The sequence below is a fragment of the Heloderma suspectum genome, chromosome 4 (assembly GCF_057233095.1).
Source record: "Heloderma suspectum isolate Gila_16-S chromosome 4, 16-S_ref, whole genome shotgun sequence".
NCBI lineage: Eukaryota > Metazoa > Chordata > Lepidosauria > Squamata > Helodermatidae > Heloderma > Heloderma suspectum.
The window spans coordinates 108,949,175-109,071,070 of NC_139461.1; the positions used below are offsets into that span (position 1 = coordinate 108,949,175).

At 44.4% G+C, this 121,896-nt stretch overlaps 1 protein-coding gene across 2 annotated transcripts; it reads left to right on the forward strand.

Moving 5' to 3' along the window:
* Nucleotides 1–36,643: 36,643 nt before the first annotated feature.
* Nucleotides 36,644–120,078, forward strand: NEDD9 (neural precursor cell expressed, developmentally down-regulated 9). Of its 2 annotated transcripts, XM_084850333.1 has the most exons (8): nucleotides 36,644–36,855; nucleotides 73,676–73,877; nucleotides 75,408–75,854; nucleotides 104,540–104,641; nucleotides 111,011–111,112; nucleotides 113,215–114,447; nucleotides 117,669–117,758; nucleotides 119,028–120,078. In XM_084850333.1, exons 2-8 carry the CDS (start codon nucleotides 73,857–73,859, stop codon nucleotides 119,535–119,537), a joined length of 2,505 nt encoding a protein of 834 aa, XP_084706459.1. In that variant the 5' UTR covers nucleotides 36,644–36,855; nucleotides 73,676–73,856; the 3' UTR covers nucleotides 119,538–120,078. The 2 variants fall into 2 exon arrangements, with proteins under 2 accessions (XP_084706459.1, XP_084706460.1); XM_084850334.1 differs by lacking the exon at nucleotides 73,676–73,877.
* Nucleotides 120,079–121,896: the final 1,818 nt, after the last annotated feature.

Sequence of the window (121,896 nt, forward strand, 5' to 3'; positions counted from 1 at the left end):
GTATGCAGAAGATCCCAGGTTCAACCCCTGACATCTCCAGGAAGAGCTGGGTAAGACTCCCACCCGAAAACCTGGAGAGCCACTGCCAGTTAATGTATACCAGGGGTGGGCAACTTGTGGCCCTCCAGATGTTTTGACCTACAACTCCCATGATCCCTGACCATTCGCTATGCTGGCTACAGCTGATGGGAGTTGTAGGCCAAAACAACTGGAGTATGTTGTTGTATAACTGATCGAGTACTGTGCAAGATAGACCAATGGTCTCAGCCAGTATAAGGCAGCTTCCTGTGTGGCTATCCTTGGTGTATAGCCATTCTCTCTGCTTCCTCAGTGGGGGAAGTGGATTCTGAACCTGTTCAGGGCTACTTTCATCTCTTCTTTCTTCTTATATTCCAGGGTTATGTCCTGGCACTGAGAACAAATGAAGCAGAGCCTTGGTGAGCCCCAGCACATGTTAAGCTCTGCCTTCATCATGGATTACTTAACCAAGGGCAGGTCACACCAGCCCAGTGATTTTGACATTTACAGCAATGGGCCTGGCAATTATGATTAATTGTGCCATTAAATACGGGATCCTTTCAATCAGACATGGGAAACCTCTGGCCTGTGGGCAGAATATGACCTACAGGGGTTCCCCATCAGGCCTGTTGAGCTTTTTCCACAGTCCCCAACCCTTTCCCCTACCCCAGTGCCAAGAGACCAGAAAGGGCTTTTATAAATATTAAGTATTTGCTGTATTGATTGCAGGACCGTTGCCCTCTGGGTCCACTGGATGTCTTTTATTATATTTACATTTTTTGTTTGGTCTGATTTGAATGTGGCCATGAAGAAATACTTATCCAAAATGCTCCTCTCTGTGCATAGCTCCTTTAGAGTTCTGGCTGGTTCTGACTGAAACCCAGAATGGATCCACAGCCCAACTGAAATGGGAGCCACCAGCCTCTGCTGGGACTAGGGGCTGTTTCTCTATGATAGTGTTAACAAGAGTGGCACCGTTTCATAGTTTACATTTGGTTTATGGTGCACTTGGCAAAAGAATTGTCCACCAGTGATGTAAATGGACTTGAAGATTACTCTTAACTTGGATACTTCGTTAATATTAGCTTTCAGATGCCATAAGAGTTAAAAACAACAAATCAATAACTTTTCTCTGCCCCCAGTGTGGGACTTACATGCTAATGGTGTTTACATGAGGTACATATATTTACAGCATCATGCCATTGCGTGCTGTAATGAAATTTCACATGGTAACTCTTACGCTATTTGGGTGTAAGCCAGATTCCTGGTACGTTTGTTGCTTGATGGTTGTTTGGTATTCTTGAATATCCTTTCCATATAATTTAACTCCCAAATGTTGATTTAATTTTATACAAGCTGCAATTGTCAGTAGCACTTCTCTCCTTTCTCCACTTTCACTATTTTCCTCCATTAGCTTCATTTGTACAAGCCCCCATTCATTTTATCAACTGGGTGGTGCAACAAAATGACCAGCGAGTCAACAAGCCATGCTCCTTTCAGGACACTCCATTACATTCCCTTCCCCCTGGTTTTCACCTCATCTTCCCTAGTAGCCAGCATTCCATGGCCACCGGGCATGCTCAGTCCTCTTTGTCCTATTCTAGTTCTCTCCCCTAGTCCATCCAGCTTAAGTCCCCCCACCCCCAAGACTTTTTGTATTTCTGCAAACCATTCCAAAATGGCTACATGAGGGCTGGCACTCAAAGAATTAAGTTTGCTGATAGTATATATGATGATAGGACTTCTACTGGCCCAGGATAAAGAGGGCAGATGTTCAGCATTTCATATTATGAAGAAACAAAGTGTCTGTGTTTTGAAAGTGTTAAAATAAATGGAAATGGGCCTCCTTTAATTTTATTTTACTATTATTTTTTAAAAAATGTCTCCTTGTCAACAGTACTTCAAAGGGATATAAGCTTTGGCACTCTGAAACATTCTGCTGTAAGTGTGTTTTATGGATTTTCCACTCTGTGATACTTCACAAGTGAGATCAGGCCACCTAATAGGCTCTGGGAATTGGCAGCATTCTGATGCAAGAAGCAGACCAAAATGAAGTTCAAAGGGAAAAGAGGGTGGGGGTGGGGGTTCTTGCTGTGTTTGTAAAATAGGACGTTGCCTGTACTGAATAGCATTAGCATTAATATGACCCGTGCTTGATAAATCAGAAATGATGCAAGAGCTTGATATTGGGGGAAACAGGGTTGGGTTTTTTTGTATTTTTTTTTAAATTCATTACTTATAATAAAAGAAGATGCGTGTCTGTCTGTCAGCGCCAGACCTCCAAGACCATGGAACTCAAACAACTGAAACTTGGCATGCCTACTAAGGGGACCCTAGGGGTGTGCACCTCAGCGTCCCTTGGGTTTAAAATGCATTAATTAATTTTAATTAATTTGAATGTGTCTGTGTGTTTGAAACCTGAAGTACCACCTTCAGTCAATATGTGGCAGGCATCTCTAACCAGCAAATAGTTTTGCAGTTGATAGCTTGAAGCCAGGGGGTAATCATCCGAGAAACAGAAGTATATGGTTGCCCCCTCTCCCTGCTGTGGGGTATCCCCCCTCAGGGGAATGGACAGACCCCTACGTCAAGGGCTTTAGGGGTTCACCATGGCAGGTTCAGGGTTAGAGTGCCAACAGCTGTGGCTTCACTCAGAAAGGGTGGGTGCAAAGTGTCCAACTCTGACAGCTGCATAACTTCCCTTGAATACTTTGTAGTATCAAACTAAGGGCTATTCCAATGTGTGAGGTACCAAGTCTGTTCACTAATCCATAATGACATGAGGGCTAAGACGTTTTATCTGTTTCTATATACATGTAAACAAAGATTATCAGTAAATCACAGTATATCAATTTCAAATCAATCAATAATCAGAACATGGAAAGCCCCTGCTTATACAAAATCTCCATCCCAACTCTTAGGACTAAGACAGACCTCCTTCTTTATAAAGAAGGGATACATGAAATCACCATTTGACTTTAGGTTTCCAGGTCCTCGAGGTTAACTTGTTGTGAATCATATTATCTGTTTGATTTGTTTTGACCAAATTATTCATTGTATGGGTGTCTGTTGTTATGTACATTTGTTTATATGTAAGTAGAGATCTCTGGGTATAGATCAGAAATTTAGTCATGATGACAACAGCTGTGGCATCAGTGCCTGATACTGTAAAATGGGCTTCCATGATTAAGCTAACATTGTTAAGAAGTTGAGTCAAGGAAGGAGACTGAAAGGGACACTAGTTCATCCCGCCGCAGTCCATAAATCTGTCTGGATTGCTCCACCTGTGACTACATCATAAGTTGTGGGAGGCGGACCAAAGACTGCATGTGAATAGCTACCTTCTCTGCAGTCTCCCCCAATGTGATGCCCTCCAGACATGATAGGCCACAGCTCCTATTGGCTCTGCTCACTGGGGATACTGGGAGTTCCAGTCCAACACATCTGGGAGGCACCAGATTCAGGGATGCTGCTGCTTTGGTTCTTATTCTCTTTGATCCCTGTATGTGAATTGTCCCACAGTTCTGCAGTACTGGGCTTATGTTATGTTGATAGTTGACCAACATATGTATACACAAACCTTGAGTGTGTGCATACTGAATTCACTTGCTTGTTCAAAGCAAGGTCCATCTGAATTGGCATTCAGTTTCCTGCAGTAGTCGGTCAGATAGCTAAAGACAAATGAGCCTTCCTACAGTGTGTTAAGAACTCATTACCAATACAAAGCTCTAGCTTACAACATCACGCTGTATAAGCGTGTGTTTTGTGCACCACTGGGCCTACTATACACGCTGGAGCTCTTACTGGATTCAACTGTGCTGAGGTTGGGCATTGTTTAGAAGCAATGGCATGAAGTTTCTTCCCAAGATATTGGCTTTCCAAGATATAAAGGATGCCATTGTATGCTAAGCCTCTATATGGGAACATAGCAGTTCTGTCCAGCCCTCCTAGTTTGTTTTGAGTGGTTAAGTTAAGCATCCATTCATGGGTGGGTAGGAAAAGCCTGAGGCTACAGATTATCATGATGTTTTCTAATTAGGGCCAAGTTAAAATAGGTCTAAATCCCTAGAGCAGACAAAATATGTTCTCATACTTAGTGTTGGATAATAATTATGGCTTCTCATAAAAGCGGCTAATGACAGGTTGCTATTCTGTGACCTAAGGCAGCATCTACTTTCATTTGTTTCATGCAAGTTGCCTAAAGTGTTCAAAAGAGACCACCAGAACACTGTGCTATCTCATGGCACAGGAAGTTCTCTCTTGATCTGCCCCCCAATCTCTCTCTCTCTCTACACACACACACACACACACACACACACACACAAGAAAGCATCTATTACGTGGGACAGTCCTCCTCATTCTTTCTGCTGATCACCCTCATCTCTTGTTCCAGTAGTGTTCCTGTCCGCCATCAAATCCTTCCTCAAAATGAGCTTATTTGGGCCCATTCATATGCTACTGGAGTAGCACAGGAGCCATTTCTGCTCCTGCATGCCTGGATCTCAGGTCACTTAAGTGACAAATGTAGGAAAGAGTGACGTGGATTGGCTGATTGACTTGGTTCCTTCTTATGCCAACTATGTCAGTCCAATGTGGGTTGTGAGAAAGAATCAAAACACACCATTCAACCAGCTTGGGTAGTCCCTTCATACAGACATTTACTGGAGTGGTATGGGATTCAGCTCCTACAACCTTGGCTGTCCAGATTGTTGGACTACAACTACCATCCCTGACCATTGGCCATGACTGGATTTGTCCAACAACGTCTGGGGACCCAAGTTTGGGAGCCGATGCAAATGTAACTCCCAGATGGTTCCAGCATTATATTGTGAAGCTCACCCCATTTCCCTGAGCAGTGAGATGTCTGAGGGCAGTGCTACAATGTTTTGTTTCCTTTGGATGAGAAAGCAATGGAGACTTGTGGATTCTTTTTAACATTTTTATTTCTTTATTTGCCTATATTTATGAATCACTTACAGTAAAAGACATTTCTAAGCAACAGACAAACAGTACAGTATAAAACCATAATAAAATAAAACTTACGAGAGACAATAGCATGATGGCAAGGAAGTCAAGATGGAGGGTGGGATTTCGCTCACTATTTATATGTTTAAAAATGCCCTGGATCTAAAGAAAAAAGGAGATCCTCTAGAAGAAAGTGGAAGCTAACAGATATCTACAGCAGACAGCAAAGCTGCTGGTCATGCAGCATGTTCCTAAATCTTCAGTGCAAGGCCCCAAATCTTGTTCCGGACCCTGGGGGGGTTGGTAGGGGGGCTTTAACCCTTTCCCCCTTGCTGAAATATTGGTCTTGATCAGTCCCCCATGTCTGCACCGCTAGGCTGTTTCCAGTCAACCTAAAATCACACATACATACACACACCCCTCTGTGTGTCTTTGCCCATATTCTAACTGCAGTGCTTTCTTTTTGGAAAAAGAAAGAAATGCTTCCCTTCCTTCAGGTAAATTGACCTGTGTAAATTGACCAATTTAGGTAAATTGACCTGATTTACTCTTCAGGTAAATTGCCCATTTAAGGAAACAACTCCAGTCATTAAGAACATAAATTGATCATATTAACAAGCAATCAGCTTAACAAAGGTTGGTCACCCAGCAGCCATAGTAATATTACACTTTCAGAGCTTTGATTAATATTTTACAGTTGTCATTTGTTGATGATGTTTTAATTGAGTCTTTCATATTATTGTTTTGCTAGCTGCAAGCACCTTTGGGGCAACTTTTGATAAAAGTAGGGCAGAAATATTTGAAATGATGATAAAAAGAATACAACTCATTTTGCCTATTTTACTAAACATATCTTTTTTCCTACCATACCAGTACCTCCATTGGATGGTGCTTTTTGGTAACCCAGTGTTACTGCACACAGCACACCTGGACTCTGCTGCAGGAGTCGGCAACCTATAGCCCTAGGGTTGCATAAGGTCCTTGACCCAATTTCAAAAGCCCACTCTGTGCAATCAGTTCAGAGCATGGCAAGAACAATCTGTTACTTCCCTGGGAGCCTGCTGGGCAGGAAGGAAGAGCAGGGAGAGAGAAAAGGAGGTGGCAGAAAGAGAAAAGGAGTGGCAGAAACAGAGAATGTGGCAACCTATCAATTTTTAGCTCTAGTCCCACCCACCACTGGCTTTGGCCCTGCCCACCACCCATCTCTGTAGTAACTTATGAATGAATGTGAGTGTGTTTTGGATTTTAAAAATAGGTGGGCCCAATAATCTGTGGATAACTTATTTAAAAAGTGGTGTCTTGTTCAAGACTTTATGAAACATATGACCTCTGACCCGGAATCCATTTCCCCATGTTGTAGATGTGTATGGGCTGTTTGTAGTTACTCGATTATGGTAGAAAGGTAGTCTGCACATGCTCAGATCACTCTGTTATTACTCTTTTATCCAAGATCTGAAACTGGCTTTCAAAAGAAATTCTAAGAACAGCTTCTCTTCTTGAAAAAAATCCCATTGGAGATGAGCCGGTGGCTCTGGGGTTATAGATTTAAAACGTTTCAGCTTGGCTTGAGAAACGAACGCTTAAATGTTGAGAAGAAGTATAAATGTTAAATGTTTAAAAGGTTTATATGGCTAAAACTTAAAATAATTTCCAGAGGGGTAGCCATGTAGTCTGCTGTAGCAAAAACAACAGAATCTTGTGGCACCTTACAGACTATAAAAAAATTTATTCAGGGATAAACTTTCATGGACTATAGCCCACTTCATCAGATGCATGTAGTATTAACCTCAAATTGGCAGGTTCATATGTGCATGCAGGGTGGGAGGAATATAAACTGTGTTATCAAAAGGACAACACAATTTAACTTCCTTTGTCGTCGAGTCAAAAGGGTGACTAATACTCTTGCCTTAAAGGACAAAGGGGGTTCTAATTTGGGGTGATGCCTCCACCTGACATCCCCAAAGCTTGAGGCACAGTTTCTAAATGGGGTCCCAGAACTTTTGTTTTTCACTCTTCCCACTGTATGCCCACACAGGATTGTTGTTGTTCAGTCGTTCAGTCGTGTCCGACTCTTCGTGACCCCATGGACCATAGCACGCCAGGCCTTCCTGTCCTGCGTTCTCTCCCGGAGTGTGCTCAAGTTCATATTCATTGCATCCGTGATGCTATCTAGCCATCTCATCCTCTGCCGTCCCCTTCTCCTTTTGCCTTCAGTCTTTCCCAGCATCAGGGTCTTTTCCAGAGGGTTTTCTCTTCGCATTAGGTGGCCAAAATATTTGAGCTTCAGCTTCAGTATCTGTCCTTCCAATGAGCACTCAGGGTTGATTTCCTTTAGGATGGACTGATTTGACCTCCTTGCAGTCCAGGGGACTCGTAAGAGTCTTCTCCAGCACCACAGTTCGAAAGCATCAATTCTTCGGCGCTCAGCCTTCCTTATAGTCCAGCTCTCACAGCCATACATTATTACTGGGAAAACCATAGCTTTGATTAGACGAACCTTTGTCGGCAAGGTGATGTCTCTGCTTCTTACTATGCTGTCTAGGTTTGCCATAGCTTTCCTCCCAAGGAGCAAGCGTCTTTTAATTTCATGGCTACAGTCACCATCTGCGGTGATCTTGGAGCCCAAGAAAGTAAAATCTGTCACTGCTTCCATTTCTTCCCCTTCTATATGCCAGGGAGTGATGGGGCCAGATGCCATGATCTTCGTTTTTTTAATGTTGAGTTTCAAACCAGCTTTTGCACTCTCCTGTTTCACCCTCAACAAGAGGCTCTTCAGATCCTCTTCGCTTTCTGCCATTAGGGTGGTATCGTCTGCATATCAGAGGTTGTTGATAATTCTCCCAGCAATCTTAATTCCAACCTGTGATTCATCCAACCCGGCATTTCTCATGATGTACTCTGCATATAAGTTAAATAAGCAGGGCGACAATATGCAGCCTTGTCGTACTCCTTTCCCAATTTTGAACCACTCAGTTGTTCCATGTCTGGTTCTTACTGTTGCTTCTTGACCCTCGTACAGGTTTCTCAGGAGACAGGTAAGGTGGTCTGGTACTTCCATCACTTTAAGAATTTGCCACAGTTTGTTGTGATCCACACAATCAAAGGCTTTAGCATAGTCAATGAAGCAGAAATAGACGTTTTTCTGGAATTCTCTTGCTTTCTCCATGGTCCAGCGAATGTTGTCGATTTGATCTCTAGTTCCTCTGCCTCTTCGAAACCCCGCTTGTACTTCCGGTAGTTCTCGGTTCGCATACTGCTGAAGCCTAGCTTGTAGGATTTTGAGCATCACCTTGCTGGCGTTGCTCTTCTTTGGAATTGGAATGGAAACTGACCTTTTCCAGTCTTGTGGCCATTGTTGAGTGTTCCAAATTTGTTGGCATATTGAATGCAGCACTTTAACAGCATCATCTTTTAGGATTTTAAATAGCTCAGCTGGAATACTGTCATCTCCACTAGCTTTGTTGTTACTAATGCTTCCTAAGGCCTACTTGACTTCACTCTCTAGGATGTCCGGCTCAAGTTCAGTGACCACACTATCATGGCTATCAGGGACATTCAGATCTTTCCTGTATAGTTCTTCTGTGTATTCTTTCCACCTCTTCTTAATCTCATCTGCATCTGTTAGGTCCCTGCCTTCTTTGTCCTTTATCATGCCTGTCTTTGCACAAAACGTTCCCTTGAGATCTCCAATTTTCTTGAAGAGATCTCTAGTCTTTCCCATTCTGTTGTTTTCCTCGATTTCTTTGAATTGTTCATTTAAGAAGGCCTTCTTGTCTCTCCTTGCTATTTTCTGGAACTCTGCATTCAGTTGCATATATCTTCCCCTTTCTCCCTTGCTTTTCACTTCCCTTCTTTCCTCAGCTACTTGTAAAGCCTCATCAGACAGCCACTTGGCTTTCTTGCATTTCTTTTTCTTTGGGATGGATTTCGTTGCTGCCTCCTGAACAACGTTACGGACCTCCATCCATAGTTCCTCAGGCACTCTGTCTATCAGGTCTAATCCCTGAAATCTATTCCTCACCTCTACTGTATATTCATAAGGGATATGATTTAGGTCATACCTGAATGGTTTAGTGGTTTTCCCTACGTTCTTCAATTTAAGCCGAAATTTTGCCACAAGAAGCTCATGATCTGAGCCACAGTCAGCTCCAGGTCTTGTTTTGACTAGAGCTTCTCCATCTTTGGCTGCAAAGGACATAATCAATCTGATTTCGATATTGACCATCTGGTGATGTCCATGTGTAGAGTCGTCTCTTGTGCTGTTGGAAAAGAGTGTTTGCTATGATCAGCGTGTTCTCTTGGCAAAATTCTATTAGCTTTTGTCCTGCTTCATTTTGTACACCAAGGCCATGCCTGCCTGTTATCCCAGTGATTTCTTGACTTCCTACTTTAGCATTCCAATCCCCTATGATGAAGAGGACATCTTTTTTTGGTGTTAGTTCTAGAAGGTGTTGGAGGTCTTCATAGAACCGATCAACCTCAGCTTCTTCGGCATCAGTAGTTGGGGCATAGACTTGAATTACTGTGATGTTGAATGGTTTGCCTTGGATTCGTACTGAGATCATTCTATCATTTTTAAGATTGTACCCTAGTACTGCTTTTCCCACCCTTTTGCTGACTATGAGTGCTACTCCATTTCTTCTAAGGGATTCTTGCCCACAATAGTAGATATGATGGTCACCTGAATTAAATTCGCCCATGCCTGTCCATTTTAGTTCACTGATTCCCAAGATGTCGATGTTCAATCTTGCCATCTCATGTTTGACCACCTGCAGCTTACCTTGATTCATTGATCTGACATTCCAGGTTCCTAAACAATATTGTTCTTTACAGCATCGGATTTTCTTTTCACCACCAGACACATCCACAGCTGAGTGTCCTTTCAGCTTTGGCCCAGCCACTTCACTCTTTCTGGCGCTACTTGGAAATACCCTCTGCTCTTCCCCAGTAGTATATTGGACACCTTCCGACCTGAGGGGCTCATCTTCTGGCGTCATATCTTTTAGCCTTGTGATACGTTCCATGGGGTTTTCTTGGCAAGAATACTGGAGTGGGTTGCCATTTCCTTCTCCAGTGGACCGCATTTTGTCAGAACTCTCTGCTATGACCTGTCCGTCTTGGGTGGCCCTGCACGGCATAGCTTATGGCTTCACTGAGTTATGCAAGCCCCTTCGCCACAACAAGGCAGTGATCCATGAAGGGGATGCAGCTTTATTAATAAATAAATGAACGGTTTTATGTATCCATGTATTACAAGGCAGGACGACAAACTGAAACATGGGCTAGGTATATATAAAATAGACTGTTGGCGATGGAATTCTAATAGAACAACATAAAATGCCACCTCATAGCAAATCTGATAGAGTGTGGTCATGTGTGCGTGTCTGAATGTATGGGTTTGGGTTTTTTTTACTCTTCCTACATAGATGCATTATAAAATTCTCTTTCAGAGCCAAACTAGATGAGGCAGGAGAGAATCATGAGCAGTCTTCCAGCTTGTTTTAAGTGAAACAGCCAGTTTAAGTTAACTGGCGGAGAATTCATGATGACTGGGATGTGGGACTGGTTTCCCCCCACTAATTTATGTTTTTAAATGCTCCAGTTCTAAAGGTCAAAGGAGAATCTCTAGGCTGCAGTTTAGCAACCTTAACTGTTAAAGGTTAGCCCTGTACAATTTCTGTATGCATAGCAGTTTTCAAATTTAATGTAGGGATCATAGAATCATAGAATCATAGAATAGTAGGGTTGGAAGGGGCCTACAAGGCCATCGAGTCCAACCCCCTGCTCAGTGCAGGAATCCAAGTCAGAGCATCCCTGACAAATGGCTGTCCAGCCTCATCTTGAAGGCCTCCAGTGTGGGAGAGCCCACCACCTCCCCAGGTAATTGGTTCCATTGTCATATTGCTCTTACAGTCAGGAAGTTTTTCCTGATGTTCAGCCGGAAACTGGCTTCCTGTAACTTGAGCCCATTATTCCGTGTCCTGCACTCTGGGATGATCAAGAAGAGATCCTGGCCTTCTTCTCTGTGACAACCTTTCAAGTACTTGAAGAGTGCTATCATATCTCCCCTCAGTCTTCTCTTCTCAAGGCTAAACATGCCCAGTTCTTTCAGTCTCTCTTCATAGGGCTTTGTTTCCAGTCCCCTGATCATCTTTGTTGCCCTCCTCTGAACCCTCTCCAGTTTGTCTGCATCCTTCTTAAAGTGTGGTGCCCAGAACTGGACACAGTACTCCAGATGAGGCCTAACCAGTGCTGAGTAGAGGGGAACTAGTACTTCCCGGGATTTGGAAGCGATGCTTCTATGAATGCAGCCCAAAATAGCATTTGCCTTTTTTGCAGCCACATCACATTGTTGGCTCATATTCAGCTTGTGATCGACGACAATTCCAAGATCCTTCTCGCTCGTAGTGTGGTTGAGCCACGTATCCCCCATCTTGTAACTGTGCATTTGGTTTCTTTTTCCTAGGTGCAGAACTTGGCATTTGTCCCTATTAAATGTCATTCTGTTGTTTTCTGCCCAGTGCTCCAGTCTATCCAGATCACTTTGAATTTTGTTTCTGTCTTCCAAAGTATTAGCTATCCCTCCCAATTTTGTGTCATCTGCAAATTTGATCAGCATTCCCTGCACCTCCTCCTCCAAGTCATTAATAAAAATGTTGAAGAGCACTGGGCCCAGGACTGAGCCCTGCGGTACCCCACTCGTTACCTCTCCCCAGTTTGAGAAGGTCCCATTGATAAGCACTCTTTGAGTCCGATTCTGTAGCCAACTGTGGATCCACCGGATTGTTGTTTCATCTAGCCCACTTTGAGCTAGTTTGCTCATCAGGATATAATGGGGCACTTTGTCGAAAGCTTTGCTGAAGTCGAGGTATATGATGTCTACAGCATTCGCACGGTCTACAAGGGAGGTTACTTGATCAAAAAATGAGATCAGATTTGTCTGGCAGGACTTGTTTTTGACAAATCCATGTTGGCTTCGAGTAATCATGGCATTGTTGTCAAGGTGCTTCCAGATTGATTGCTTTATGATCTGCTCCAGAATTTTCCCAGGGATTGATGTCAGACTGACTGGTCTGTAGTTCCCAGGTTCCTCCTTTTTACCCTTTTTGAAGATAGGGACAATGTTAGCCCTCCTCCAGTCATCTGGCACTTCCCCTGTCCTCCATGATTTCTCAAAGAGAATAGACAGCGGTTCTGAGAGTTCTTCTGCCAGTTCCTTTATGACTCTAGGATGCAGTTCATCTGGCCCTGGAGATTTGAACTCCTTCAAAGTAATGAGGTGTTCCTTGACCATATGCCTGTCAATCTCAAGCTGCAACCCTGCCCCTTCAGCCTGTACTTCGCCTTTGCCAGAGGGGGCATAGACCCTCTTTTGGGAGAAGACTGAGCCAAAGTAGGAATTGAGCACCTCTGCCTTTTCTTTGTCATCTGTTATCGTTTTGCCATCCTTATTTAATAGCTGAATCACCATTTCTTTCCTCTGCCTTTTACTATGCACGTAGCTGAAGAAAGCCTTTTTGTTGTTTTTAACATCCCTTGCTAACCTCAGCTCATTCTCAGCTTTAGCCTTCCTGACGCCATCCCTGCAATTCTGTGCTATCTGCCTGTACTCTTCCTTTGTTACTTGGCCTTCTTTCCACTTCCTATATGTGTCCTTTTTTGTTTTCAGGTCATCCCTAAGCTTTTTGTGAAGCCACATTGGCTTCTTCTGTTGTCTTCCACCTTTTCTTCTTGTTGGAATTGCTTGTGATTGTGCCTTGAGAATTTCCTTTTTTAAAAGCTCCCACCCATCTTGGACTCCTTTTCTCGCTAGCATCGCTTGCCATGGGACCTTACTGATCATTATTCTGAGTTTATGAAAATCAGCTTTCCTAAAATCCAGGGTACGCGTTTGACTACACTCGGCTTTTGCTTCCCTTAGAACCAAGAACTCAAGTACAACATGGTCGCTTTCCCCCAGAGTTCCTGTAACTGCTACTTTATCCACTAAGTCATCTCTGTTGGTTAGGATCAAGTCAAGGATAGCCGATCCTCTAGTTCCTTCCTCTACTTTCTGTAGGAGGAAGTTATCCGCCACACAAGTCAGGAATTGCCTGGAGGGGCCATGTTTTGCAGAATTTGTCTCCCAACAAATATCGGGGAAATTGAAGTCCCCCATTACTACTACATCATGCTTCCTTAAAACATTGGCTATTTGCTTTTCAAAAGTTTCATCCTTGTCTTCTCCTTGATTGGGTGGCCGGTAGTAGACTCCGACCACCAGGTTCCTTTTATTCTTTTCTCCATTTATTTCAACCCAGATGGGGTAGTAATATCCATATGACATCATCCCAGCACATGAAAAAGCTTGAAAGAACTAAACTTGTGACTACAGTATCACGTGACTTCACTGCCTGTTTGTTGATTTAATTTAAACTCTCTTATCATTCCAGGAAGCTATGTGGTGCAATAACCACTTTGGGGTGGGTGGAAATACAGTTCTGCAGTGCAGTATCATGTTGTGTGGGCGGATTGCGTTGCTATAAATAGAACAAATGTAACCTCTCTTATTTTCTCATATCAGTATGCTTTATTGTCAAGTCATAAGGAAAAAAACTTTGACGTATGGAGGACTTTACTGTGGATAAAAATAGAAGCAGAAAATGACAAATTTAGCAATGAGTGAAACTCTTGAATTAAAACCATGTAATTTCAGTCTTACTCAAATCCCCCTTTCCCAGTAGGGATTCTGGGAGAATAAGTGAAGCTCACTGCAATTTGGTCTTAGATGTAATCAAAAGCGGCCCTTCGAATCTTGCCACTGTAACCTTTGCCCCCCTTCTAATCCAAAATGGCACCCATGGCCTTCTTCCAAACAAATGACCCAATGGGCACCATTTATTGGGAACGTCCCCTGTGCAATAGTTCTGAACTACTATGGTTGCTCATATAAGCAGTGCAGAAAAGCCAAAGCAAAGGGGTTGACAGAAAAAGGTATTTTATTCAATGAAAGAATAAGACTTCATAGCCTAGGAGACTGGCATCTGAAGATCAAACATTTGCTGCATTATACTAAGTAAGTCACTTTATCTCTAACAGAGACAAATGTTTATACATACTTTGAGCCTCTCTTTAGATCTTGAAGATTTTTATAGCTTTGTATTGTGATGAACAATCTGATGTGGTATATACCACTGAGCATAGGGAATATTTAAAATGTATAAATGTTGTATATTGTTCTTTTGATTTCCCTGAAAAATGACCAGCATATAGTCTGAAATGCATTGGAACCTTTTTCCTTCATTGAATAAAACATCCTTTTTCATCTACCCATTTTGGCTTTTTGGCATTCCTTGTGGGGTTCCCTTTTTTGTTGACTTTTGCTCACACAAGCACACACTTTACAGTGGGCAGTGCCTATGGTTCAAAGTTCACCACAAGACTCATAAACATTACAAAAAGAGAGAATAAATGCTCTGTTCTATTTAATATAATGAAGGGTTTCCTGAAATACCTGACATTTTTTCCTTTTCCTTTGTTTATTTATTTTGCAGCCCCAAAGAAACCTAGATTGATATTCTTTTTATAATATTCGAAAGAAGAACATTAGAACCAGACCACAAAGTCTGAGCAAACAACCTGGAGGGTGTGGCCTTGATTGAGCTCTACAAAGGCTATGCTTTCATAGCATCGCTCACTTCCTTTCACAGTACAATACGAATGTAGCTGTAGATAATTGTTTTATTATCCTGTTCTACTTCTGCCTCTCCCCCCCACCCTTGTGTATGTATGTTTATGAATAGAGCATAAAATAGTAAGGTACAAAAGCCATCAACAAAAAGTTAGAAATCTGCTTCCTCCATTGCTATCTTTGAACTATGGAGTCTATTTCATAAAATGAATGTGTATTTCAGAAGCCCTTGGAAAAAGTCAGCAGATACTTCTGAGATTGAACTGCTTCTTTGTACTGAATCACTTTTTGCCTGATTTTGTTGCCTCTCGTGGGAGAGAAAGATAGGAAAATGTCTATGCTGAAGATAGGGAAGTAGTAAAGGACATGTTATTTGGAAGAAACTGGCTATACTATTTCTAGGATGCAAAGATTTCTTAAGCTTCAATATGCCAGAAAGGCAGCCTGTGCTGTTATCACGGCCATTTCACCTCCTCCAGTTATATGTGGCATCTCGCTTGTTAAGCATATATAACTTTGCATTTATTTATTCATACATACATAGCTTTCAGTGTACGTGGTGCTTTGCAGCATTTCATAAGCAAAAACAAATAAAGACAGATCCCTGTTCCCACAAAGCTTACAAGCCAGAGAGCTTCGGCTATTGGGCGGTATAGAAATGACATAAATAAACAAACAAACAAACAAACCTAGAATAACAACCCAGTTATCCAGGTTTGCTAATACAGGTCTTTTGAAAGCCAAGTTTGGAAACAGTTTAGTGAATACAAATATTCCTGAATACTCAGAGGCTCTCCCTCAGATCCCAGTTTCACCTCAGGTAAACTCTCTGTAAGTAAAACATCAGGGTTAGCATTGCGTTGTTAGAGATTAGCGGAGTCCGCAATGCATAGCAGGCACCCATGACATGCAGTTAAATCAAGGTAGCGTGGCCCAAAAACAGCCCAGGATTTTCTGCTCATGTGACTAATTGTAGGATAATAATTATTTTACACTATCAGTCTTGATAATGCCAAGGGAATAAGTAAAGGACCAGTTCAGGAAGGTGGTACAATCTCAAGGTGGGCACCATACCACTTCAAGTCTCATGTGTACTGCGACAGCTCCAGGTTTTGGAGCGCCCTTGGGCAAGACACTCTAAATGCCCCCTCCCTCCACGAGTCTCCCTTCTCATCGCCATTGCCACCAGCTTTTCTTGCTTGTCCTCCTCTTTCACATCATTGCTGCCACTTACTTGCCTGGCAGGCAGGGAGCCAGTGAGCAAGCAGGCAGCAGCATCTGCTCGTCCTTCTCACTACCACCATTATCTGGGCCAGAGCGAGAGACAGGTGGACAAACAGGTTGTAATGGTGAGGAGGAGGAGCAACTCCAGGGGGTCTTTTAAGTGAACCCCTGCTGGGTTGGGGGCCCTTGGCAGGTGCCTAACCATGCCTATCCTTGATACCAGCCCTGCATGTGGATAGGCATTTGTTTGAAAGTGCCTCTTGTGTAAATCTCCCCCTTGTGAAAAATTCACCATTCTTGATAAAAGGTTTGATTTGGCCTTCCCAAACTGATATATATTATAGGGCTATTCGTGTTGACTGACTAAAGAATGTTTAAGTTATCTGCCTTTAACCTATTAATTAACTAATTAAATAATCAACTTCCTGAGGGGTAGCCATGGTAGTCTGTTGCTAAAGCAACAAAGAGACTTGTAGCAGCTTACAGACGAAAACATTTATTGCAGCATAAGCCTTCATTATGCCATAATAAATGTTAACACAACAAAGAGTCTTGTGGCACCTTAAAGACTACAAAAAATATTCTGTCATATGCTACAAGAATAAATTTGTTGGAATAAATTTCTTAAAATAAATTTGCCAGAATAAAGTTATTAGTCTTTAAGGTGCCACAAGACTATGGCTGTTTTGGCCTACAACTCCCATCAGTCCCAGCCAGCATGGCCAATGGCCAGGGATGGTAAGCCAATACATTTGGAGGGACCCAGGTCAGGGAAGGCTGGTCTATCTATGTATATTGGTTTCATGCCATTTTAATTGTCATGGCTTCCCTCGAAGAATCCTGAAAACTGCAGACTTATCAGGCACTGCATTTCCTACTAGAAATCCCGAGTCCTTCTCCTCACAGAACTACACTTCTCTGGGAAGAAGGAACAACTGTGAAGCCAGTTTAAGGATGGAGAATGTCTCTGTTCTTTGTGATTCTCATTTTTTAGGACCAACAGAGCAGCAGTATACAAGTCACACATTGAACCTGAGCTATGTTTACATGGAAATACATTCTTCTTATCGGGTAAGTGTGTATAAAGTTACAGCCATCAAGTCCTTTGCATTTACATTGCTCATGATCATTAAGGACTGGTGTCAGTGTGGCGTAGGGTGGGTTAGAGGACTGGAGAGAGAAGGGTTCAAATCCCCACTCAGGTATAATGCCCACTGGGTGGCCTTGGGCTAGCCACCATCTTTCAGCCTAATTTACCTCACAGGGTTGTTGTGAGGATAAAATGCAGGGGGAGATATGGAATATAAATGTAATACATACAGTGGAAGCTGGTGGCTCTGATTTCAGTGGGGTTGTGATTCCATTCTAGGTTACAGTCAGAACCAGCCAGAACTCTAAAGGAGATGTCCAAGGTGGTGAACCCATTATGGGGATAGGGTTCAGCATTTTGGATAGCTTCTTTAGGGTTCTGGCTGGTTCTGGCCAAAACCCAGAACAGATTCAGAGCTCCACCAAAATCAGAGCCACCAGCCTCCACTGAACACATAGTAATAAAATTAAGCAACGCGTGGCTTCTACTCATTGCTTTTTATACTAGCCAGAACGAGTTTACTCCAAAAGGTCTTATACAAGAGATATTCACTGGAAGAATTACATACTTAAAAAAAAAAGACCTAAGGAAATACAGTGAATGCAAAAACATGCAGGAAAAGCATTTTAAAAAATGCAGGTGGGAAAAGAATCTGAGCTGCTTCAAATGTCTTTCATTGGGTTGCTGTACCATGAAAAGAGCTACAAGGTTAAGCCATTTGGATACCCTTATTATTTACTGAAACACTGTGGTGAAGCAACCATGATAAATAGCGTAACTGGATTCCCAGATCTCATTCTACTGGCAGTTCCCAAGGGGCTCTCCTCCTATACAGTGACACTACTGGAATGGGGACATTGTCAAACAATGGGCTGAGGTCAACCAATGAAGCCGCAGCAGGGATCTTTCGGTGGATGAGTGATCGCCACTATAACCTTATGAATGGGAAGCAAAGAAAAAGACAAGCCTGACCTTTCAGTGAGACCTGGAAGCAGCTACAAAACATCATGGTCACTGGAGCAAAAAAAGAAGAAAAAAATCAAATCACAGACACCATTGTAACTCCCAGACCATCAAAAAGAAAAAAGAACCACAACCAAAGAAGCACTTAAAATGCCTCTTCCCTACCAAGTGGTAGTGGTTCAAAGGATTAACCCTGTAAAAACAAGGATGCAGTCAGGGATGGCCTCAAAGGTAAGCACGGTTGGGCATGTGTCGAGGGCCCACACTGTAGCAGGGGCCCACTGACAAGAGCCCCCTGGACTTGCTGCTCCTCTTCATCTTTGCAACCCTCTTATTCACTTATTTCTTACTGAAACCTAGAATGGATTCACAGCCATACCAAAATCAGAGCCACCAGCCTCCATTGAGTGGTAGCAATAATGAATAAGGAGCTAGTGACAGTGTGGTGAGAAGGCAGACTCATTGAAGGAGGGGGCCTATGGAAAGTGTCTTGCTCAAGGGCCCTCAAAAACTTGGAGATGGCACTGAATGCATTCCTCCGTCAGGTTGTTTTGGACACTCCATGATGTCCTCCCAGGACACAACTCCCTGCCACCTGAAAATAATGGGAGGCATTATTGCTTGGCCCTTGCCTGCTAGCACACAGCAGTGTTATTTCCATGCCATGCCAAAGTAAATCTTGATCTCTAGGATTGGATCCAGATTTAGTCATACTTAGAACAGAATCTAACCCTAGTAAAAACAAAGATGCACTCTGGGATGGTGTCAAAGGTAAGCATGGTGGGGCACCTGCCAAGGGCCCACACTGATGTAGTCTACATCAAATATGTATGACAAAATCTAAACCCTGAATGTTTGCATTTCTCACACCATTTCTGCCTTCCAGGACTGTCTTGAAGAGAGAGGGAAAAAAATGTTTACATGTACAACATTACTGTTTTGACCTATAAGCACAAGTAGCAATCCACAACCATCCAGTGTACAACTACCTTGATGTTCTGGTAGGTTTTTGTTTGTTTTTGCTTCTTAGTTTTCCCTTTAGAACAGGGTGGGCAACTTGTGTCACACCAGATGTTTTGGCCTGCAACTCCCATGATCTCTCACTGTTGGCTATGCTAGATAGGGCTGACGGAAGTTGTAGGCCAAAATACTGAAGGGCTGCAAGTTGCCCACCTCTGCTTTATAGAGTGAAACTTCCTTTCTTTTCTCTCTGTCCATTCACTTATTCATCAGCAGTTTGCATGCATTCTGACACAGGTGGCCGAAAGGATTTGGCAGACAGTTTGCAATCGACATTTTCAATTGCAAGATCTTTTCTCAGTCAGGCCCCTTATGCCTTGCATGATAACCCTGTCCCAGCCACCAAAACCTCATTGTTTGCATCATAGAGAGACATCATAGATGTTTATAATATTTTGAACAGCATGCAGAGGATGGATAAAGAGGAAAATTCTCTCTCTCTCTCTCTCTCTCTCTCTCTCTCTCTCTCTCTCTCTCTCTCAATACTAGAACAAAAGATGCTAATTTATAACACAGGGCATAATTAGTTTATGAAATATACCACTACAAAATGTGGTGATAGCCAGTAGTTCAGACAGCTTTTAAAAAGGATTAGACAAAATTATTGGTCTCCTGATGACCAATAAATGGGCAAGATCCTCCTTGCCCTGAAGAAGGATATCTAGGGAAAGATGACTAAGGAAGGTCATCACTTTTATTCATGTTCTGTTTATGAGCTCCCAAAGGCCTCTTGTTGATGGGTGTTGGAAGTAGGGATGTCAGAAAATTCCGCCACGGATCTTGGTGAGGCCGAGTGCCAGTGCAACTAGGGAAATGGGCCCGGAACGGAGCACCTACCTGCTGCCGTCCGGGCTGACTTGCGAATGGCGGCCGCATCTGCGGCCACCATTCCCTTCTTCCATGTAGCCGTGATACATTTGTGTCCCTGCAGAAGCCGTGATAGGCTACGTAAGTATTTACGTAGCCTATCATGACAAAACTAAGGGAACACAAATGGTGGCTACGGCGGCCGACATTTGCGTCCCTGCAGGCTGCCCAGAGGCCGGATGTCTGGCTGAGGGCGGCCCTGGCCTGCAGCTCTGAGGAATTTCCATGGAGCAGAGCTGGCCGGAGAGAATTTCGGGGGGAGGGATGGAGCGCCTCCCCCCCACCGCGAATGTCACCCTTCGAAAAGGTAAGTGACTTTTGTACATCCCTAGGTGGAAGCAGAATATTGGAGTAGATGGATTTTGGTCTAATCCAGTGGGCAGTTTCTATTTTTGCTCTCAACGCCCCCCCCCCGTCCTTAAAATAACCACTTTTCAAAGGTGTGTGTTTGTTTTTAGATAAGGAATGTTGACATAGAACCACAAGAAATGTTGAAGTGGGTTTGTTGTTTTTTTTGCATTTTCTCTTGTAGACCAAGAAGAAATGAATGAAGGCCTTTCCTGCCTACAGATTCAATTAGCCTAATTTCATAGCTTGCCTGAGAGGGTTAATCTCCTGGTTTGAAGGAACCTTGGGGACTGTAACCATTTCCAGAGGGGGAACCATGTTAGTCTGTTGCAGCAAAAACAAGAGAGTCTTGTGACTCTCTTGAAAGACTAAGGGCAAAGCCAACCTCATACAAGCAGACTTCTACTTGCACAATGGGATTTTCCCAGTCTCATGGCGGCCTCCCTCTCCCCACCCCTAGTGCCACCCCAAATCTGCTCCAGAGGGTCAGCCAGCCTGGTGGTGCAGTTTTGAAGGTATATGGGGAAAGGATGCAGGGAAGAGAGAGAATCACCCTCTCCCCTTTCCGCTGATGGAAGCCATTCCATCGGTGGGAGGGGCTAATTGGATACAACCCTTATTGGATCCAAACCTGGACAGGGCCTTAGTCATACTTCAAGTAGACCCATTGAAATCAATAGAATTTAAGTTAAGTTGCAATTTAACTTAAATCAATGGAATTTAAATTAATGGGAATTTAAGTCCCATTGCTTCCAGTAGGTCTACTCTAAGTTTGACCAAGGCTGTGTTTCCACGACAACGGAAGGAGAAGCGAATGGTGGAGTACCAGATTTTTTAAAAGCAATCAGCTTTGCTGCACTTTGGTCCATGCAGGGCTCCACGAGCAGGTTCTCCGCACCAGTAAAGATTGCTTCACAGAACATACTTCTTGGTGGGGATGGGGGTTGGAGTGAACATCATCTGACTGGCAGGGGCCGCTCAACCAATAAGAGAGGCTCTCCCCTCCCCCCCACTTTCTCCTTTCCCCTGAAAGTCCAGATGCAGCTGCATTTCAGGAGCAAGCCTCATTGAGCACAATGGGAGTTACTTCTGAGTAGACACATGATGCTTGTGCTGGGAAAGGGGGGGGGGACACAAAGATGGAAAACCAGGATCTCTACAACAAGGGTCAAAGTAGTTACTTCCTAAGGCAATAAACCAAACAGAGGAGAATCGGAGCCTCGAAATCAGGGATGGGGGAGAATTTCTCCCCGAAACTTCGGGGGGCCGAGTGCCAACGTATTCAGCCCCCCGAAGTAGTTTCGGGGAGAAATTCTCCGCCTCCCCGCCCCCCCCCCGGGATGGGACTTACCTTTCCCAAATGTCCCTCCCGGTGGTGGGTCCTGGCGGCGGTTCGGCAGGTCTTCGACAGGGGCAGAGGCGGCAGCCGGTCTTTTGACCGGCTGCCACCGCCGCCGCCATTCCAATAAAAGTAAAAAAAAAACAAACGCCCCCGTGATAGGCTACGTGACGATTAATGTAGCCTATCACGGCTAGATTTGCAAAGTCAGCCGTGATAGGCTACGTTAATCGTCACGTAGCCTATCACGGGTGACTTAAAAAAAAAAAAAAGCTCATACGGGTAATGGCGGCCCCCATAGGGAGCCGCCATTCGCGTTCCTTATTTGGTCGCTGTAGTCTACGTAAAGATTATGTAGACTACGGCGAAAATAAGGGCAATGCTATTTGCGTTGCCCTTATTTTCGCCGTAGTCTACGTAATCTTTACGTAGACTACAGCAACCAAATAAGGAACGCGAATGGCGGCTCCCTATGGGGGCCGCCATTTGCGTACGCGCTTTTTTTCCCCAAAGTCACCCGTGATAGTCTACGTGACGATTAACGTAGCCTATCACGGCTGACTTTGCAGATCTAGCCGTGATAGGCTACGTATCGTCACGTAGCCTATCACGGGGGCGGTTTTTTTTTTAACTTTTTATTTCGCGGCCGGGCAAGGCGAGGCGCCTCCTCCCCGGCCTGAATTTCGGCTGGGTGAGGCAGGAAGCCTCCCCCCCGGCCTGAATTTCGGCCGGGCGAGGAGGGAAGCCTCCCACCCCGGCCTGAACTTCGGGGGGAGCAGCGAAGCGCCTCCCCCCCACCGCGAAGCAAGCTGCGAGACCAGGTAAGTGGCTTTCGTGCATCCCTACTCGAGATCACGCTTTACAGCACGTAGGGAATTTGGGCTTTAAACTGTGCCATGTCAATTGAGGGGGATCTCTGTAACTTCTGATGTGGGTATTCATAGGGCAAGCCTCATTCAACACAATGGGAGTTACTAATGAGACACTAATGGGTTTGTGGAGGGACAAGAAACACACCAGAAACACACCTTGACTGGGGTCATGGTGAAGGGTACACTCCTGGGCAGGACTAGCATACCTGAGGTAAATGCGGAGGCTGGGGCACACAGCAACTATACCGAGGGGAACCCGACTTAAGGAAAAGAACTGGACTTTAAGCAGTCTCAGGAAATCCAATTTTTCCCTGATAATCTCCAGGGTGGCTGCTGGATGGCCACGACATCATATATCCCTAACAACCTCAACACGCAGCCTGCTCGGAGTAAATCGCTGGTGGAAAGACCCCCTAAGTGTGGATCTAGCCCATACACATTCATTGCAGCATAAGCATTCATGAACTGATGTAACAAAATGGACTCGAGAATTGTCATTTGATACAACTGGAGGCCAAATGACATGTTACGTTTATCACACTTTTTGATCACACTTCATTTTGAAGGGTAAGTAGCTGTGGGTAGCACTGTGCTCCTGATCCAACCCAGTGCACCTCTCCAGTTTCCTGCTGAATGCTCCCCCCCGCGCGCTAGTATAAAGGGGCAGATAGTAGCTGAGGTGTGGGGAGGGTTAGGTCCCTACTCACGATCGCAAGTGTGGTGCTGGATCAGGAACCCATAGCTGCTTTTCCTTCAGAATAAAAGTGACAGCATGAAACACCCTTTTAAAAAACACAATTAAGGTAACATGTAGTTTGGGCCCTGTGAATTATCTGTTCAAGATCCATAACTCCTCTCAGAACTACATTTCCCAGGTCTCCTTGAGAGGATGGAATGACTACTAAACTGCCTGTGATACAGGTACGCCTTGGGCTTCTGTGATTATATCCTAAGTATAAATATGTAGAAGTTAGGCAAACTCCAAGAACCATGTTTAATGCTCTCTGTTACTGATCTTTAAAAGTAGGTTTCATGAACAAGGGAAGTGGTGTACAGGATCAAAAAGTTTTAGATTTAGGTTTAATGAGTTTCTAATGAGCAAGATGTGAGTAAGAGACAGATGGTGAGACCTTTAGGAGGAAGCTGTATCCTTGCTTTCTTCAGTTTAGGAAGAGGAACCTCTTTTTGGCCCCACTTTTGTTACACTCCATCTCCAGTCCCTTAAGAATGCTGGAAAAGATTCAGCAGTACTGAAACTGTTCCTCTGACTGGAGATCTTCTTAAAAACCAGATGGCAACAGCTCACAATCTTATCAGAAGGGCATATTCTGATTAATTCACAGTTGTCACAGTTAGTGAATTGTTTCAGGGTTGTTGTTTTTAAGTTTCTGATCCTCTTTGGGGGTTTAGAAATTCGTTCCCTTACCAAAGCTTGAACTCCTCCAAGCACTTTTCACGCTGTCATTTTACAAATGCTCAAATGCTTTCTGGGATGGAAAGCTAGAATCTAGGCTTCTCTTCCATTTTAAGAAAAACACAGTAGTTTAGCATTCTGGTTTTAAGCTATGTTTTAATTGAATATTTTCTGAGTTTCTTTCTCTGTGTGATGTCTGGGGTTTGAGTATTTTTGTGTGTGCTCATATCTTTTAATTTCAGTTAGTAGTACTTTATAGCAAAGCTGTCGCTTAAATATTTGCCTACAAAAATGTGGCCTGTGCTTGAAAAAGTGGTTTGGCACATTTTTCAATATCCATTTACCAGATGGATCAACTTGCTCAGTACAACAGAAAAAGTAAACTGTGTGGAATGCTCTTAAAATACATGGCATTGTTTACTAGATTCCTTCTTAACTGTATGTCTTCTGGTATTTCATAATGAAGTATTCTTTAAAAAAAATGTTTATAATATTTTCTAACAATAACAAAAAAAGAGAGCTGTAAATGCATTTCTACAATATCATGATGGAAAAATGTGCTAAAGTATTTCCATAAATCAAATGTAGCACTTTGGCATTAGCTCTGAGGCAGTAAATTTAGAAAATTAGGACCAGATGAGTTTAAAATAGAAACTTACATAACTTTTTGCTGAGATACTTTAAAAAAATCTTGTGTGTGTGTGTGTGTGCGCGTGCACACGCGCGCATCTGGGTGAATTTGTGTGTGCTTAGAATTAATCAAATTTTACTTTCACAAAAATACTTGGGCAACTGCCTGGATGTAATCTGATATTTAAGGAGATTATTCTAGGATTTCATAGGTGCATCGACTAGCAAGAATATGTAAATAAAGACGTGCTTAAATAATCCACATAAAATACCTTAAAGTGTCGGGAAAGAACCCAAACCAACTATCAAGTTGTGCAGGCCTGCAACATTAAATTATTTCCTAAACAAATAAGGAGTACATTCACCACCCTTTCCCTTAAGAAGAAACAAAATTTCTGTTCTAACATTGACTGCTATTCTGTTGTTTTCAATGCTGGGAGATTGACCACAGCTATTGAGCCATAGCCCATCCTGACATTTGAATGGCTGCTTTTGAACTCTGCTCTGCAGATTGATGCTGCTCTCTCCTGCCAGTTTCCTGGAAACAGCAGGTCAAAGTGCATATCTGATTGGCTCTGACAAGAAGCAAAACAATCCTCCATTTCCGCTCCAACACGCCCAACGGCTACCAAGCAAATTAAAGGAGATTTGAGGATTTTCAGTCTGTTGCCTGATGTTGAGGAAATCATGGTCTCGGTAAGGCAGGGGTGGGGAACCTCAGACCTGGGGTCAAATCTTGCCCTCTGGGCCCCTTTCACTTGGCCCCACTCCCTTCCCCCAACCGCTGACAATTTGGTGGTTTCTTGGCTTTTGTGCAGTTTTCCCCCATTCCAGTAGATTGAAATGCCTCACCTAAGGCTAAACTACTGGCAATATGAGCTTTAAGCTAAAATATACTGGTATTTTGGCCCTGCTCACAACTGGAATGCAGCCCCAGAGAGCTTCTCCAAAATGGAATTTGAACCTCAGGCTGAAAGAGGTCCCTCACCTCTGCAGTAAGGTGACACACTGTTGACGTCTGCACCATGATTTCCATTCAGTTCTTTTGGTCTCTCAGTTCCATGCTCAAGCAGGCAATGGTGACTTTTAGGGGGAAAATAGGCAGTTGGACCCACACCTCTCTGGAAGCCATAATACGGTTGTGAGCCTGGGGGGTTGGGCAAGAGAGGGCATGAAGGCCTGCTAAATTTGGTCAAACTTGCTGGCCGTATCTGGCTGGGCATATCCTTTTGTTAGGTAACTTACAGGCAATATATTGCCATGCCAATTTGATAATCTAATCAAAGCTAATTGCTTTGTTTATTTTATTTATTTACTTATTAAATTTAAATGCCACCCAATTGGAAGATGCTCTCAGGGTAGTTTACAATCATTTTTTTAACCCCCCCCAATAAAATAACAACCAAAACAATAAATACAACAATGAAAATATCGAACCATTAAAACATTAAAAATATAAAGCATATTAAAGAGCCAGCAGTAAAGTTAGTAATCAGAGCAACAGATTAGAAATTAAATGCCTACTGGAATACGAAGGTCTTAACCAGGCATCAAAGGGCATCTCTACACCAGCCTAAAATCCTACATTTAAAACGGGGCTTTCTGCTTCTGTTTTAAATGCAGGATCACAACTGTCTCCCTTTACGCACACTCCTTTCCCCACCTCCCCTTCCCCCCTCTTTCTCCCCGTATCTGAGTTTTCTATTATCTTTCACTGATCTTGCTCCTCTTTTTGCCACTTTAACTCTTTTTCACGGAGGAAACTGCAGTGGAACAGAATAGGGTAATTTGATAGCTCATTATCTGCTATTATTTAAAAACAGAACAAAGGGCATTTAGTCCAGGAGATGCCTGAGATGATCACTGCATCGTGTAAAGAGCCCGCAAACTTCCATGAAGGAGCAATCTCAATCACAGGATAAAAGCCCAGTGTGAAGGAGCCCTAAATGTAAACAGTGAAGATGCCGGGCGATCTCTCTGGGAAGGGCATTCCACAGATGGGGACCTCTACAGAAAAGGCTTTTCTCCTGGTAGCCACCTGTTACACCATTGTGGTTGGCAGCACCCAAGGAAGAGCCTCAATTGCTTCTTGATACAGGATAATTTGGGGACTTCTCTGAATAGGAAAACCAATCACAGGAGGAGGAAGACTTCCTCCTCTCCCAGTGAAGAATGAGGTCATCCAAGTCTCAGTGAGAGGAAAGATGAAGCTTTGACTCAGAGGAAGAGACAGAGCTGAGTATGGGATCTGTAGGCATCTTTGGGTGGTAGTTGTCTCCCTAGTGGTGTGATGTGAGAGCTATGGACTATCTGAGTGTTTAAAGCTGTATATTTGCAAGTACGCACATATATTCTCAGATGGCGTTAAAATTCCAATGACCTATAAAATTCCAAAAGGCCCCAAATCCCTGGAACTCCTCACTGCTTGGAGAAGTGGGTGCCCATAAGAATACCCTTTAGCCTGGAAGTTTTTGCACATACATGCTCAGGGGCATCTCTTTTTTTAATGACTTGTACATCTTCTAGAGCTCAAAAACAGCACTGAAAACATGTTCCACGTCTGACATTTGGTGGGCACTGATGGATAATTCTATCCATGGCTATTAGCCATGATAGCTAAATAGAGCATCCATATTCATAAATAGAACTCCTCTGAGCATCAAATTTGAGGGCAACAATAGTGATGACTATAATCTTCACACTCTGCTTGTGAGCTTCCAGAGCCATCTGGCCTGCAGATGATGGATATGAGTTGTTTTTCACCTTTAGTGATTTGGTTATAGCTCTTCTATGTAGTTAAGGACACATGGCTGGCTGGGGAATGCTGGGAGTTGAAGGACTTGTTTCTGTCTAAACATGCATAGGATTGTGCCCTAATTAACTTGTACTAGCACTGGCATTTGTTTTATCCTTTCGTGTTGGATTTGGATTTTATCATTAATTGTTGTATTTTTTTAATCTTAATTTTGTTCTATATTTTGTACATTGCTAAGAGAATTGTACTTCATAAGGAGACACGTATTCTGAATCTAATTCATTCTTGTGTGGGGGTGTTCACAATGTCTGCTTTAAAAAAAACTGTGGGTGTTTTTTCAGAAAATGCAAAATAAAGGGGGAAGGGGGGATCTTGAATAAAGCCTGAATACACTATTGAGTCTTTTCCTGTATTGTTCACGAAGAGGACCGTGTCATAGTAATGTCATTGTTCTATGTTTTTGAAATTCAGACTCCCCAGTTATTTGGGTGGATCATGTAGGAAATCAGGAAGCTATGGGGGGGGGGTAGACTGCAGAAGGGGCAATAATATGGCCTTGTAGGCCCCTTCCAACCCTACTATTCTATGAATATACTTTTGGCTGCATCAAAGATAAAGTTAAAGAATCACTAAAGAAATGCCACACATTCGCAAGGGTGCAAGTACTGTGCTTTCATTGGTAAGACTGTTCCACTTTTATTGTGGGCAAAAATATTGCTCTTTCTTTGCTCTTGGCGCAAGTGGGAGGACTGGGATTCTCAGTTATATTGCTGGAGTGTGTCTATGTATTCAAGTGGTCACTGCCAAAAGAAGGGTGGGGTAGCGGGAGTTTGAAAAGAAATGAGCATTCAGGGCGGAAGAAGATTGCTAGTCGGCTTTGTTTCAGAAATGAAAGGATCTTTTAAAGTGTCATTAGAAGCAATAAACTAGAGCGCACCACATCCTTGCATTCCGTTCCTTCTGCCATCTTCTCCACATAGCTCAGATTTTTCCTTTTGCTCCCAACAACTCTGGCTTGGGGCTGGGTGGGCCAAGCTGAGACTAGAACTGCAGCCATCGTTGGTCTCACAATTTTGGACGTGTATATATAATTGGTTCTAACAGAGGTTCAGGAACCTGTTTCAGCGCAAGGGTCAAATTCAATTTCAGAGACACTCTCAGGGGCTGCATTCCAGTGGTGGGCAGGGCAGACAGTGAAGGGGGTGCCCCTCCCATACCAGCATAATGTATGTAGCCTAAAGCTCGTGCTGCCAGTAACTAAGCCTTAGGAGAGGCATCTCAACCTTTTAGAATGGGGAAAATACTGCACCAGCTCTGGGAAAACACCATTGGTGGTTGGGGAAAGGGGATGTGGCCATCTGGGAACCCCAGAGGGCCAGATTTGGCTCCCAGGCCTGAGGTTCCCCACCCGTGCTCTAATAGTTCAAATATGTAACAAACCAGAAGGAAGGGTTGCAAGAGAGAGCTTACTACTTTAACGAGAAGTCATATGGAGAAGCACAGGAACTCATCCTGTTCCTGTGCTTCTCAGTCTTCCCAAAGATGAGCTCCTTCTCCCTCAGTTTACTTTTGGAAGAGTCAGCCTATGGGGTTTGTTTCCATGCATTGTATAACTGATTCCTGACTAGCGCTGTGCAGAAAATTTCTCCCACATTTTTTCCAACCATTCTCATTCAATCTGATCAAAGAGAAATTGCTTTCAAAAAGAAATTCAAAGGAAGAGAAAGTTCGGAAAAATTCTCATGGGTTGGGTTTGGGGTTCTTGTGCTTACCTCACTTATGAGGTGGCTGTGGAGTGTGCATGAGTGTCCTGTCTTTCATTGTACAGTAATCTCTGTGGCAGCCTGTAGCCTCCTCAGTTTCCCACACTTCAATTAAAGCTATCACGAGGAAGCCATCATGAGGTAAATCCCCCCTCCGGGGGCGGGGGTGTCAGTTCAGGAACAGCAGATGGCCTGTGAGACTGCAGAGCAATGGAAAGATGTGTAATAGAGTGAGAAAACACACACAGCATCCTCAGCCACCTTGCAGTAATTAGGTAAGCTCAAAAACCAAAGGAAATTCAAAATTCTGCCTCAGAAAAGTGGAAGCCCCAACATAGTTGATGCTGTTGCCACCTACAGAAGCAGTGCAATAAACCAAAAGCCCTTAAGGAAAAAGAAGAAAGGACCTGTGCTACAACCCCTGCCAATAGTGAGCCCTATCTGTGAGAAAATGTTGGAGAATTTCTCCTTCTCTAGAAGATATCCAGTGAAACTGACCCCCCAGTTTCTCTGCCCACAAGTAGGCTGGAGAATTTTGAGAGGCCATTTGAGCACAGCTCTCTTCCTCATCTTGACAAAGAGTCCCAGGGCACAATAGAGGAAAGGAGGCCTGGAGTTGCAGGGCTGCAGAGAACTCCAAACTTGCTCCAACAAAGGTTAGGGCTGAACTGCCGCCTTTTCATCCTTTGGAGCTAGATTTCCCCTTGCAGGCTCCACCTCTTCCTTGAGGCGTGGAGGGCTTGTAAAGGGGCAGGCATCTGGTTTGGAGCCTACAACTCCACCTCCTCTCGGACCATTTCTTCCTTCTCATCGCCTGTGGCGCCAGGCTGGCATGGGGATGTGTAGGGCCCTTGGTGGGGGACATTTCATGCTCCTAAGGTACAGACTCCTAAGGGCTACATTCAGGTATCCCTGGCCCCAAAGCCCCCAGTCTAACAGACTCAGGCCTCCAAAGACTGTAGTCAGTATGCTTAAGCAAAAAAGCCCCCCAAAGCAGGCCTGGCTGTACAGTGCACACCCCGCTTCATGTAGCTTTTTCTTTGTAGTTTCACTGAACACTTCAGTTAGAGAGAGACTCAATTTTCCAAAAGTGACCTGTAACTTAATATCAGGCTGTAAAACCATTAACATCTACAGGGTCATTAAGAAAACTTTAGTAGTTGTATTAACCACAAATATGCTCTTTATGGAGTTTGTTTTACTTTGTCATTAATGTGTAAGGATCATAGTTTCACATTCTCCAATGTCCCTTTCAAACTGTTTCCAGTTTCTGATATTTTTAACGTCTTGGGAAACACAGTCACATTGTGGATCCCGTAAAAGTGATTGTATTAAGCTGGCGTCTTTTATCCCAAAGGAAAGCAAAAATAATTTCAAAGACAACTCTGAGAGTAGTGTGATATTTTAAATATGGTTGGGTTTGACATTTTGACCTCTAAATATGGTGGGCTTCCAAGTTTAAATCATTATATTTAACCTTCAAGTGACATATGTTTGTCGCTAAATGTATATTCGAAGGTCTGTTGTTATCACTTTCAGGACCTTGGGGCCTCCGTGCTTCTCCCACTCTGCATAGGATGCCCATCAGCTTCCAAATTTGGAGGCTAACAGGTATCCTGATAGAATTGTACCCTAAAGCTCCCCCCCCCCCCGTAAGATCATGAAATACAGAGTCTAAAATTACTACCGTCATTTACTGACCACCTTAGAAACTCTAGGAATTAGACAGGATAGAAATCTAATTACGTAAATAATGCTTTTAAAAACATGTTTATGTCAACAAGATATTTATATGAACACACTGCTACTTTTATTTATTTTAAATAATTTTATCCCATTTTTCCTTAATAAACTCACGTGGCTTACAGAGTCTAGTAGTACAAAAATACAACAGAATCACTAGCAAAGAATAACGTCAGAGTGATGGAACATGAAGAGGTGCCCCCTACGATGTAACAATGCTAGGGTGGCCACTTATGAATTGCTAAAAAAGAGGACACACATCACCCTCCCCCCAAAAAAAGAGAAAAGAGGAAACTGATTTACATATAATTTGCATGCGCTAATGTATATGTATAGATGCAAATTTAGAAATAATTGCTATAATTTAATTCGGAATACAATGATCAGAGGGGTAGCCTTACTCTGCTGCAGAAAAAACAATGAGTCGACAGTGTCCATGGAAGCTTATGCCAGAATAGTACATCTCACCATGGTGTGGAAGACTAGAACCAGGTGACCTGTGCTCCTGCCTGTTCAGTCTGCTGTCCAGATGCTAACTGTGGATGGACAACTTTCAAGGCCCGTGCTGCTCTCCCTTATTTATTTTTTTAATAGGATTGGACTGGACAGCCCTTCAAATAGAGGACCATCCTCTGTAAAAGAGGACACATGGCCACTCGAGGCCTAAATGGCATGGAAGATGTCAAGGAGGAAAGGATTGTCAACACATCCTCCTCCTCCTTCTTTATTACTGATATCATCAGTGACTCTTCTTTACACAGTAATGCAAGCAAGATACAATTCATTGCCCCACAGACCTGTGTGTAACCGATAAGAGAAACAGTTGAGCATAGCAAGCAAATGCAGTAACGCATTTTGTTTCAATTGGGGATAAAAACTTACAGACCAATCTTAACCACCTGATCCACTAGCTGGAGGGGGTTAGGATGGGGCAGAAGTGCCCCTTCCTCAGTGGAGAGGAGCTCCACTGGCAAACCAAATATCAACTGCCGTGGCCCCTGCTATGCCTGCAGAAAACTCCATGGTACCAGCTATGGTACTTCCATCAGTGACAGGCCCTGAAACGGGGTGTTCAAAGGGCAGGTCAGAGGCAGGTTGGGTTCTGGTGGATCCAAAATCTGTTCTCCTGAGAAGTCCCAGAATCAGGCCCATTTCCTAAGGCACCCGGAGCTGGCGTAAGTAATTTCCTTCCCATTAGAAATGCTGAGGGCAAATTGTCTCTCTTTCTCTGTGTGTGTGTGCATGTGTGGCAGGGGGAGAGAAAGAACTGCCAGCGAGCTCTCCAGTTAAAACCACCCCACCGCCCTAGCAAGTGTGAGACTCCAATCTTTAGAAGTGGCGGTTTGTCCACTATTTCACCCTCCCCACCACAGCCAGGATTGCTTTGCCCAGGTGGAAGTCCCATTGAACTCAATGGGGCTTACTTCTGAGTTGTTGTTGTTCAGTCGTTAAGTCGTGTCCGACTCTTCATGACCCCATGGACCATAGCATGCCAGGCCTTCCTGTCCTTCGCTCTCTCCCCAAGTGTGCTCAAGTCCATATTACTTCTGAGTAGGCATGTACAAGACTGCACAGTGGGACGGTTTTCATGTGGCTGTTAAAAAAGCATAGAAGATGGGATGGAACCCTGTGGCTCCCCACAAGCCAAGGGACATGGGGTAGAACAGCAGTCACTCAGCACCACCTTCTTCAATTGACCTCCCAGGAATGAGTGGAGCCACTGCCGAACAGGGCTCTCTTCCATCATCATAGATGTTGTTTTTGTCAACTTCCGGGGGGACAGGGCTGGCTAAGGTGGAAGGCAGTGTAGAAATGTCTTTGATAAATAAATTAGAAAATAAAAATTCAGGTGCCTCTCCAGTGTCATCAAAAGCCCAGCCGTATCTGCAATGAAATGGAATTCTTGCAGAGCAACCTGGTAACAGAATATAGCTTACTGTTCATTTTTAGACCACTGGAAGCAATCCGAGTCCATCTGTGACTTAGAAACACTGGTACAGGTCCAAGTTGGTCAGAATAAAAGAAACAAATGCGGAGCTCTCACCAGTGGAATGCTTTGAGACACAGACTGGAGATTTTTTTTAGTCCAGCTCATCTTGTCTGGCTGGAGTTCCTCCCAGTCAAGATAGTGAATGTCTGGCCAGGAATCATCTAAACCTAGTAAAGAGGCCCATTTCTAAAGCACAGCAATAGCATAGCATACTTGATTCATCTCTGCCTTGGCCAGTTGGCCCCAAGTGAACTTAAATGGCTCTTCCGCTCTGGTCATCATTTTAAAGATGCTAACCACCAGGTAGGGCTTTTGTTAAATCTGTTCCATCTGTGTTTTGCTGATTGTCAGGCAGATTTTGTTCTGTCATTGTTGAGGGAATCAGGTTTTGTTTTTTTAACAGAATTTAATTCTACTTGCACCAATTTGCATTAGTGCTAATTTGCATTAGAGTTAATGCGCACTTGCGGAAATCCACATTACTCAATGTGCATTAGCGCTAATGAGCACTTACGCTACTGTGAATTAGCACAAATCCTCACCAAAAGTGAAAAAGCCAGTCCACTGCGGAATCCACTGGTCAGATTCATAGAAACCGAAACTCATTTGAATCCACTGAGGCTTTCGCCACCATCCCTAACGGCAGACATCTGGGTCATTTTAAATCACCTACAGCACCTAATCAACATGTAAATGTTCCTTTTTCCCCATGCAAAATGAACCTTTGATTATTTTTTAAATTGTGAAATAATGGTTGGAATATTATGGGACCATCTCATCAGGGGGAAATGGGAAAGAATTAATTAGGGAGCAATCCTATGGCCCCTAGACAGAGTCTGGGGGGCCATAGCATAATTTGAATTCCTGGATTGGAGGTCAGAGATAGTGTTCCGACCTCCAATCCAGGAATCCACGCTCCCCACCCCCTCCGCCTTACACCTGGCGCAGAGAGAACCACCCCGGCTGCTTCTCCAAGGTGACCTCAGAGAGGGGGTAAAGGGGGCATGCTGGTGGGCAGGAAGAGTAGGGGACTGGGGAAGCTGGGATATGATGTATCCCCAGGCCTCTTCAGCCTCCTTCCCTCTCATTCTGATGCGCTTCAGCTAGATGGACGAAAAAGCCCATATAGCTAAAATGCAGAGTGGGAGGAGCAGGGAGGCAAAGACTGCAAAATTCCTAGAAAAAAATTGTACATGTAGAGAATGAAATGCAGCCATTCTACACGTGTCCATCACTGCATGCACACATGGTGAGAAGCTGCTGTGTTTGCAGCCAAAAATACCACAGGTGCAGTCATAAGATGTTATTATTAGTGAATTTATAAACCACAATGAGAGTTATTGGAGTAGTGTACAATGAATTAAATGAATTAAAATACAAAATACTTATAATACTCATAGTAAAAGTAGAAATGCCAATAAAACTATGGCTGGAATTTAGTCATTAGTCAGGAAGTGCTTACCTGAAAAGAGTATCTTTAGTAAATGCCGAAAACAAAGTAGTGTAGGTGCATACCTGATCTCAGCTAAAAGGGCATTTGATTGAAGTGGGAACTGCTATACTAAAGGCCCTGCTCCGGGTGGTTTCTGAATGGATCTCTGACCCATGTGGGACCACCAGGAGTGCCTTTGCAGAAGATCTTAGTGACTGGGTGGGATGACAAGGAGCTGTTCAGTCTAGTATCAGGAGGACTCCCGTACACAACTTTTTGTGTTGTGAGCCACCAGTGTTATAGGTTGCAGTACCTTCGCAGTAAAGGATTCCCAGATGCTGGAGTGACACCACCCACCCAGGCTGACTAGGTTCTCCCCAACAGGAAGCAATGTAAAAACTTGCTCTTCAGGCTGGGATGTTATCTGGGCAACAATAGACTTTCCTGTCTGGAGGCCTACTTCAATGCTTGGCATATTCTCCAGATTGACCCTAGGGCTAGGCTCTCGCACCCTTGGAGGAGGCTGTCCTTTGGTTCTCTGTGTAAGTCACTGTACCTTGCTTCAATCTTCTAATCAGGACGCATGGTCAGAATTGTGGTTCATGCGGAAAACATGGGAGTGGGCTCCTTTAGGTACCAACCTTGTTTGACAGGGATGCCCTCCAGATGTTTTGGACTTCAACTCCCATCAGCCCTAGCAAATATGGCTGATTGCCAGGAATGCTGGGCGTTGTAGTGCAAAACATCAGGAGGGCACCTGGTCACTAAACAATCTCCCATTTTTGTTCAGAAACAAGCATACCTCTGCTATCAGAAGGTTAGGAAACACTGTCTTTACAACAGAGATAGGCAGCATTGAAAGTGGTTGCGCTGTTGCCAGAAATGTCCATGCATGCCTTGTTTCTAAGCAGATACAGGCTCCCACAGCCCTGGCTCACCAAGTTGTTTTGCAGTGGACTTTGGACAGCCCCATTCTGCTGAAAAAGGTGTGCATTCCGTACATCTCTTGAGGCCCAGCAGAATTGCTGTGGCACAGCAGCTCCAATTTTCGGTGGAATCTGGGAGCAGGCACACAAATGGCCTTAGCAGGCCACTCCCCCCCCCCATCCCTGCTTTACAAGAACCCTGTTAAATATAAGGCCACCCTAACTCTACTCAAAGCTGATGGCTTTGCATCTGACAGAATGTGACTTGTCTAACTCCAGCTAGTGAGTTTATTGCAGAGACAAGAGATTCAAGTCAGGTTGTTGAACTCCTTTCTTCTTCTGTTGGTATTTAATGGCAGAGCAAGGCCAAAAAAGGCCCCATGATCAGAATCTACTTGAAACTGGAAAAACCTACAGCTAATTCCTATAAGAGAGCATAAATGCCAGTAACTTTAAAGCTCTGTAACTTTTTGAGGGCCCTGCTTGTAAGATCCCTGTAAGTTGGAGGAACAGACACCAAAGAAAAGGCCTGCAACACCCAAGCTCCGGAACTCAGTAAAAAAGAATGGCCCATTCTGCACTATATATCAGACAATGCTGTAGAAGATGATCTGTCATTTCATCCACTCCACAAACCTCACAAAAAGCAGCACTCCACTCTGTAGGGAGCTGTCAATTTGTATTTATTTATTTATTACATTTATATCCCACTTTTTTTCCTCTTTTGAGGAACCCAAGGGGGAGTACATAACCCTCCTACTCTCCATTTTAGCCTCACAACAAGAACCCTGTGAGGTAGGTTGGGCTGAGAGTCTGTGACTGGCCCAAAGTCACCCAGTGAGCTTCCATGGCCGAGTGGGGACTAGAACCCAGATCTCCTGGCTCCCAGTCCAACACTCTAGCCACTATGCCACACTGGCACTCTATCTGACATTAGTTCACCTGCGATTCTGTAACTTTGACTGTGTAGCAATTACAAGAACAAGAATTTTACATTCAGCGTGAAAGAAAACTGGAAGGATTTCTAGGAGTGGTTTCTCTCAAAGAGGATGACAGAACCTTTAAAAAGCGGTGGGGTTCATCTGATGCTCAGACGGCCACTTTAAGGGTACAAGCCTAGGTATGTTTAGACGGGGGGGGGGGGAGAGAAATCCTACAATTCCCAGCATGCCCCAGCCAGCTATGCTGGGAATTGTAGGACTTTTTTCCTGAATAAACATGCATAGGATTGCGCTTTAAAAATCAGCAAGGAAGATCCTGACAAGAACCGATGACAGCTGAAGCACCAAACAGACAGGCAACGGCTTTGTTCCAAGAGTCCACTTCGCGCAACGACCGAGAGGTGAAAGGCTAAGTAACAAATCCGGTTCCAGGTCACCAGAAGGCAGGACGGCTTGTCGGGCCTTGCTCCTTTTTCGAGAAGCCGATCGGAGAACAGCCTCTTCTCGTGCGCTTTTCCCCTGCGCGGTAGTAAAGCGTGCGAGGTTGCGGGCTCATTCCTAAGGGGAGGGGCATTACCCCCCACTCCCAGGACGTCTGGGCTCTGTAGCCAATCGCTGAGGCATATGCAAATGAGCTCCGCGCTGTGCCCGCCGCAAGCCCAACAATGAGCTCAGAGCGGCTGGGAGCGGCGTAGCGCCGGGGCGGCTGCGGGAGTTGCGCGTGGCGAGGGTGGCGGCGCCGTCCCGTGCAAGCCGGGGGGGCTGTTTTCATTTTCGGTTGAGGCGGTGATCGAATGGAGCGTAAAAGCCGCGAGGCGTCAGTGTCATCGCGCTGATTTCGCAAGAGGGGGATCTCTCACCTGGCCTGCGAGGATGAAGTACAAGGTAAGAAAAATGGTTTGATTTGAAAGAGGGGAGAAAGAAGTTTTTTGCCTCCTTCTCGGGCGGTTTGTGGTAGGAAACGCGCGCGGGGCGGCAAAGGGTTTGCACCTTTAGGCTGCAGCCCTAGGCGCGCGCTGACCTGGGAGTAAGTCCCACTGAACTCAGGGCTAGGATTGAGTAGACAGGGCTGGGATCGCGCTAAGTTTGCAAAACTGCGGGGGTGCTCTGACTTGGATTCCCGCACTGAGCAGGGGGTTGGACTCGATGGTCTTGTAGGCCCCTTCCGACCCTACTAGTCTGTGATTCTGTGAAAAGTACTGAGGTACTTGGAAAGATGTAGGAAGGAGAGCGCGCGCGGAAGGACGCCTTTGCAAGAGCTCGTGTTCAGTTTCAAGCCAAAGTGAAGCGTCAGAGGGGACCCTTCCAGACGTGTGGGATCTCCCGGTTGGTACAGAACTATGAGACGTGTCAGGAAAAAATCCAGACAAGTCCCGTTAAAACCGAGGTTTAGTTCTTGCTTGATAGCTGCAGTATTTGATAGATGGGTTTTATTCCACGCTGTACAACTGTTGTGGGGGTGGGAAGCCGGTGTCTTGTTGCTACTATTTGGAGACTCTTGACGTTCCCCAAAGCTGACACGAGAGATACTGCCGCCAAGCGCGATATCTACATCCGCTTGCAACTTTCGAGACCGTTTCAGCTGTTCCACCTCCAGCCACTTGTAGAGTCGCCCCATTCGGTTCCGTTCGATTACTCCGGCTTTTAAGACTGGAACCTCAGGTGACCTGAGCCAAAGCTCATGGCTATAGGTTCTATGCACTAGTGTAATCGCTTACCTGGGAGGAAGCCCTATTGAACTCGAGTGGACGTAGTAGTCGTGGACAGGAGGGCACCGTCAAAGTTTGTGACTTCCAAGTAAACAAGTGACCTGCATTTTACTCCACACTTAATAAAACTCTTATTTCTCTCTCCCAGTGTTGCTGATTAAGAAGCAAGATGAAATTATGGTAAATTGTTTTTTTTTTGGGGGGGGGAGCCCTTGTTGTGGACTATTCTGTCACTCCATGGATACATATGAATGTATGGCTTAGAAAAGGAGGTTGTATTCAGGAATCCATAAAAATCTTACCACAGCCTTCCCCAATCTGGCACCATCCAGATGTAGTTAGCTATAACTCCCATCATCCCCAACCAGGATAACCAATGCTGGCTGGGGATTATGGGAGTTGCAGTCCAACACGCCTGGATGGTGCTGGGTTGGGAATCCTGGCTTGCACTGAATTCTGAAAGGGAATATCACTAATGGAATGAGACCAAAATGTTACTTTCAGTGTAACCCTGGAGTACTTGTACCCACCAGCAAGACCGACCTTCCTTCCTTCCTTCTTCCTTCCTTCAGTAATCTTAAATAATGCAATCAGGAACATGTCTGCAGGATAGAAAATTGTTGGGATGTCAAGAGGATGTGTAGCTGTTGACTTGAATGGAGCTAAGATTTCCCCGCCTTTTACATGCAAATCTGTGCAGATGATCTGAAAAGATTCCCTCCCATGATCCTTTAGCATTGCTTTAATACGATATAGAATATTTTGGTTCTTTTAAATAGGACAGTTTTAAAGATCCAGAATGTTGTAGTGGATAGAGGACTGCCTGGGGAGACTTGGGTTCATTAAGCACACTGGATGACTTGTTGAATGTTCACTAACTAGTTGCTTCCACAGTTATTGTCAGGATAAGAAGGGCTAATCTTCATGTATTCTACCCTGAAGTCATTGGAGGAAGAGTCCGTTACAAACATGATATAGATTACATATAAAACCATAGAACTATACTTTTAGTGAAGGGCCCATACTTTCATTTAATGTGTGATTCCCACTGCAAAGCTGTTGCCGATGGATACAAACAGTGTAGCCAGAAGCCTGCATATTACAGTGAGAGCAATCTCTTGTCTTGCATATGGTTATATTCCCTCTTCCCAAATCGCCTACATTCTACATTTTGTTTTTGGCTATGTAAAAACATCCGTACAATGCAATCCTAAACATGTCTACTCAGAGGTAAATTCCATTGAGTTCTGTAGGGCCTACTGCATACACTTACCTGGGAGTAGGTCCAATTGAGCTCAGTACGATTTACTTTGAGTAGACATGCTGAGGATCGTACTGTTAAACTGTAATCCTATGTACATTTAGAAGGGAGTAAGTATTACTGAACTCAACAGGCTTTATGAGTAAACGTATTTAGGATTGCAGTGTTGATATTGGACACAGTACTTTTAAACAAGTTTGAGCAAAAAGGCTGAATTTATATTTGGTAACAACAGCCGCTGTTCTCCTTCTCCTCCTCTGGGTCTAGACAGTTTCTGAGGGTTAACTAGGAAAGAGGTTGATCTCAAGGAATTTTGCTTCAGCACATTCATGATTTGTCTCCTTCCAGTCAGTCATGCTGATTAAAAATATGTGTGCAGGGTACAGGAATACCCCTGGGGCACCAGATTAGCAAGTACATCTATTACAATCTTGTTTTGTTGGGCTCCAAAGTGGGGAGGGAAGGAAAGTTTATTCTCCTGCCAAGGGAAAGGAAACCTGTCAAGGTCAATATGAAACCAAAGGTGTCTTTGGAAAACTCTTTTCCTTACAAGTTGAAGTTTGTAATGCTTTATAATACTGTGAGTTGATTTTTGCCACAAATGATCTTTTTATTATACGTTTGTACTATGTGTCATTCAGTGCTAGCCCCAACCTATGATTACAGCATCTGGTAATGCAGTAACAAATAGTCAGAAATCATAATAATGATAATTCATGCCTAAAGGTACACACGTTCTTAACTGTAATAGTATACATGTGCCTTGTCAGAACGTTCAGAAGCCTGCAAGCTGTAGGGGAATTTAGAGCCAGAAATCAGTAATAATGACCCCAAGTTAAGATTACATACAAGCTGTAATAAAATATCCCGAAAGAGTACTAAAAATATCCATGAGCTTGGGGTAATAGTCATACTAGCTCTTTCTCTGAAAACTTTCTGAGAGTGCTGGCTCTGGCATCCTTGGGCAGCTGGCAGGGTCCACTGATGATACCTGCCCATTACACCCCCCCCCCCTGTTTTGGCACTCCAAGTGGCTGGATCTAGCCACCATTTTAATTTCCCATCATGCCTCTGACCTAGCATGGGAAGTTTTAAAGGGTGGCTGGATCCAGTTGCCTGGCTGCGCTTGGACTGCTACTGAGAGATTCTCCGTCCCACTCTTATCACCATGAACTTGGAGAGGACAGATGACCCATACTAGCTCTTTCATACTTCTCTTTCACTCAGCAGTGGGGACTTCCCTGAGATGCGGTAGGTCCTCGATCAGCTTTCCCCAACCTGGTACCCTCCAGATGTTTTGGAGTTCACCTCCCATCAGCCCCAGCCAGCATGGCCAATGGTCAGGAATGCTGGGTGTTGCAGGTGACTCTGGTCCTAGAAAAAGCAGGACTTCATAAATGTTGGGTTCCAACAGATCTTGGAAGAAAACTGTTGGCCTTTCTTTGTGGTTGCCAACGATCGTCCCCTTCCTCTGGCAAGGCAAAGAAGACACATGGCAGTGTGTGTGCGTGCTTTGTATAACAATCTCTGACATTGTGCTGTTCTTTGAAAGCACTCACCAACTCAAGCAAGAGGGGTGGGTTGATCTCTGATTTCTCCCTGAACTTTGGAGGCACCCTGAGTGCCTGTAAATTGCAGCACAAAGTTAGAGGCTCGAGCAAGATGCAGAGTCTGGACTCTTGACATGGTGCTGTGTTTTGGAGGCATTTGTAATGTCTACAAAGCAGACTGCAAGGTCAGAGATCTACCCCCTCACAGCCAAGTGCCAGGCTAAGAGGAGAGGGTGGGCTAATCTCTTATTTGCATTGTACTTTGGAGGTTCTTTGTGCTTCTGAAGTGCAGTGTACAATCAGATGAGCAAAAGCGGATGCTTACCAGAGTGGGGAAGAATCAGTTGCTGTGGCAAAACTGGCAGTTGCATTTCTGGACCTTTGAGGAAAAGCTTGTGCAGTTTGATGTGGAGTCACTGATGACCTCTGGGTTTTGTCAGGGCAAAGACAGCCCCTTGTTAAGGAGGATTCCTTAAATTCATGGAGGAGAAGGCTATGAATGACTACTAGTCATGATGGCTCTATATTACCTCCAGGATCATAGGCAGTATAATTCTGTATACCCGTTGCTGGGGAACCTGAGTGGGAGAGTGCTTTTACGGGCTTCCCATGGCAGCTGGTTGGCCACTGTGCAGACAGAATGCGGGACTAGGTAGGCCTTGGGTCTGGTCCAGCACAGCTCTTCTTATGATGTTCCACACCTTATCTGAACAGACGTTGCAAAGATATAGCATGGCTCACTTCTTGGGAAAGTCAGTCGGCTGCTGGGGGAAAGGGGTTCCTGCTGTTTCAGGTGGTAGACTGGAGCTCTCCCTGACAACAGGTCCACACATGGGTGAGCACCTCAGGCTGCTTGCACAGGCTGGGGTTCTTACTCACAAATAATTATTGTGCTGCTTTTTGCTGCAAGCCCACAAAGAACAGAATGCAAGAATTTTCGGGGAGGAAGAGGGACAGAGAGGATGGTTTGTTCCTCCTCCTCCTCCTCCCAAAAGGAACTGGGTGTTCAATACACACCCTTGAGAAAGGATAATGCAGCTTGGTCTGGCTCCCTCTTCCCAACCAACCCCAGAAGCCAAACTCTCCTTAAATCTTGACTACAGGGCAATGTTTTGATCTGATGCGGTGGACATGCTTTGTATAATCTGAGTGTCATTACTGGGCTGTTAATAGTAAGAACACTTTCAGACTTCTTACGGCTGCATCTTACGCACTGTGATGATGAGCATACTTACTTGGAAGAAGCAAATACTGTTGAAGTCATTTCCAAGTGAGCATGCTTTGAGTAAGGATGCTGACTTGAAGAAGTCAGCCTGATCCTAAATGGGTTTGTTTAGATGCATGTCCCATCATCAATTTCAGTAACATTTCAATAGAACGTATTTCAGACTATGGAAATGTCAACATGCTCGTTTGGCCTAAGTGTGCTTGGATAACATCCCAAACTAGCTTAAACTGAATTGCAGCATTCCTTCTTGACCATTTGTGGGTTGGCAGACTGGTCTGTTGAGTAAATTCCCATTGCCCAGGCATGTGATTAAGCCTTTAGTCCTGTATCCCCTTACCTGGGAGTAAGCCCCATTGAATTAAATTGGAGTTATTTCTGAGTAGACATATACAGGATTGGGCTGTAAGGCTGCAGTTGTTCTTGGAGTAAGTCCTATGGAACATAGCAGAGCATAGTTTCTAAAAATGAGCATAGGGTTGGGTTGTAAGGCTGCAATCCTATGTCCAATTACTGGAGTAAGCCTATCAAACAGAGTGGCACTTGCCTCTTAGTAAATGTACAAAGGACCGGGCTGTTAGTGACAAACTGGAATAAGTGACAAAATGCCCATTGATCTTAATAGTTCAAGAATTTCATGGGCCCAGCACTTCCATTCAGAACACATGTACTTGGAAATCAATGTGTTCTGACCTGAGGTATGAGACTCTTGAATCTCTCGAATTATTCAAACCAATGGGCATTTTGCCATTGACTTCTGTTGGGTATGGGGTGGACTGCTTTTATTGCAAAATCATCCTTTTGTGGTTAGAAAGCACCTTGACATTTCTGGTTATCCTCCTTCTTCCCACAGTGCCAAAAGCAATGATCCTATTTCATATCTAGTCTCCTGTAAAACACTGAAGGTATATGACATGAGTTATTTCAGTCAGCAGAAACCTTCCATGCTCTGTAATGCTCTTTCTCCCTATTTAGTTAGAATTAAACCTTCTGGTTCAGAAGGTCATTATGTAATTCAAGAATAGAACAGCCTAACAAAGGAGAAAGAAAGAACGAACCATAAAAGACAGAAGGTTTTTGGCTTCCATAAAACCAGTGTGTTTACATTTCCTAGTAAGTCTGAAGTATTTATTTAAATTGTTTACCCATGGCTAACATTCTTAAGCTGAAGTCCACAAATCACTTGCTCTGGAGTAATTCTATTGACTTCAGCGACACTGGTCTAAAGTTAATTGCTTGCCACTATAACCATTTCTCAAAGTTCAGGGAACTTGAAGAACTGTTTCTACAGCATTTCTTAAAAGCAAGCCAGCCAATCAACCTGAAATATATTTTATGTTCTATCATTTTGTTTTGTTTACACAACAAAATCGCCACGCCTTGTGTTGTAATGAATATGGTATTTGTTTGGATGTAGGAGTTCAAAGGCTTGCTCAGGTATGAAGCTCAATAAGTCAGCCTGGATCAAGTCACTGTCCCTCAAGATCCCATCTCTAGCCATAAATTCACTCTTAATGGGATAAGTCAAGCACATATCTCAGGCATACATTCCACAAGCTATTCAGCAGCCATGTATTTTTGCAAGTTGTAAGTAGATGCATCTTCTAACAGTTCTCCTGCATTAATAATTCACATTTCACTGAATGCGTGACTTGGGGTCACACGTGCTGGGAATGCTGGGAGTTGTAGGGCTTTTTTTCTGTCTAAACATGCATAGGATTGAACCCTTAAATACTTATTATTTTAACAAACTTCTACATGTGTCTTCCCCATAGCAAAGTTTCTAACTGGCTGCTATTAAAATACACTGGGGTAGATAGACTGTTGCCCTGACCATGTAAGGCTTAATGTTAAACCATGCACATTACATGTTAGCTGGTAAGCTACAATATCACATTCCTTCACCTGATTCACATAAATTGCTCTTCTCACAGAAGTTGGCAGAAGTTTGGGTACCCGTAAGCTTTACGGCAGCTGCAGTAACAGACAACCCTCTGTGCACCTCCAGCTGCCTAGCAGGCACATAGAAAGCTCCTTCGGAAGTGTACATTGTTGTCTGCTGACTCCTGAAGGCACCTCATGCTGATCGAATGCGCATCAGAGAGCCCAGGCACAACACATATCGCAAGGCAGAAAGGGTGGAGCCAACCGATTGGCTGCCAGCCCCATGGGCTGCAAGATGTGGGTTCTCCAATTCAGTCATAACGCATCACAAGGATTTGATACCACAAGAATGGTTCTCCTGAGGGCAATTTTCTAGTCATACTGGAGCAGCAGTACTATAGACCCCTGCTCTGATATAAAAGTCTGCAGTGATGGCCCTGTTAAGGGCCACTTACCATATTTGAGCCTCATCAACAAGAAGGTTCCTCCAAGTCCCTCCCATGGAAATAATGAGCATAGGAAAGATTTCCACAGGTGTTAGTCGGTTGCAACAAAAACGTCTCATTGCATCTTAAAGACTTAACCCATTTATTATGACATAAGCCAGCCTTCTCCAACATGATGCCCTTCGGATGTTTTGGACTTCTACACCCATCATCCCCAGCCAACATGGGCAATGGTCAGGAATGCTGGGGATTGTCGTCCAAAACATCCAGAGGGCGCACCAGGTTGAAGAAGGCTGTCACAAGCTTTCATGGTCTAGAGCCCACTTCATCAGAAGCGTAGGGCAAGATTTACCGGTGAGCTCTTGCGAGACCTTTCCTTACAGTCTCTGCATGCCAAAGTCCGACATGCATAGCCACTGGCCTATAAATCTTTCCTCCTCTATAATTTTTCTTATGGGAGTGACTTGTGGGAGCAGCCCCAAGATGGAAAATTGTAACTTGGGAAATGGCTCTGAGCTCTGCATTCCGAGAGCCAGCAGCAGCCACCAGAAAGGGGAGTAACCAGAAGTGTCTGGCCAGAGGGGAAGAAATTGAGGCAAAAGGCCTTGCGCTTGGACAGTCTGCACATGAATTCATAGCGATGGCAAGCTGGATGAGGAGAGATGTTTTTGAGGTCCAGTTTTGGGTGTGCCCCCCACATCCCTGACCAGAGCTGCTTCTCAATTTAAACAAAATGACCACAAGGCTGCTTTCCCAGAGAGATCATATTTCTTTTAGAAGGATGGCACAGTAGAACAACATCACTTTTGCCTTGGAAGAGTGGCATGGCTCTACAGGGCATGGAGCATATAGCGACTAACCATTTACTGCAAGCAACCTTGCATTCAGAAATGCCATTGGGCGCAGAAACCTAAGGGGTGTGGTTCATCTTATGGCAACAAATGTAAGTTAACCCAAGTAGCAGACATGAAGTCCAATTATTGAAATGAAGTTGTTAATAACAACTACTATTTGCAGGTTTCTTGTAGGGTTGGATCCAGATTTAGCTATAATTATAGTAGACCCAATTGAAACCAGTGGGACTTAAGGTAGTCATGCTTAGAGTATAGTGAGTCTACTCTAGCCATGGCTAAATCTGGATCCAATCCCTGTTGTGTGTGTTTTTTTTAAAGGAATAATATATTACCTCATATCTTTCATTTAGAAAATAGGTCAATGAGTCCTTTCTTTTTATGCCCCTGCCAGAGAGAGCGAGTGAGAGCACACAGATTAGCTTATATTTGAAAGGTGTTAGTAGATAATGAAAGCTGGTTTTTGAAATGACTCTCAAGCTTTTGAGGTGTGCTTTTTTTTTTAAAGGGCCTTGAAGTGGTAACCCTGTAATGGTAATTAACACCCCCACACTAGAAGCCTCCACCCCATTCTTTGCCAGTGTATTATAAACGGTCCTTAAGGGCGAAGCAGACGTCTTTAGGACTAATGGCTTTACAGCCAACTGCATGACTGCTGTGTTGTTTATGAAGTGCTGGATATTCATTTACAGCAGAAGTTCTGAAACTTTGTCCCGCTGAGCCTCTCTTAAGTCAGAGATGGGGGTGGGGAGGGAAACTGTTTTCAAGCTTCCTTGAGTTTGACATATAAAAACTGGTGCCATTTGCTCTCCTGAGTCATGGCGGGTCAAGCGGAGGGAGAGGCAGAAGCAGCAGAGCGTGATGGGCTTGCAGCACGTTCTGAGTCCAGGACAGAAAGATAAAAGGGTGTTCTGCTGTCAAAAAGAAGTGCTCCGTTAACAGTTAGTATGTATTCTAGATGTTAGGACAGGGGTGAATAATTTGTGGCCCTCCAGCTGTTGTTGGACTACAGCTTCCATTCTTCTTGAACATTGGCCATGCTGACAGGGGTTTGGAGTCCAGCAAGATCTGGAGAGCTGCAAGCCTCTCACTTTAGGATGACCAGGTACAAAAGTAGACATGGCTCCAGTATCTTTTAATAGGTGTGCTGAACAGAGGTGGGCAGAAGATAGATCTCCAAGTGTTTGGGACTTCAATGCCCAGAAGCCCCTGCCAGCATGGCCAGTGGTTGGGAATGCTGGGAGTTGAAGTCCAAAAATCTTGAGATTTACTTTCTGCCCATCCCTGTGTAGAACAGGGATTTTTGACAGGTGCAGCTTGTCACATGGGGGTTGAAAAGTGTGCTGTATGGGATCTTCTGCTTCTCTGCAGCCATTAAAGATAGAGAAGCCTTGTCCTGGCCTCATATCCTGGCCCAGCCAAGACACCACCACAAGAAGTGATGGATGGTGGGGACTTGAGAGGAATACAAGGAGACTTCTTTCCTTCCATAACAAATGGCAAAGTGTTCCAAGATATAAAAATGTGGGCCATACAGATGCCCATACATCAGTCCTCCCTACCCTGATGCCCTCCAGATGTGTTGGACTGCAACTCCCAGAATCCCCCAGCCTTGTAGTCCAGCACATCTGGAGGATATCGGGTTGGGAAACGCTGCCATAGATCAGCATGCATTCAGTGCTGACTTGTGTGAGCTGGCTTGTAGTTGAGCTGGCTCATCAGAACCATATGGAGGGGCTGGGATTTAGAATTTTTGTACGTTGAAGTCTGTGAAATCAAGTTGTTCTCCTTGGCTGTGCTTTGGAATGTGGCAAGATGCTATGGAAGGTTTCTGAAGTTTTGCATTGTGCAAGTTAATATTTAACCTGCCCAAAGATAAGAAAGGGAGGTAGTGACCAGCTGCGTAGCTGTGCCATGATAAGTCTTTTTGTTGTTGTCCATCTAGGCCAATACTCTTTGCAGGGAGCGGCAGCAGCTCTTGGATCTCTCATTGGGAGGCCTTCCCTTGCCCTGCCACCTGGGAGTCTTTTAACTGGAAATGCCCGGGAGGCACCTGGGACCCTCAGTAGGCAAAATAATATGTACCTCTGTGGAAGGCTGGCTTCGAGTGTCAATCTGGTGCCCTCCAGATGTTTTGGACTTCAGCTCCTGTCAGCCCCATCCAGCATGACCAACAGTCAGGAATGTTGGGAGTTATAATCTAAAACACCTGGAGGGCACCAGGTTGGGGAATGCTGCATTAATCAATGAGCCTGCAGCTAACAGGTCCTCTGCTTTCAGCCGCCCGCTTAAAAAAAAAAAACTCCCTTGAGATCTAGTTTCTTGAAACACAGTTTGTACTTGCAGGCCACAAACTCCTAAGTGTTGCTTTACCTTGGGTTTTTGCATAGATAGGAATATGGATGGTTAAAGGTGTACAGAGAGCCACTGACAGTTGCCCATTCCTTACCAGTCATGTGCAAATGGATTTTGCATGCAGAGTAGCCTTCAAGTATCTGGAGTAATCTCTGGCAATCATGGTTTGCTGGCTGATTAAGAGTCAGAAGCAAACCTTACTAGGGAGGCAGTGGGTAGTTCACAATATATGAGGCATGTTTTACTACCACAGAAAGTATGAGGTATTGATTACCTATTTTTAGATAATTCGTAGGGAAGGCAGGAACCTCAGCAAATCGGTTTGTAATGCCTGCCATTTGGACTTGCAGCATGGCCTTAAATATGAAGTCCTGTGCCAAGCCAAACAAAACAGTGTCGCTGGGAAGAATTACTGTATTTCTGACCATAAGTGCTTGCAAAAAGCTGTCTGTAACCAAGGCAATGAAAGAGCTGAAGCATTTAGCTATGTAGAAAGGAAAAAGAATGGCATGTACTTTGCTGACCAAAACCCCGGAGTTGTGCTTTTTCCTGACATTCCGGACATCACTCTCTGAATGTCAAGGTACGGAGTGTGGGAAATGAGATCAGTAAAATCTTAGTCATTGTCAACAACAACATAATAATAATAATCCACAAAAGTAGCCGTGCTGGCCAGAAGAAAAAAAAATCCCAAATCCATATTAGTATAAAACCTTTTTTAGGCCAACTCAGCATTCTCAAAAAAGCGTTTTGAGATCTCCAGATCTATTTATCAGGGACGATGTTACAAAAAGCAAGTTGGGATATGTGTAGATGGGAAATAGGAGAAGAAGAAAAGGCTGATTTGATGTTCAAGTCAGGAAGTCTGCATGGTCAGAGTCTTAAGATGAAACATGGGAGGAGGGAGTTGCAGATGTTCAATTATGCTCCACCAGGCGATGTGATGGTTCCAGGTTGCACCTGGGACTGCCTCTAGGACAAAAGTGGGGAACCCTTTTCAGTCCACGGGACGAATTCCAATCTGAGAAAGGTTGGAGGGCTGCATTCCATGTGTGGGTGGGGAAAAAGGCAAAGTAGGCAGGACCAAAAGCAGGGTAGGTGGGGCTAAATGTGATTCTTCATGACTTCACTATGAAGTCAGCCTTTTTTTTTCTTTTCTGTCTTTTGTAACATCGTTCCTGATGAAGAGATGTGGGGATCTTGAAAGCTTGCACATTTGGCCTAACAAATATATTACTCTAATATGGAAATAATAATAATAATAATGATGATGATAATGATAATAATAATAATATACCCTTATCTCACAAAGCATGATAACTAGCAGCCTTTACCCTACTCTAGTCATTGGATATTTTAAAGGCTTAATATTGTGCATCAGCATTGACTGAAGAAATGAAAACGGATTAATGAAGCTCTTGGTCACTTTCTGTACTCTGTAGTAAGTTCCGCGTGCTATACTTCTCCTGTTACAGCTTTGCATCTTGATGAAGTGGATGCAAGATGAATGTCCTGTACATCATGTGGAGTCAGTTTTAGCATGAGTGAACAGAACAAATGCAAACTAAAGAGGTTCAGAGGGGCATTTTAAATTAGAATTACAGGACATTCTCCTTGTTCTGGGCGCCCTGGAGAACATGAAAGCAGTTTGGCAAAAGCAGGAGCACTGGCTTTATGAAGTTATGGTTACATGAGGGACGGTGTGCATTTGGGTTCTCCTGTACTGTTAATGAATTGCTTTTGTTTGTGACGTTCAGTTTTTGTTTTTAAAAGTTCAGTACGGTTGCAGTCATACACACATACTGGAGAATAAGCCCCACTGAGCTCAAGGGGACCTATTTCTGAGTAGACATGTGTAGGTTTGTGCTGTCTGAATGGAAAATTACCAGCCTGAAGTAAATGGTAGGTAATATTGTGGATCTTGGGTACACATTGTAAAAACGTTCATTGGTTTCCTGTTTTGGGATACAATGGAAATAGCCTTTTCTAGAGGCAATTTCGCTATTTTATTTTTACTTTTTTAATTAATTTCTCTTATCCCAAAGCTGTCCTTTAGCTTCCTAACAAAGCAATCATGTGAGGCAAGAGAGACCTGATCAACCCCACTGAGCCCAAGTGAGCTTCATAGCAGAGCAAGGATGTGAACATCCATACCTGGCACTTAAAAGAAATATCTGCATTAATTGGCTTCTGAGATAAAATTCAACCACTGTTAGCATAATCTAGTGCAGTCTTCCCCAACTTGGTGCTCTCCAGAAGTGTTGGACTGTATTTATTTATTTGATTGATTGATTGATTGATTGAATTTCTTAATTGCCCACCTGGCCGGTCACCTGGCCACTCTGAGCAATGTACAACAACAACAGTTTTAAAACAATAGAATTCTACTTTAAAACATCATATTTCTAAAAATACCCTAACCCACCCCAAATGCCTGCCTGAACAACCATGTTTTTTATGTGTGGTGGAAGCTCATTAAAGAGGGGGCATGGTGGAGTTCCCTAGGGAGGGAGTTCCACAGAATGGGCGCTACCACAGAGAAGGCCCTCTCCCTCATCCTCACCAGCCTAGTTGTCCTGGCTGATGGGACAGACAGAAGTAGGGATGTTGGAGAAATCTGCCACTGAAATCTGTCCGTTCCACCACGGACTCCGGGGGGGGGGGGGCGGATTCCAAAGAATTCAATTCTTTGGAATCCGCCCCCCCAGAGTCCATGGCGGAACGGCCTCCCCCCCCCCGAAATCCCCCCCCGGGACAGACCTGCCTGGCTGCAGATGCGGCGGTGGCGGATGCTGCTCATCTTCCGGCCACTGCTGGGCTGCTTTGGCTGCAAATGGCGGCCGTCATAGCGGCCGCCATTTGCGTGTCTGCATTAGGCTGTGATAGGCTATGTAAATACTTACATACCCTATCACGGCAAAGAGCAGGGGCGCAAATGGCAGCCGCTATGCCATTTGCATCCCTGTCTTTTGCCATGATAGGCTACGTAAACACTTACGTAGCCTATCACGGCCTAATGCAAGGATGCTGGCCTGAAGTATGGCTGCAGCTGGCCCCAGCCTGTGGCTCTGCGACCTTGCCATGGAGCGGAACCAGCTGGGGAGGATTCCAGTGGGAGGGACGGATCACTTTCCCCCCACCGGCGAAGCCCCAGAACGGAACAAGGTAAGGGATTCTTACATCCCTAGACAGAAGGCCATCCGAGGCTGATCTTGTTAAGCAGCCTGTCTGGTGTTGCTGGAAGCGCTCCTTAAGATAGGCTGGGCCAGAACCATATAGGGTTTTAAAGGTCAAAACCAACACCTTGAATTTTGCCCGGAAAACAACTGGTAACCACTGCAACTCCTTCAGCACCAGAGTGATGTGATCACACCGGCAGCTGCCTTTAATCAGGCGAGCCACCGCGTTCTGTACCAGCTGCAGCTTCCAAACTGTCTTCAAGGGTAACCCCATGTAGAGCGCATTACAGTAGTCTAAACGAGAGGAGACCAGGGCATGTACTACTGATGGGAGCAGATGGTCGGGAAGGTAGGGGTGCTATCACCGTATCAGATGGAGTTGGTACAGCGCTGTCTGGCTCACAGCTGACACCTGAGCCTCCATGGACAGCTGGGAGTCTAAAATGACCCCCAGGCTGCGGACCTGGTATTTCAAGGGATGCCGTACCCCATTCAACACCAGGTCGTCATCCCCCAACTTCCTCTTGTCTCCCACCAAAAGTACCTCAGTCTTGTCGGGGTTCAGCTTCAGCTTATTCCTCCCCATCCAACCACTCACCGTCTCCAGACATTTGGACAGGGATTCTACAGCCAACCTTGGTGAAGATTTAAATGAGAGGTAGAGCTGCGTGACTACAATGCCCATCATCCCTAGACAACATGGCCCACGGGTGGGATGGACAGGGATGGTGGGAGTTGTAGACCGACACCCTCCTGGAGGTAGCCAAGTTGGGGAAAGCCGATCTACGATGATTTTCTGCATAATCCAAGCTGTCAAAATCCTGTTGGCCTTGTGACAAGGGCTGGTTGTTAATATTCCCAGAACTTTGCTAAGAATGGGTCTACAAGGTGGCCAGAACTATATGGAAGAATAGCTTTCAGTTCAGTACACAAAAGGGCAATGCCACTTCCCAGTGACATTGTTGATGTGTCCAAAAGACTGGCCTGTGTGCGGTGGTGCAGTCTAAAACAGGGTAGGACCTTTCTAGACCTTAGGGACAGACATTACTTTAAATCTGTATGTAGCAACTACTTCTTTTTGCATTTTTACTCTTGAGTAGGTGCAGGGACACCAATCTGGAGGGCGGGGGGCGGGGTCTTCACGACATTGGAATGAGAAGCGTGTTGGAGTATTTTCTGAATTTTCAAGGAATCAGCTTTGGTCCGTCAGGGACACATGAAGGAAGTTAAGCCAAGTGTGCTGTACCTTTAAAATCCGGTGTTCAGGGGTCACACCATGCTTGAAAGGAACATACTTCCGGGTGCGGGGAGTAGAATTGAATGTCATCAAACTAGCAGGGGCTGCTCAACCGATGAGGGGCTTGTTTTCCAGGCCATGTCCAGGCTCCCCCCACCCCCACTATATTATTATAAATGAAGAGCCACTATTTTTTTTCCTATGTGTGCAGATGTCTGTGAAGAAGCCCAAATCCCCAATTATCCAGTGCAGCACCTGAAAGCTCCCCCTGAGAGCAGCCCCCCCATTTTGCCCCATTCCAGGAAACTGTTGCAGAGTTATTGCTTATACCACCACCCCCCTTCTCCTTCTCTGGGCACTGCTGGCAGTGACAGGCTCCCGAGACCTCACCAGATAGAGAAGAGACTTTACATAACATCAAAGAAACAACTTTACACAATATTGGAGACACGATTTAACAAAACGGGAGAAGTGAAGTAATGCAAACATCAGAGAAGTGCATCATCACAGAGGCTAATTTCTGGCGAAATGGGAGTGTGGGGCAATTCTGAAGGCTGGAAAGACTCAGTGAGGTCACGGCCAGGTGAAAGACACACCCCTAGGCAGGGCTGTGATGCCGAAGTAAATGCAGAGGATAGGGGCACACAGCACCAGAAGCATGGAGAACCTGAATTAAAGAAATAAAACAGAGTAAAAGTAGTCTCAGAAAATCTGGCTTTTCCATTGGAAATCTCCAGGGTGGCTGCAGATTGGCCATGATGCCATCAGCTGCCAGCGACCTCAATATGCTCCCAGTTCTCAGCAAATCCCCCGTGAGGACTGCCCCTGGATTAGGAGCCCTTGGGCCTACTCTAGAGTAAAAATGAAAATGATGTAGCAGCTAGATACGGACTTAAAGTAATGTCTGTTTTGGCCCTTAGTGGAACCTCTGTCAGATTCCCATATGTCCTCCTTGCTATTCACCTGGAAATCCAACAAGGTGGGACTGGAAATCTGCTGAATTCCAGTTTAAGCAGAATTCAGCAATATGGATTACTCCCTCTCTTATCAAAATGGCTGTTGCATGTGCAGACATGCTCAGAACGAAAATAAGCTGAGGGAGAGAGTTGGAGTTGGCTTCTGAAAAGTAGGGGATCCCTGAGATATGCAGGAAAATCCTGGTTCTTGGGGGGGGGGTGGAACCCAAGTTCTCCAAAAAAAAGAAAAAGAAATGGGTGGGGGCCAGGGATGTCCATCACTGGGAAATCTGCCTCTTTTGGGGCTCACCGGATTTCTGCAGCACAGGCTGTAATTTGTGCAAATTGCAGCAGTAATTTGCAAATTACGCAATTTGGGGCCATAATTTGCATAATTCACACAAATTAGTTTTTACACAAAAACTAAAACTGGAAATCCATGAACTGGGTCTGGCCAGCTCATGGGAAAGTGAGCTGAAGTCCAGGGGACCGAGCTGATTAAAGTTTGGTGAGCTTCATCACTCGGACAGGTTCCTCCGACATCCCTAGTGGGGACAAAAACTGTGCATGTGTCCTGCGTCCATGCTGCCTCTGAATGTTAGTGACAGAGAGAAGTGCACAGCTACTGGGGTTTCCTCCAGCTTGGGGTCTAAGGAGAGAGGGGTTTAGGTTTTTGCTGTTGCAGTTTAAAGGACCATGGGTGTGGGGTAAGAGATAGATTTTGGGTAGTATGCATCTTTGAGCCCAATTTCCCCACATCGGGGACCGAGCGCAGTCCCTCTTTTAAAACAGGGTATTTTCTGACTCTAGCAGATGGGCTGTGAAGGCTGTCCACAGTGCTGGCTCCATACAGCTGGGTTCCCTGATCCAAGGACATGCCTTCTCCCTCGTCACCCTGCTTGATAACTGAGGTCTTCTGCAGAGGCACTCCTGGTGGTCCTGCATGGGTGGGAGATCCACTTGGAAACCACCAGGAGTAGGGCCTTTAGTATGGTGGCTCCCACCCTGTGGAATGCCCTTCCAACTGAGATAGGCATGCGCCTCTGCTATTTTGTTATTGACATTTAATAACATAAACCCTAAGAAGAGCCCTGCTGGATCAGACCAAGGGTCCATCTAGTCCAGCATTCTCTTCACACAGTGGCCAACCAGCTGTCGACCAGGAACCCACACGCCGGATGTGAGCGCAACAGCACCCTCCCGCCCATGTTTCTCAGCAACTGGCGTGCATGGGTATACTGCCTCTGATACTGGAGGTAGCATATAACCATCAGGACTAGAATCATAGAATCATAGGGTTGGAAGGGGCCTACAAGACCATTGAGTCCAACCCCCTGCTCAATGCAGGAAGCCTGATTCCCAGGTGGTCTCCCATCCAAGTACTAACCAGAGCTGACCCTGCTTAGCTTCCGAGATCAGACGAGATCAGGCGCATCCAGTCCTTTGCTCGCATATAGCAGCCATTGATAGCCTTATCCTCCATGAATTAGTTCAGTCCCCTTTTAATGGCATCCAAATTGGTGTCCATCACTACATCTTGTGGTTTGCTGAAGAGTTTTCTTTTCAGGTAAGCATTTCCTGACTGATGAGTAAATACCAGTCGTTTTTATTCAACTTTTACTGTAACTCTGTGTGTGTGTGTGTGTGTGTGTGAATTTATTGTGCATCGCTTCAGTATTTCTCGATGTGGAGTGGTTTATAAATTCCATAATAAATAATAATAAAATAAGTATGGTGCTCAGTGTTCAGAAGCAGGCTCCTGTGTGTGTGTATATCACTTGTTGGATCGGTGCTGGGGGTAAGTGGAGATGTTCACCCATATGAACATCCAAGTGCTGTATATCGGCGCTGCAGTACTTCTAGTGAGTAGTGACATGTACTTGGGTTGCGTGGCTCTCCATAGTTGGATCAGGGCAAGAAAGCAGGGATGGCAGAGGAAGAAAGTGTAAATTGTTGTCGGTCCCGCATAAAAATGTTAACAAAAAAAGATAGGTCCAGTATCCACAGAGTGTGATTCCCCCTCTGCCACCACCACAGGTCTACACTTGTTCATGCATATTTACAAAACAATATATAAACAGATTATATCCTCTTATTACCTTGATTTATTCTGCGTAATTGGGAGAGGCGTATTTTACAGCACAGGTTGTGATCTGTCAACCAGGAAATTTACAGCACAGGTTGTGATCTGTCAACTACACTTCTCATGCTGCACAGTTGCTGCTGACCATAAAAGCTAAATTTACGCACACTAGGCCAAGATCTGAAGTCCATTATTTTGTGACAATATCTGACAGGAATCTCCCGAGCTCAGGCTGTTCTTTTTAATATGGATGGTTTTCTTTCTGTTCCTTGGTTTTGAGCACCCATGGAAATTTGGGTTCGTTCTCTATCCCCAGCTTTATAACTGAATGTAACTTAGAAACGAGAGGAACAGGGTTGCTAAAATTTCAGTTGAGAAACACAGTTTGTGTAGGATGATTAAAATGGTCTAACTGTTCAGTCTCTAAGGGAAGAGGCCAAGTCCTGCTGTTTGAAGTTTGTGTTTTACACTCATTCATTCATTCATTCATTCAACCAGGCTGGATTAGTATGCTCCCAAAAGAAGGGGGAGAACCAAGAATGGATTTAGCCTGCATGAATGTAGTCAGCATATTAAGAGGCCTTTCTTAAGATGTGCCCCATTGACTGGGAAGTTGAAATTTCAGAGGGGAAACCCTGTGACTCATACAGAGACAATAGCTTTGAGGAATGCTTAAAAATCGTGGGAATAAAGTCTTACCTCCCAATGAGAGCAATTTAGTTTACTTTAAAAATATTTTTTAAGAAGACCATGGAGAATTAAGGGACACAATGCTTAATCTATAGGTTCAAACAAACGTGTACGCAGAAAATTTCTGACATTGTCAATTGTAATAGTAGAGAGTGAGTTTGTGCCTTTGTTGTTTCCCCTGCTAATTATTTATAAAATGGTTATGGAAATCAGTTGCTTGTCTGGGAATTATCATATATTTTTGCACGTTATGATGCTGTAGGAATATTGTCTGCCCCACCCACTCTAGGTGGGAGTTTCACATTTAAGTCATCAAATTGTATTTTGGCCCCTGGTCTTATTAAATTATGACGTTTCACTAGGAATGGACAAATCTGTCAATTTTGTTTTTTTCTTATTCTCCCATTTTTCCAGTCTTAAGTTTGGTTCACCCTGACCTTTGAGAATTTTTTTTAAGGTTTGTATGAAAATGTGTATGCATCCTTGTGTGCATTTCTCCTAATACATGTATTTTAGTTTGCAATTTCTCCTAATGTAGAGATTTTTTGCGAGCAAATTTCCTAATATAATGTATCTTTAATCTTATTTTCACTAGAATACATATTTTGTGTGCACTTTTCCCAAATATGCATACGTTTGTATGCATTTTTTAATTGCAAAACCCCATTGCAAAATTCAGAGAACTGTAAATTTCGAAGGATAACTTAATTTCAGTTCATGTATTGGTTCAAAAGTGAAAAATTAGGTAAGTTTGCATAAAAATGTGAACCGAATTAATTTCTCCCCCAGCCCTGTGTTTCACAGACATAATGGGGATGAGAAGAATTCCTCTGCTCTGTTTTGTATCAATCAGATAAGAGCTTTGTATATAGCGTTGATTACTGCAATGCTGGATAAAATGCTTTGCATGTTAAAGTCCAGGATAAAATTATGTCTCGACCTCTCCCACATTGAGTCACATTTCAAACAATCTGGTTGTCTCCATTCCAGCTCAGATATATGGTATTTCCATTCTTGGATGTAAGATGACATTTGATGTCCTGTTTTACACTAATGGCTCATCACACAATATGTTCTTTCTCTGCACAAGCAGTCCCAGCTTTTGAAGAAATGTACTGTGTGAACTCGTAAGCTATAGTTGGCCACAATTTCCACGGACACAGCAGTACAAACATATTATTCATTTAAAACATGTATACTCTTGACTTTCCACCGCCAGGTCTTCTAGGTTGCTTACAATCCAAAGTTAAACACTGTCAAATAAAATCTACGTAAATTAAAATAAAAACACATAAGACAGTAAAAGTCAGGTAACAAATGACAAAAAGATATCATGTTATCACTTTCCAAAAGTGTAAAATTAACATGATCCCTAAAAGATAGAAAGGTAAGTGTCAAATTAGTGTCTCTGGGGAAGGTACTCCATAAATGAAGTGCCACCACAGAAAAGGCCCTCTCCTCACTATTTTCCAGAGCATCCAGATCAGGGTCTCAGATGATGACTACAATGCATCAACACAGAAGGTGGATACTGTGATATTGTGTGAAGAGCTTTCTTAGCCAATCTTGGACCATATTCTAATTGGTTTCCTCTAACATGTATTATGTTCATATTTTTAACAGATTGTTTATTTGGGAAAATACTTCTTGAGAGTGGAGAGTTTCAACAGCAACGCATCTCAGTGTTTTATACTGTTTGTCTCTTCCCCACATTTGTTTTTTTAGTGTGTGCCCAACATCCATTCTTCTTTCACTAGGAACTCTGTTGATGGCTTGAGGGAATGAAGTTAAGTTTTCCACCACATGCCTCTCTTTTTCTGGTGTGTTGGTATTTAAATCATAGTGAGATCATACTTAGTTTGCTTGGTTCCTTGCCTTCTGCTGCTTGCCTTTTTTGGATTTGTTCTTTCTTTTGTTCATAGTACGAAAGGCACATAAATGATGTTATGGTCATAAAAGAAAGCCCATTTTGCTTTCACTTTTCAAAAATATCTAGGAAAGAGGTGTGGGGAAGGGGCTAAGCATCTATGGATAAAATTCTAAGAGTCAGTGGCATTTCTAAAGCCTTGAATAGTCTGAGCTGGGAGGCAGGGGGTGGGGTTTGCCTCTTTACACGAATATGTAAGGGCACATCACTACAGCGAATGTTCCACTGGAAAACCCCACAAAGTTCTGGAAATGTGATCAGAGAGCTTGGTTGCCTCTCCCTGCTTGCTATAACCACTTCATCTACTAGTTTCACTAACATGTTGTACCTTCCAGATCATGCTGGCCATGTGCCTCTGAGGGCTTATTCCTACTGTATCACAGCCAGGATACGTAGAATCAGTTGGCTGGAAGATACTGCAAATTCCTCAAGTACACAGTGCTATCCCCTAGACGTGAGCCTGTTTTTGACACCCTAACCTAACTAAGCTGGAGCACAGAGTGACAAAAGCAAAACAAAGGAGCAGATTGCTCCAAACAACCTGTGATATCACAGGTAAAAGCGTAGTGTTGTTTATACCATGGCGCGTTTTGTCTCACACCATAACATGTGGACATCTTCTCATAGACATCTGGGATCTCTTAATATGTGTACATTCAGGAATGGGTGTGGTTAGTGTGATGTATGAAGGCTAGGGTATAATGTACGGCATCTGAAACAACAGTGTGAGAAAACAAAGCAATAAAGCTTCACCCTAAAATCTGTTTTGAATTTTGAACTGTTTGTTCATAGGCATTTTAAATGAATAACAATCCTGTAAGCAAACAAACAAGCCAAAATTCCAACCTTTACTCAGACTAGCACCACTAAAAATGTGTTATTAATTAATGAGCATTCTTCAGAACCATGATCCTTGATGAGCATACATATGATCTGCTTGTAAGGAATCACCATAAAATCCTGGATGTTTGTGTTCATTCTCTCTCTTTCTCTTGCATGCGCGCGCGCGCGCGCACACACACACACAGAGAAGGACCAGTTGCAGAGTGGTAGATTCTTCAAAACCCAATTGTACGGGCTGAGCTCCAGATGACAAGCTTTCCCTGTGAAGAGGCTCCCTTCTGCAGTTGTGAGGGTGGCTGCATTCACATGTAACACTAAGCCAGCATTTAGCATTACATGGACAAGCAGAAAGGAGCCCACGTGAAGTGCGGGGCTTGAGCGATGTCCTCTCGCCTCTTTCTAAGCAGCCATGAGAAGAATGAACCAGGATTCAGTTTCACTCTAATGTGCAAACCAGGAATCGTGGTTTCAAAATACACTCTAGTGAGTTTCTAAACAAGCCAGCTGCAAACTCTACCTTGTTTAGCAGACTGGAATTTATTTTAAACCATGATTCCTGGTTCAGATGTAACAACAGGCCAAGAATCAGACAGTGAAACTGAATGCGGGTTTATTCCTCCTGACCATGCAAGAGGAGGAGAGAGAAGGGGAAGGAATGCTTGAGGCCAGCACTTTGTGTGATTTTCTTTCTGTTGGTGCATGTAATGCTTACTCCTGGCTTAGTGTTGTGCACCGACCATCTCATTGCAACCCCTCTTGACATGGTTGCTATCATTGGGAGAAAAGAGAGGCATTTCACAGGAATGATTTGCCCACCTGTTCATTCATGAGGTTGCATTAACTGGCTTTAAGATTGGCCAAGATTGCTTCCAGACGGACTGCTCCATAAGGGAGTTTCTGTGGTAAGAAGAAAGATGGATGAAGCTATGAGAAAACACGGAAGGGTTATGAGTGGAAGATGATGTCCGTCCCCCACCACATTCTGTGGATGAGGCAAGGCGATGGTGCTATAAAAGCCTCATTTGGAAGCACAAAAAGTAAGACCATTCCACATGGTTTCTTTATTACATTGGATGGGTGTATCCCTCACATTTGGGGATCTTCCAGCAGGTATCCTTGGAACTGATATGTCCATATGAGCCAGTGTGAAACAAAATAAGCAGGACAAAGTCAAGTAAAACAGGCAACACACTCTGTGACTTTCCTAGAGAAGTAGAATTTCTGGAAATTTTGAAGCCATGGAAAAAAATCTTTTTCCCCCTGGTATTTTTTTTTGGCCAGGGGAAATGGAATTTTGGGGGGAAATTGAAAAATAAGCAATACCTTTTAAAAGCACTCCTTACAGAGCTAAAGTCAGTTTGTTGCTTAAGGACAGCCGTCCTCAACCCGGTGCCCTCCAAATATTTTGAACTTCAGCTCCTACTGCAGACAGGATGGCCAATGGTCAGGAATGCTGACCACTGTAGTCCAAAACATCTGTAGGACACCAGGCTGAGGAAGGCCTCTTTAGGAATATAAAGTAGCCTTTATGTTCCTAAAGTTATATTGTGTATAACTTGGTTTGCTCATACAATTATCATTATGTTTGAAAACTTTTAAAAGTGAACTCGGTTAGTAAACTTGTAATTATTGTTTGAATAAACTATACTTTTAAAATTTAATATACCAAACATGATCAATTTTATGAGCAAACCAAGTTATATATAACATTTTAGATTCCTAGCTTATGTCTGGGTAACAGTATATAAACAACTTGTCTTAAATTCTTAAAGAAAATACTTGATAATCCAAAGCTGTTCAATTTTTCCAGTTTTTCAGAAAAAAAGAAAAACAGTCCTTTGGGGAAAAAAACAGAGAAAAAGACTGTTTTTTTCTGAATTTTTCTGGGCCTTCACATCTCTAGGCTTTCCCCACAACTGACTTAGAGGCTAACACATGCTCTGATATCTGCTTCCACTTCAGTCATGTCTGTGAGTAAAACTGAATGGGAGTTTCTTTATCAGGCTTCTGCCTCCCAAAATCCCCCTTCTCTCTAGGGAACAGAAATCAGGCCCCACACATGATCAGTGTGTTTTCCAAGACAGAAAGAGTCAGCAGGGTTCCTCTGGTTTGCTGGTCACCTTTCAGTATACTCACAGATTCTTCCTTCTCTCCATAAACATTCAGGTCTGTGGTGCTGTGAGAAGGTGAGGAATCCCCTTTGACCCAGCGTGTACTCATTCACTCCCCATGTGCTACTTCCTGTGTATGCACAGGTGAAAGAGAAAGAGCTGGGTGACACGCTTTGGAAACCTCTGGCTAGATATTTATCACTTCATTTTGTGCACCAGAATTCAACTATGGCTTGGATCCAAAGAGAACTTAACTAAGGGCACGATCCCATGCATGTTTAGACAGAAAAATGTCTTAGGATTCCCAGCATTCCCCAGCTGGCCATACTTGCTGAGGATTGCTGAGGAATGCTGGGAGTTGTGGGGCTTTTTCCTGTCTAAATATGCATAGGATTGCGTCTTTAAGGAAGTTCACAGAAGGTAAGTTCCTCATCCCCATAAACACCCCTCAGCCACCTGAGACCCCTCAAAAACCCCTCTCTAGAGAGGTGGGGACCCTCCTAAACAATGTGGGTTGAGGTACTACTGGGAAGGAGGGACTCGCTCAGAATTGAACTTGGAACCCTAAAGTAAGTTAACTTAGAGAGCAATCCTATGGTCCCTGGGAGAGCATCCTAGGGACCATAGGATTGTTTGGAAAAACCCATCTGAGGTTGGAGACAGTGCTCTGAGCTTGGAAGAGAGAGTCAGAGACCTGACCCCCTCCCCACCGGCTTCCCTCTGAGGTCGGAAATGCGACTTCAGAGGAGGAGGAGGAAAGGGGTGTTCCAGTGGGTAGGGAGGGGAGAAGACCAGAGAGGCCAGGGTTCAAGGTATCTTGAGCCTCCTCCATCCTCCTTGCTTCCCCCTCCAAAAAGTGCCCTCGCTAGATAGGCTGAAAAGCTTGTGTAGCAAAAATTGCCCAAGATTGAAGATGGGGAGCTGAAGATGGCCTCTGCTGTTCCTCCTGCCCTGCTGGTGTCAGCCTGGCAGGGCGTAGGAATATTGGAAGCCTCCGAATTTGGAGGATTCCAAGCAGTGAGTGCACAATCCATAGGACTGAACCCTGAAGAGTGTTTACAGCAAGCAAATTCCCTCTTACACACACCCCCCCCAGCCACTACTGTGCTGTTCGACTGCCTCTCCTCACCTCCTGAAGAATCAAGGAGGAAAGCATAGCATAGCTCCGAGGGCATTTGTTAGCTGAGGAGGGGGGTACATCAATATGATAAGTGAAATAATAAGGCACAGAACACCCTTCCCCAACCTGGCACTCTCCAGATGTGTTGGACTATAACTCCCATCACTCCAGGGATTATGGGGGTTGTAGTCCAATGCATCTGGAAGATGTCAGGTTGAGGCAGGCTGGCATAGAATCAGGTGTGGGATCGCAAAGGATATGGCCACCAGGAGGGTGGAGCTGAACCTTTAGCAGGAGGGGAAGGTAACACAGTGTGTGCCTATCAAGAAGTGTAGGTGTAGCATATGCCAGTTTTATTAAAAGGCAATGGAGGTGTGTGGTGGGGGGGGGGCGGAGGTGTTGTGTTGTAAAGCACGTTTGCACATTCAGCTGCAAAGATACAGGATCTTTGTAGGATCTGGTACAGCAGGATCTTGCAGTAGTTCTTCAGAACCACTTCCTTCCTGGCCCGAAAGATGTAGAATGCATAGAACTGATGGTTATTCCCAAACCCATCCCTGACTTAAGTGCAGTGAAAGAGCATCAGTTAGTGTAGGAGGACTGGTCCATGTGCCTTCACTGGGTCAGTTCAAGGTCTGAATCATCTCTCAACCATTTCAAAGTCCAGAACAGAACATCTAGAATAAAAGTCTAGAAGAAAACATCTGGAATCTAATCTGAGTAAAAACATCTGGAATATAATTATCTTGTTGCATAAGTGCCTGCCACACCTTTAAAATTAGACTGGTATTGCATGGTGCATCTTGGAGATGAATTTGGGTCAACATGCCAAGAGAAAAGAGGCAAAAACTGAGACATTTCCCCCCAACACTCACACACACACACACACACACACACACACACACACACCAAGCCCTTAACTTAGCAAGCCCTTTAAAACCCGTGCCTCGTGATTAAGAATGCATTTACAGTTGTTTTTCTTCTATCATTTGAGACTGGTAACTTGACCACAGTATTTTCAGATCCTTGTGAATTTTGTGACATGTAGCGGAACAAGCGACCCAGACAGCTCACTGGCACAGGGAACTGAGATTCTTGCTTTTCTTCTCCATGGGCCAAAACCTTTTCACACTCTTTTGCCTCCAGACAAACTTGGCAGTGGCAGTGTGCTCTGTGACTGGCAGGACCTGCCCTGGCAGAGCACAAGTATGAAGTGGCGGCATATTTGGGACTCAGCACCTTCTCATGATGCCTGCCAAGGCTTGGAAGCCTTCACTTTTAATTTGCATTAAAATGCAACTTCTAATATTGGGTGGGGAGAGGGGAGAAGAGCTTATTGCCAAGTAAAGTGCACTGCTAGAAAGATTTTTGGCCAGCACGTTCTACAAAGAAATCCCAACCTCCTCCCTCCTCAAAACATGCTGAGATCCGCTTCTTCAAGTACCTTTAGTACTTGGCTAGGGATACACCAGTGGAGGCTGGTGGCTATGATGTCAGTGGGGCAGTGAATCCACTCCAAGTTTCAGTCAGAATTCCAAAGGAGCTATCCAAGGTGCTTCATGGAGCCCCTTGGATAGCTCCTTTAGAGTTCTGACTGTTTCTGACTAAAACCTGGAACAGATTCACTGCCCCGCTGACAGCGGAGCCACCAGCTTCCACTGGGATGCACTCAGAGCATGTCAGAGATGAAGGGTTGGGCCCTCTGTGGACATGGTCTCACTTCTTCGTGTTTTATTTGCTTGTTTATTTGAAGCGTTTTTGTCCCTCTCGTTCAGGCTCCCAGAGTGGCTTATAGCAGATCACGATCAAACATGACAGTTCCTGCCCTCAGGGTTACAACCTAAAAGACATAATACAAAAGAAAAAGGGAATGGTGAGGGAGGAATAGAAAAAAACAAACCCAGAGACCTTTAAAAAAATTGTTACTGAGTTCTTATAATGACCAGCTTGTATGGACACAGTTGAGGCAGAGGAGGAGACTATCGGAGATTGTTTCTCAGCAGAGCTGATGGAAGGGTGCAGTCCCCCATCCCTCCCTCTGCTGCATCTTGATGGAATGGCTGCAGTGAGATGACAGTCGAGGGAAGAGTGTGATGGAGCCGGTCTTTCGCCCTGCAGTCCTGTCTCTCCCTCTGCTCCATCACATGAATAATGGAGAGCAAATTTATTCTTTTTAACAGCCTACATCACTCTCATAGCTCTGCATAGGGTGGGTTGTGCTCTCTTGATTGAACCCCCAGTTCTAGATAGGGTTGCACTCCCTCTGAAGGAGCAGGTGTGCAATTTGGGGGATCCATCTGGATCCAGTGCTGCTGACCCTGGATGTCCAGGTGGAAGCTGTGGCCAGGAGTGCCTTTGTTCAGCTGTGGCTGGTGCACCAGCTGCGCCCTTTACTGAAGAAGAAAGATCTGGCCACAGTAGCACATGCCTTAATTGCCTCCTGATTGGATTGTTGCAATGTGCTATATGTAGGACTCCCTGTGGAGAGTGTTTTGAAACTGCAGCTAGCGCAACGTTTGTTTGTTTCCACGCTCAATTCAAGATGATGGTTCTTTGCTGCCAAGCCCTAAACAGCTTGGGCTTAGGATATCTGAAGAACCACCAGCTTCCATATTGTACTCCACCATCGGTGTCTGAGGTCCTGCTCTATATCCCACTGCCAAATGAAATTAGCTTAGTGGGAACAAGGGATAGGGGCTTTTATGTGGTGGCATCGCGTCTGTGGAATTCTCTTCCCAAGGAAATTAGATTGGCTTCCTCCCTTGCTTGCCTTCTGGGGAGCAGTGGTGACATCTGTATTTGGCCTAGCTTTCCATTGATTGGAAAGTTGATTAACACTCTTATTCTTAATGTAATGTGTTGCCCTGCTTTCAAGACCTTAAGCTTATATCGTACCTGTTGTGTTTTAGGAGTGTTTTTAAACTTTGTAACATCCAGTGTTTGGGACTGAAAAGCAGTACAGAAATATTTCAGTGAATAAATGAATAACAATATTGTCACGGTACACCGGTTTCTAGAAGTCATTTGTTTTTTAAAAAATATGAATCATAAGCTCGCAAGCCAGACCCATAACCTTCTCATTTAATCACTGTTTTATTCAATATTTATATGGCTAAGACAACTCAGATGACATCTTAACAACATATGAGTGCGTTCTGAAGATCACAATGATACCTACATGGCTTGATTAGCACCACATACATGGTGGACATGTTCAAAAGATGTTAAAGCAGCTTTCCCCAACCTGGCACCCTCCAGATGGGTTTGATCACTGTTCCCATCATCCCCAGCTGGCAGGCCCCGCTGGTCGGGGATGATGGGAATTGTAATCAGCTAAAGCCATCATATTGCTCTCTGTGTGGCAGGTTCTATACAGCCCTAATTCTTACTGAAGCTCCGCTTTCTGCAGACAGATATGTTGTGACGCACAATGCTTCAGTAGTTTTCCTCCTGGAGGGTACAATACAATAGACACTTTATCCCAGGGCTGAGGGATGAAGGAAGTTGAAGGGGAGGTTGAGGTAAAAAAGTAAGAAAGAAAAGAATGGACACAAAACTCTCTGCCAGCATTCAGAGTGGAGATGTTCATTGTCAATAGTCACAACCCAGCGGCAGATTCTCTTTGTTGATCCTGATATTTCTTAATATTACTTCTAGGACACAGGGCATTTTCACCTTCTCCTTCTTGTTGTGGGAAATGTCCACGCAAGTTACTGGCTGATAAAGTTTGATAGCCTGCCTTCCCTCAAATACCTCTGTTAGTCCTTTGTGGCACACTGATGGCCTGAAGGGGGGCTCTTTTAATTTGTAAATGCTTCCTTGCCTGCTCACCTGGAGGTCATTTTTACTCACCACACCAAGAATCACCCCTCAGGCCTTAAAGCTCACTTGGTGATATTGTACCAGTCATTCTCTGTTAGCCTGACTTCCCTCACAGTGCTGTTGTGAGGATAAAATGAGGAGGGAAAGCTATGTACCCCACCCTGAGCAACTTGAAGGAAGGGGGGAGGGAACAGATAGATAAAATAAATAAAGTACAGCTGTTCTGAAGCTGACTTATGTCATGCCATTCACAATGTCACCAACCATTCACAATGACTGCCACTTCACGTATTTGGAACAAAAGCAAGGTAAACAGGGAGAGGCAAATCTTGGCGAATTACAGTCCCTTGCTTAAGGCACTTACATCATTCTTTTTGTTTAAGTTCCTTCTCCTCCTCCGCTCCTTTCTCCTGTTCCTGTCTAAACATTAGCCAAGAGGGCAACTGGTTTGGTAGTCTGAAATGGCTCATAATGGTAATGAGCAGACATTTCTCCTTTACTCAGAGAAGGTGATAGCTACCAAGGAAACGATAATAAACTCCCAGTGTGCGTAGGTGGCAGCAAGTGAAAAAAAGTTAATAATTCTGTTATATAGCTCCATGTACACAAGTGTACATGCCTGTGCACATTTTCCCCCCTCTTCCCCCAGCTGTGGCAAGAGATTCTGGCAAAGAATTGCTTGTTCGGGCTGTTTTCTTCTTAATTATTGTAGTCTGGTGGAGATCCAGACTAAAAGCCCTGTTTTGTAGCATCTGTACCAGATGCAGTTAGCCTTTAAAGAAGCCATTGTGCTTAATCTCCTGGCGCATTAGTTATCATCTCACTGTTTGTTTCAAGGCTGCGTGCATCTACCACCGTCGTGCTATCTACGTCATTCTCCCTGTTTACTTTATTAGGCAGGATGGATACTTCCAGCGTTCCCACCCTGGCTGTCACTGGCCTCTTTCCCATTGGTATTTCAAAGCTGTCAGGCCATATCTCTTCTGAAAATGTCTTTTGTTTCTTTGTCCTGAGTGGAAACAGAAAGAAAGAAAGAAAGAAAGACAGACAACTACAACCAGTTCAATAAGACTATCCTCCTTTTTCTGCCTTTGGGGCCTAATGCCCACATAATTATGTCATTCTATGGATGATGATTTTTCTAATTTAAGTGAGATTAGTCTAAGATTTGGCTTGGAAATTGTAGCAGCCTCTGCATTAAACACACACACACTTCAAAGAATGAGCATCTGCAGGAATCCAGGGGTAGTATCCAATGATGCCCGTGCACCACCGCTGAATATGTTACACCAGCGGCACCCCACTTCTGGCACAACAGGAGGCAAGTGCTTCCGAGAGCAACCCTGGAAATGAGCTGAGGCGCACATTTCTGAAACCGGACAGTTCCTTCTGCAAGCTCCATGGACCTGTTCTGTTCGAGAAATGAACGTTTCGGCGCACTCCCAGTTCCTTTAGAAATCGTTACCTTCCCATTCTTACCTTCTCAGTGGGGCCCACTGGCTCATGGGTAGCATTGGGCACTGCTCCAGTACAGAATGACAACATTGAACCACCAAGAGGCATATTAGTGATCAATGCAAGCCACCACCACCACTGAGGAAATGGAGTGATGCTTTTTTCCCTCCAAACAACTCTTTTTAATAACTGCGTATTTGTGTGTATTAATCTTGAGCTTCCTTAACATTCAAATGAAAAATGGTGCTGGAGCTGTGATTCTTCATATAGCAGGAAGCCAGACCCTGGGGCTGTCCACCTGACCGGGGGGGGGGGCAGGGGAGGAAGAGGAGAGGCTCTCTTTATTAGCACTCATATTTCTTGTTGCTGACACCCAGAATTATTGCTGACATTTTGTCACTTTGATTTTTCTCCTGCAGGATGCAGTGCATTTGTTCCAATTAAATCTTGGAAACCTGAATGGTTCTGCTTGACTTCTCAAACTAAATGTGTACCTCCTGCCCATCCAGCTGTAAAACAGGGACCTGGGGAAGTCAAAGGTAGTTAGACTTGGTCCTTGCTGGCTGTAGCACCTTCCCATAATCCTACAGAAACCAGTGTGTTTTATCCACATCCAACCAAGGAAGAACACACAGAACTCTGAAAAGGAGGAGGCTATTGGCTTAATCTAGCCTTACCCAAACTGGATTTGTCCAAATGTGTTAGATTACAACTCCCAGCATCCCCCAGCCATTATGGGAGATGCTGGGATTAATCTTCTCTTTTTCCTGCAAGACCAAATTTATGCTTTAGGAGCAAATGGGTAAATGTGGTGAAGCTGTCATGCTGTAGCAGTCTTCTGGTTGCAGATTTTTCCATAGATTCTAGGGAATCTAGTAATCTAGATTCTCTAGATTCCTTGTAAAATATTGTTAACCCAAAATTTAAACTTGCACTCCTGTCAGGTTTGTGGAAGCCATATAATGATGTTTTCTACAAAGGACTCGTTGAGCATAGCACTGGAAGGTACCTGATCTGTGTACACTTCTAGATGGCTCCAAGCTTTCCTACAGAAATTGATCCATTGGACTCAACTCTGTAATGGTTTGGTCAAACCCGATACCTATCCCTTTATATCAGTGGTGAGGAACCTCTTTCAGCCTGGGGGCCAAATTCCTTTTTGGAAAAGCTGGGGGGGGCACATTCTAGTGGGGGGCACATTCCAGTGGGGGAGGGGCCAAAGGCAAAAGAGGTGGGGTCATAATACCAAAATACTGGCATATTTTAGCTTAAAGCTCTTACTACCTTAGTAGTAAAACTCTTACTTAGTAAAGCTCTTGCTAAGCAAAGCTCTTACTAAGCTGCAGGAAAGGCATTTCAACTTTCTAGAGTAGGAAAAAACATGTAAAAAATGAAAAATCTCTAAATGATTGCTGGCCAGGAAAAAGGAGGTGTGGCCAGAAAAGGGGGCATGGCCTTCTGGAGAACCCTGATGGCCGGATTGGGACCCAGGAGGGTTAGATTTGTACTATGGGCCTTAGGTTCCTCATCCCTGCTTTATATTATATATCAATCATGGCCTATGATTAGGTGTGTTACTGTAATATGGAATGGGAAATTTAATATGAAACATGGCATTTATTTATTATCAGTGGCTATGCTTTCGAACTGTGGTGCTGGAGAAGACTCTTACAAGTCCCCTGGACTGCAAGGAGGTCAAATAAGTCCATCCTAAAGGAAATCAACCCTGAGTGCTCATTGGAAGGACAGATACTGAAACTGAAGCTCAAATATTTTGGCCACCTAATGCGAAGAGAAAACCCTCTGGAAAAGACCCTGATGCTGGGAAAGACTGAAGGCAAAAGGAGAAGGGGACAGCAGAGGATGAGATGGCTAGATAGCATCACCGATGCAATGAATATGAACTTGAGCACACTCCGGGAGAGAACGCAGGACAGGAAGGCCTGGCGTGCTATGGTCCATGGGGTCATGAAGAGTCGGATGCGACTGAACGACTGAACAACAACAACAACAACTAGTATTGATGAGAAGCAACAGTAAGAACCAGACATGGAACAACTGATTGGTTCAAAATTGGGAAAGGAGTACGACAAGGCTGCATATTGTCTCCCTGCTTATTTAACTTATATGCAGAGTACATCATGAGAAACGCCGGGTTGGATGAATCACAGGTCGGAATTAAGATTGCTGGGAGAATTATCAACAGCCTCAGATACGCAGACGATACCACCCTAATGGCAGAAAGCGAAGAGGATCTAAAGAGCCTATTGTTGAGGGTGAAAATGGAGAGTGCAAAAGCTGGTTTGAAACTCAACATTAAAAAAACGAAGATCATGGCATCTGGCCCCATCACTTCCTGCCATATAGAAGGGGAAGAAATGAAAGCAGTGACAGATTTTATTTTCTTGGGCTCCAAGATCACCGCAGACAGTGACTGTAGCCATGAAATTAAAAGACGCTTGCTCCTTGGGAGGAAAGCTATGGCAAACCTAGACAGCATAGTAAGAAGCAGAGACATCACCTTGCCGACAAAGGTCCGCATAATCAAAGCTATGGTTTTCCCAGTAGTAACGTATGGCTGTGAGAGCTAGACTATAAGGAAGGCTGAGTGCCGAAGAATCGATGCTTTTGAACTGTGGTGCTGGAGAAGACTCTTACGAGTCCCCTGGACTGCAAGGAGGTCCGATCAGTCCATCCTAAAGGAAATCAACCCTGAGTGCTCATTGGAAGGACAGATACTGAAGCTGAAGCTCAAATATTTTGGCCACCTACTGCGAAGAGAAAACTCTCTGGAAAAGACCCTGATGCTGGGAAAGATTGATGGCAAAAGGAGAAGGGGACGGCAGAGGATGAGATGGCTAGATAGTATCACCGATGCAATGAATATGAACTTGAGCACACTCCGGGAGAGAGCGGAGGACAGGAAGGCCTGGTGTGCTATGGTCCATGGGGTCATGAAGAGTCGGACACGACTTAACAACTAAAGAACAAAAACTAGTCTTGATGGCTATGTGCTGCCTCCAGTACCAGAGGCAGTGAGCCTATGAACACCAGTTGCTGGGGAATGTGGGTGGGAGGGTGCTGTTGCACTCATGTCCTGCTTGTGGATTTCCCATGGGCAGCTGATTGGCCACTGTGTGAACAGAATGCTGGACTAGATGGACCCTTGGTCTGATGCAGCATGGCTCTTTTGTCCTTATGAAAAATGAGCACAAATACACTTTCATCCATTGGAGAAGAATATGTACCTTTCAAAGATGTGCACAACTGACGTGTACATTTGGAAAAACACACAGCTTTTCAAATGAAAAGGGCTGCTGGTTGGCCACTGTGTGAACAGAATGCTGGACTAGATAGACCCTTGTTCTGATCCAGCATGGCTCTTCTTATGTTCTTATTTATTTATTACATTTCTATACCGCCCCATAGCCAAACCTCTCTGGACAGTTTACAAAAGTTAAAACGTTAAAATACAATATACAAAGTTTAAAATCCATTTACATAAAAGTGTATGGACAATATATACAAACAACATATAACTAAAAGCAACTTTGAACTAAAAACAATTTAACAAAAAATAAAAATCCAACAATAAAACAATAAAACAGTACAGCTTAAAACAACACAGCATAAAAATGGTATACAAAAGTCAGCCTTCCCTTCGACATGTTTTGTTTATTAAATTGCAAGTTATTTTATACTACTTTTGACATATCTGAAAAGACACCTGGGTTGATATTTGAGTAATATGTAAACTTATTTAAATGTAGCTACTTAATCAGTCAAAAGGCAGATGACTGATCAGCTAAAAATATTTTAATTGGTTGACAACCCTACATCAAATGGATTCTGTCATTTGTGTACCCAAGCCAAGGTTTTTTTTCCTTTTCCATCAAGTTAGCATAATTTTACCTTCTTTTTTTTTACAACAGTCTTATGCTTAATTAAAGTCAACCGCTCAACAAAGTCAACAGAAGCACAGATATAGATTTTAAAAGCTAGATTTGGGGCTGATTCACAGTAATTCTTGATTGAATTTTACCATGCTGAAAATTAATCAGGTAAATGGCTGCATACAATATTTTAGACAAGATTATGCTACCTCCAGTATCAAAGGCTCATGTACACCAGTTGTTGGGGAACATGGGCGGGAGAGTGCTATTGCATTCATGTCCTACTTGTGGGTTTCCCATGGGCAGCTGGTTGGCCACTGTGTGAATAGAATGCTGGACTAGATGGACCTTTGGTCTGATCCAGCAGGGCTCATCTTATATTCTTATGATTTCCTTTTTGTTTTTTTAGGGATTCAGCTAAATTAGCCAGAGTACTATAGATTATAGATGGAGTACAGTTGATGGGGCTGCCTCAGGGTCTTCCCAGTTTGGGGATTGGGTGCCATTCTGCCTTGACAGAATGAAAAGCATGCCCTGGGAAGGTTTTAGCCATGCACTTGCATCTCCTCTAGTAAGGGCTGCCACGCATGGTTAAGAAGCTCAGTGTAATGGCTTGTCACTCTGAAAAGTACGCTATATAAAAACACAATTACTTTGCAAATATCTCCTTTTTGGTGAGTCAAAAACAAATAATTGTGGAACTGAAGCAAATGAGATACAGTTGAACTAATTTGCATTAGTGGGGGAAAGGAGACTGAGGTTCCAAAATACGCTATCAAAAATTGATTTTTACAGACCAATCATATGCATGCCTACTCAGACGTAAGTCCCAGTGAGTTTAATGGGGCCTTCCCCCAGATAGGTCAAGGATTGCAGCCTTAAAAGAAAAAAAACCCCACACATTTGTAACCGTAGTACCCATTTGAGATAAACCTCGACTTGCTAAAAGAATCTCTTAAGCCAGCCAATGAACTTCAACTTGATGAGCATGGCTGTTTTTGTATGTACCATGTCTCTTTATTTTTTTTCAGCATTTTGGATATGTTTCCCTCTTCATTTTTGGGAGGTTTTGATTCATCGGGAGCTGTCTGCCTTCTCCAGAATGCAGGAGTAAGCAGGTTAATGGCCTCCAGCATTCTTTGCTATAACCAGCTGTGCCAAGAAAATGGAGTGTTCCAGGCCTTTGTGAAGGCCTCCAGGAATGACAGCCTATATGGCTTGTCTGCTTTCCTCCAAATGCCTAATTTGGCTGAGAGCCTCAGTACTGAATTGACCATACAACCATGTCCAGAAAGAAAGGGGTGGAGGGCAGCATGTCTTTGAACAGAGACAGCATATTTTTTAGATGGATTTGGGTTAGATGTATATTATAAAATTACATAGCAAGGTGTTATGTAACCGATGTAGAGTTAAGCCCGGTGCTCACTCAGTTATATGGGAACCCAGAATAGTGCTACTTCTCTGGGTGCCCCCACCAAATGAGGTGAAACTACTAAGGAGAGGACCTTTTCAGTGGTGGCACCTCAGTTGTGGAAGGACCTCCCCAGAGAGGCTCACCTGGCACCTCCATTGTGGACTTCTTGGTGCCAGGTGAAGACCTTTTATTTCCCCAGGCTTTTTAGCCCCCCAGTTTTGTTTTTTAAATGTATTACTGATCCAGTTCGCATGTCACCACCACCCATGTTTAATCCATGGCGAGCTGGGAGTTAGAGACCATGCTGGCTCCCAGCCACTCACCCGCTCCTGCTGAACGAAACACCGCATCCTTGGGTTGTTTAGCGTGACATCCAAAGCCAGAACTGTGGATTGTTGGGGGAGGAACAACCCAGAGCTCGAACCTATGTTTAATATGTTTAACATGGTTAACTTTTAACCATATTATGGTTAAACCATGGGTTCCAACTGTGGGTTGTTTTTCCCCCAACAACCCACAATACCTGGTTCATACATCACAATAAATCCAGGGACGGGGCATCATGGCATTGTTTCGCTCTTCCTGGCTGCTAAGGGAGCAGCTGGCTGCTGAACTGCCCAGAGAGCTTTGGCTGTTGGGCAGGATAGAAATGTAAATAAATGAATAATGCCCCTTCTATGCTGCCAGGTAGTGTGGGTCTGCCCAGGACCATACGGGAAGAGCCCGGGCTGAGGCCCCATTTACCTGACCCTTGGTGGAGGCATAGAGGAGATTTTCTTGTTACTGTACTAGCATTGGAAGGCATGATGTTGCACCACCTGCCATGGTACCAGTGTAATGTCAGTAGATTTGGATTTAAGAAACAAAAGTTTAAATTCCAGCTCAAAGGTTCACTGGACAACCAAAAGAGGGTTATACGAGAGCCAGTGTAGCGTACAGGTTGGACTGGGACTCAGGATTTCTGGGTTTTCAGCCTAACCTACCTCACAGGGTTGTTGTGAGGATAAAATGGAGAGGAGGATGACAATGTAAGCTGCCTTGGGTTCCTTTGAAGAAAGAAGGCAGGATAAAAATGTAATAAAAGCAATAAAGTTAAATAAAAAATAAGATATGTGAAGGCCAAGGGGAAGGGAGAACCAGAAACAATTTAAAACAAAAAGTTTTTTTCCAGTGACCTTTGGAAAATTTGGTGGTAAAAAGGTTTCCCCCCGCTGAAATGTTCTGGGTTTTTCCCTGTCCTCCCTTCCCCCAAGTCTTCACATCTCTAGTTTTATGTCTTGGTTTCTCTGTTCTTTATCTTTGAAAGTAGGGGGGAAACTACTTACCTAGCTTTTAGTGGGGTATGAATATGAATATATATAAAAACAATATTTTTAATATTAAAGGTTTATATCAAGTTTACAGAAAAGGATGTACACACAGTGCATAAATTTACAAAAGGACATCCTTTTCCATGAAACCCAATCCCCAATTACCACAATATTTAGAAAGCAATCTAAATGATACATTTGAATTAAAATATAAATGCTGTTGACTACGAATTTTGCTTGGCACTCCTGAAGTCTGAAGGCCTATTTTGTTGGTTTCAAGTATTCAAGGTTTTAGCCCAGTCCACCAAATTTGCTTCCAGATATAGATGTCATAATCCATCATGTTCTTATTCTTATAGCAACATTTGAATTGTGTCTTCGCAGTTATTTGGATGGATGCTTTTCAAAGGTGGGGACCAAGATTTGTGGTGCAGGACATTGGCAAGTGGACAGCAGCTGGGGGAGAAAGAGAGAGCGAGCGATTGAGAGTGATGAAAATCCCACAATGTGATCACTGGAAACTCCACTCCTGTCCTTAATAGACGGCTGCTCACATATTTAAAACATGTTTTCTTCATCCACGAGGGTTAGAAACTTGCTTTCTTTCTTCTTAAATGAAAGATGTGCTTCTGAAGGAACTACTAGATTTTGCACTTGAGAGCCAAGATTTCAGCAGTAGCTGGGCAGAATTTTAGACCTTTGAACCTTACAGTACTAGAAATGTGTTGGGATGTTAAAGTGGCGGAAGTGGGGGGGATGCAGGGAAGAGATAGCAGTTGACAAATAAGAGCCCACTGCTGCCACACATTTGGAATAAAATATCAATTGTCAAAATATTTAATAACTATTATCTTTTTAAACTGCTCGTACTACACTTTGTCTTGCTTATCCTCATAACAACCCAGCGATGCAGGCTTTTATCATTCCATTTTCCAAAGGGTAAACTAAGGTTGAGAGATAACTGACTTGCTCAGATCAATCCAGCAAGAGACAATGGCTGAACAAGGACTGAACCTGGGTTTCATTCCAGCACACAACCCACCCACCCTGCTCTGATTCAAGAAGTTGTGCATTTTATACATTTGATGCCATATATTACCTCCAGTATTGGAGGCTGCCGGGGCACATTAGTGGAAAGTTGCTATTGTGCTCATGTCCTGCTTGTGGGCTTCACATAGTTATCTGGTTGGCTGCTGTGGGGACAGAATGCTGGACTAGATGGGCCTTTAGGCTGATGCCACATGATGGTTCTTATGTTCTTATGCAATAAATATGAACTTTTTTGTCACATGCAGGTATTAGAGCAGGGGTAGGTGACCTGGTGCCCTCCAGATGCTTTGGACTACATTTCCCAGAAGCCTCAGCCATCATGGCCAGTGGTCATGGATTATGGGAGTTGTGGTCCAAAACAACAGGAGGGCACAAGGTTGCCTACCTCTGCAGTGGAGCTTTGCCACCCATTACCTTTTTCAACCCATAATACTTTTCAGTCTAAAGTAAAGGTGGCAAAGGTCACTGCTCTCTAGGAAAAACTGCACCAAAGAGGGTGCTGCATCTCCCTCAAGGTTTTTCAAGCCATGTGTCTGACTGAGATGGCGATTTCACAAGTTCCGATTCCTAGTCTTCAACACAGATTGGGATGCAAACAATTGGTTTCTTCTACCCAGCTGTGTTGGCCAGCAGTCTCTGCGCATTTGAACTGCATTTCACAACAGGAATCCTGAGTCCTGACTTCGAGGTTTCTAACCCTCCGACCTCCACCCAGTAAAGATATCCATGATTGTATTTCTCTATGAATTCTTCCTTTGCCATAAAGCAAAGTGAAGTAATTGTTTTAGGCAGCCATTTCTGAAGTGGTGTGATTTTGCTGCCATCTACTTTCTCTTTCTTTTAAACAAATTGGATGCAGTCCAAAGAAGTTTTTGGCTGGAGGGTGCCATTTTGACTTTTTGCGTCAGGTCTGACAATGTTTAAGACCATCGCTGTTTGTGTGATGCCATACTCGTGTGTAATGTTTTCCCCTACTTACATTTACTACTCTTATTTAAAGAACCCAAGTGCATCCAAACTTGGATATATTACTTAAGTTCTCCCCCACTCTCTGTTTTCTCTATAGAATCTTATGGCAAGAGCCCTCTACGACAATGTCCCAGAATGTGCAGAAGAGCTGGCCTTCCGCAAAGGGGACATTTTGACAGTGATTGAACAGAATACTGAAGGACTGGAAGGATGGTGGCTCTGCTCCTTACATGGGCGGCAAGGCATTGTGCCTGGCAACCGTGTGAAACTTCTGATAGGCCCTGTACAGGAGACTCCTTCTACCCAAGACACACCAAATTCAGGATCAGTACATCAACCCTTCAACCAGCAAAAGATCTACCAAGTGCCAAATGCACATGCTTCTCCTCGGGATCCAGTCTACCAAGTGCCACCTTCCTGCCTGAATCAGGGAATCTACCAGGTACCCACGGGCCATAGTTTTCAGGGGCAAGATGTCTACCAGGTGCCGCCATCTGGGCAGAGAAGTTTTTGTGGAATGGACGGCTCTCCTGTAAGCAGCAAGGTGGGTATAATTTACCTTGAGGCATCCATTTAAAAACAGTTTGCTTGAACTATATAGCTGTGGGAAGTTTCTGAATTTGTGGGACTTATGAATATGAGTTTATCCATATCCCACATGAAATGGATAAAGCCACAGTTCATCCATTGCTTTCCTGCCACCAATGCTGTAGATATATAAGGTCTATGTATGTATGGGGACCAAGGGCTTCTCCACACCAGGCTTTTTATCCTGCAATGTTACCAGGACTTCTGCTTCTGGATTCTTCGCAGGATTATGACCAGCTCCTTTACATGGGCAGACACGTGGTTTGAATCGAGGAAAGTCCTTCCTCAGCAAGTTCAATATGTTTCTATAGGTTTCATTTTACAGCCACTAGATGGTGCTGTGATAATAGCGCTTTACTGTCATTACACACAGCTGATAGAATGGATTAATGTCCCTTGTCGCTTTATCTCCGAGCTTTTTGACAGTGGGATAAAGGGGGGAAGCATGGGGGACGTCCTGGAGGTTGATGATGTCATGTAAAGGACCCGCAGACTTCCGTGAGTGGCTAGCCACAAGTATGCAATAAGTCACTCATGTAGAAATGCTCCAAGAGATATGAGCAACCATTGCACTACAAGATCCCCCCCCCCCCCCCCGGAGATAAGGGAAGTAGTTGACTGCAGAGCACTGCATCCTCTGCATTTAAGGATTCAAGTCAAGGCCAGGCCCAGTAGCTGAGCTGATTTCTGTTCAACTTAGGTGTTTGTCCCACACTGACATGGCTGCAAATGGGCCCTGACACCCCACACTATGGGACAGGCATTTCCTTCCCTACTACAGCGCAGGAGGAGTCCAAGCAGCCCTGAAAGATTCTGAAAAAGCGGTACACCACTGATTGATTGATCCATAGAAGGATTGCAAGCTTTAATTAGTTGTTTAATCCACTTAGGTTTTAGTTGATAGATCAGCTGATGGAGGTGTGAAATGCTTTGGGTTCCCATACAGCAGCAGCAACCTGGATTCTTATGTACAGAGAACCCAAATTGTGGTATTGAACATGGCTCCTACAGTCACCTCAGATCTCTGGTATCCCACTATTGGTTAGGCAGTCTTCATTTATTCATATTAAAAACTGTGCAACTTTCCAGAAAGGCACTTTTTTTTGTTTAAAGTGTTTATGCTACAAGATATGTTTTTTAAGAAATGACACCAGATGAGATGATAGTGCCATACCATGAAGAACAGGAAGTCTAGATCATCTTGATGAAAGGGCTGACTCCAGTCTAAAGCCTAGAGCAAATAAAGTGACACTAGGCATTCCTCTGCAACGTTACGTGCCCGTCGCATGAGTCAAGGCAATTGTCTCTTGAGGAAGGGCTGCTTTGTAAAGATCCTTTGCATTTCATCCGATATGGAGCAGCTGGAAGGCAGGGCTATTAGTAAATCCTCCAGAATATTTAGGGCTTGTTACTTAGCCCTTATAGATTTGTCTCAGTGATGTACAGCAGACAGGGATACTTAGTCAGGAAGTGCATGTCTAGAAGGTGCCACAGTTTAATCTTTCATTGCAGTTGATGTTGGCAGGAATTCTGCCTCTTTTCTTTTTAAACTTAAGGCCGCAATCCTTCCAGCTCGTCCTTGATTCATGCCCCATTCACTTTAAGGTAGACAAAACGGCCAGGAGCTTTTGCAAAACAGATCTTTCCATTTGGGGCACTTTAGGAACCTTTCCCTCCAATTCTGACTGCTAGCTTGTTCTGCTTGTTTGTTTGTTTGTTTCCTGTGGTGATGAGCAAGTTTTCTAAAGGTATGAACGAGTTTCAGTTATTCTCATATTGCTCTAAAGCAACCTTACAAAGTTACTACTAGCCCACCCACCCACAGATCCCTGTTGTGATAGTCATATGTAGCCTAAATATTTGTACAAGCTTCCCTACACAGTCACCTGGAGGCAACGTTTACATGCCACAAGTGGCTGGCAAGTGGCTATTTACAAGCTTTCTCTAACGGGGTTGTATTTGTTTCTTTGGAATCCTCCTCCCTGTAAGAAAAGCCACATCGGATGGGTGAGATTATGTGAGCCGATGAGACGCCACCTGCAGCGTTACTGAAATTAGTGAAATCAGAGCTGCACAATTCAGAACCGTTCATGCTGAATGCAGCTCACCAGCCATGCAGTGCGGCCTGTAGGGTGCTTTATATGTCTGTATGTATTTGATTTATATCCCACCCTTCATCACAAAGAGCTCAGGGAGCGAACAAGCTATGTAAAACACAGTACACCACATAAACAATAGTAAAATCTTTGTATCGTTTTATCTGTTATTGTTCACCACTCCGGAATCTGTTTAGATGTGGAGTGGTATTTAAATGCTGTAAATAAATATATACAATCATGACTTTAACATCATAAATATATAATAAAATACAATAAAACCATCAACACAATCAATCAGTCAACAAACAAATAGAGCATTTGCCTATTCCCCCAAAGCATACACAGATAAATACGTCTTTAACTGCCGTTTAAGTGACAACAGTGTGGGGGACAGTTGAATCTCTACCAAAAGAGAGTTTCATAGCCAGGATGCTGCCACAGCCACTGTCAGGTTGTGGGCTGTCCTGAAGGGGGAATTGATTGGACAAGCTGTGTAGCAGGGCTGCCCAGCCAGTGAAGACTGGCCATCAGATTTCATGGGTTGTATCTAATCTTTGTCCTACTTAGGATAGACCAATTATAAGTTAATGGGACTTAGGGCACAATCCTCTCGGGATAGTTGACCACCTCCGAACTAAGCAGATAGATTGCGCTTGAAGCTCACTTCCTTGACAGGGTGGCAATGTGGCGCTTGAAGCTCACTTCCTTGACAGGGTGGCAATGTGGGAAATTATCCTGTCTTCTTCCTTACATCCCTTCACAGCTGGCTTCCAAGAGGGATGAAAGATGGACCAAGCAGGCCTGTAAAACAGTGAATTCCTGAATAAAAAGACTGTTTTATATGCCTGAATGTCTGTCTCTGTGTCTCCTTCAGGGCAATGCTGATTCCCTATGGGGAAGCCCACTCCAGCCACAAATCTCACACACCTTTTTTCAGTTCCTGGCAAGCAGCAAAAAAACGGGGTGTTTCTTCAGTCCATTGTGGGCTACCGTACATAGCTGCATTTCAGTGAGTTACAGCAGGGATAGGCAGAAAGTACATTTCCAGATGTTTGGAACTTCAGCTCCCAGAAGCCCCTGCCAGCATGGCCAATGGTCAGATATGCTGGGAGTTGAAGTTGAAAACATCTAGAGTTCTGCTTTCTGCTCAGCCCTGAGTCACAGATTGTGCAGGCCTGATTTAAAATGGTGAAGATAAATTAGGAGCTTTATCACAGTGGTTATCTTGATTGTACTGTTGCAAATTTCACTGTTTTCTATGCCTGCAGAACAGAACATAATAAACATTTAGATGGCCCCAGAGTGGGTGTCAGAACCTAGGTAACCTTGCCAGCTCACTAGTCACTTCCTCTGACCTCATGACTTGGGATAATGTGCCTTTGACTGATTCATGAGCCCAGCCCTAACTCCAGTTCTTTTTATTAGTGCCCAACATGCTTTCAGGTGTAAAACTCCCCTTGGAAGGCAGCAATAACTGGAACTTAACGGTCTTGGCCGAGTTAATTGCCCTCTCTATAATTGACAAAGTGGATTCATTTCCTCAAGAAATTTGTCCCAGATAATTTTCTTGTATTCTGGCACCGGATTTTTAATCTGATAGATGTTAGTTGTAGCTGGAGTAGTAGTTTATGCACTTTCACAGCACTTGTATGCATGAGTCCCACTTGTGGGAGGGCTGTAGCTCGGTGGCAGAGCACCTGCTTTGCATGCAGAAGGTCCCAGGTTCAGTCCCCGGCATCTCCAGGTAAAGCTAGAAAAAACTCCTGCCTGAAACCCTGGAGAGCTGCTGCCATTCAGTGCTGAAAATACTGGGCTAGATGGACAGGGGTCTCACTCAGTATAAGGCAGCTTCCTATGTTCCCTTATACATTCCAGTGCTTGTTATAGCTTTCTCCCAGGTAAGCGTACGTAGAATTCCAGCCCAACTTTCATGACATTTGCTTGAGAACATTTTGGAAATGTACAAACAATGCCCTGGTTCATTCATTCACCAAGGCCAGATCTACACCTTATGTCATAGCGATACCACCCCATTGTGGTGACGCTACATCCCTCTTGGGCATTTATACGTCATAGCACACAATGACATCTGTGGCGATATTTTGGATAATACAAAATAAAAGGCGGGAAATAGCACTAGAAAAGTGGTATACAGAATGCTTAATGTGCCCCAACAGTTATCAGTGCACTTCAATATTGATAAAAAGCACTAGTGTAGATCTAACCCAAGGCTAGTTCTGCAGTAGCATGGTGGAGGACTGCAACAAGCCCCTTTTTGCCACCTGCATATAAGCTGCTGCCTGAGCTGGGGCCTCCACATGAATGACTGATCCAGAGTAGAGGTTCTGTTTGCACAGTGTGCCCCCCCCCCAAAAAAAGGTCTGTGTGTGTGTGGTGGAGGGGGTGCAAATGGAGTGTCTGCATAATCACCTGTTCATGCGGCTCACATGTGTGTGTGACAGAGCGGGATAGATGTGTGTTGCTTCTCCACCACACTGGTAATCCACTGGCCCCTAGTAAATGTATGAACTGGGGCAAAGTCTGAGCAAGGAGAGAGGCTGTGCTTCAGATGTTCACAATGAGAGAGGCTTGGTGACCTATACTGCTCGCCCTCCTCTCTGGTTGTTCACTGTCCATCTGGCCTTACTGCCAGTCATTCTCCAATCTCTGCATTGACACCTTGTCCATGTTCCAATTCAAAATATAAATTTTTCTGTGTCCTGAAGTCTTGGAAGCTATTATTCAAATTACATGCAAACTGACTTTGGGCATTTCTACACCAGCCTAAAATCCGGCATTTAAAACGGGGCTTTCTGCTTCTGTTTTAAATGCAGGATCACCACTGACTCCCTTCCTCCCCCCTTCTCCCCGTGTCTGAGTCTTCCATTATCTTCCATTGATCTTGCTCCTCTTGTCCTGCTTTAAGTCTTTGCACGGAGGAAACTGAAGCAGAACACAATGGGGTAATTTGATAGCTCACTATCTGCAATTTATTTAAAAACGGAACAAACGGCATTTAGTGCAGGAGGGTCACGGCAGGGTCATGGCATCATGTAAAGAGCCTGCAAACTTCCGTGAAGGAGCAATCTCAATCACAGGATAAAAGCTCCGTGTGATGAAGCCCTTTGTTTACTTAGCTACATCCCAGTGCAGAACTGGTGTTTCCTTGGCACAAAACTATTTTTATTTTTGATGATGATGTTGGATTCAGAGTTGTGTGAGTTTGTCTCTGGTCTTGGCTCCTCTTTCCCATGCGGCCCCCTGCACTCTGGTGGTTTGGGAAACACTCTGGAATAGTATGAGAGGAGGTAGGAGGGGGAACTGCCAAAAATTGCCTCCTTCCCCCTCCATTTCTTTTCATGGAAGTCTTCACTGGATCCAGGCTCCTACCACCTTTGGATCCTCGTCCTCCCGCTGCTGTTGCTTCTTTATCATCATCACCATCATCATCCCATGAGTATATATTAAAAAAGCCCTCCTTGGATCCCCAAGTCCTGAACAACTTTTGCCCAGTTTCAAATCTGCCATTTTTGGGCAAGGTGACTGAGTGGGTGGTGGCGATGCAGTTGAAGGCACACTTGGAAGAAGCTGATTATCTAGATCCATTTCAATCGGGCTTCAGGCCTGGGCATGGGACAGAAACGGCCTTGGTCGCCTTGGTGGATGATATGAGGAGGGCTTTGGATAGGGGTGAATGCTCCTTCCTTGTTCTCCTCAACTTCTCAGCAGCTTTTGATACCATTGACCATGGTATTCTCCTGGACCGCCTGGAGGGGTTGGGCGTTGGAGACACCATATTACGGTGGTTCCAGTCCTTCTTCTCTGGCACATACCAGAGGGTAGCACTGGGAGAGGAGGTTTCGGATCCGTGGCCACTCACTTGTGGGGTGCCACAGGGTTCCATCCTCTCCCCGATGCTATTTAACATCTATGTGAAGCCGCTGGGGGCTATCTTCAGGAGGTTTGGGGTGCGGTGTCATCAATATGCGGATGACACGCAGCTCTACCTCTCATTCAAATCTTCACCAAGGTTGGCTGTAGAATCCCTGTCCAAATGTCTGGAGACGGTGAGTGGTTGGATGGGGAGGAATAAGCTGAAGCTGAACCCTGACAAGACTGAGGTACTTTTGATGGGAGACAAGAGGAGGCTGGGGGATGTCGACCTGTTGTTGAATGGGGTACGGCTACCCTTGAAAGACCAGGTCTGCAGCCTGGGGGTCATTTTAGACTCCCAGCTGTCCATGGAGGCTCAGGTATCAGCTGTGAGCCAGACAGCGCTGTACCAACTTCATCTGATATGGTGGCTGTGCCCCTACCTTCCTGACCATCTGCTCCCATCGGTAGTACATGCCCTGGTCTCCTCTCGTTTAAACTACTGTAATGCGCTGTACATGGGGTTACCCTTGAAGATGGTTCAGAAGCTGCAGCTGGTACAGAACGCAGCGGCTCGCCTGATTAAAGGCAGCCGTCAGCGTGATCACATCATTCCAGTGCTGAAGGGGTTGCACTGGTTACCAGTTGTTTTCCGGGCCAAATTCAAGGTGTTGGTTTTGACCTTTAAAACCCTATATGGTTCCGGCCCAGTCTCTCTCATGGAGCGCCTCCAGCAACACCAGACAGGCCGCTTAACAAAATCAGCCTCGGATGGCCTTCTCTCTGTCCCATCAGCCAGGACAGCTAGGCTGGTGAGGACGAGGGAGAGGGCCTTCTCTGTGGTGGCCCCCACTCTGTGGAACTCCCTCCCTAGGGAACTCTGCCATGCCCCCTCTTGAATGAGCTTCCGCCATGTGTTGAAAACTTGGTTGTTCAGGCAGGCATTTGGGGTGGGCTAGGGAAAGGGGCCACGGTGGCTTAGTGGTTAAGACGCTGAACTGCAGACCGGAAGGTTGGCAGGACAGCAGTTCGAGACCCGAGTGCCGTGTGACGGAGTGAGCTCCCGTCTTCAGTCCCAGCTCCTGCCAACCTAGCAGTTCGAAAGCAAGAAATCGCAAGTAGATAAATGGGTACCGCTTCGGCGGGAAAGGTAACAGCGTTCCGTGCACCTCGGTGTTCAGTCGTGCCGGCCACATGACCACAGAAGCGTCTTCGGACAGCGCTGGCTCTTCGGCTTAGAAATGGAGATGAGCACCACCCCCTAGAGTCGGACACGACTGGCTGGGGACACCTTTACCTTTACCTAGGGAAATTTTAGAAAATTGTATTTTAATGTGTAATTTTATTGTTTTTAAACTGTTTGTATTATTGTACATCGCCCAGAGTAGCCGGGTGATTGGCCAGATGGGCGATTAAGAAAATAAATAAACAAACCCTTTGTGGAGTAACATGACTAAAAGCTATGTTTCTGCTAACCTTCAACAGGCCAGAGGAGAAAGGGAGCAGCAAGAGTAACAAAACTGTGGACAGAGGAAATGAATAGGAGAGGCAAAGGGTGAATATGAACAATGCAATTCCAGGCACTTTAAGTTCTTAATGAAGGACAAGGCCTTTGTGGAAGAAATGGCTTTTGCGTTTGAGTTTGAAGGCAGAGAGAGGGGTGGCATCACACAGCTGTGTTAGGTTAAAGTTCCAGGTATAATGGACAGCAAAAGCGTGGTTGTTTTTTGCTGTTTGAGCTGCCGTAGAGCAAGCTATTAGTGGGCATAGAACAAACTATTAGCAATGCCAACATGAGTACATTTAAGGCAAAAGTTTGGTGTAACTCTAGTGTAGTTGGGAAAGCTTTGAAAACAACGTAATAAGGAAACCCATCTCAGAGTAAGTAAGAGATTTTTGTGCCCCACCCCGAAACCCCTATGTGTTGTACAGTTTTATATCTATCAAAAAAAAAAATAATCCTTGATGCTTTCATTAAAAATCATACCTAATTAAAAATAGATTTTTTAAAACTGCTCTGGCTTCCCTCCTCATCTAAACAAGGCAGTCTCTCATCTTAAATCCCCATCCTCAGGAGATCAGTAAAACAATCTTTAAGTATTTAAGGGAGCTTGGCGCTGCAAGCAGTTGAGCTCAAGGTTTCTTGCCTTGACGTCTAAAATGATGAATATCTTTCCTTCTACTGGCAACACCTGTCCCCAGCAGATTAAGTGAACCGCTATGCCTGCTTTGCTTAATACAGGCTCTGCTTGCAAGTATTCTGTGTGTCTTGGCAAGGCTCAGGAGTTAAAAATATTCCATCTAGCATGATCTCAAAGAGCCTTATTAATAGCAGGGGGTCAAAATATCTACAAGGCTGCAGCCGCCCTGCAAATGGCCGACTTTTGCTTTCCACAGCCAGGACCTGCCCATGCCGTCAGCTTGTGGCGCAAGTGAGCGTTTGATTTATTGTTTGCTTTATTGATCTGTTGCACACAATATAGACATCCTTCTTGAAGGGCGTGGGGATGGCTCATTTTCCCAGCACTGAGGAGGCTTTTGATTTTTGTACCTAGGCAAGTGCAGTACTCATCCAAAGTAGCATACCACATGGAAATGTGGTCACACAAATGTCACAGCCCCTTCCAGGATATGATACGTATTGTTTATCCCATACTATCAATGTATGTGGTGCTCTGTAAAGTAACAGAAGCAAAAAAGAAAAGACAGGCCTCCACCACAGTACTCTACATTTCCTCTCCCAGGATACTATTATGTATTATTTATACAGCACTATCAGTGCATGTGGTGTTTTATAAAGTAACGTAAGCAGGAAGGAAGGAAGGAAGGAAGGAAGGACTCCATCACTGTGCTCTAAATTTTCAGCAGTGAGGAAGACAACAGTGTGATGGGTGGGCAACTTGTGGCCCTCCAGAAGTTTTGGCCTACAACTGCCATGAGCCCTAGCCAGCATAACGAATAGTGAGGGATCATGGGAGTTGTAGGCCAATCATCTGGCCCAACCCCGTAACAAATGCAAATGCAGCTACACTTCAACCTGGTCTACGTGTGCAGTGAATCCATGTGGGAATGAGAAGAGAGAATTCTGAGGTGGACGAATGGAGGTACAGGTAGGGAATCACACGTTTGAATGCTCCCCCATGTGGAAAACACCACGCAGATTGAGAACTATCCCAATAGAGAATGAGCTGGGCTAGAACCATTCTCCCTGATGGGAATTGTTTTGGTTTTTGTACTCACGTGGAGTAGTTTTTACATGGGGAGGGCATTCAAAACTGGTGACCCTACCCGTAGTCTGAAATGGTACCATCCGCTTTTCTACCTCATTCTGCTGCACGTGTAAACCAGGCCCTGGTTTGATTGTTTCTGCTTTTTAAAGTGCACTTTGCTTTGCTCCTCTGTTGCATCCCAGTTCCTGCCAGAAAATTTCCAATGGTCACAAATAAAAGCCAGTGTGATGTAGTGGTTCGAGTGCTGGACGAGTTCTAGTCTCCACTTGGTGATGAAGCTCACTGGTGACTTTGGCCCAGTCGCTGTCTCTCAGACTAACCTACCTCACAGGGTTGTTGTGAGGATAAAACAGAGAGGAGGAGGACCACCCGGACTTCCTTGCAAGAGGGAAAAAGTGAGATATAAATGTAATAATATTTAAAAATTGTCTACACCTTTTCAAAATGCAAGAGGGAAAATGGTGTTAAAAGCTGGTTAAATGTGTGTCGTTTACTCTTTATTTAGAACTGATTTGAAAAACATTTTCATTTTCTAAACAGCTCCTATAATCCTCTCTCCAGATTAATCAACACATAGGATGTGTTCTTCTCTGCGAAACAGCAGATCTACATAGGGTCCAGGAGTTCAAGGTGACTTCTGAAAAGCCGTCTACAAAGTGTGTGCACATCAAGCTGTTTGCAAGCAGCTAATTCCCTCTGTGCAGATATGGTGTTTTGCTGCCTCACCATTTCCATTAAATAAGCACTGAGCATCATAAAACCATGCTAACACAGCAGTTACTGCTGGCAGACATGGCAAGGCAGGTCAAAGAGATGTCTCAAGGCAGGTGATTAGAGTGCTGTAATGACTGGGGAACGCTTAAGGCCCTGGCTGTATCAGCTTCTCTTACGGCACTGAAATACCGACCTGAAAAGAAACCAAATTGGCCGAAATAAATGATGGATGGCTTGAATAATCCTTCGTTTGAATCCCTTGTTGGAAATGAGGTTTTTCAGTCAGGGTTGTTCATAGTGCAAAAACGAACCTAAGCTAAGGGCTGATTCATACAACCAGTGATCCTTACTGCAGCCTTTATGTGTGGTGCATTAGCTACTTCCTCCTTCATCAGATCCATAATCCCGGTTTTTGGGTGAGCAGTTAGTTACGGGGATCCTGGGTGGCTACTCAGATTTTGGCCATGCTGGCTGGGAATTATGGGAGTTGTAGGCCAACACATTTTGCAGGCTCCAGTACCAAGGGAGATGTGGTCATTATCCACTAGTGCATTCTTGATGTAGCCTCTATTTTGTGGAACTCTCTCCCGAGAGAAGGCTGCCAGATTGACACCCTTGGCTTTTATAACAGAGCAGTGAAAACATGTTTATTGTGCCAGGCCTTTTAAAATGTTGTGATGCTGATGTATTTATTTTACTGTACTAATTTCATGCTTCCTTCTATAATTTTTATCTGCTTTATTCTTAATGTTCTACTGATTTTACTGTTTTAACTTTGGTTGGATGCTGCTTCGAAAGCTGTGAAGCTTAAAAGTGGCCTACAGATTATAGAAGAAATCAGAGGTTCTCAGATTCTGTGAACTCCATTCAGCTGTCCACAGTAAGGTTGCTGAACAGTTGCGAGTATCTGTATTTTGCCCTGAACTTGATTTTTTTTGTTTTTGTTTTAATGATGGTGGACATTGAGGCCACTTTGATAAAGCTCATAAAGCCCTGGCTTAAGGCCTGTGATTTTCATAAAATGGCACTAGTGCAGTCTACTAATTTTTCTCTAAAAATGTACCAGTTAAAGGTAACTTTGCTGAGCTTCTCCTGAGGCTAAAGTAGGCAAACATTACACCTGACTTCACAAAACTTTGCTCAAAAAATCAGGCATATCCATAACTTTAGACTACAGTTATTAAAATATTAGTTTTATAAGGGTGCAATTCTATGCGTGTTTAGACAGAAAAAAATCATACCACCCCCAGCATTCCCCAGCCAGCATGGCATGCTGGGACATGTTGGGAGTTGTAGGACTTTTTTTTCTGTCTAAACAAGTATAGGATTTTGCCCTGAGTGGTCCACCGAGAAACATCACCCCTCCCATCTAGGTTTGGCAAAGGCTCACACAGTAATGCATCTATTCACCATGCTGTTCATGTTCTCATGTCCTTCCTTCCAATTAAGCTGCAATCACAGTCTTGACTGAAGAAAAACAACAATAGCAAACAAGATTTGTTCCAGAAATATTCTCCCTGGCTCGTTATTGTTTTGCTGCTCTTAGTCACATGCACTTTAAAAACCAGAAGCTTCAGTTATGGTGGAAATAGCTTAGGTTTGTTTGCTTTTTATGCACAAGACACTTTAAGATCAAAGGGAGGAGAAACATCTGCACTATTGAAGTTTGGATGTGAACCATTCCCCCCCACCCCCAGGGGACATTTTTTAAAGTGCCCTCATTTCACCCTTGGTCACACAGTGCCCCAATTTCTTGCCACATGCCTTTCAGAACCAAAGTTTATTTTGGAAAAGCAGACCTAACAACAACTTACAGTTTCACTTATAATTGTACCAGTGTCCCAAAACTAATGAGGAGGGTGCTCTGGTTCAGATGTGAATCTCTGACATTTCTCAAGCTTCTTTTAACAGAGGGTTCATCCTCCCTCAGTTGTGGAATATGTTCTGCAGAAATAAGTCTTTTTTTAAGAGGGCACAAAGTTGTCAGAGAATTCCTTAGTGAAGATATAAATAATTTATTCAGTTTTCTGGATCACAGTAACAGTATAATTATAATAGCTACAAAGAAATTGCAGAAATTAAATTAATGCAAGGAGGTGTGGTCAGACACCCGGCCCAAGTTATATTTCCAGTCAATTACTTTTATTATGCAAACTACAAGCAAACAGGCATTCCTTCCGGCTACAGGCAATATCCTCGTGCATCCGTTAGAGACAGGCTTTTCTAAGAGACTTTGCATAATATAGGATTGCATAGACTTCAGGTAGTCACCTGGGTAAAGGCAACATGAAAAAGAGTTGCTACAAAACTGCCACTGGCTACTGCGGGTTTCTCTTCTCAATCCAAATAGGCTACTAAGACCCTCCCTTAAGGTGAGCCTCTCCAGGGGCTTGCCTCCCTGGCTGTCAGTCTTTTGGAGCATCTCGTGACCCTACGTTTCCCTTCCCTTTTCAACTGACGTCTGACCCTGCGTCTCGTATTCCTACCCCGTCCTCTGCGTCTTTAGGCACCTGAGTTCCCACAGATTCAGAGGCCTCGGCTTGATTAGGCTGCAGCTGGGCTTCATCCTCTCTAGCACTGTTATTCTCACCAGCCTCCTGCAACCTTGGCAGCTCGAGAACACCTTCTACTTCCCCCTGCCTGACTGACTCAGAATCCATTCCCATGTCTTCTTGGGGCGCATCTGCAGAGGTGCTGGGCCCAATCCCTATTACATTGATCATCCCAGTAGTAAAGAACTAGGGACTAGGTCTCAATAAATATATCTGTTCACTGAAGCCATCACAAATTCTGCCGTTCATTTCTTACATTTATATCCCGCCGACCCCCGCCTCATTGCAACCATCAGGGGAATGAACTGTTGTATTCACAGTCCTGGTTCTGCTGTAACGGAAGTACTCTTCTATTACTTACCACACATAATGGTTGAAAACAGTCGTGTACCTCAGCCATTTGCATTTATGTCTCGTTATTCATCAGTTTACAGGCTTTCTCAGAAACCATTAATGGAAGAGTCCTTTAACCCTGAATATGCAGTAGTAAGAAATGATTCACCGATGTGACTGGTGACGATCTGTATAAAGATTATTCTAAGTTTAAAGCCCAGAGAATTTATAAGATGTCTCTGTGGGAGTAAGTGAATGCATTCATGTTGACACTCAAGCTGGCAGCCGAATGTTAATTGCTTTTGGTCTTCATAATGCAGGAATCCATTTTAAAGGACCAGAAAAGTGGCATGGGGTTTTGTTGGCTGTAGTCTGTTTCAGGAGTATTGAATCTCAAGGGCTGAATTCTGTTTATTTATTTACTACATTTGTATACCGCTCCCCATCTAAAACAGATTTTGGAGCGGTGAACATAAAAGGTAAAATGATAAAAAGAATTAAAACACCTTATTAAAATTGTTCTTTTAGAACAGAATACCAATAAAAACAGTGGCTGGGTCAGTTAAGGAACACTTCCTGGAAGAGAGCTATTTTCAGGAGCTGCCGGATGCAGCACAGTGTTGGCGCCTGCCTGACCTCCAGGGGCAGGGAGTTCCAAAGAAAGGGGGCCACCACACTGAAGGCTCTTCTCCATTTCAGAGAAGCTCTCAGGGGCCGCATTCTAATGGCAGGAGGGCTGCAAAGGCAAAAGGGGCTGGGCCAAAATACCAAGAAATACCCCAGCATATTTTAGCTTAAAACTCTTATGGCCAATAATAAAGCCTTAGGAGAAGCATTTCAACCTTTTAGAATGGGGCGGGGGTGCGAGAGAGAAATGCACAAAATCCAAGAAACCACAAAACCTTTAGCATTTGGGAGAAAGAGTGTGGGGTCAAAGAAAGGGGGCATGGCCATCTGGGGGAAGTGGGAGGGCTGGATTTCAGCTTCTGCACCCCTGTTCTACTTGATCGCAGGCATAAGGTAGATTGTGAAAGTGACAGGTAGATCTAAAATGGTTTTATATATAGCATATATAGAAAGTTGATGAAATGAGGAGCATAGGTGACAATCCAATACACACTCACTTGGGACTAAGCCCCATTGAATGCATGGGACTTGAGATGTATAGGATTGTGCTGTAACTATGTGGTCATCTAAATGGAAACGCTTTGTGAAGCGATTTGGGCAAAATCCAGTTTCACAGAATCGAATTACTACTTTCCACTGTACATGCAGTGCTGTATTCCTTCACTTTTGAAGTGCATATGGGAACTGAAGCCTCATTAGCTGGGGTGGGGTGGGCGAGTCCCGCCGCAAGTAGAAATGAACGTCAGCAATTGCATAGGTGTGGGGCAGCTGGTGAGCAGAGGCTTGCTCCCCCTCCCTCGCGTGTTCAATGAAGCAGGACTTGCTTACGAGTAGACGTTCATAACAAACCCCGCATACCTCACACACACACACACACACACACACATTTCTAAGGCAGGCAAGCAGGAGCCGGTGCCTCCGGAGATTGAGCAGGCGCTGAGAGCAGAGAGGGCAGAGCTGCGGAAGAGGGAGAGTAACTAGCACATAGTCTTTGATGTATATTAACTGCCCGATCAACAGGCTTCCCCCCACCCCCCACTCTGCAACACAGACTCAGTGAAGTGCTTCTGAGTACATGTTTATGGAACTCATCCTCCCTGACATCCACCCTTTCTCAGCTGTGCAGCTTCGAATAAACAGGCTTCCCATTTCTCGGCCGTGCTCCTGCGTAGCTGCACAGCTTCAAAACAGCAGGGCTGGCTTCTGGCTCCACTCTCAAGGTGAATGACTATTTAAAGTGAGAGCCACCATTTCTCAGCCGTGCTCCTGCGTAGCTGCACAGCTTCAAAACAGCAGGGCTGGCTTCTGGCTCCACTCTCAAGGTGAATGACTATTTAAAGTGAGAGGCAGTGGAACTGAGGGCAATGAGTTACTTCCTGATAGACATGTTTACCCCTCTGCTCTCCCCCCGCCCCCACCCCAGGCTACTTTCCCTTCCACCAATCAGCGCAGCTTCCACCAGCCCATAACTACGGAGCTGCAAAGGAGGAACAGGGAGGGGTGAAAAGGCATCACAGTGATGCCATCACTAACAACGCTGCAATGTCAATCCAAGGAAGGGACAGACAGCTCAACCTAACTCTGCAAACCAGCTGTTCGCAGAATGTTACACAGCATTACATTTGTCCTTATGGCCAGGAATAGTTCCTTTGCACACATCCATCATATTTGCCACTTGTACTTATGGTGTGGTCCTTCCAGATAAATGGCACAAATTTTTGCCCAGACAATTAACTCTGCTGTAGTGGCGGCACTTTCAACAGTAATCAATTACCCTAACAGACCCCAAATACTTTGTTACGCCCCCTTTTTTGTTAAGAAATGTGTCAAAGCCCTGTGCTTTTTGCACTGAGTCACTTTTGTAGAAGAAGGTGATAAAAATCCTTCTCAGGGACTGCTGTTGACTCTTCTGGGAAAGTCTGTCTCACTCCACCTACATATATTTTACTGTACATTGGTACATAGAAAAAGTGAAAATAAAATGTAGTTTCCAGAAGCTATCTCCTATTTGTGTAATAAAAGGCTTTTCTACATGGAGGCTTTTAACCTGCCACTTTACTGAGGCTTCTGCTTCTGGATTCTTTGTGCGATTAAGATTGGCTCCTTTACAAATATTTTTTTTTCTGGGGGTTTTCTTTCTCTGCCTTTCTATACATTTCATTACACAACCACTAGTTGGTGCTGTGATATAGCAGAATTGCGCAAATACACCAGGGTCTCATGCCGCCATTCAGGGAAGTGCCAGGCTTTCCTTGTTAGGGAAAAAAAATGCTATAATGGTTGCAAAGCATGGGAGCGGCCCTGGAGGATGATAACGTGTAAAGCACCTACGAAGTACAGTGAGTGATGAATCATGAGCGCACAATAAGTGCCTCATTTAGAAAGGCTCAAAATCATTCTAGTCTAAGGCTAAGAGTCCTATAAATTCACCACAACATATCTTTTCACATGTCGCAAAACTTGCTGACAATTGGTCAAAACTGATGGTGAATTCAGCTGACTGTTCTGTGGATTTGCTTATAAATTCACTGTAGTTGTAGCTGAAATCATGTGGGGAACTGTAGTGTTAAGCCATGTCTTGAGGTAAATTTGATTATCAGTTCAGAGCCAACCGAACTGTTTCAAATATTCAGATTTGGAATATAGGCATGCTGGAAGTGTGGGCTATTGCTACTAGGGTACTGTGTTTTCAAAAGTGTAGAACTGATTTTTGCAGTGATGTTGGTTCCATGGTTCTCTCTAGTTCCAGCATTCAGTCTGTACGTGCCTTTGCTTATCTAGCCAAAATAGCTCCACTTCTGCACAAGAGGGTAGTATTAGCAGGCTTGGGGAAATCCCAAACTGGGAGCAATACAAAAAAATATTTAGGGAATAGAAACTTTAAAGAGGAGGGGAACCCCCAAAACAACCCAACAAGGACTGAGTTACTCAGTGGCTGAGTGACTGACTTTGTTTGGGGGGGATTGGAAAACTTTGGCAGGATACTTTCCTATGACACAGAAACAGTGAATCTTTGCTGTTGGGGAGTGCAAAGTTTAAGAACACAACTGTTTAATGTGGTTGAATGCGAATGACAAAAATTGTATCAATCATACCCTTTTAAGTATGTTGGGGACTTGGCTTGGGATGTTTAAGTAAAGAAATATTGGTTTTCGTATGGAGAAACGTACTGTTTCTCATATGCAGCTCTTCGGCGTGCTGTAAAAATCAAGTTTATCCTTTTCTCTGGTTAATTATGCTCAATTTTATAGTGCTCCTGATTATTAAAGGTCTCCTTATTCACATTCAAGCAAGGAAAAATTAACACAACATTAGTATGTTACTAATGCGCTGGTTCAAAGAATGCATAGAGACAAGAGAACTAACAGAGAGGTATTGTTCCTTCACAGATACCCAGTGAACAAACCTTTGTTTGTGTCTGATGCTGCAATACAGCACCACAAGCTGGTTGGGACTGGTTAAGGCAATTGCTTGTTAACACCAAAGTGAGAGCCAAACTGTAGTTAAAGGGCAATGTTATCTTTAAAATATTTAATTGCTGTGGCCTATCTAGTCAGATGACTTTCATCAACCTTATTTCAGGTTTTTTTAATACAAGTTATAACATTGTTTCCTTCAACGTTATCATGTTCATTTAAAACAAGGCCATACAGAGGTGTTGAACTGTGGGCCCACGGGCCAAATTTGGCCTTCCTGTGGTCCCAATCCAGCCTTCCAGGTTTCCCCAGATGGCCAAGATCCCTTACCATTCCCCAGCCACCGATTATTTGATGGTTTCCTGATTTTCGCACAGTTTTTCCCTCTCTATAAGGGGAAATGTCTCTCTTAAAGCCTAATTACTAGCAGTAAGAGCATTAGGGTACAATCCTATGGGATGCGCCCTGCCTACACACAAGCCTCCAAACTTGGAGGCTTACGAGCATCCAATGCAGAGTGGGCAGCGCCTTGTGCCTCCTGCTCCACATTTTAGCTAGACGGGTGTTTCGCCTGTCTAGCAGAGGCTTTGGGGAGGCGGAGGGAAGGAGGCTGGAGCAGCCATAGGATATGTCATATACCTGCCACCGCAGTCTCCTCCCCTCCCCGCCCCGCCCTACCCCCAGGAACGCCTCCTTTCCTCCATCTCCGCACTCCTCTCTGTTCTGAGAGCGTGAAGAGGTAGCTGGCGTGGTTCTTTCTGCACCACCTACAAGGGGGAGGGGAGCGCGGTTTTCTTGCTCCCAGCTTGGAGCCAGGAAACTGAACAATCTTATGTTCCCACAGATGCTGTCTAGCGATTGCCCCCTCCTGGTAATTTTTGGTATTCCTGGTATTTTTGGCCCTGCTCCCTTTTGCCTTCAGCCCCACCGACCACTCAAAACAGCCCCTGAGAGCTTCTCCACCATTGAATGTAGTCCTTGGGCTGAAAGAGGTTCAACACGCCTGCTGTAATGTAGTAAGCAAGCCGGAATGATACTAATTCGACATTTCATTAGTAGTGTAATAGAGGTCCCTCTGAATCAAAAATAGGACCTCTTCCAACATATTTTTAGGTGTCTACATTAAAAAAAACACACCCTTAGATGTGCAACTAAAAATGTAATATGTGAGGATGTTTCAGAGTTGTTGGAAATATGGCTAGCTAGGGATTATGAGATTTGTTGTTGTTGTTAATTTATTTGTATTATGTTTCTATACCACCCCATAGCCATAGCTCCCTGGGCAGTTTACAGAAGTGAAAATATTAAGTACAACATAAACAGTTTAAAATCCATTTACATAAAAGCACACAGACAATATACACAACATATAATTAAAAACAACTTTGAACTATCAGTCATAACTAAAGAACCGATTTGTAGTTCCAACACATTGGGAGACCACCAGGTTGGGGACAGCTGCAAAGCAAGTGCATAGATGTAAGGAGGACAATTACGTAAATCATCCTCATGGTACCCTTTCACTGTTCCTCAACACAAAGGGAAATAGCTAACTTAGAATAGCAGAAATACCATTTATGAATTCACTCAATTCCTGGTCTCTCTGGTTTTATTCATGTTTACCTATCCTTAGATGTGTCAGGAGATCCATCATATACTGGGCATTTAAACACTGGCTGATTCTTAAAGCATTGGGGTGATCAGTTTGTGAAGAAATTTCTTTAACAGGCTCGAAATGATCCTTTTACCAAGCAAAATTTCATCAAGCCTGCCTTCCCCGCCCCTACTTTAGTGAACATGGATTCCTAACCTTAGGCTTCATAGTAAGCTTCACTTACTACTTGCTTCAGTATGGCAGCATTCCTGTATGCTGGAGAGAACACTGAGTTCTTTTGTTAAGAACAATCAGTTTTAATTAGATTTTTTTTGTGAGTATATTATCTTCGGAAACTGCTATTCATCAGGACCTGACTTTGGTCAACTGCTGGAAATATAAGAGGAGAAGCCCTCATCAGAAAATCTTTAATCCGTTGCACCTGCCTCTGCCATTCTTGCTCGAAAGATGGAGGATGGGGTAGAGGTCGCCCACATTTATTCTCTGATCTGGCCCCTCTTGTTAAGTCATTGTCTTCCTTTGATCTTTAGATAGTCATAAAAAAGGGTTTCAAAGAATGTAGGGTAGCTGAATCTGTTTTTAAAGTAGTGCTGTGCTGAAAATTTCCCCCACATTTTTTTAGACCATTCTCATTCAATTTGATAGAAAAGAAACTGCTTTTGAAAAGAAATTCAAAGGAGAAGAAATTTCAGAGAAATTCTCATGAGTTGGGTTTGGGATTCTTGTGCTTACCTCACTTATGAGGTAGCCATGGAGTGTACAGAGATTCATTGTACAATAATCTCTATGGCAGCCTGTAGCCTCCTCAGCTTCCCACACTTCAAATGAAGCCATCATGAGGAAGACATCATGAGGTAATTCCTCCCATGGGGCTTTTTCAGTTCAGGAACATCAGGTGGCCTGGGAGGCTGCAGAGCAATGGAAAGAGGTGTAATAGAGAGAGAAAACACACATAGCACCCTTGGCCACCTACCTCGCAGTGATTAGGTAAGCTCAAAAACCAAAATAAATTCAAAATTCTGCCTCAGAAAATGGAAGTATCAACACAGTTGAAGCTGTTGCCACTTGCAGGAGCAGTACAATAAACCAATGACCCTTAGGGAAAAAAGAACCCGTGCTACAACCCCTGCCAATAGTGGGCCCTGTCTGTGAGAAATTGTTGGAGAATTTCTCCTCCCCTAGGAGAAATTCGGTGAAATTATCCCCCCTATTTCTCTTCCCACAAATAGGCCGGAGAATTTTGAGAGGCCATTTGTGCACAGCTCTGTTTTAAAGCATCGTACTGTTGAGGAGAAAGAGATGTTCCCTCACACTCTTCCTGAATAAAGAAGGAGTTAAAGAATCTTCAGAAGGGGTAAAGCAAATGAATACCTCTCCAAGTTCAGGGACCACTGTGATGTGATAGTTGGAGCTGTTGAGTTTTGGGGGTGGGAGGCTAAGGAGAGTCCGATCCCATGCTCACCTCTGAAGCACACCTATAGGGCTTTGGGCAAGTCACCATCTTTCCACATAAGCTCCTTTATGATTGAGCGGCTGCCGGGGTGTTTTGACTCACAGGATTCTTCAGCCTGGTATAAACATAGTCAGATTGCTTTCAGCCACTGTGTTACTTTTCCTATGTCTTTAAAATGTAGCTGCAAAATAGCTCTGTGTGGTTTTTGGCCCTCAGTAGTTTTTTTTTTTTAATATTAATGTATATATATCACACCTTTCTGTGCCAAAGGCGCACTTGAGGTGGTGTACAGGATAACATGTTGCACGTAGATAATGGTTCTACACAACATGCATGCACTGAATATCTGTAGAATAGCAATTCTCTCTTATATTAAACATTATGAAGGTTTTGGCATAAAAGTAGTGTGGAAATTCTGTTTTCATTCTACTCTGTACGATTTAAATGGGATATGTCTGATTCTGGTCTGTTCCACTGCTGGTATGAATCAACAGGGATAATTCCATTAGAAATCCATTGAAAAACCAACATAACTAAGATTGTACTTGAAATAATAACAGGACCGGCCTTTTCTTAAAACCCCACCTCCAAGTGCAGTAACCCATGAAACTCATTCTTGGCCACTGTTGAAAGACTGCTGGACTAGATACATTTAGTTATTATTCATGTATAAATCTATGAATTGCCTTTTGGCCCAAATAGGGCCCCCAAGGCGACTTACAATTAAAACTTAAAATAATTTAGGGTGCAATCCTATGCATGTCTAGGCAGAAAAAAGTCCTACAATTCCCAGCCATGGCTGACTGGAGGGATACTGGAAGTTGTAGAATTTTGTTTCTGTCTAAACATGCATAGGATTGCACCCTTAAAAGCTTTTAAACATGTTTTAAAACACTTTAAAACAATTCTGAAACTTTAAAAACAAATTTAAAACTTTGAAACATCACCAATAGCAGAATTAAGCACAGGACAGAATCTAGATCGGGGTCCCCAGTGCAGATCTCTGACAAAACCCATGAAGTTTTCCACTCCCTGCCCCCTTCAAAAAAAAATAATAATTAAAAAAAAAGCATCCACGGCAGCCATTATGTGACAAGCTACATCCTCCGTGGGAGCCATTTTGTGGTGATGCCCACAGCAGTTTCTCAAATTCCCAAATGTGCTCACGGTCCAAAAAAAGTTGGGAACCTGATCTAGATGGCCTCATCCAGCAAGGCCATTTTTCATACGTTCTTAAATGCTCGTCTGTTTTAAAATTTTAGGTAATGAATAGGAAGGATTTCCCCCTTTTGTGTAAGGAAAAGGGATTTAATGAACCGCAGAGTTGGATACTTGACAGAGTACATGCACACTCAGCACTTCTCTTGGTAAAAGAACACAGAGCTGGCATAAAGAAAGCCCAAGTCACCACTCTTACAGGGCTAAGAACTCCAGCAGACGGTCAGCTTTGTTCTTTTCTTTTTTAAATAATAAGCATTTCTTTATATTCCAGGTTTGACATATGTTCTTTGGCTGTTTCACTAGAGCCAAGTCTTGTTACCTCCGTTTCGTCGTTCTGCATCAATGAAATGGTCACAATGTTTGGCAATTGTCAGGCGTGAGAGAGAGAGATTTTGGGTGCACCATCTGGTTCTTTTAATGCATAAACAAGTAAAACATTTCTGCTTTGAGATGCAGCATTTTCAAGAACCAGATGACCACAGGCATTCTTCTAAAAGAAAAGAGGGAGAAATGACAGCCCTGCAGTTCATTGACATTTCTCCGGAAGCAAATTCCTTCATACCAGAATGTCAAAAGAAGAGAGGGCAAGCAGGGAAAGAATGTTTCTTTTCTGCCTCTTGTTTCCGTCCGTTTGGAAGCTCGTTGTTTTAAATAATGAATTGCAAAACGTGCTGTTTGGATTTTGTTTATTTCAGTGTATAGCCCAGGCCTCCCCAGCCGGGGGCCCTCTAGATGCGTTCGACTACAATTCCCATAATCCCCCAGCCAGGGATTAAGGGAGTTGTAGTTCAACACATCTGGAGGGCCCCAGGTTGGGGAAGGCTGGTACAGCCCTTTGCGCTCTGAAGGCCTAGGGAACGTAACATTATCATTGAAACCAGGCCAGAGGAGAACTTACGCAAAAGCCTTGTCCACAGATCCACGCTTAGCTCAGCCACCAGGCGGGGCCAAAGGGAGCTTGCCATACTTCTGAAACTTCAGCTCCATCTCAAGGCCGATTCATCAAGTTACCCGAGCTGCTTCCATGTGGCTGGAACCCACGCTGTTCTGGCATTGTCTTGTAGGAAGGAATCATGTGGGTTGGAGGAATGATGTGGCTCCTTCCCGCCTCAGCATTCTCCAGGCCCCCAGGGAGGGAAAACATTGGCATGGGGGGAAAAAACTGTGACATTTTCCCAACCCACACAATTTCTTCCTAACAGGTCTTTAAATTCGTTTAGCTGCTTTTGTGGAGTGCTCCCACTCCTCCTCCTGCTTCTGCTATTGCTTTGTGCAGCTTGATTTGCTGTTATCATTTGTTGTATCTTATTTGATTTGATGTATTGTACACAGCCCTGGAATCAATGATGAAGGGTAGTATAGACATTTGTAACAAACAAACAGGTATCGCTGGAGTAGCGTATGATCCAGCCATGGGTTAGCAGCCTTCACTCCTCCACTAAGGTTTGACTCTGCCCTGGTTAATCTCCAAAAGAGGCAGGTTTGATAGCTGAGATAACCACAGGGCCAGCCCAAGACTGGACAAGATGGCGTCCCCTTCCAATCCATGGACAGAAGCTGGCTGGGCAGTTGAATCTTACTTCAGTGTAATCTTCCTTCAGCACTGCAACATGATAGGGTCTTCTATCACACCTGAGGGCAGCAAGTTAGTTTAAGGAGTCCAGGACAAGGTGTGTGGCACACACAGCTTTGTCCCCCAAGAGGGTGAAATGGCTGGGGGGCTCCGGAAGGACTACTGTGGAGCTGCCGCTGCTGCTGCCGCCCCCAACTGCTGCCACCTGAGGTGGTTGCCTCACTCTGCCTAATGATAGGGCCAGTCTAGGGTAACCATAGAAAAATGTCTCGTATAAGACGTTGTATGAAATAGATGCATGGATGGCAACGAAGGCATTGTCTATTCATCCTAGGAGATGCACGAGAGTCTTAAGTATCTTGCAGTGCAAGCCTATGCACATCTACTCTGAACCAAGTCCCATTGAGCTCACTGAGACTTACTCCCGGGGAAGTGTTTACATGACTGCAACCTCAGTGTTGGGGCCATGCATACCCAAATCTAGACCTGGTGGGTGAGTTCTTAATCCAGGGCCCCTGAAATAAATAGCTGGAGCTGGAGTTGGGAGCTTAATAGCCTGAGTGGGGGCTAGAGCCTGAAGTGCAATATGCAGAAGGAACTGCCTACCCTGTGGACCTGGAAAGGACAGAAAGACCTTCTACCAGCATCTATACCAAGATTGACCAATCCAGAGGCTGCATGCAGCCTCCCAGTCCCAGGTACTGAGGCCGCATATCCCTGTTTCCTTTTGTGCCTAAAGAAGGCTCTGAGGCTGGTGAGCACATACATCCCATGGAAGCTCACTAGGCTAGGTTCCAGCCTCAGAGCACTGAAGTTCATGGCTCAAGCCCCACTAGCACCACTACTGAGTTCCTAACAATTGGATTATACGGCCTAAGCCACCCCTTTAATTTCTTATTGACTCATTTCCAACTATTGCATAGTGTGCTAAGATTTTAAACAGACCAGGGGTGTTTCCAGACAAGGCTTGTTATGCCCCCCCCCCCCAATCAAACGTCATCTTCCATTCATAACCTATGTTTTCTCAACATTTCTCTGGTCTGTCTTCTTACCCCAGAATGGCTTGCATTCACCCAGTGGGACTTCTGACTCGTTATCTTCCCCAAACAGGTCCCCATGCCATGTTGCAAGTTGCTTTTGAAAGTCCCCTTTGTTTCAAAAGTCATTTCCCATGCTGCATGGGAAGTGAAGGAGTTGTTGTTCCAGAAAAATACATATAAGTCCCATTGGATAGATTCTGGAATAAGTCTTAGGGTAAGCACTTGCATGACCCAGAGGGGTTCCAAAAGTGTACAAGTTTTTGGTTCCAAAAGTGTACAAGTTGGGGTGCTACATTTTTGTGGCCATATCACAGGTTCATAGGCACTCCTTTCTCAAAAAACAAACAAACAAACCAGCATTGGATTTTTATGTAAACTTGCAGATGGCACTGAAGTGGTGGAACGCAGCATTAAGCATACCTCTGACATTTGCACTGACTTTATGGCCTGATCTTATATTATAAGGTGCCGCCTATGTGAAGCTGATCATATCATCAAGCCACAAGTTCACAGCATCTGTCAGAGGTACATTTGTGGGGAACAGCAAACATGCATATGTGAAATGTACAAATCCTCCCACCGCTGCCTCCTCCAATCTGCACTTTCACACTCGAGTCTATTGGGCAAAATGTGTATTTTCAGTCAGGAAACATGCACGTTTTTAAAAATGCCAAAACAAATTCAATGGCGGGAAATGTGCACTTTTAAAAATGCACATTTTTCCCAGTTGCGCTGTGGGGGGGGGGGGAACGCCCATGTTTGGGAATGCAAAAGAGGCAACATGAGCTTCGAGGAAGAATTCACAGAACCTTAACAAGCTCGAATATTGCTTGTTCCCCCATCCCTATTCTGAGCTGTCTGTGGCAGCAATCTGCATGTGCCAGGGTCCACATGTAAGCAAGAGGGAAAAGGTGTACGCCCATGTAAAGTAGGAGGCTGCATTGTCCCCTTCCTCTTACTGTATTACCATACAAACATAATGAGCTAGGATGGTGGGGGCGGGGAGATCCCACACTAGATTTTCCATGGATGCATATGATTACTGGTGCCTTTGGCTGGGTTCCAGAATAGCACATTTCAGCTTTGCCTGCCATGATTGAGCATTTTTCTCCAAACGTTGTATAAGCAGCCTGACGCCAAACTTTTTACATGAGAGGGAGGATTAAAATTTAAGGCTGCCTGGGGAAGAGGCTTTTGTTTCTAATTTGCCGTATCTGCTGCCCTAAAGGATAGTTTGCAATGCCATAGGGACTTGTTATTTATGTAAAACAGAATCGCTGCAAATGAAGAGTCCCTGGAGGGGGGGCGGGGAGTAGTAAAATGTGCCCTCTCTTAAAGTCATTTTGTTCCAAAGCATTTCTGCAACAATTATGCTTAGTATTGGGAATTAGTAGGTCAGGGTAATAATGAACTTGTCACTGAGAGATCCAAGGCAGATAGGTTGCACATTTGTCAATCTTAGGAAAAACACTGCTCCAAAACTATGTGTGTGATCAAGGGAAGGAAGGGGGTTGAAAGAGCTTGTGGCACTTTATTGGGGGAGGGGTGTGCGTGCACATTTGTGATTGCTACAGAACCCTGCTCCAACCAAGCACCCTCCACGTGTGCTGGACTAAAGTCCCGTAATCCTACTTCCTTTAGAGTAGGTGCAGAGCTCCAATCCAGATCTTAAAAGCCCCCACCACACACACGCACACACACACACACACACTAGGGTCTCAATCCAGATCAGGGGCCCTATGACTATTCTAGAGTAAAAATGAAGAAGAAGAAGAAAAAAGACATAGCTGCTAGGCACACATTTAAAGTAATGTCTGTGTTGACCCTCAGCCTCCAATATTTTGCTGGGCACTTACAAGGAAAATAAAGCAATTCTCATCTCAAGCCCTCCTCTGTTAAACTAAGCAACAGTTCTGAGCAACCCAAACTCTGGCATCAGAGGCTAAATAACATTTATTTAAATAACATGTGTTTTATAATATTTTTTAAAGTCTCCCTGAACTAATGTTTGCCATGCAGATATTCATTCCCAATGTAAAGAATTTGTCAACCCAGATTCATTTGAAACCAGTGGCAGTTTGTTAGAACATATTGAAACTGAGGTGAGGAGGTGTGTGTGTGTGTGGGGGGGTGTCCTCCTTCACAGCATTAATATGGGTAAAAGAAAGTTAAGTGTTGGGATCAGAGGACCCAGGTATCAAACTAGATGAGATGCCATTCACACAACTAGCAGTTACATGAATAGTTTTTGAAAAGGAAATTGCAGGTGTTGAGGGCCTGATACAGATCAGAGCTCTGGTATGGGGGGTAGGAGGACTTGAATCCTCCCCCCACCCCCTGTAATCCTCCCCCCACCCCCTGGGACTGGCAAACATGAGGGATTGGCCAATGTGATCATATTATGCCAGTGCCCTTTCATCTGTACTGGCTGCCAGTCCATTTATAGGCCCAATTCAAAGTGCTGATACTAACATTCAAAGCCCTAAATGGCTTGGGGCCAGGCTACCTGAAGGATCATTTCCTCCCATATATACCTGCCCAGATCCGAAGATCAGCTTCAGCAGTCCTTCTCTGGGAGCCCCTGCCAAAGGGAGTGAGGTGGGTGGCTACTAGGAAGAGGGCCTTTTCTGCTGTGGCACCCCAATTGTGGAATGAGCTTCCCAGAGATGTTCACCTAGCACCGACATTGTGCTCATTTTGACTCCAGGTGAAGACCTTTTTATTCTCCCAGGCATTTTAGTTTTTCAGTTTGTTTTGATCTGGTACTGTATTTTAAATCTTTTGCTGCTAGCGTTTGTTTCATTATTTTATCTTTGTATTGTAGGTTTAAGCCTTTAAAATTTAATATTGTCATCTGTATTTTATTGTTTCATCTTTTATGGTTTTAATTGTTGTGAACCACCCAGAGAGCTTCGGCTATTGGGCAGTGTAGAAACGTAATAAACAAATAAATAAACCAACCAACCAACCCGATCCAATTGCGCCTCGTGCGCCTGCTGTTTGCATTGGGAAAAAGCTGACGCAGGGGCCCCGATCAAGGCCCCCTAGCCCAATGCTGGGGACCCAATCTAGATCAGGCCCAGCACATATGCAATTTACTTTTGAAAAGCCATTCACACAATCGTTAGTGGCATCTCATCTAGTTTGGCCCACAGACTCCTTAAGAATAAGAATCTGGATGGTGAATAAGCTGAACCGGTGTGGAGTGTATTGTTCAGGTTTTTTCCTGGCATACAGCTGCTCAAAAAGACATCTGTTGTTCCTGCTTGAGTCCCTCTCGCCTTCCCACCTAGTATAAATCTTGGGGTGGACAAGTCTGTGCTTAACCTAGGGCATTCTGAAATACTGACTTGAATCAAGGAATGGATCTGTCACTGACATCATGGTTAAATTTTCACTGTAGGGAGCAGTAACCAATGGCTCTCTAATGGCCTAGTTCGCATGTAATGACAACCCTGAGTATGGGTTGTTGTTGAATCGTGGGTTGCTGAATTATGGGTGGTTGTTGAATCGTGGGGTGGTTGTTACATGCGAACCCTGCACTATAGTTTAACTCTGGGTTGTTAACAACCACGAACAACACAGGAAGTGAACCCAGGGTTTGCTGTTCGGTTGTGAACTGTTTGTTGGTTAACAACCCATAGTTAAACCATAGTGCAGGGTTCTCACATAATGATGACCCATGATTCAACAACAACTCACACTTAACCCATACTCTGGATTGTCATTACGTGCAAACCAGGTCCATGAGTGTCCCTTTATGATGCATGTTTCCTAACATACACACGTCTGTCTCATTCACATATTGCTTCTTAGGTGTATACTTAAAACATCAAATGTGTGAAGCAGCTCATAGTTAGCCAGTCACTGGAATCTGTCTCCACCACCCCACACTCACTCCTTGAATTTAAGCTCAGTCCCCATTCTCAGAAATCACAACGTAAGCACCAGTGCTGGGCCAAATCCAGGGGCCCATAAGATCTGTGGGTCAGATACATTGCACCTGATCAGTATGCATACAGACTGAATAGTGGGAGGTAAGTAATGGTAGAGCAGTTTAGGGCACAATCCCATGCATATTTAGACTGAAAAAAAGTCCTACAGCTCCCAGCATTCCTCAGTCAGCATGGCAGGCTGAGGAATGCTGGGAGTTGTAGGACTTTTTTTCAGTCTAAATATGCATGGGATTGTGCCCTAAACTGCTCTACCATTACTTACCTCCCACTATTCAGTCTGTATGCATACTGATCAGGTGCAATGTATCTGACCCACAGATCTTATGGGCCCCTGGATTTGGCCCAGCACTGGTGCTTACGTTGTGATTTCTGAGAATGGGGACTGAGCTTAAATTCAAGGAGTGAGTGTGGGGTGGTGGAGACAGATTCCAGTGACTGGCTAACTATGAGCTGCTTCACACATTTGATGTTTTAAGTATACACCTAAGAAGCAATATGTGAATGAGACAGACGTGTGTATGTTAGGAAACATGCATCATAAAGGGACACTCATGGACCTGGTTTGCACGTAATGACAATCCAGAGTATGGGTTAAGTGTGAGTTGTTGTTGAATCATGGGTCATCATTATGTGAGAACCCTGCACTATGGTTTAACTATGGGTTGTTAACCAACAAACAGTTCACAACCGTCTAAACATACGTAGGATTGCACCCTTAATGTGAAAAAGGATGGAGGTGATATTTATCATCCACAAGTTTTGGGATACATATTTTACTATCAAAACATATGACAAGGTTTTTTCACTATTAAAACTGTAAGGAAAAGTACAACAATCAGTAAAATAAATGCTTGCACAGAGACTCTTAACATGTTCAGCCTGAGACTGGCTAAGTGCCTCACTATTTATGTTTTCCTGTCTTTCCCTTTTAACCCATAGGTAGTAACTCCAGTCAGGTCAGGACAAGGTTATGTTTACGAGTTCCCTACCAAATACCAGAAGGATACCTACGATATCCCACCAGTCCGTCCTCTCCAAGGGGTATGTACTAAATAAAACTGTCAACAGCACTGAAATTAATCTGCAGCCGAGGTCTTGACATTTTATCTATTTCCTAAGTGTGGATCAGATACTCTCATTCCAAATCAACCTTTTTTTCCTTCATCTTTGACATGATGGCCTTTTCCACTTGATAGATGGCCAGAGAGTTTTACAAATACACCAGATGCTAAGAGGCTAAAAAACAGACAATCTACATTTCTTTTCGAAGGGATACAATCTATTCAAATGGTTACCCAGAATACTTGAAGACCAAACACTCTGTATTTTATGCATCCCCCATGTATGCTATTTCTCCATTAAAATGCTTTTCCCCATATGAGCAAAATAGGTTCCAAGTACAAACTGCCAGTCTACCGAGATGTCCATACCTTAGAAATAGGGGGTACTTTCCTGTATACCAGGGGTGCAAATCTACATTTGGGTGGAGAATGGAACTGTTCCCCACCAGACTGTCTGCAGTCCAGAAGATGTCACCCTGCCCGCCCGCCCCAGCCATTTTGCATTTCTCTAAGCCTCATCACCTGGAGAAACCCAAGGAGGCTCTGCAGGCCAGATGCAGAACCTCTGCAGGCCAGTTTAGGCTCTCAGGGTTCCACATCCCTGCTCCATACAGAATTGGCTCAAGGTTCCCCCCTTCCACCTTGGCAGGGTGAGGTTATTCTAATAGAAAGAGAGAGTGCCTCTCAGTATCCCCTGGGGCATCTCAGGGAGTTTTGGGAAGCATGTTGAGTTTGTACATGTGAGATATAGCATGTGAACTTCTGTACAGCTTCTGGCATGACAGGAGCCCCTTGAACTGAATTGCACTCCAGACAGTGCAGCAGTGTATTTGTATGATAGAGCCAGCCTTTCCTGTATTCCGCATGTACCAGTGGTGTTCCCTGTAAACATCTGTGAGAGCCATATCCTCCCTCTTTTGTACATGCCATGTTCCATAGAGATTGGAAAGGAAGGCAGGCAGGCAGGCAGGCAGGCTCTTGCATGTTTCAGGAATCTCCATATACCCACTCTATATAGGCATGTACTTGCTAATTTCTGCCATACGTGAAGAAGGTCCTAAGAGGAAGGAGCCAGTCCTCCGCCCCTCATTCACTATGGCTTCTATGTAGGGGAGGGACTGTAGCTCAGTGGCAGAGCTTTGCATGCAGAAGATCACGGGTTTGATGCCCGGCATCTCCAGGTAGGACTAGGAAGGAATCCTGCCTGACATGCTGGAGAGCTGCTGCCAGTCGGTGTTGACAGTACTGGGCTAGATGGATCAGTGGCCTAACTCAGTATAACACCAGCCAAACAGATCGATGTGATGTATATAGCCCAAGTGATGTATGTTGCAAGAAGCAAAATTATACACTCAGAATTAAAAATACAAATATTTTACAGTAAATGTGTGGTATCTGTACACCCAACAGAACTTGCCTATACAAGTGAATACACAAGGTCCCTAATTAATGTTGGACCAATCGCTTGTTAAGCATGCAATACAGCGTAGTGTCAACCATCCACAATTTAAGTTCAAAAATTTCTATATGACAGTAACAGATATTAATAGGTTGCATTTAAACGACACGTAATGCAAACAGAACTGCATGGCTCAATATAAGGTGGCTTCCGATGTTCCTAGCATCAGCCCCCCCAAGTACTGAACTCTACAACGGGCCCTGCTTGAAATCTGCTTCCGCCTGTTGGGACTTTTCCCCCTGCCACAAAAAGCGAGGAACACACAGCCCGTCCAGCTCTGCAGCGCAAGATCCATGGGACAGGCGAAGGAGCCACACATACGCTGATCTCCGTGGAGCAGTGCGCAGCCGACATGGGGGTGGGGGAGCTGATTCACACCTCATGAAAATTGTTAAGGGTTAGGTGTCAATTACCACCAGCAGCTGTGTGCCTGCTGCAGGGCGGTGGGGGAGCCAGTGCCCTGAGATCAATCACAAGTATCGAAGCCTCAGTCAAAGGGTCTAGTCCTGGGTCAGGGGCTGCTTGTGTTTGGATTTCTTTGGGGAGCTGTCCCAGGCCAAGGACATATGTGGGGCGCGATAGATGTCCTTGCCTGATCTTATCTTATATTATTATAGGGGCCACGGTGGCTTAGTGGTTAAGACGCTGAACTGCAGACCGGAAGGTCGGCAGGACAGCAGTTCGAGACCCAAGTGCTGCGTGACAGAGTGAGCTCCCGTCTTCAGTCCCAGCTTCTGCCAACCTAGCAGTTCGAAAGCAAGAAATTGCAAGTAGATAAATAGGTACCGCCTCGGCAGGAAAGGTAACAGCGTTCCGTGCACCTCGGTGTTCAGTCATGCCGGCCACATGACCACGGAAGCGTCTTTGGGCAGCGCTGGCTCTTTGGCTTAGAAATGGAGATGAGCACCACCCCCTAGAGTCGGACACGACTGGTTGGGGACACCTTTACCTTTTACCTTTTTAATCTTATCTTATTGACAAGCCCAATGAGGCTGTTTGGGCTGAGCAGTAGTTAACATGCCCAAGGCTGTCCAGTGAATATAGCTGATGAGGGTTGGGATGGATCATCTTTGCCTCTTTCACAGTGAAGGGCCGCCTCAGAGATGTATTACATTTCTTTGGTGCAAAGGCTACACCTAAATGTAATTTAGCCTTCCCCCACCTGGCACCCCCCAGTTGAGTTGGACTGCAACTCCCATCATTCCTGGTTAGCATCTGGTGAGGAATGATGGGAGTTGCAGTCCAACACATCTGGAGGGCGCTGGGTTGGGGAAAGCTGATGGAAAGTGTGGAAGAATGCAATAAAGCTGTGCTGGAAATGCCTCCTCATTGGAGAGCCATGTTTGGCTGCAGTCCCCAGTTAAGAAGTTCAGGAATTGGCCCCTTAGATCAGCCCCAACTGGGCTGCCTCCAGAGGTGTTGGACTACAACTCCCATCACCCCTCCCATCATCTACTGGCTGGGGTGGTGGGAGTTGTAGTCCCACACCTCTGGAGGAAGCCAGGTTGGAGAAGGCTGCCTTAGATTTCTTCCAAGGCTCTGCAGCTCTGCTCCATTTCCCATGGAAAAAGCTTGGAGGGCAGTATTACAACGTAGGGAACTTTCTGCTAAAGGTTCATAGGCCAGTGAGGTTCTGGGTGCTTAATCCACAGGTAAGGGACTTTAACTTAGCTGCTTCTTTTGTAATTCTTTAAATACATCAGAAGCAGAAAATCAGCTAGGGAGGGAGTTGGGCTGTTAGAAAGCAGCGCTGAAGGCACACGGGAGGTTAATAGGGTGCAGAGAAGCAGGATGAATTATCTACATTGGTCTTCACTGCTTGAAGACCTTGGACAGGTACTCACACCTGAACCGTTTTTTTCCAGGGTCAGTGTGTGAAGAACCGAGGGCCAAACTACATGAAAAATTATTCACACTTTTAAAAAGATCTTGTTTGAACGGGCCCTGCACCAGAATCTTGCTGAAAATAGCTGCTGTTTTGCAGTAAAGGGCACCTTCTTGGGGCGTGGAATAACAGTGGGATGGGGAAGGAATTTTCAACAGGAAACTGGTGCGTGGTGACCCCATTTCAGATTGGGAGTATGTTCTGTGCCAGGGCCCAACTGCTGCTTTTTCTTTGGAATTAAAGTGGCCAGTTCAAGCATGTTGTTGTGTATTTTAAAGTATGACTAACATAACATGTAGTTTGGCCCTAAGGTCAAAGGAGAGGAGATTCAAGTGGTAATTTAGAAATTAAAATATAGCAAGTCACTCAAATGTTAAACAAGTCAGCTCAGGTGGTAAGTGGTTGAACTTCAAAAAAAAAAATCAGCTTGTCACTACAACTGGGCTCCTTACTGGAGGGCTGGAAAGTAGACAAGGTAACAGCAACAGTTTTTAAAAAAAGGATCCAGGGGGAAGCCAAACATTAAAGGCTCTGATTAACTTTTGATGGCTTTAACAGGGCTGTAGGGAAATCCATGGAGAACAGACCATTAGTCATTAAAATAACAGTCCAACCCTATTCATGTCTACTCACATTGGGTTCAGTGGGGCTTACTTCAAAGTAAGCTGGTATAAGTTTGCAGCCTAAATGGAGCTTCCATATTCAGGAGCAGTATGTCACTGAAGAGCAGTAGCTGAGGGAGGGGGAAAGGGGAGGCCTGTTACACTTCATGGCCTGTTTGTGGGCCTCTCAAATTGGCAACTAAGGGTGCAATCCTATGCATGTTTAGACAGAAAAAATTCCTGCAAATGTAGGACTTTTTCTGTCTAAACATGCATAGGATTGCGCCCTAATCCAGAGTTTCCTCATGAAAGCAGGATGCTAGATTAGACAGACATTCTCCAACTTCTACATTCTCCAACTTCCACACATTTATTGTCCTGAAATATCTTGTGCATGTGAGCCCTCCTTCCCCTCCAGTGTAAAAATAATTCCAAATTATACTAAAAACCACATTTTATAATGAGAATGAAGTATGCAGCTAGAGTGTGTGAATTCAAATATGTGGCACTTGTTTTGATTTACTTTTTTTAAAAAAAACACACATTGTGGTGAGAATTTTTAAAAGCTGTCCCCCAAGAAGTAGGGCATCTCTGACTTTCTGTTTCTTCCTGAAGAGCAATGTTTGGGAGCTTAAAAGAACCTTGGGGACTGGATGTGGGAAGGATCTCTGCTTAGGAACTTGAGAGCTACTGCTAGTCAGAGGAAGTTACCCTAGGCTAGATGGGCCAATAGCCTGACTCAGGGTCACCTTATATCAGGGCTCGGCAATGTAGTGCCTGCCCAGGTATCCTAGCCATCCCGTTTATTTGACGTAAATAAGCAGTTTCTTACAGGCAGCTGGTATCGCTTAGGCAAATAGGTTTCTGTTGGTGCTGAAAACTGTAAGTTCAAAGGAGTTGTTTAGTATGTTGGGGCTCAGACCCCACCTCTACCCCCTGCTCAGTCTTTGGAGCAGGTGACTTGTCCTTTGCCATGCTGCCTATGGCAGCCATTTTGTGATGGTGCCCAGGACAGTTTCTCAAATTGTCAAATATGCCCACAGCCCAAACAGGTTGCCTGTCCCTGGTTTATACTGTCAGCACAATCCAACAGTATTTTTTTTTCCTGGACTGTACCGACAGAGAGAGAAGGAGAGGAGTCACATGTATGATTGCTCCATTACCCCCAAAAGTCCCTGTAAGTGTAAACAAGGGCTCAGAGGACACATTATGTTAACTGCGTCGTGCAGCCTTCCCCAAAATGGTATCCTCCTGCTATGTTGGACTACAACTCCCAGAACCCCCCATCCAGCTCTGCCAACACATCTAGAGGGCACCAGGCTAGGGAATGGTTGGCACAGCATGTAGTTGAACCTCATATTTTCTTTTACTTTAGAGTAAACTGCACATAGCCCCATTCACATTGGGACCAGCATGGCCTGTGGGAGGGGAAGATTAAACCTCCCACATACACGCCAGTTTGCTTCCATGTGTTTACACACACACACACACACACACACACGGATTAAAAATCCTCCATTGACACCAATGGATATCTGTCTTTTTTTTAATTGCTGTGCACACGCAGGGGTGGAATTTGGGGCAGCAAATGGCCCAGGGGAGGTTTAATTGTCCTGTCCTGGTGCCCGTTGGTCCTGACCTGAATCAGAGCTGCGCACAGTTACTCTAAAGAAAAGGAAAAAATACAGCTTCGCTACAGTTACTCTAAAGAAAAGGAAAAAATACAGCTTAATGTAATGTGTAGTTTAACCCTAGCATGTCGGAGAAATGAGTTCTTGGCTCATTCTGTCCATTATGTGTTCGCTTTCTAGGTACAGGGAATTTGTGTGCATGTGAAGCACCTGAACTCATACAACCCACATCTATAGTGATACAATCTAAGAAAAGCTTGATCACAGGGGTGGGCAACTTGTGGCCCTGGAGATGTTTTGGCCTACAACAACTCCCATCAGCCCTAGCCAGCATAGCCAATGGTGAGGGGTAAGGGGAGCATAGGCCAAAACATCTGGAGGGCCACAAGTTGCCCACCCCTGCTTTACCATTTAATTCTGCTGATTGTATAACTGGTTGCCATCATATGTTCGTGTGAGCCCAGTTGCTACCCAAATGTACCATTCTTTTCCAGAAGTAGAGGAATAAAAGGTCTGGTCCTGCATGTTTTTCTTAGAAAAGTGTGAGTGGTATGGTCTGGAAATGTCTTGGTGTGTGTGTGTGTGTGTGTGTGCGTGTGTGTGTGTGTTTAGAAAGCTACGCAACAGAGAGTAAAACCCCAAACCTCATCCTGTTTGTAACAGGAATTACAGAGTGAATGCATGACCATTGCCAAGCAAAGAGTGGCTGGGGTTGGCGCTGGATTAATTTGAAATGGCAGTTAATCACGAGGTTTCTCTTTTGTGCCCTTAGATCTACGATGTTCCTCCTGCATCATTTAAAGGTGCTGCGCAAGCCCCTCAGATGAGTGATATGAAAGCTCACGGGGTATACGATGTCCCTCCTGCAAAAGGGGTAAGCATATTGCTGCTCCGTTTAAAGCAAACATGTAATTTCATGCTGGGTTGGAGGCATGTTTAAACAAAAAGCACATTTTGCATTGAAAAGGAGGTGGAAGAAGAGCAGGGAGTGCTTTGAACTATAGCCCTCTAAACATTCCCCTCAAGCTCGTAGCTCATTTATGTTTATTTTTTATTTTAAAAAACTGTGATAAAGATAGTTCGGAGCATAATTACTAGCCTTACGAAGACATTCTTGTAATTAGAGTTAGAAGTGACACACATGCAATGGGCTGATTGTATCTGTCTGTTTCACCTAAGACTGGGATAGGGAATGTGTGGCCCTCTGGGGGATGTTGGACTGCAACTTCCATCATCCCTCACCTTTGGTCATGCTGGCTAGGGCTGAGGGGAACTGCAGTCCAACAATATCTGGGGTCCCACCCCTGACCTAAGAGGAGTTCACTCCTTCATTGGTCCTGTGCAAGCTGTGATTGCTTGGACTGCATGAGTGCAAACCCATGTGTAAGTTTGACATCACGGCGTGCGCTCATGTGCAACCCACTTGTGTGATTGGCACTGCTGTGGGGTGGTGCATATGTAATCCACCAGAGCACAAAGCAAGAACACACACATATCCCACAAGATGCTTCAGAAGTTAGGAGCATTCATTAGATGCTCCAGTATAGGTCCTCTTCTCCCACCAAGACACTGAAGAGAGATCCTCTTGCTGGCACTGCATTTTGGGCTTATAATCTGTAAAATTAAGGACAAGTCTCAGTATATAAATCCGAGGCCACAGGCCTTCTCCTCTGTGTGGAGTTTCTCTTGCTGCTGGCTAGGCTGACTGAGGTATTTTCCCTCTACTATAGGTGATGACAGGGAAGCAGCTTGAGCAGGTTTACACATAGCAGTCATTGACACAAAGCATTACAATGACCGTGTTAATATCTGTATGGTGAGCAGTAGGGGATTGATGTTGAGTCATCCCCATGCTACACTGTTACTGGTTTGGAGAGACATCCTGGGTCCCCTGGCCTTCCCTGATCTTCTTTCCCGGCTTTGGTGGGTGCAAACTACACCCTGAGAACTTTAGACTTTGATTCTGCTGCAGTCAGAAGGTCAAACTCAGCAAAAAATATTCTGTCTCCCTTCAGTAATTCCTATTATAGACCCATATTCTGCAAGTAAACTCCCTTAAAGTATGGATGGGCATCTTCTTCAGCACAGGAGTTCTCTTCAGCTTTCTCTGGCCAATCTGTTTAGTGCCCCTGCCCGGCCATGATATGATCATGTTCCTGGCAGAAGTTGGCACCATACATGACCAGCACCCATCCATGCATAAGATAAGATGACATCCCTCTGCTGTCATTTTGTGCAAGATGTGCTCCATTGCATGCTCCATTTGGCCTCGACCGCACTGCAGCCCAAAAACGTTTGCTTCCATGTGGTCAGGTTATATGGTGTACTGGTCAACGGTGCTGTGGAAGAACCGTCTGGATGTGATGAATTATGTGACTACTTCCCACACCAGCACTAACCTTCCCTAGACACTGAGAAACAGCCACAACGTACCTCCAGCCCACGTGGTTTTTGCATGCTGGTTTTACTGGGGTGGCACAGGACACGACCATGCTGAGCCAGAGAGCATTCCACAGGAGCAAAGTATGCATTTGCCTCCTTTGAGAACAGCATGACCATTTATGCAGATATGCCCATGTTCTAGGTGTCTTCACTCTGGGTAGTATCCAACAGGGCCACTGCACTCCCACTAATTCAGTTGCGCCAGCGGGACCCACCACTAGTGCCATAGGGAGCTAGGGATTCTAAAAGTAACCCCAGAAACAAGTGAAAATACTTGTTTCCAGAGCAGGGCAGGGCAGGGGAGCTCCTTTCTGCGAGCTGCGCTAACCTGCCCCATTCCAGAAACTAGTGTTTCCACTCATTTGGGGTTGCTTTTAGAACCACTAGACCCCCTTTGCTCTAGCAGTGGGTTCCGCTGGCATGTAGGCAGCATAGGATACTGCTGTAAGAAATTACTTGGAGCTATAGCCCCCCCCCCCCCATTATGGGGACAGTGCCCTTCTGTGGCTCACAGCTCTGCATTTTATGTTCCAGGTCTATGCCATTCCCCCTTCTGCATGCAGAGATGATGCAGATCTCCGAGGATGCTCGCCCGATTCGGCTGCTTGCCTAAAGCAGGAGACAAGACCGGAAGGCGTGTACGACGTCCCTCCTCCCACAGCCAAAGCAGCTGTAAAAGAACCTGTACAGAATTGCCATTACAACCCAGCTGCCTCCTTGGACCTAACAACGCACCCACAAGGCCTATATGACATCCCAGTGAGCCACCAAACCCAGTTTGTTGGGCAGCAGATAGCTCCCCAGACAGATGTCTATGATACCCCCCGAGGAGTCCCATTCCCTGGGCCGCAGTTGGGATTTGGTGAGAGTCTAAACCCTGAAGGAAAAGAGGGGGTGTACGATGTGCCCCCCCAGGTGACGCAGGACACTAAAAGACTGCCAGATGTGACTGACGGGATGAACAGGTTGTCTTTTTCCAGCACAGGAAGCACCAGGAGTAACATGTCCACCTCTTCCACAACGTCCAAAGAATCTTCCTTTTCAGCCACTCCATCTCAGGACAAAAGGCTCGTGTTGGATCCTGACACAGCCATAGAGAGGCTTTACTGGCATCAGAACACCATGGAGGCTGCCGTCTCAGGTTTAATGGCCTTTGTCAGCCCTGACTGGCGGTCTTACGAGTACATGGACAAACACATCAACAAGGTCCACACTGCGGTTGACAAGGTGGAGCAATCTCTGGTTGACTACCTTCATTTTGCCAAAGGGGCGACAGCCAATGCTTCCTTCCTCTCTGAACTCAGCCTCTACAATAAAATGAGGAGGGAGCTGCAGAGGTTGGAAGATTCCCATCAGATTTTAACTCAGACGAGCCATGACCTGAATAACTGCAGCTGGTCCTTGAACGTCCTGGCACTCAACAAACCCCAGACCAAATGTGATGACCTGGATCGGTTTGTTATGGTGGCCAGGACGATCCCAGATGATGCTAAACAGCTGACTACCAGCATCAGCGTTAACGCCGAGGTGCTCTTCAAGCAAGGGCCTTGCAACTCCTACATAAAAAACACATCGGAGAGGATTATGCCGGCTGCAGATTATGTCTACGACTGTCCCCAGGCCCTGACTTTGCATCCTGGAGAGAAAAGCCAGGAGTCCTGCAGTTCATTGCCACCACTTCTGTCTAAAGACCAGCATTACCAATGCAATGGCAGCGATGGCTCAGGAAAGAGCTGGATGGATGATTATGATTACGTGCACTTGCAGGTGAGTCCGCAGGTGAACTGCCTTGCTTGATCGAGCCATGTCCATCATTCCACTCCCAGCCAGCCCAATGTTATTTCATTCATTCATTCATTCATTCATTATAATATTTTTGTACCGCTTAATATATTAAAATCCCTAAGCGATTCACAATAAAATACAATACGGCAACATGAAAACAAGATAACCATAATATACAATGAAAAACATTACAGCACCATAAAAAATAAAACAAGGTAGTAGCAGAGCCTCTCATGCGTCAGGAACAGCCTGTGTGTTTTCAAGATGTGTTTAAAACTAGCCGCCATTTCTGCCTCTCAAACTTCATGTGGGAGAGTATTACAATGCCTCTGGGATGCTTACAAGGAGGGCATGAAGGCCACACCCCTCGCCTGCTCTTTGCCCCAGCAACCAGTATTCCAAGGCATATTGCCTCTGAACATGGAAGTTCCATTTTGCTGCAATGGACAATCGCCATTGACTGAGCCATTTTCTGTGAATTTGTCTAATTGCCCCTTAACTAGTGGCCACCTCGACATCTTGTGGAGACGGATTGCACCAGTGCGTTGCCAAGAGGCAACAGTTCTTTTTAGAATTCAGATTACAATAAACACACTAATGGGTGAAGGCTAAAGATTTTATTAAACAGAAGCAAATTAATAGAGTAATTAAAACAGAAGAAAGGAGAACACAATCCTTGCAGCACTGTATTTCAAAGCAAGAACTTGCATCCTTTCAATCACTGGAAACCCCCTTAATCCGTGACAAACACACTCCAGTGGCCTGGCTTACGCAGCACTCTTTCCAGATCGGCTTGCATCTAGGTTCTGAATTGGGGATCTCCCAGGGATACCTATACTATCTCATTGATCTCTCCTATTCTGGACATAGTCCAATGACTTCAAGGATATTTGGCAATAACCCAGCATAGATAACTCCCACCCCAGCTACTCTGCTAACAAGTGGCCTAACCTTGAGATCTTGACAGAGGCTTACCTACGAGCCTCGAGCTGTACAGTCTCAAACAGATAATTGGCCCTGGGAACTAATGGGAAGAGAAGCTTAGCTAACCACTAAAAGCAACAACTGGAAGTCTAGACATGAGAAGGAACTATTTGTTCACCGCTCTTCAAAATAACAACAATCTTCCGCATTTCCGCTACAACCAGTTAATTGCTTCCTTTTGTCAGTCCTGAGCTTACCATCAAATAATTTCTTTGGGTGTCTCTTATCCTTCTGTAAGAGAAGTGCACTTAATATTTAAAAAAGAGAGGGCCTGCTTGGTGGTGATGCCCCAACTGTGGAATACCCTCCTGTTGGAGATACACCTGGTGCCAGCATCATACTCTTTTTTGGCACCAGGCGAAAACCTTTTTATTTACACAAACATTGTAAAAGAACCATTTTCAGATTCATGTTTCTGTCTTTTTAGCAGGTTGAAAGTTTTATGCCTCTTGATTTTACTTTTTGATGTTTAGATTTTAGGTTATTGTATTGTATTGTATTGTTTTTAGGCCGTTTTTATGTACACTGTTCTGAAATCACTTTTGAGATGGAGGTGTAATTTATACATTTTTAAAATAAATAATATTATGAGTAAGGGAGAAAAATATCTGTCTAGTGTAGACCTGGTTTACACAGAACACTAACCCATGGCTTATTTAACCCATGATTGTTGAATTTGGGATTATCGTGATGTGTGAACCCAGCCAAACTATGATTTATTAACTGCAAACAACCCAGAAAGGGAAACCATGGTTTGTCTTTGGGTTGTGAACTCTGGGTTGTTTAAACCATGGGTTGTCAGTACGAGTGAACATAGAACTGTCGGTTGCTCATGGGTTGTTTTGCCAGGTTACAGAGGTGGTGAGCAAGAGCAGTAAAAAAAAAACCCAGCCATTCTACATGCCAGTACTACAGCACAACAAAGGCATTTGGATATAGGGAGGGACCAGGTGGAGGAGGAAGGAAATAATCAAGTTTGTTGTTTGGAGGAGGTGGGAAACCAACAAAATGGGTTGTCTGATCATCTGCCAGACAAATCCTGGGTAGGGCAACAAACCATGGGTTAACCATGGGTTAAACCATGGGTTAAGTGTTATGTGCAAACCAGGTCATAGTCTCCCCTGGACCATTTATGTCTTTATAAACCCTCCTTTTTTCTAAACTTAAAAAGCTCCAAGCACATATCCCACCTGATTGTCAGGACCTTTCAGAGATATTTTCAATGCTAGTTAGATGTGTAATTATGGGCCCTGTTCCAGAGGCAGCCCTACCATTAGGCAGAGTGAGGTGACCATTTGAGGCAGCAGATGCAGAGAGGCAGCAGAGGCAGCCACCCAGCTGTCCTCATGAACTCTTCGGCTGTTCCCCTCCATTAGAGGACAAAGGGATATATGGCACAGAGCCTGTCCCGGAGCCCCTAAACTAGTCTGAGTTTGGTAGAGAATGCTATCCAATCACCAGTTTTGAAATAAGATTCAACTGAAAGTCCAGTCATTGTCCATACATGGATTTGGGAGGGGGCGCCATCTTGGCCCTTTGCCTCAGGCAACAAAATGTCTTCTGTCCCCTCATTTCCTAGCAGATGGTCACCACCCCCTCTTGATCTTCCCAGCTCTTCCTCATTTCCACTTCTAGCTGTGCAGGTGAAGGGCAGAAATCCCACACCAGCAGCCACCTTCTGGATTGCAGCTCCTGGGGGTATGACATCCTTCCCAACATAGTATCCTCCAGATGTTTTAGGCTACAACTCCCACCATCCCCAACAGTTGGCTGCACTGGCTGGGAATGATGGGAGTTGCAGTCCAAAACATTTGGAGGGCATCAGGTTGGGGAAGACTGGGGTATGACCTAGCAGTAACAGGCTGTTCTGCCTCTCTCCATCTCCTGCTGAACCACTCAGTGGGAATAAAAAGGGAAGCCCCCCCACCCAGCAAATGGCCAGCGAGTCAAAATTCTGTCCTCTCCCCTTTATCTCATTTCCCCTGCTTTGCTTGTTGGTCACATGGAATCCTCACTCTGTGCAATTTCCTTTTATTCAGATCATTTCCAGCCATGAATTCTTGCTGTTCTCGCATATTTTCTCTTTACTGGTAATAAAAACTGGAATGAGAACATAATGAAATACCTGCTGTGTAATAAATAGCTAAGTTAATTGGTTGACTGTTATCTCAAGAGATGTATTTGTGTGACGTCAGGCTTTTTGTTTCTTAAATATTCAGGGGAAGGAAGAGTTTGAAAGACAACAGAAGGAGCTGCTAGAAAAAGAAAATATCATCAAGCAGAACAAGATGCAGCTGGAGCACCATCAGGTAAAGGCTTGGAAGGGCAACACCCAAAATGGCAGGAGAGCAAAAGGAAAGGCAAAAGTGAAACAGGTTCTGAATGAAAAACATACAGGATGGTCTCTTCAGAGAACTGGGACTCTGAATGAGTGCTGTTGAAATAGAAGGATGCATAGAGATATTGGGTTAAAAGAAAGCAGCTTGTCAAAATGTGATGGTAATTTTTAGTCAATAAGGGTGGGGAACCATATTGGTTCTGGGGGCTGGGTTGCTGGATGATGTTAGGGAATGGGGACCTGAAAGTGCCAGTCAAGTGTGCTTCTGGCTTCGCTTGTCCTTCACCTGCCCCATGCAGGACAGGCAAAGGACACGCAGGGTGCACTCGTCCAGAATCTCCTTGTTATCTCCGATCTGTGGTCAGAGATAACAAGGGGGTTCTCCTTTCACATCGCTCACCATTGGGAGGGGGAGCGCCGCACAAGAGGGGCAGCAGCAGTGACCATGGGGCAGGGTGTGAGGAGGGGGAGGGGACCACAGAGGGAGCCCAAGCCTCTGCAGACCAGATAGGGAACTATTCTCCATCCCTGCAATACGTCTTCCAGTCAGCACTAATTTGAGATGCGCCCTTCTTTTTTGCCTCCCAGAGATATAGCTGTCATGTTTGTTTGTATCAATGATAGCCAAGGGTCATTTGGGGGCAGAAATCCCAAATGGCTGCATTATTATCAAATTATTAGCAAAGCAAGTCTGTAAATAACAATTAGAGCAATGGGGGACTGCCAACAACATGTTGCAGTGCAGCCTCACCCCCTAAAAGGAGTGCTCCTGTTCAGGGTTCTAGTCAACCAATAATGGCCTCCTCCAGAATACTATAAGCTGTAAGCCAGTTCACTCTTCCCCATCCCCTTGTGTTTTTCTGTTTTTCTTCTCCAAAAAAACACTCACCATTCTGTAGCTGTTGGAGGCCACTGAGCATGCTCAGTCTATCATCATCATCATCTTTATTAGTCTATAAAGTGCGTAAAATCTACTAGGCACAGATTAAAAACATGACAGTCCCTGCCTGCAGACTGACAACTGCAAAGGCATGATGTAAAAGCATTTTAAAAATGTGGTGTACTTTGGTTTATCTCAGGGTTCCCCTGAGCGTGCCAATACTTCCCTTGTCTCTCAGTGGCCCCATTTTGGCCCCAGTCCTCTCAGCACTCAACCCCCTGAGTTCACTATTAAAGGGAATGATGCTCCATTGTGCACTGAGAGTAGTACGTGGCATTGACTCTCCTGCTTGCCTTTCAGCTGAATCAGTTCCAGTGGCTGGAGCAAGAAATCACAAAGCCGGTGGAAAACGACATCTCAAAATGGAAGCCACCTCAAGGCCCTTACCCTGTGAACAGCCTGGTAGCCTCCCAAGAAAGGCAACTGCTTTTGTTTTATTCAGACCAGTGCGAGACTCATTTCATTTCCCTCTTAAATGCCATTGATGCCTTCTTTAGCTGCATTAGTGCTGCGCAGCCGCCAAGGATCTTTGTTGCTCACAGCAAGTTTGTCATCTTAAGCGCTCACAAACTGGTGTTCATCGGGGATACCCTGACGAGGCAGTTGACGGCTCAGGAAATACGCAACAGTATAATGAACTCCAGCAACCAGCTTTGTGAATTGCTTAAAAGCATTGTCATGTCAACCAAGATGGCTGCCTTGAATTATCCCAGCACAGCATCCTTACAAGACATGGTGGACCGAGTGACGGAACTCTCTCACTATGCACAGTTGTTTAAACACTCTTTGGTCCACATGGCATCTTACTAAGGTGCACAAAATAGACTCCAACCAACAAAGAACACTTCATTCTTAAGAAAAGAACTGGAAATGTTTTCTATAGTATGTAAAAAAAAAAACCTTAAACTTGATCATTTTTTTCTAGAAGTTTTATATTAAATATTTTAAATTCATTTTATGGATTAGAAATTATAAAGTTTTTCAGCAATCTCAACCTGTTTCTTCAGTTTAAATATACATATATAAATATGAAATGATACTCTGCATATATGTATATATTGCAACATTCTGTAAGTCCATAAGTAATAAGCACCTTAACAAAAGCATTGATCAGTTCTGTGGTGTAGATATGGTCTGGATTTTTCAGGATACCCATTAACCAAATACTATGTTTGCCTTTTGGGGGCTATAATGTATATTATATTTTATTTTAGATTATGTTAATACGGACTGTTGTAAAGGGTATGGCAATTCCTAAAGAAAATATTATTGTTTTAGTCCCAATTTCCTTTCCCAAACAAGCTCTACTTGGCACACATTGTTACTAAATAAACTGTACCCTCTTACACTGAAGTCCTGCACATTTCTTTGGAAGCAAAACTAGTTTATTTCCACAGACCTCACTTCAAAATGAGCACGTGCAGAACCATGGGGCGGCATCCCAGGGACCATAGGAAACATCAGCATTTCCCCACCACGGTCGGAGACAGAGCACTGATCTTGGATTCCCCCCACAGAAAAAACCGCACTCCTCACCTCTACAATTTTGGAGCTGATGTCAGAGAAGGAGGGAAAGGGAGAGGATCATGGACGTGGTGTGGGCAGAGTGGGGGAGGCTCTGGAACCACAGTACCCCAAACCCTCCCAGCCTTTGAGCATGTCCCTGACAGGGTCTAAAATTTAGACCAGCCTTGGAGCTGGTCTAAGTTCTTTCCCGCCCACTGCTCGCAATGGGTGGAAATCGCTTTGAAGAAACCAACAACCCAGGAGGAAGAGTGGCAAATACCACTCCATCTTCCTTTCTCCCCTGCCAGCACGAGCCTAGCAGGTGTTGGGTATGTCAGGAACTAACTGTTGGATTGCACTCCAACAGTAACTGTAGGCTTGCCCTGCCTGTTCTGGAGACAGCCATTTTGAATTTTAACAGGGATAAATGCCAAGTTCTGCACCTAGGAAAAAGAAACCAAATGCACAGTTACAAGATGGGGGATACTTGGCTCAACAATACTACAAGTAAGAAGGATCTTGGAATTGTAGATCACTAGCTGAATATGAGTCAACAATGTGATGTGGCTGCAAAAAAGGCAAATGCTATTTTGGGTTGCATTAATAGAAGCATAGCTTCCAAATCACATGAAGTACTAGTTCCCCTCTACTCAGCACTGGTTAGGCCTCATCTGGAGTACTGTGTCCAGTTCTGGGCACCATACTTTAAGGATGCAGACAAACTGGAGAGGGTTCAGAGGAGGGCAACAAAGATGATCAGGGGACTGGAAACAAAGCCCTGTGAGGAGAGACTGAAAGAACTGGGCATGTTTAGCCTTGAGAAGACTGAGGGGAGATATGATAGCGCTCTTCAAGTACCTAAAAGGTTGTCATAGAGAGGAAGGCCAGGATCTCTTTTGATCATCCCAGAGTGCAAGACATGGAATAATGGGCTCAAGTGACAGGAAGCCAGATTCCAGCTGAACATCAGGAAAAACTTCCTGACTGTTAGAGCAATACGACAATGGAACCAATTACCTAGGGAAGTAGTGGGCACTCCCACACTACAGGCATTCAAGATGAAGCTGGACAGCCATCTGTCAGGGATGCTCTGACTTGGATTCCTGCATTGAGCAGGGGGTTGGACTCGTGGTCTTGTAGGCCCCTTCCAACCCTACTATTCTATGATTCTATGAATAGTAGCATTTGTTTCTCTCACAAGGAACAACCACTTAGGACCACAATGGGATGGTGGTGGTGAAAATACCAGGTGACCTGAGAAACAGGAGTCTCTCGCGTCCCAACTCTATTTTAGAGTTATTTGCTCCTCAAAACTGGAGAACTTCCTAAGAATATGTGATTATATCATTTACTTGCATTTGCAAATGTGCATAGTTGCATAATTGCAAAGATTCATACGTGGCTGTGGGGTACCTGCTGTATGCCTACAATGCATCGAGATCAGTATTTTCGCCATATAACCTTGTGCTAAATTGCAGAAACGTTCAAAGGTGTTCAGCAGTGCAGCTCCCCGCCCCTTCATTGAAGCCTACATTGTAGAATTGTCCAGGCCATACCTAAACAAAACCTTGTGCATGCCCATGTTTGCCCTTGCAGATCTCTTTCTGCACATGCAACACTTGCTTTGGATTGCAGTTTGGATAAAGAGCCTCTGAAAATGTGT

What these genes read in the sequence shown, in the direction of transcription:
- NEDD9 (XM_084850333.1), top strand. Translation starts at nt 73,857, where the DNA reads ATGTTTTCTTCATCCACGAGG. An exon ending in CAGTCCGTCCTCTCCAAGGG is followed by an intron (nt 104,642 to 111,010) that starts GTATGTACTAAA and finishes TTGTGCCCTTAG; the next exon opens with ATCTACGATGTTCCTCCTGC. An exon ending in ATGTCCCTCCTGCAAAAGGG is followed by an intron (nt 111,113 to 113,214) that starts GTAAGCATATTG and finishes TTTATGTTCCAG; the next exon opens with GTCTATGCCATTCCCCCTTC.